This window comes from Caloenas nicobarica, chromosome 22 (assembly GCF_036013445.1).
Source record: "Caloenas nicobarica isolate bCalNic1 chromosome 22, bCalNic1.hap1, whole genome shotgun sequence".
Taxonomy (NCBI): Eukaryota; Metazoa; Chordata; class Aves; order Columbiformes; family Columbidae; genus Caloenas; species Caloenas nicobarica.
In genome coordinates, this window is record NC_088266.1 from 1,006,077 (window position 1) to 1,143,565 (window position 137,489).

The window sequence follows — 137,489 nt, forward strand, 5'->3', positions numbered from 1 at the left end:
AGCACAACTTTGTTCCTCCTATGAGAAGGGATCTCCTGGTATTTACCAGTGGATGCAGTGCTTTCATAGAGTCACAGACTAGTCTGGGTTGAAGGGCCCTTCCCAGCTCCCCCAGAGCCCCCCTGCCATGAGCAGGGACATCTGCACCAGCTCAGGTTGCTCAGAGCCCCGTCCAGCCTGGCCTGGGATGTCTCCAGGGATGGTTCAGCCACCACCTCTCTGGCCAACCTGGGCCAGGCTCTCACCACCCTCAGGGGCAACAATTTCTTCCTCATGTCCAGCCTGAATCTCCCTCCTTTAGTTTAAAACCATCACCCCTTGTCCTACCACAACAGGCCCTGATAAAAAGTCTATGTCCACCTTTCTTCTCAGCCCCTTTTAAGTACGGAAAGGCCACGATAAGGTCTTCCCAGAGTCTTCTCTTTCTGTCACCTTTCTCCAGGGCCACCTTTACCATCCTTCAGACATCGTTTTGGGGGAAAAGAGCCAAAACACGAGTGTCTCGGGAGGTCCCACATGAATTCAGACTGTCCTCCCGGCCTCAGCGCTCCACCACACAGCCAACACGCTGCGTCCCCTTCCCACCAGCACCACCCAAAAACAGAACTCAGGAGCCACCAGCAGAGACAGATGGAATAAAGCTGGTTGCAAACACCTCACAGTTCAGGGGGGACCCTCGGCCCTCCAGAAACTGCTGCTGGCTCCCCCACCATGAGCCTCAAATGGCTGCAGGAGGTGCCTGGGTTAACAGGGCTGCTCCAGGGACGCCCACCCGCTCAGCCCCAGGTCACAGACCCGTCTGTGTCGCAACGTCTCTCTGAGTCATCCCTTTCCTCCCCATCACCAAAAAAGGCCTCAAAGTTTGCACAGATGGTGCTTAATCCCCGTTTGGACAATGGGCATTGGGATTTTTAAAGGACAATTACTAAAGGAAAGCAGGGGGTGTGGGGGGAGGGAGGGGCGGGCAGGAGGGCGGGACGGAGGCAGCGGTGCTGGGCAGTGCTCAGCACCCAGCGGGGATGCGGGCACTGGACAGGCAGCTTTGTTTAGCCCACAGAGGCTCAAAGCAACAGACAATGCTAAATCTCAGAGGGATGAGGACCAGGGGACCGTGTCCACCCCAGGGACCTTGGCCTGCCTGGGGTATCTCTCCTGGACCTGGCCTCAAGCCCTGTCCCTGCACATCACCCCGGGCTGGCCATGGGTCAAGAGCATGGTCATGGCTGCATGAAAGACAGTGGTAGGGTTGGTGGCCTCTTCTCAAGGCCAGCAGAACATCTGGCAGTCCTCCTCCCACCCTGGATCCCACCCACCTCTGAGAAAGGACACCCCATCCCGCCACCGATGGACAGCTGATGCTGTGCTGAATGTGGCCTCTTTGACAGGGAGTGATGCTGGGTGACGCGGTGTCCAGCCTGCAAAGGGAAACCCCCAGCACCCTGCGACGTGCACCCAGGGCTTGGGTGCTGGCACGGCCGGAGGTCCCAGAGATGCCCTGTAGAACACGCAGGATGGTGTTTTCCGGGCATCTCCTCTTGCCTGTGCCCGGTTGGACTCAGATCACAGTGGGGGAAATGGAGCCCTTGGCACCCCCACCCCAACCCCACAGCTACGGCAGGACCAGGTACTGCCAAGGGACGGGGATGGAGGGGTCAGCCCTTGCCTGAGCGAGGGGGAAGCCCTTCTGTGGGGCAAAATCCTCCCTTCCCACCATCAGTCCCACCAGCTGGAGCACTGGGGGATTTACAAACAAGTGTGAGAGCAAACCTGGGCTGAGACTGGGCAGGGAGAGTCAGTGGGGCTCAGCTCAGGGATTTGGGGCAGGGAAAGCCAATTCCCCACCAATTCATAGAATCACAGAATGTCTTGAGCTGGAAGGGACCCACAAGGATCATCGAGTCCAACTCCTGTCCCTGCACAGGACACCCCACAGGTCACCCCGTGTGTCTGAGGACATTGTCCAGTCTCTTCTTGAACACCGTCAGGTTGGGGCCGGGACACCTCCCTGGGGAGCCCGTTCCAGTGTCCAGCACCTCTGGGTGAAGAACCTTTTCCTCATGTCCAGCTGCCCCTCCCCTGGCACATCTTCTGCCGTTCCCTGGGCTCTGTCACTGTCACAGAGAGAAGAGCTCAGCCCGGCCCCTCCTGCTCCCCTGCGGAAGCTGCAGCCCCATGAGCTCTGCCCTCAGTCTCCTCCAGGCTGAACAAACCCAGGGACTTCAGCCGCTCCTCATACGGCTTCCCCTCCAACCCCTTCTCCAACCTCATAGCCTCTTCTGGACACTCTCCAGTAGCTTAATATCTTTTTTATACTGTGCCACCCAATTCCCTGTCTCCAACCCCAGAGAGATGATGTGGGGCGGGTAAGGGGGTTGCTCTTTCTCCACCAAAAGCCGAGCATCACAACTCAGTCCCAGGGCTCCCAAGCAACTGGGCGATGGTTGAAAAACCTTCACTCCCCACAGATGAACTGGAGCTGATGCAGCCAGGAGAGGCAAGATATCGAGTCTGGAGAGCCCCAAGGAAAACAGCACAGAGCCAGCGCTCCTCGCCCGCCGCACTCGCTGTCCCCATCTCGCGTCCGTGTCCGTTTGACAGAGCCCCACACTTCAGAAGCAATTAGCAGCCGAGTTGAACTAATTCCCCACGTGGCAGGTCCAACACAAACAGGGCGCTGGCCCGTGCCCCACACCTCCGCGCGCATTCACCTCTGTTTCGGAGGGCCGGGGCATCCCTGCCAAGAGCAACACAAATAACCCGCCGCTTCTCTGGGTTAAGAGGCAGCCCTGGAGGGCTGAGCTTGGTGGCCGGGGCCGCGCACGCTGCTGCCGGCAGAAAAGCCGCCTCTGTTCCCGGCGGGGTCAGGATGGAGGCAGGCAACAAGGATTTGTGTATGCGGTGCCTGTCCCGGGGGGAGCAGAGGTGCGAGGTCTGGGGGCGGGTGGCGAGGGAGCCCCAAGCTGGGGAGCAGGGGGTTTCGGGGTGGAGGGGAGAAGGTACTTGCAAACAGCACCTGCGGGGTGTTTGTCGGCCCTGCGGAGGCTCCGGCAGCTGAAATAACAATGTGGGGAAGGGGAGGGAAACGCTGCCGGGCCCCCTCACCCCAGCGCGGGTCCCTACCACTCGGCTCGGGCACCGCTGGGACACAGACAGATGTGCCACCATGGGGACTGCCCCGTCCCTTCTGGGGCCAGGGATGTTCCTGGGCTTGGTGACAGCCCCGGGCTGGGTTTTGGGACTCGGCCAAGGGCTCCAGCTCCTGTGTGAACATCACGCTGCTGCAGCGCGAGCAGGGCTGCCAGGCTTTTCTGAGGCACGTTGTGATGTTGGATGGAAATGGTTTGCAGAGTTAAAATAGGGCCCCGTCTCTCCAAGAAGAGAATGCAGGACACATCTTGTGACGATGACGGGACCCAGACTGCCCTCCGGGAGAAAAACCCACTGACGGCTAAAGACAGGAGGGGAGATGGCAGCAAATCCCCCCCTTGGCACAGCAGCCTGTGCTGGGCCAGCGCCGCAGGGAGCCCTTTGGCACACGACACCCGCTGCCAGGCCGGGCTGCAACCCCCACAGCCATGAGCAGGCCAGGTCTGACCCACCTCGAACCCTGGGGGCAGTTTTGGGCCCCTCACACCAAGAAAGGCCTTGAGGTGCTGGAGCGAGTTGAGAGGAGGGAACGGAGCTGGTGAGGGGCTGGAGCACAAGGGTGATGGGAGCGGCTGAGGGAGCTGGGGGTTCAGCTGGAGAACAGGAGCTGAGGGGAGACCTTCTGATCTCTGACCTGCCTGAAAGGAGCTTGGAGCCAGGGGGGGTCGGGCTCTGCTCCCCAGGAACAAGCGCCAGGACCAGAGGAAACGGCCTCAAGTTGCGCCAGGGGAGGCTGAGGTTGGATGTGGGGAACAATTTCTTCCCCAAAGGGCTGTGGGGCATTGGAACAGGCTGCCCAGGGCAGTGCTGGCGTCACCATCCCTGGAGGGGTTGGACAGACGGACATGAGGTTCTCAGGACATGGGGCAGTGCCAGGGCTGGGGAACAGCTGGACTCGATGAGCTTGAGGGGCTTTTCCAACCACAATGATTCTATGATTCTGCAAGTCCTGACACTGAGAAAGGCCTGAGGCAGCCACCCAGCACCCACCGCGGTGTTGGGAGCAGCCAGCCGGGTTACAGCAGCGCCGAGCACCACGTCTCACAGGTACAGGGGATCCCCGGTGGCATCAGAGAGTCTGCGACCCCAGTGTGCCAGCTGCTCCTCAATGGTCACAGCTCCTGGAGCTGGGGACGTGTTTCTCCCACCCAGGACATGTCTGGGATCACACTGGGAGCACCCACTGGAGGAGAGGAGGTGACAGCTGCGTCACCGGGCATCAGCCCCAAGCCCACAGCTCCCACGTGTGGCCAAAGCCCTGTCCCCGTGGGTCCCTTCAGGTGCACTGGGACAGGCAGGGGCTTGGTTGCCCGTCCTGCCCACACCCACCCAGTCAGCCCCACGACCCAGCAGAGAGGTAACCACATCCCCGCTGTGGAACCTGGGCTCGCACAGCCTGTCTAGGCAGGGGGACGGACATCTCCAAGAGCCACAGTGCACACACAAACCCTTGGCTCGGTCCCCTGCTGTGAGTGGACGCCTGTCCAGCCCCTGGTCTAACGCACGGCCGAAGACCCCCCCGCCACGGAGCGACGCCTGGCTCCGGACACGTTCCCACATGCGCTGCAAAATCCCAGCCGCTGCCCCGAGCAGGCGATGGAGAGGTCCTGGGGTCAAGCCATTAAGCCTCCGATCTGTTTAAACCCTTAAGCTGTGCTGTGATCTCGGCCGTGCAGCCCCGTGCGGGAGCCCGTGGTGGGGTGAGCGCTCAGCGAGCGATGGCTCCTGCACCCCTCCAGGGATGGCGACTCCAGCACTGCCCTGGGCAGCCTGTTCCAATGCCCCACAGCCCTTTGGGGAAGAAATTGTTCCTAAATCCAACCTCAACCTCCCCTGGCGCAACTTGAGGCCGTTTCCTCTGGTCCTGGCGCTTGTTCCTGGGGAGCAGAGCCCGACCCCCCCTGGCTCCAAGCTCCTTTCAGGCAGGTCAGAGATCAGAAGGTCTCCCCTCAGCTCCTGTTCTCCAGCTGAACCCCCAGCTCCCTCAGCCGCTCCCATCACACTTGTGCTCCAGCCCCTTCCCCAGCCTTGTCAGCTGCTGCCACATCCCCAGGGTCTCACCCTCAGCAGGGTGGGCAGGAGGAGGAAAGAAGCAGCCATAAAACATGAAGCACACCCTGAGACAGGCTATACAGACGCCACACAAGTGCTGGCTCATTTTGGGAACATTGTGGAGGCAGGAGAACTCCAAGGTCATCTCCCCAGCAGATCTCCACACTACCCATGCAACATCTTCAGGGAGAAATAAAGAGTCAGGGCCAAACCTCCAAAGGCCACGAATGAACAGAGCCTGACCAGAGCTCCAGCCCCACTGGGCCTGACCCAGCACCCTGTGCCACCAGCACTGCGGCCGAGCAGACTGCCACCCCAGCATCGCCAAGCCTGCAGACAGGACACACCAAGTGTATTGTCATCCACTGATGTCCCCTGAAACCAGGGACCTGTTGCAACCACTGTGCGGGCTCAGGAAAGCTCGGATATACCCAGGCTTCCATTTAGTCTTGGCTTCCGAGCTGCCAGCACCTCCCCAGAACAGAGGAGACCTCTCCAGCCAGCCCTTTGCGAACCCACCACGCCAGGTCTGAGCCTCTGGTGGTGGCTGTGGTGTGGATCTCTGGTCCTCCAAGCTCTGACAGCACCTGGAGTGACCAAAACGACCCCTTGCAGCGACATCATGACAGATGTAAGCACTCGCTCTGCCCCATCTGTGCCTTCTCCCAGCCCTCGGGAGGGACGCAGGCCAGGAGCCAACGCTGGCACACTATGCCAGCAGGTTCAGGGGCTTTTTGGATGGGACGGTGTCAAAAGACTGACAGACCCAGCTGCATACCAGAGCCTGGGTCCTCCAAGCTGCTCCCACGAGTGAAAACACAGTGACACGGACCTTCCCAAACCAGCACCATGGCCCCAGAGGTCCCCATGGGTCATCAGAGCCAGCAGAAGCTCCTCCAGCATGTTTGCTTTCAGGTTCCCCCTCTTCATCCTCATTCTCCAAGACTCCAGATCCCAGTGTTGGACACAGACATCACCCATGGGAAGCTGCAGGATTGCTTGGGCACCCAGGGAGCAGCCCTGGTCCCCCCCAGCTCTCCTGGGGTGCCTGGGGGAAGCCACCAGAGAGAAGAGGGTGAACAGGCAGCACACGGAGCCTCGCCACAGCTCCAGCCGCGGTGGGACCCGCAGGGTGCACCGAGCTCCCTCCAGCCCAACATTTGCTGACTCCACCCAACACGGTAATAAAACGCATCTGGCACAGATGGGAAATAATAGGGCTGCAGCTCTTGAGCCTCATTATCTGCACGCGATTAGATCTCCCTCCTTGAAGGCGGTTGAGGAAGGGGCTGACTTTGCTCACAACGCCTGCGCAGAATGAGCCTGGAGCAAGTCCTGGCCCTGGGGTTGGGCTGGGACTCTGGCCGGGCTCAGCAAGGCGGGAGCCAGGGCCACCTGCACCCCAAGGACCAACAGCTGCCCCGAGTACTACCGCATCGGCAACGCACACGGGCAAGTCCTCGTGCAGATGGAGAGCTGGGAAAGGTGCTGAATGTCACCTCCCCTCACAGCAATGGCACCGCTGGGTGACCCAAAGTGATCCCAGAGACTGCCCAGAGCTCCGCGGGACAGACACTCTGTCCCCCTTCCCACCCACTGCCCCGAGGCTCTGCGCTTTGGGAACAGCTCACGCCCAGCACCCTGGCCCCCGCAGCAGCGATGTCCGTCCCCGCGTCCCCTGCGCCCTTTTGCACTCTGACTCCTGCGGGGTTCGAGCAGCAGGTTGAAGGAGCAACACGTGCATTTTGCAGGGTGCTGTGCTAATTTTTAAACACCATGATAGTAAACTGAATTATTAGCAGAGCGGGAGCCTACCCCGTAAACTCAGTTATCTTTAGCAACCAAACCTGCAATCTCTCCAGAGAATGAAATTAGGTCTTTTAGACCAGGACTATTGTTTTCGAACCCAAATTGCCGTGGGTCGCAGGAGGGGAGAGGAGGCAGAGATCTGAGATCACTCATTGTCTGAGTGTGTTTGTTAAAAAGAGCTTGACAGATTAACCCGTGCTGGAGCCAGAACAAAACGAGGAGGGAGCCGAGTAAGGGGCAAACACTTAAAATGAGGGAGGTGGAGGCAGAATCATGATGCAGGTGCTCTCATCTGCAGAGGCACTGTGCGCAGGGCAGGGACCTGCCACAGGGGTCCAGGAAGGACCTGGGCAGAAAGGAGATGCCCACAACACCGGCTGAGGCTTTCCTGCAGTCACGGCCAAGTTCAGCATCGCACACAAGCGCTGTGTGCAGTGCAGGCACGTCCTGCTGGCGCTGTGGGTGCATCGCACGGCCCAGAGCCTTCCCCGCCCCTCCCGGGGTGAGGAGGGACCTGGACACCCACCTCGGTCACAGCGGGCAGCCCCGGGGCGAATCGTCCCCCACCACGTCTCCAGACGGGGCTCAGGAGCAGGACAGGCTTGTTCAGGGCACGGGGTCAGGGCTCACATTTCCAAAAGCCGCCTCGAGCAACACAGTCCCGTCTCCAAAAGCCACGCTGCTTTCTAGGCACGGCGGCTGAGCCCTGGACAGACACCACGGCCAGATTTACGAAGATATTTCAGCCTCTCAAGATATAGATTAAAGCCTCGGAGGGGTTTTCAGAGGCACCTCAGCACCTGCATCCATCAAGCTCCTGTATTACTGGGGCATCTGGGAAAAGCCTCCTTGGGCAGTCACGTCCTCAGGTTCTCTGTGCTGCTGGTGGCGGCTCTTCCACACCCCATGAGACACGTCAGCCCAGCAGGTTCGAGCTCCCTCGCTCTCAGGACATGAAAGATGCTCCCACTGTTTCGCTGAACCCTCAAAAGAGAAGTCCCAGTGCACGAACCTGAGCAGCATCTTCCCTTAACACGAGAAGGTGGAAAGGTCCAGCAGCCAAAACTGGGCAGAGGCACCAGCCCGGTGGTCGTGTCCTCCCTGGGACAGGCTTGTCACATCCGTCTCCACAATTTCTTTCACCAAAGAACCACAGAATCATTTTGGTTGGAAAAGACCTTTAAGATCATCGAGTCCAACCATTAACAATCTCGATATCCAGATGCTGGAAGGATGATGCCTGATCTCAGCAGAAAATGGTGGCTTTTGTCTGGAAAGCTTTTCACAACATTTTACACAAATTTAAATTCAATGTTTGCATGTCCGCTAGTATGGCATTTTAGAGCCCCTATTATGCAGAATATTTAAATTGCTTTTAACTTCATGACGCCAAGAACATTTAGAAGCGAGTATATTCATTAATATGAACTTCAGGATAGGTGAAACTACTTCATTTATCCACATTCAAATTGGAATTAAATTAGTAAAAGGAAACTCATAGGGACTTCATGCTAACAAAGAGGCCAAACCAGTTGAGGTTCCCCAAGGCTGAGATGCTGGAGGACACAGAGCAGCACTGAGGGGACGAGTACAAAGCAGGATGGGGTGTCCGGGCAGCATTGTGCCCAGTACAGGCTTCCCCAAAACCCAGAGCCAGGCACTGAGGGGCTCAGCGCTTCCCACCCGCTGTCCTGTCCCCGTGCAGGGACGGCTCAGGGCGCTTGGGCTGAGCTCAGTCCTGAGCCAGGACACGCAGGGAACCCCAGGCTGCTCAGCACTGCCCGGCGGAGCGAACAAACCCCACAAGCCCCCTCGCCTCGCTCCTCGTCCTCCTCATCCTCTCGACCGGGGCTGGTTCATCCGGAGGAGCCAAACCCGCAGAGCCGGGTGCTCCAGCAGCCCAGCTGGATGCGGCTCATCCAGCCGTAAACAGCTCTGCAGTTTCTACACTCCCCGGTACCGATGTTATACAAAGGAGCTGGAAATGTAAATGATTGCGCTGGACCTCCAGCCGGTGGCTGCTGGTGCAGACGGCCCCCGGCAAATAAAAAAACCCTCTTTCCAGCCCACTCCTTGGCATGGAGACAAGGCCTGGCTCAGCCCTGAGCCGAGCAGCAAAGCTTTTACGTGTTTGCCATCTAGTGGGCTTGGGAAAGGCTGCAGAAAAGAGCTGCCCCACAACCCGCAGCCTTGCCAGGACCCGCACCAGACCCCTGCGATTCACAGAACCCCAGCCTGGTTGGGTTGGGCCCTCTGCAGATCCCCAGCCCAGCGCTGCTCACGCAGGGTCACCAGAGCAGATCACACAGGTCGGTCCAGGCGGGTTTGAATGTCTCCAGAGAAGGAGACTCCACACCCGCTCTGGGCAGCCTGGTCCAGGCTCTGGCACCTCCCAGCAAAGAAGTTTCTCCTCATGTTCACATGGACCCTCCTGTGTTTCAGTCTGTGCCCGTTGCCCCTCACCCTGGCGTTGGGCACCACTGAACAGAGTCTGCTCCATCCTCTGACACGCGCCCTGAGATATTGATCCCATTGATCAGATCCCTCTCAGCTTCTCTTCTCCAGCTCAACAGCCCCAGCTCCCTCAGTCTCTCCTCAGCACAAAGATGCTCCAGACCCCTCAGCATCTTTGTAGCTCTCGCTGGACTCTCTCCAGTAATTCCTTTGTCCTTTTTAAACTGAGGAGCTCAGAGCTGGCCCCAGTTCTGCAGATGGGGCCTCCCCAGGGCAGAGCAGAGGGGAGGAACAACCTCCCTGACCTGCTGCTCACACTGCTCCTCACACACCCCAGGTTCCATCGGCCTCTTGGCCACACGGGCACATTGGTGACTCACGGTCGCCCTGTTGTCCCCCAGAACTCCCGGGTCCTTCTCTGCAGAGCTGCTTTCAGCAGGTCAACCCCAACCTGTACTGGTGCCGGGGGTTGTTCCTCCCCAGGTGCAGGACCCTGCACTTGCCCACGTTGAACTTCATCAGGTTCTTCTCGCCCAGTCCAGCCTGGCCAGGTCTGGCTGGATGGCAGCGCAGCCTCTGCTGTGTCAGCCCTTCCTCCCAGTTCGGTGTCACCAGCAGACTGGCTGCGGGTTCACTCAGTCTCCATCCAGGTCATTGATGAACAGGTTGAACAGGACTGGACCGTATACTGACCTCTGGGGAACTCCACTAACTACAGGCCTCCAACCACACTCTGCACCGTTGATCACAACCCTGAGCTCTGCCCTCCAGCCAGTTCATGACTCATCTCACCGTGCATTCATCCAGCCCGCACTTCTGTTCAGCCAAAACGGGTCTGTGCGCTCACCCTGCATCCCACTGATGCTCTGCTGTGGTGCCGAGGCAGCGGGGCTGGACCGGGACCTTGCGAACCGCCTGCTGCTGAGAGCCCAGCGCCGGAGAGAATGAGTCTTGGGACAAGACAACATCCACGGGGGCGAGAGGTCGGTACCTACACGGGGCCTGGAAATCCACCCCAGGACACATCACACAAAGGCAGTGATACCGCCTGCGTTACATCTGCTTCGTCTGTTCATGGAAGAGGCTAAATACTATTTTTAGGAATAATATTTTCGTTTTTAAAATCAGCGGTTTCAAGGGAAAAGAGCTTAACATTTCCAGCGTGCTCTCAGCCAACTTGGCTGCTGGCTCGATTAAAAACCATTTGTGCTGTGTGGACCCACACAGGCCTGCTGCCCCATAGCCCACTTGAGCGTCTTTAGGATCATAAAGAAAAGGGGACATAAAAAGAAAGAAAAACATACGACACCATGTAACAGCACTAACAAGTAAACTGTTTTAATTTTCACCTGAATAATAATTCCTAAAGAGGAAAAACAAAGTTTGTTCAGCTGTAGTTAAGGCTGAGCAAACATAACACTAATCACTTTTGCTTCACCTCTTGGAAAAGGCTCTGCAAGAGTGCGGCATTTGGGGAAAAAAACCAAAAAAAGGCAAAAACACAACAGTACCAACTCTCAGCCCCTGGGAAAGCTCCGAAGAGCTGGTGCCCTTCACTCCCCGGGTTTAAAAGTCTCGCTGCAACCAGAGCAAGCAGGCAGCTCTCCCCATGCCCACTCGGGAGGCCGCAGCACGTTTTCACCCTCCAAAAGGCTCCAACCATCCGAGATCCCACAGGAACTGGGTGCACGACTGTTGGCCGATCCCACGGCACACCGAGACGGGTTGAGAAGGCTGGAGCACACGGGATCTGCTGCCCGGCCCCGTCCTGACGGGACTCACCAGCATCTCTCCACGCTGCTCCATCAACAGGTCCCCTCTGGGGACAGGGAGACCCGGGAAGAGGCAGCTCAGAGGGACCGAAGGCGAAATGGGGCAAGAGGAGAGAAGGAAGCTGTGGTGGGAGGGATCGATGGAAAGGGAGCAATTGCAGAGGGTATGAGATGGATGGAAGGGGTTAGAGGTACAACAGAAGAGGAACAGGGTCAGAGGATACTGGGAAGACAAGCGAGGAACCACAACCTCAGTAATTTCACAGCTGACACCCAGCTGGGTGGGAGTGTTGATCTGCTGTAGGCAGGAGGCTCCGCAGAGGGATCTGGCCCGGCTGGGTCGATGGGCTGAGGCCAGTTGTCTGAGGTTCAACAAGCCAAGTGTCGGGTCCTGCACTTGGGTCACAACAACCCCACCAATGCTCCAGGCTCGGGGAAGAGCGGCTGGAAAAGGCCCTGGGGGTGTTAGTGCCAGTGGCTGAACGTGAGCCAGCGTGTGTCCAGGTGGCCAAGAGGCCACCAGCATCCTGGCTGGTACCAGCACTGGTGTGGCCAGCAGGCCCAGGGCAGTGACCGTCCTGTGCTGGGAATGGGGAGGCCAAACCGCGAATCCTGGGGTCAGTTTTGGGCCCCTCACACCAAGAAAGGCCTTGAGGTGCTGGAGCGAGTTGAGAGAAGGGAACGGAGCTGGTGAGGGGCTGGAGCACAAGGGTGATGGGAGCGGCTGAGGGAGCTGGGGGTTCAGCTGGAGAACAGGAGCTGAGGGGAGACCTTCTGATCTCTGACCTGCCTGAAAGGAGCTTGGAGCCAGGGGGGGTCGGGCTCTGCTCCCCAGGAACAAGCGCCAGGACCAGAGGAAACGGCCTCAAGTTGCGCCAGGGGAGGTTGAGGTTGGATGTGGGGAACAATTTCTTCCCCAAAGGACTGTGGGGCATTGGAACAGGCTGCCCAGGGCAGTGCTGGAGTCACCATCCCTGGAGGGGTTGGACAGACGGACATGAGGTTCTCAGGACATGGGGCAGTGCCGGGGGTGGGGAACGGTTGGACTGGATGAGCTTGAGGGGCTTTTCCAACCACAATGATTCTGTGATTCTGCGACACAGGAGAAGGGAAGGCAGAGGGCGACCAGGAGGAGCTCTCTCCGCTCCAGCCTCGCAGGGACACCTCGCCGCGGCGCTGGGCTCCTTGGGGATGAACCAGAGCAGTGACTCCTCCTCGGAAACACCAGACTGGGCCTAAACTGCAGCCCACAAGGCACGGGTGATGAGCATCCACAGAACAGGGGGAACCTTGCCCACCCCCAGCCCTGTAACTACTCCAGATATAACACCCTGTGGTTTATCCCCAGAGCACCCAGCCCCACTGGAGGCCGGGTCCGCAACACCACCGTGGGACCCCACTGCCCCGAGCCCCTTCCAGCTTCACCCCCAGCTCCGGTGATGGTGCCGCAGCCACCCCGCACGCAACAGAACATGAATGAGCATGAAGATGGAAAACCTCCATCCCAGATGCTGGATTCGATCCCAGGGAAAGTGCCGTGGGCAGGGGAAGGGGACAGCAGGGTGGCTGACGGGACAGCACGGTGGCTGACGGGGCACCGCGGTGGGGTTTGCTGCACAGGCTGTAACGACCCCTGTGCTGAGCAGCAGTGAGAAAATCCAGATTGGTTCTTGCAGCCAACTCCATCCCCGCACGTTCCCCCATTGCACGTGGGTGACAAATTACCATCTTTGTTATTTGAGCACATACCAAATCAGGGTGATCAGTATTTGTCAAATAAAGGGAAGAAAAATATATTGCACAAAACATTTCAAGGTTTATTTTAACAGGGCTTTAAATATCAGTCAGTGCCAGGTTCATAAGCACCTCTTGGGATGGTTGGCCCTAGTTTGCCATAAGAGACTTATTTTTCTTCTTTTTTTTTTTTTTCTTTTTTCCCCCCTCCCTTTTATTTCCTTTGAATTAACGAAAAGAAAAAAAGCCTGCTGCCTCCAGGGGCACAAGTGAGGATGCCTGTCCCGTGGGAGGACAATCCCCATGCTCAGCACCCGGGCGATGAGGCGGCACAGCCTGCGCTGCTCCGTGAGCCCGACACAGCAGCCGCGGCTCCGTCCTGCCCACGCACACACAGCAACACCCCCGGACCCAAACCGCGGCAGGGTTGGCCTTGCTCACCTGCCGCCGCGGGCAGAGCTCCCGGGAGGTGCCGGTTGCCCCACGGACGCTCCCCACGCCAGGCAGAGCCGGGACCTGCAGTCGCCGTCACGGCCGCCGGCGTCGGGCGGACTCGCAGCATCCCTGGAGCTCAGATACTGACAGCACAGCCCCAGATTTATCTGCCCAAGATAAACATGTGGCTGGCCATCCTCAGAAGAGGTTGGTGGGCTCATTTCTTTGCCCTAAAATCAAAAACACACCGCAAGTGCTCCCCAGTCCTGTAAAACCCGTTGCCTACAGCAACACTTGCCGGGTTTAGCCTCTGAGCCCCGCTCCTGATGTGGAAAACGTGCAGAGGAATACAGCATCATGGAAAAGGCTTTTTCTTGTGCTTCAGAGCCAGATGTCTGGGTGCTAGAAAGCTGCAATTGCTGCTCCACGCTCTGGTGAGTTAAGACTGAAGGCAACGCAACACAGGACAAGCTTCAGAGCCACCCACAGGCAAACCCTGAGATGAGAAGAGGGTGTGATGTGTCCCAACGCCACAGCAGCTGTGCCCACGATGTCTCCGATTGACTCTACGGGAGCCACCGAGCGTCCAGTCCCTGCGACACAGCGATGCCCCGTGCCTGGAGAGCTCAGCAGACCCCATCCTCCCCGCGATCTGAGCCAGAACCCGCAGTTGAATCGATCCTCATTCACTCGCCCTTTGGTGGCACAGGAGGGTCCAGCTCCTGCGCAGGGCTGAACGTCTCCAGGGATCTGCCACAACCCCCTCCTGGGTCACCATCATCCGCCGCCGTCGGTGGGGACCTCGGCTGCCACCTGCGCGTCCCAACATCGCCACCACTTGGGATGAAGCCAGGGACGTTGTGCTCCAGGCTGGGCCAAACCAAACTGGATAAAAACAGAGAGCAGCGACCGGGCAACCATATCACAGCCCCTGTCCTGTCCGCCAGCCCTTCTGCCTCCTCCCGCTGCTTTATTTCAGCAAGCGGAGCGGCTTTTCCTCTGCAGCCACGTTGCTCGGACACGGCCAGAGCTCCCCGTCAGCGCAGGAGCACACCGGAGGTCTGGCCCTCGCGTCTCCTTGCAGGGAAGCAGCAGCAGCTCTTGGCTGCCAGGACGATGCCTCGGCAGTTTCTAAAAGCGGTGCCCGAGTCAGACACTCCCCAGGGGAGAGGAAGAAGTCAGAGTGTGTTTAGAGGACAAGCCTTTCTCATGCTGTGAAAGCATCCTATTCCCCCACCCCTGAGGGATGGGATCCATCCAGAGGGATCTGGACAAGCTGAAGAAGTGGAGCCACGCGAACGTCCTGAGGTTCAACAAGGCCAAGCGCAAGGTCCGGCACTCCCAGCATCAGTCCAGGCTGGGGACGGAGGGATGGGGAGCAGCCCTGCGGGGAAGGACGCGGGGGTGCTGGGGGTGAAAGGCTGGACGTGAGCCGCCGTGTGCGCTGGCAGCACAGAAGCCAATGGTGCCCTGGGCTGCATCCCCAGCCCTGTGGGCAGCAGGTTTGGGGGGGATTCTGCCCCTCTGCTCCGCTCTGGTGAGAACCCCTGCAGTGCTGGTCCAGCTCTGGGTCCTCAGCACAGGACACACATGGACCTGCTGGAGAGGGGCCAGAGGAGCCCCAGAAATGACCCGAGGCTGGACCAGCTCTGCTGGGAGGACAGGCTGGGAGAGTTGGGGGTTCAGCTGGAGAAGAGAAGCTCCGGGGAGACCTTAGTGCGGCCTTTCTGGACTCAAAAGTGGCTGAGAGGAAAGATGGGGACAGACTTTTAAGCAGGGCCTGCTGCAATAGGACAAAAGGTGATGGTTTTAAACTACAGGAGGGGAGATTCAGGCTGGACGTGAGGTAGAAATTGTTGGCGCTGAGGGTGGTGAGAGCCTGGCCCAGGTTGGCCAGAGAGGTGGTGGATGAACCATCCCTGGAGACATCCCAGGCCGGGCTGGACGGGGCTCTGAGCAACCTGAGCTGGTGCAGATGTCCCTGCTCATGGCAGGGGGGCACTGGGTGGGCTGGGGAGGTCCCTCCAACCCAAACCCTCCTGTGATTCTGTGATCCCCTCCACACCCAGCACAGCCCTGCTGCACAAACACAGACCAGAGAGGCCATGAGGGAAAGACCCGCGCTGGCAGGGTGATGAGAAGGATGAAACACTCCTCGAGGGCCAAAGCCACCACTTCCCTGGCTGGGCAGACATCAGTCCTCAACTCGTGCATGTAGGCGCTCACTTGAGCTTCCAACCACCGTTCCACGTTGCTGGTTCTCCCTGCATTAGCCCCGCTCTGTGCCCACTGCTGCATTCAAAAGGAATTGCTTCTCATTCTACACCAACCCTTGGCTGTAAGGAAGGTCCGTAGCCCAGAACGGGGACAGGCAGGTGAAGGACAGCGAGGCGAGCAGCTCAGGAAGCAGCAAGAAGCAGCAGACCGCTCTAGTGAGAGCTCTGGGAAGCTCGCTGCACTGCACTGGCATCGCAGGTTCCCCTTGGGTCCCAAACTGGGAAAGGCGAGAAGGAGGAGATTTAGGAAACAAGTGACCCAAGCCAGGATTAGCTGCAGAGTGGGGGCTCAGGACTTTCCGAAGGCTCCCACCTGGTGGGAAGGGGAAGAGAAACCCCTTCAAACCAGCAGAGCATCCCGAAGGAGGGAGCAAGACACCAACCTGCTTCACTGCTGCGACGGCTCTTGGCAAGGAAACCTCCTCACCCACATGCTGCTCCCAGCACGGTCCGGAAGGGTCCAGAGCTGCCCGTCTGTCCTGGGTGAGCTCCCGCTGGCTGTGACCCTGTCCGTGGGAGCACAGGGGTCACGTCGATGTCAGGGAGAGCGCCCTAGACTCCAGATCCCAGGCTAAATCGAAAGACAGCGTACGCAGCACGCTGCTCGCCACCCATCCATCCTCCCAGGGCTGTCGATGAAGTGACCGTCCCCTCTATGTGAACGTGACAAATCCTCTCCCCAGCCCGTGCAGTCACACGTGTGCTTTGGTGAGCTTCATCACCCCAAAATAAGAGCTGCTGCTGTCCTCCCACACGGTGAGTGCTGGCAGGTCGGCAGCATCCCCGCACTGTGCAGAAACCACTTCTACTGAGGAAAGAAGAGCTGGACTTTTCAGCAACAATGTGGGATCCATCCAAGGGTACTGAGAGAGCTGTCGGTGGGGATCACTAAGCCTCTTTCAAACATCAGCAATCCCGGCTAACTGGGGAGGTCCCAATTGACTGGAAGTTGGCAAATGTGATGCCCATCTACACGAAGAAGCAGAAGGAGGATCTGGAAAATTACAGGCCTGTCAGTCTGACCTCTGAAAGGAGGTTGTAGGATGGAGGCTGTTGGTCTCTGCTCCCCAGGAACAAGCGCCAGGACCAGAGGAAACGGCCTCAAGTTGCACCACGGGAGGTTGAGGTTGGATCTGGGGAACAATTTCTTCCCCAAAGGGCTGTGGGGCATTGGAACAGGCTGCCCAGGGCAGTGCTGGAGTCACCATCCCTGGAGGGGTTGGACAGACGGACATGAGGTTCTCAGGACATGGGGCAGTGCTGGGGGTGGGGAACAGTTGGACTCAATCATCTTAAAGGTCTTTTCCAACCAAAATGATTCTGCGATTTGTGGAGATGTCAGTACAGTACTTGCAGTTGTCCTATATTTTTACACAGCTCACACACTACAACGGCTACCAGGGAAATACCAGCCCATCAGACGTATCTGCGGTCTCCCTGGCAGGAATAAGCCACACGAACCTGCCCAGTGCCAGTCCAGCTCCAACCAGTGCCCCCAGTGCCTGTGAAGACAGGAGCAGTGCACTCCTTGTGCTGTGGGGTTCGGGCTTTTTACTCACACGTTTACATCTTTCACACGGGTGTTCCTCTGCCCCGAGAGGTGCAGCAGAGGCACGGCGGCGAGCAGACGTGCACACACGCACGCTCCCCGTACGCGCAGGCAGGAACCCCAGGCTGCACAACACAACCCCCGGCAGGCTCCCAATTTCTTCAAAACAAAGGAAAAGCTGGAAATTCAGAACTGGTAGAAGTAGTTCACAGAGGCATAAAGCCTAAAAGTCAGGAACTTAGTAAATATCTAGTTTGTTTTTATGTTTATGTACCGGGTGTCCCACCGTGTCCCACCCCACCGCTCGCCGTGTCACCCGTGTCCCACCCCACCGCTCGCCATGTCACCCACCGTGTCCCACCCCACCGCTCGCCGTGTCCCACTCTGTCACCCACCGTGTCCCACCCCACCACTCACTGTGTCCCACCCTGTCATCGCCATGTCCCACCCTGTCACTCACCGTGTCCCACCCGCCGCTCTCGCTCCCACGTCGCTCGGCTCCGGCAGCTCTCGGGTGCGATGCCGAGGGCGCTCGGTCCGCGATTTTCCGCAGAGGCTCTACTGAGCGGGTGACGTCAACGACGCCGCATTTTCACCTCAGTCCTTCTGTCCCAAACCACCAGAGGGCAGCTTGAAACGCAACCATTTATGGCCTTGGCCACGGTAAATATTCCGTTTCTGGACGCTGACACCTGCCTGCCCAGCTACTGCCCCCCGGGAAGGTAAAAGCCACCCTCTGCCCTTTAGATGGGCTTCAAGCGTGATGAGATGAGTGTTAACGGCGCAGGGCAGCCCTTGTCCCTCCTGCCAAGTGGTCCCAGCTGCCCCCAGCACAAGGCTCTGGGGGGATCTGGTGCTCAGCTGTCACGTTGACCTTGACAATTCAGGCCCAAGAGCTCCTTGGGGTAAGGAACAGACTTGACTAATTTCCAGGGAGCACTAGATGAGGGGCGATAAGCCAAATACACCGTCTTTGTTGCTCTCAAGCCCTCGCAAAGCTGAGGAGCAGGCAGAGGGCAGCGGCACCAGGCCAGGTCTGAAAAAAAATACAGAATCTGTACCCAATAGAGTCCCCAAAATCAGACAGGAACCTGCTGCAGCAGCGGGAGTTTCCACCCCTGTGCTCCTCAGCAGGCTCAGATGGTATTGTTAGCATGAAGTCCCTGAGTCTCCTTTCTTTTACTAATTTAATTCCAGCTTGAATGTGGATAAATGTAGTAGTTTCACCTATGCTGACGTTCATATTAATGAATATACTCGCTTCTAAACATTCTCAGCATCATGAAATGGAAAGCAAATTAAATACTCTGCGTAGAAGGGGCTCTGAAATTTAATACTAGTGGACACGCGAAGATGGAACTTAAATGTGCATAAAATGTTGTTAAAAGCTTTCCAGACAAAAAGCCACCATGTTTTGTTGACATCAGGCATCATCCTTCTAGCAGCTGGATATGAAGACTGTTAATGGCTGGACTCAATTATATAAAAGGTCTTTTCCAACCAAAATGATTCTATGGTTCTTTTTTATCCAGGCTTTTTATGCTGGTCTAAGCCCACAATAAATGATATTTTTATCTCACTGCAGTCCGGAGCGGGTTGGTTGGCGCAGCTCAGCGGGGGCCAGCGCGAGGTCCTGGGCTCGGTGTCGGGGCCGGGGCAGCAGATCTCAGTTCTCTCTGGTCCGATCACCTGGCGCTGAGCTCCAGCCCGGCCCTGCTCCGGCCTCTTGCGCAACCCTGCACGAGTCATTCGGGGCAGGAGTTCACAGCAGTTTCTCTTTTCCCAGGCTGGGTTTCAGGAACTGATTCAGCTCCTGAGAGGGACAAATCATCCCCGGGACTGAGGTGACAAACCCGGCAGAAACACGCTGCCAGGAGCAGGGGCTGCTCCTTTCACCAGCTAGAACTCATCTAGTCTTAGTTTAACCACTTCACGATTCCTTTTTAGTATTTGAAGCGGTGTTTTTATCTTTCACGCTTGATCTTTTCGATTTGTTCTACCGCTCACTAACAGGAAGGTCTCCGGGCACTCGAATGGTGACTCACGGTCCTCGGCCAGGAGAACGGGAGCTCGAGAGGAGCAAAGGGAGGAAAGTTGCTCAGAAGCAGCAGAGTTTGTGCGGTGAGGGAAGGCGAAGCAGCGCCTGTCCCCCGCGCAGGACGCCGGGAACACCCCACAGAAAACAGCTGCGCGGCGAGAGAGGCCGGTTGGTGTCAGCCGAGGCAGCGGGAGGGCTGGGGCAGCGCTGACACCCCAGCTCCAGCAAAGCCCTCCCAAGGCTGGGTTTTAAAAGGAGGCAGCTGCTCCCAGGTGCAAAATGAGACCGATATAGGGGCCAAGTACCAGAGGACATCGCTGCCTCTTGGGAACAGGCCAAAATCATCAGGCTGTTTTTAGCAAACGGCAGGAGAGGATCTGCCAAGTGAAACCAGACCCAGCAGCAACACCGCGAGCTCTCAGGGGCCCTTCGGACCAACTCCAGCTGGGTCCCGAGGCCCCAGACTCCACCAGCTGTTGGGGAAGAATATCCATTTAAGTTTCACCTATCCAACTTCAGAAATCCAACTAGCACGCCCCAAAGACTCTCCGAGATGTGAAATAGAGCATGTCGACTATGGACAACTTGGAGACTTACATATTGATCTGACCTAAGAATAAAGTAAATTGTCAAATCTCCTTTCTGGGAGCCTCCGAGGGAAGAGCGAGGAGGGAGACACAACCCAGGCAGAGGGAGTGAATGGTGCTGAGGACCATGCCCGGGTCAGATGAGATGGCAAACTGCCTGGAAAGCCTTTCGGCGACGGGCAGCGTTTGCCCGGGGCTGTACCGCAGTTTGGGCAACACCACGGAACAAACTGCTCGGGAGCCTGGTGGCTCAGTGACGCTAGTGAAGATGCCGTTGCTCCAAAACGCTCCTTTCTCTTATCAAACATGCTCTTCTTTCCTTACGCGATACCCTACCCGCGTAGTGAGAAGTATAAAAGTGCAGCGCTGATGGCAAGAATGAGCACGTTATTGGGAAGGAGAGGGGTGAAGAACACGGCTGAGCAAACGCAGCCCCTCCCGGGACAGCCGCAGAGCTCAGCGCGTCCCACGGGTCTCCCAAACGCTTAATATGACCCACCTGTGCCTGCTGTTCAGCAGCACCATTTCTTCCAAGGTGTAACACAGTTTCCTGTCGCCCCACAGGAAAACAGGCAAGGGAGAGCAGGAAAAAACTCTCATCTCCAGCTTGTTCCCCATGGCACAGCACAGGGAAGCTTGGAGAGAGAAAACAGCCGCCAGTTTAACCCAATCTCAGCACCAGCCAGCCTGAGACCACGCCAGGAGCAACAGAAAGCACAGGGTGGGTTAGACCAGCTTATCCACACTGGGAAATTTCCACTTAAACTAAATCAGCAAGGGAGGGACTGAGCATAAGAGTGTGAAGTTATCTCCTGCTCCTGCCCTGAAGCGCTCTGCCCATCAGTGATCAACCCTGGAGCCCAACCCCTTGGTTTGCATTTCTGACACAAGTACAACCCCTACCAGAGAGACAGGACTTTTCTTCACATTAAGCACTTGCCTGTTTAGTTCACAGTCCTCCATTTCCATATTTCAGCTCTGTTGACAACAGCGCAGTGGGAAAACACACTGATTCATGCTATTTGTCATCCGAGAGTTTACCTGATACGGCTGAACGGGTCAGACTGCGCCTGCTCCCACCTCCTCCCTTACCCTCCTGCCTCCTCCCTTGTGGTCATTTTGGCATCAGCTTGGCCACAAAGAACAGGCAGCAGAGTCCACCAGTTCAGCAGGAAAGCGTCCTGCAAGAGCTTACATTTCCGTGCAATTAGTGAACGCAAATGTCTCCCTGCAGAGCAATCGTGAAGGGTGGTGTGGGAACACACGGCCGAGGCAGGAACGGGGATGGTCACATCAGGGACAGCGAGCGGCTCATAGAGACACGGAGCCACTTGTTCAGAGCAGCCAGAGGCTCCGCTCACTACCTGCTTATAAGCAAAACTGATTTAGTCTGAGGAACTGGAGGTTCACACAAGAGCCAAACAAAACTCAGAAATCACCTATTCCTTGTGCAGAAAGAAGCGGCTACTTAGTAGAAGACTCACGTGAACAACTGCATTAAGAAATCGCCCTGCATCCCAGCCATTAAAACAAGAAGCTGCTCTTCAGGTTCCACGCAGCCTTCAGGCCTTGGAGCAATTTTAATATTCTCCTCAGCTGTCTTCCCACCGGAGATTTTTGGTCCTTCACATGAGACCCCATTAACACACGTAACAGTTGGCAGCATCTGCAGCCGGGCGAGTCCTCTGGTGTACAATAAAAGCAGGAGCACGAGGGAGCCCCAGCTCACGCCGCGCACCAGGGAAGTGCCAAGTATTCCCACCTGCCTCCAAGCCCTTTGCTTGCAAACCTGCCAGCTGAAACAGGCAGGCCAGAAAGGGAAAAAGCCACGTTTCTCCCTGCTTTTGCCTGGTTTTTGTGTCTTCACACAGGGAGACAGTCACCGAGGAGCTCTGATAACCTGGCAACATCTCACACACCTGGCCTTAGAGAACCCTCACTGCCGAGCTCCAGAGAAAAGAGGCAGGATGTAGAAAATTCAACATTTACAGAATCCCAGCCTGGTTGGGCTGCAGGACTCTGCAGATCCCCCAGCCCAGCGCTGCTCACGCAGGGTCACCAGAGCAGATCACACAGGTCAGTCCAGGCGGGTTGGAATGTCTCAGAGAAGGAGACTCCACACCCGCTCTGGGCAGCCTGGGCCAGGCTCTGGCACCTCCCAGCAAAGAAGTTTCTCCTCATGTTCACATGGACCCTCCTGTGTTTCAGACTGTGCCCGTTGCCCCTCACCCTGGCGTTGGGCACCACTGAACAGAGTCTGCTCCATCCTCTGACACCCCCCTGAGATATTGATCCCATTGATCAGATCCCTCTCAGCTTCTCTTCTCCAGCTCAACAGCCCCAGCTCTCTCAGTCTCTCCTCAGCACAAAGATGCTCCAGACCCCTCCGCAGCTTTGTAGCCCATTGGTGGTTTCAGGCTGTTTAACCAGCTCCAGCATCTTGTCCTCTCTCAGGACTGGCACATCCATGTCCCAGCAGGTTCATGGAGCTATCAGACTTCTGTAAAGTAAATGCACCACTCCTTGAAAAGGACGGTTTTCTGTCATCCAGCACCTCCAGGATTCCCTCCAGAGCCGAGTTTAACCTTGTGGCATGGATTTAACAGAACAGATTTCCTTGCTTGGCCAAACGGACCCACATGAAGGGCTGGCACAGATCACTGCTGTAAAAACAGTGTATAGTGACCAGACACCTATAGGCAACCCCACATAAGGATGTAGCCAAGACAGCGCTTGACAGGGTAACCTTGGTACCTAAAGCACAAGTCCTGAAGGTTCTCCTTCCACTTCAGAGGCAGTTTTCCTGCCTCGTTTCATGTAGGAAACGCCTTGGTCACCTGTCACGCTGCTGGCTTTTCACACACGAATCAAGTTTAGCTTGGTACAGAGAGCCATTCATAGAATCATAGAATGGTTTGGGGTGGAAAGGACCTTAGAGCTCCCCCAGTGCCCCCCCTGCCATGAGCAGGGACATCTGCACCAGCTCAGGTTGCTCAGAGCCCCGTCCAGCCTGGCCTGGGATGTCTCCAGGGATGGTTCATCCACCGCCTCTCTGGGAACCTGGGCCAGGCTCTCACCCGCCTCGTGGGACACGGAGCAGCCACCAAGGCCCAGCTGTCACCAGACGTCACAAGCACCAGCAGGACTTTCAACTGCACATCACAGACCTGCAGCCAAACCTCCCCAGAGAGCCATTAAAAACTGAACCACGAAGTTGAGCAGCAGCACTAATTGCTATGAAAAAGTGTACATTTTACCCTGAGCTTTTGCGTTACGGCACCCACAAAGCAGCTTCTTAAAATAAAAGTGACCTTTAATGAGCCTCTTTGGAATGTGTTTTAATAATTAATACAAGTTATGCATCGACTTCACCGTTTCTTTGGACAATTAACCAAAAGGTATAACAAATCCTGTGCGTTTTTGGGATGGAGACAGGTATGATGTCATTTGGCCCTTCAGGGTTTTTCTATCTGCCCGTAAACAGAGAGCAACAGGAAACCCCCGCAAAGATTCAGTTCTTGACAGAAGAGGTGCAAGAGCCCAATAAGCCCCAAAAGTCAACCTTTAATATTTGGGAATGTGCACAATGACGAGTATTCCCTTTCGTTAAGAACCACCCTTCAGCGCTGGGTATGACAGCAAAGATCAGAGCGATCCCAAGAGAACTGAGGGGACATCATGAACTGACAGGATCAAGCATTAAGACCCAAACTAACTTGCAAGGAGGAGAGTGGGGCTCGCAAGGGATAAAAGCCGTATTTACAAGTGCTTCACACTCCGGAGAAAGGCAGGGGAAATAACTACCCTCAGGCAGGCTTGTGAAGATACTTTATGTTTAATACATCTGAAAAGAATGCATATACAAAGAACTTAGACATGAAAAAGCACTGGTTCAACACTAATGAGTCTACAAGAAATTGGAATTTTGGAAGATGGAGAAGATTCCTTAAGTCTTAAAAAAAAACCCCTTTGAATTTGCAAGCCAAAATGTATTTTTGGTAAAACCCCTACGACGCTGCAGTCAGTCCACGTACAGACGCTGCACACAATCCTCAGCGGCTGGAACCCACCTCACAGGTTCAAGGTTACTTAACGAGCAAAATGCAGAAAAAAGGGGATGCCCTCACCTGGTCCCTACATGGTGCCAAACTAAAGACCAGAAACCCCTCCTGCCACAGGTCTGACTTTCCACCCCATCCAGAAGAGATTGCACCACCAGGGCCAGCTCGGAGCTCGGCTCAACCCCCACCAGGTCCTTGCGGTGTCCAAGCAGCAGCGGCTGCGCGGGTCATTGCAAGCGTTTCTCTATTCATTAAGGATTGGCAGGAGATGGATTGGTTAAAAGCCAACTGCATCACGCTTTAAAAGGTGCAGCTATTTCTTTATCACGTAACAAAAGCTGACGATGTCAAGATTAAAGAAGAGACTGGCAAGCTAGTTTCAAGTCTGATGGTGCATCCAGAGAAAAGGATTCTCCTATTCCTAAGGCTTCATAACTTAGAGGATGGGGTAGAAATTTATGACCTGCGCAGCAGAAAGCCAGGGGGAGAAACAAGGCAACTTCAGAGGAGATGCAGATACATTTTCTACACTCCTTAGAGGAGCACCAGCTTGGGACATTTTACTTTCCTGTATTTGTCTTTAGCACTAAAGTCTGCTCACACCCAGGCTGCGTCTGGCTGCACAACAGCCCCACAAGTTCTTGAAACCAGAACCAAATCTTGCCAGACTGGCCTAAGGGACAAGGCTTGAGTAAAACAGCCTCGAATTAGTCTGTTACAGAAAAAGTCATCACAAGCATGCCTGGATTTTAAACAAAAACAAAATTAGAAACAGTAAACAAAATAAAAAAAACCAACTAGTACTGATCAGTGTTTTCTGATAATACATAATTACTCAAAATTAACTAGTTTAACTGAATTGAGGGGGCACCAGGGAATAAACACTAACATTCTCATCTCACACAGGGATCGTGTGGGGGAGACGGGAGTGCAGGGCATTTGTCATTATTGCGAAAACAAATTTTAAAATTTGTATCTTTAGTTTGATTTAAACATTGCTTTTTAGTATGACATCAAACACCAGCTTTGCAGAAGGGGCTCTGGAGGGACGTTCATAGCAGCACACACCTGCGAGTCTTCTTCGGCTCCGGGGGCTCCAGGGCGGCCAATATCGCTTCGTCAAATACATTCTTTAGGCCTTTCTGAAAAGGGGCAAAGAGAGAGAGGGGCAGTCTCATTTTTGAGTTTGCACACAAACAAAAGCACAGCAAACCAAGCGGCTGACGAACCCCCGGGATGGCGAGGCCGCGTTTGCCAGCGACAGCTCCCGGAGCCTCCGCGGCGCTGCCGCCAGCAGCTCCTCACACAGCGTCTCGTTTTCCGAGCAGGATCCTTTGAGACCACGCCAGTATAATTCACAAGAAGCAAAAGACATGTACCCAAGTCATTTCCTTAAGGCTTTTTTTTTTTTTTTTTTTTTGGCTATTAAGACATTTCACATGCTAATGACGAAGCGGAAAAAGTGCTGCATTCCAGGATCTGGAGCACGTGTGTCAGGGAGAGACAGGGCCAAGCATGCAACAAGGAATTCAGTTTATGCCCTGGTCAGGCTGCTGGTCCCGAACATCCGAGGGTTAAAGCAGCCGGTCAAGCCCAGAAGCTGCGTGTGGGGTCAGAGAAGTGGGGACGGGAGGAGCACGAAGCGGGAACCGCACATCGCGTCGAGGGTTAAACTGAAGCAAATGCAAATCGGAATAAAGCTTCATCAGTCATTTATACAAACAACCGCAATTTTTAATTTCAAAACGTAAAGACAAGCTACAATTGATGTTTTCTCCTTGAAACAATAGAAATCAGAAGCAAGAGAGTAATAAGCAGCTTTACATCTTACAGTAACAGGCTTTACGGATCCATCATTGAAACGAAGAGCTCTACCATGTTAGCGAAAGCAGGAATTTTAACAGTTCATAAAGCAATAGCAAGTACATCGATATTTCCTTCCCCCCAAGGACTGACAAATACTCCACCACAGCACAGACAGCCAAAGCAACAGCAACAGAACAACATCTCACTGCACAAAGGAGAACCAGAAAACCCTTCACGTTACAGCGTCACTTGCAGGTCACCCTTTCATGTACTTTTTGTCATGCAAATACAGTTAACAAGAGTCACAAGTAGAAATTGGAAAAAAAACGTGCATCGTTTCTTCCAGTTGGATTCTGGAAGATCAAACATCACGTCTTACTCTTTTGATCTTTCTTTAAATAGTGATGTAAGCAGCTCCTTTCCCCCAACAGCCTGAATTATAAAACTACCCGCATCTGGCAACCCAAGCAGCAGAGAGTTAAGCGAGTCCAGTTCGTGTTCCACAGCCACAACATTTTACTAAAGATCTTAAGTATCATTTTCAGTCCAAGAGCTAATACAGAGGTTGCTCTAAGGCGGTAAGCAGACAACAGCTTTCAGTCAAGGTTTTATTCATTTTATAACCAGGTTTCTACAGTAGTGGGACAGAGGAAGCAGCAGCAAGAGGGGAAGGAGAGAGTTTAGAATATACAGCATTTCCTTTTGGGCTGAGTTTCCGGAGGCTCGAGGGCAGCTAGGATAGCCTCATCAAACACATTCTTCAGACCTCTCTACAAGACAGAGGGGAGGAGAAAAAACAGCAGCCAGGTTAGAGGATTAGAGAAAAAACAAGCAGATACAAAGAGCATTCAGGATAGAGCAGGCTGAATTCACAGAGGCAGCAAACAGATTTACTTTGCAAAGAAGAAAAACAAAGTAGATCCCGGGAGGAAATGTCATTTAGATGACCCAGAAGTCAATGTCAGAGACAGAACATGTGACGGAGCGATTTGGACAAAATGAACACTCAGAAGGGCAGAGGCACAAACAGCGGCAAGAACACGGGGGCGAGAGGGGCCACACAAAAGGAGGTGGTTCCGGAATTAACATTTAACAGGGATTTAACAGGGGAACAAACCCAGTGGAGAGCAGCTCGCCCACCACAGGGATCCACAAGGTCAGGGGGACCTTTTTAGTCACCCACTGTGGATAAGCAGCCACCTCGATGTGCAGACTCAGTGCAGAACAAACAGTCCCTGTGCTCTGTGAATTCAGCCCTGAATAACTGAACATCTCCAGAAAACAGCAGCTGGGATGGACACAGCACCGCTCCAGGAAGGTTGAGCCATCGGCATCTTCACACATCGGATACCGGTCAATAAGCAGCGATGTGACACCTTAACCAGAGATGTGACGCCTTAACCGGCGGCTGCCGCATCGACATCGCGAGCCGGCACCGAGCGGCGCGTTTCAGTTATTCAGCTTGGTTCCCAAAGCAAATAGAACCACTCACGGGAGGACGGAAACGGCATCAGGGTGGGAATCGCTGAGCTGCGGGATCACAGCGGGGCAGGGGACACGGTGCCGTGAGAGCCAGGGGGGCAGCAGCACCAGCGGCACCGCTCCCTGGCACAGCCACGTCACACCCGGACATTGGGGACACCCAGACACCGGGGACACCCGCCCGGGTTTCTGCGACTGGACTCGCCTAAATCTACTGTCGTGAGCGCAACCTTCCCACAGTCAGAACTGCTTGACTCCAGCCAAAGAGAAAAACTGGAATTATTTCCTGTAAACAATTGTAGTCTTTCCAAAATTAGGATTTTTTTTTTTTTTTCAATCATTCAAATGCAACTGGTTTCTCCCTCACAGGTTAGACTGGATCTATCCCTTTTCAAAAAAGCCTTTGATCTTGGTTTGCTGAAACACATACGCGGGAGATCTCTAAGGCAATTCCACCTGGAAGCATTTAAGTCCATCATGTTACATGCAAGATTATACTTGAAAGAACACAAGTTATGGAAATTACCAGGTACAATTATTCTGTACATCCTCCCCAGCACCTTTTTCCTTTTTTTAATGAGTTGCAGCCCAGACTGACAAAAGAGCAAGAGACTTCAAATAAATAATGCCTATGTGAAGTCTGTGTACTAATTAGATTTTCTTTATCTGCAAGAATAAGGTTGTAGAATAAACTCAATTATGCAGTGTTAGATTAAGAACCCAGGCAGGGCGAGAGTCAAGAAAACATGTTTCCTTAATTCTCCTGCTTGGGGACTCCTCTTTTGTCTTCCTATTGCACAAGAGAAATTCATTTTAGAGAACAGAATTTAGGATTTGTTTTGAAGGATCTGGCAAAAAATTGGGATAAGGGAAGAGGAGAAGAAATAGGACACGGACAAAATTGTTGTGAAAATGGGACTGGGGTTAAAAGCCTGGATGATCCAAGAGTAACCATGTGAAGGGAGATGTGTTTGATACCACTGGCACACAGGCCTTGATAAGTATAATGTGTGTGTGTGTGTGTATATATATATATATATATATATATATATATATATAAAAAGGATAAAGTAACATGTCTCCTGTGCTGACGCTCCGTTCACATGCAGTTTAATACACGTTATAGAATCTGTGCCAAAACTGTCGACCCAGCAGCAGGAGGGAAAGGAACTGAACTCCAAGTTCTCCCTTGTGTTAGGTACTAAGGTTGAACTTCAGAAAGTCCACTCAAACAGTTAACTCCTAAGTGTAACCAAAGCAACACGCATTTTACTTGTCATCTGTTTGCCGGTCACCCTTTCCTAACAGCAAAGTCTTTATCCACTTTTTACAGTGGTGTCGGGAAGTTGAAGAAGGGCATTAAAAGTGTCTTCATCACAAAACGGGATTCCCCAGCCTGAGGAAAGGAGGATGGAACCGACTCCTCACAGCACAGAGTCACCCAGACTGGGAGGAGCAGATATTCTGTCTTTACAGAAAAACTCAAGCTCTGCCTCTTAGGACTCACCTGGTACCTTCAGAACATCAGCTCTTCCACACCGACAAGCAAATTCTGCCTCTCAGAGAAAAAAACCCACGCTCTCGCCCTGGGATTTAGTGATTACTTGCTACTGCGGTGTCAAAGTCATTTGTAAATTATTTGAGAAGGGAAAAAAAAAAGAGAAAACAACCCACACCTGCCCTAGATCGCTGAGATGAACTGAGTAGACAGAAGCCAAGGTAAAGAGAGACTGAAGCACCCAGCTGAGCCCAGTTTTAGCTGAAACCGGCTCCTACAACAGGGCCTTGCAGGCAGGAAAATAATGCTCATGGCGAGGAACGGCAGCCGGGAACTTCAAACAACCCTCCGCAGATCATCTGCATTTCTGTTGGGCAGCTCCGACTAGACTGAGAAAAGGGGTTTAGTGAGGGGAGTCACCAGCAAAAGGAGAACAGAGCAGATGCAAAGCGACTGGTCTTGCAGGTGAGGAGGCTTCGGAACCCCCAGCCCAGGTTACTCAGTTCCTAAAACCGCCCACGTGTATGTACAAGCACTAGTGCTCTGGTCAGGCCGAGCTTCCAAGCACATCAAGCTGTTCTCTGCAACAGATACAGTTTAGGCTGTCTGGAAATAAAAAGAATAGATAAACACTGATATTCTCAATCATATCAGCTCTTACTCTGGTGACACTCAGTGTTTCCATGCCATCTGAGCAGACTAAACACGGCAAGTTTAAAGCTACAGAGGAAAGGGTCTCAGGACAAAAGGTCCTGGAATGCGTTTATCCAACAGCAGGTTCTGCAGCATTCAGGATGTGCCAGACACCACCTAAAGTGGTATTTTGGGGCTGAACGGAGCTAAGAGAATTAGAGCTCAAACACAGATAACCCTCAGCTTGAGTGTGGGCAGTGAGGAAGCGCAGCCGAGACCACCTTTGGGGCAGGGATTCCCAGGATGAGCTGCAGTGCAGCTCCAGTGCCAGGGTCCTGCACAATCCCATCAAAAGCCTTTTCCTGCTCAGCAAACACGCAGGCAAAGCTTCATTACAAAATTTTTAAAAAGGCCTCAGGATCCCAAGTGGAAGAGTCAACACACAGCCTGGGCCAAAGCTGCAAGATATCAGCAGAACTTCAGGCTTGATGAAGTTTAGCAATAAAGCTTTGTGCTCGAGATGCAAGAGATGAATGCGCGACAAAACTGAAAAGAGCGCGGGACTTGATACTGTGCACATCAGGTGAGGGACAAATTCTTTACAGAGCAGCATGAAGGAAATTGTTGAAAGAGTCATAGTCAGTTCTGCAAGATGAAGCTCCCAGGGTACCCAAAGCAAAGGCGACACGCCAGCCGATGGCTCCCACCCTCGGATTCCTGCCTTAAAGGGAAATGAAACCAGGTTTCCTGGCCTCCAATCAGCTGTTTTAGTTGGCTTCAAACTCACGTTCACGAGTTAGTCCACGCAACATCACCACGTTTACGTCTTAAGAACTATTTCATTGTTATTTTCTGCTTCAACAGAACTTCCATCTTCAGGCGGACACAGGAAACATTACTCACCACCAACGGCACCGGAAGAGAAAGAAGCTTCTCGACTATGAAAACTTAAAGTCTTATAAGTACCAGAACTGACTTTTCTGAGAGGTTTTTTTTCTCCCTTTTCCTGCTCTCTTCAGTAGCAAGCTGCATTCTGTGTCCCAGGCCCCTTATTGTCCCTAACACACCTTCCAAGTTTTCAGTAGCTGTTTTTCCTCCAACACGAAAGCAAACGCAGTGATCCCATCCTCCTCCATCACCTCTCTATCTCTAATCTTCACAGGCTGATTCTCTTTGTACCACTGCCAAGTCCTTGTGCCTTACAACAGGACAAAGTTACATTATTAACAGCACAAACACACCTTATACCCTTCAACATCCATATTGAGCTGGTTTTCCCTGTAACTGAAAAGAAGTATAGAATATAAGCAAGCAAAAACGGTCAAAGACCAACCCTCACCTGCGTGAGCGCAGAGCATTCCACGTATTTGACGGCCTTCAGGTCCCGGGCCAGTTTTTCAGCCGTCTCTGGAGTTATGGGCTTCTGCTTGTTCTTGGCAAGTTTCTCAATTGTTGAGGGATCATCCCTTAGATCAATTTGGGTCCCAACAAGCAGGAAAGGAGTCTTTGGACAGTGGTGAGTAATTTCAGGTACCCACTAAAGACAGAGAAGACACGATATTTGTTACTAAGCACCTAAGGTAAGTCCTGATGTATTTCCAGAAGCACTGCAGCAGCTTGGCAGAGGTCAACCAACCTTTTCTTTCACATTTTCAAATGAAGAAGGAGACACCACTGAAAAACAGACCAGAAATACATCTGTCTGTGGATAGCTGAGGGGTCGTAATCTATCGTAGTCTTCCTGACCTAGAACAGGAGAAAGTTAACACAGTATTAGACCCAGACAATTAAATACTGCCCTTTACAGATGGTTAGAATGCTTATCCCAGCACAACAGCATTGCTGTGATTAATCCTCACTCTTAAGCAAATACACATGCCCTGAACCCAAACATTTGAAGACCTGAGCTTTTAAATCCAGAATTCACTCAGTTGCTACGTAACAATGAGCTGCTTAAAGCCACAGGAGAGCTGGGAAGCCTGACGGGAGTACGCTCCAACATATTTTTAGATTAAACACCTTCAATTGTAATAAAAAGTTGCAGAACAGGGATCTGGTTATAGATGAGGTCTTCTACACCTAGTCCGTTCATTAAAAGTATTCTGCCACCAAATTCTACCACCAGGTGAAAGCCCTAAGGTTTGGAGAATAGAAGAGCAGTTTTGTTCGCCAGAACGTTCTGACTTACACTTGTGAACACCGTTAGCACTGACCCACCAGCCCGACTCTGTCTGAGCTCATTCTTCAGCCTCCTCCTCTTCAATTCAACTCTGTTTTTAGAAAGCAAACCTGGCACTAAAGGAGCTGCTGTACTTACAGAAAAGGATCGTAGAATCATAGAATCGTTTCAATTGGAAGAGATCCTCAGGATCACTGAGTCCAACCATAACTACCTCCAGCACTAAACCATCACAGAATCACAGAATGTTAGGGATTGGAAGGGACCTCGAAAGATCATCTAGTCCAATCCCCCTGCCAGGGCAGGAACACCTAGGTGAGGTTACACAGGAAGGCGTCCAGGCGGGTTTTGAATGTCTCCAGAGAAGGAGAATCCACAACCTCCCTGGGCAGCCTGTTCCAGTGTTCCGTCACCCTCACTGACAAGAAGTTTCTTCTCAAATTTAAGTGGAACCTCTTGTGTTCCAGCTTGAACCCATTACCCCTTGTCTTACTCTTGGTTGTCACCGAGAAGAGCCTGGCTCCATCCTCATGACACCCACCCTTTATATATTTATAAACATTGATGAGGTCACCCCTCAGTCTCCTCTTCTCCAAGCTCAGGAGCCCCAGCTCCCTCAGCCTTTCCTCATAAGAGAGATGCTCCACTCCCTTAATCATCTTTGTGGCCCTGCACTGGACTCTCTCCAGCAGTTCCCTGTCCTTCTGGACCTGAGGGGCCCAGAACTGGACACAATATTCCAGATGAGGTCTCACCACGGCAGAGTAGAGGGGAAGGAAAACCTCTCTGACCTACTAACCACCCCCCTTCTAATACACCCCAGGATGCCATTGGCCTTCTTGGCCACAAGGGCTCATGGTCATCCTGCTGTCCACCAGGACCCCCAGGTCCCTTTCCCCTACACTGCTCTCTAATAGGTCATTCCCCAACCTGTACTGGAACCTGGGGTTGTTCCTGCCCAGATGCAAGACTCTACATTTTCCCTTGTTATATTTCATTAAATTTTTCCCCGCCCAACTCTCTAGCCTGTCCAGATCTCGCTGGATGGCAGCACAGCCCTCTGGCGTGTCAGCCACTCCTCCCAGCTTGGTGTCATCAGCCATGTCACAGAGAACCTCGTCTGAACAGCTTTTAAACATCTCCAGGGATGGTGACTCCACCACTGCCCAGGGCAGCCACAGAAACGCTTGTTCAAAATGCAGATTTCAACAGATGCTCCCACACCTGTTGTACAGGGCAAAGGCTTCTGAGATCTTGAAGGAGACAACTCAATACCTAGGACATGGCAGCAGCGGAAGATCCACAGTTTGCAGACGGAGCTCTGACCAGCTTGTTGTGGCTCTCACACGTGGCTGGACACAGAGGAGCCAAGCACTGACCAACACTCCTTGTTGGGATTAACAGACTGCTCCAAAAAGCTTTGTCTTCACAGGACAAGTTCAAAAGAAATCCCCAAATCCTTTTTTTTTTTTTTTTTTAAATTTGGCAGTTAGTAATAGGGGCTTTATCCATTGTAAAGTTTGTAACTTGTGCTGTCTACTACTTAGCAAAAAGCAGGTGCCCTTTAAAGAACAAAACCTGCCACTTGAGGAGCCCAGCTCTGACAGCAAAGCCTTTGTACCCACAAGTGTAGTGTCACCAACACGCACTGACCCACTTGGGAAGGTCTCAGCACTCCTGGCTGGGTTACTGCACTCGCATTGATGGACGGCACCTGGATACTCATATCTACACACGCAGCAGCTTCTAGGGGCCTGAACCCACAGCCAGTCTGCTGGTGACACCGAACTGGGAGGAAGGGCTGACACAGCAGAGGCTGCGCTGCCATCCAGCCAGACCTGGCCAGGCTGGACTGGGCGAGAAGAACCTGATGAAGTTCAACAAGGGCAAGTGCAGGGTCCTGCACCTGGGGAGGAACAACCCCCGGCACCAGTACAGGTTGGGGTTGACCTGCTGAAAGCAGCTCTGCAGAGAAGGACGTGGGAGTTCTGGGGGACAACAGGGTGACCGTGAGTCACCAATGTGCCCGTGTGGCCAAGAGGCCGATGGTACCTGGGGTGTGTGAGGAGCAGTGTGAGCAGCAGGTCAGGGAGGTTGTTCCTCCCCTCTGCTCTGCCCTGGGGAGGCCCCATCTGCAGAACTGGGGCCAGTTCTGGGCTCCCCAGTTTAAGAAGGACAAGGAATTACTGGAGAGAGTCAGGGGGGGTGTCAGAGGATGGAGCAGACTCTGTTCAGTGGTGCCCAACGCCAGGGTGAGGGGCAACGGGCACAGACTGAAACACAGGAGGCTCCATCTGAACATGAGGAGAAACTTCTTTGCTGGGAGGTGCCAGAGCCTGGACCAGGCTGCCCAGAGCGGTTGTGGAGTCTCCTTCTCTGGAGACATTCAAACCCGCCTGGACCGACCTGTGTGATCTGCTCTGGTGACCCTGCGTGAGCAGCGCTGGGCTGGGGGATCTACAGAGTCCTGCAACCCAACCAGGCTGGGATTCTGTGAACCCAAAAGACTTCAGGCAGAGGAGGACCTAATGCAGATTCTACCCACATGTCAAATGGTACCAGAAGGTCACAGCTGAGAACCATCTCCACACTGGTCCCTCCAGCAGCTACACAGTGTCAGGAAGGAACCTCTATTCTGCACTTAACTACTGATGAACTAAGGAGTTTGCAATAACTAATACACAAAACATATTTGGGAGAAGAACATGAAGAGCTAATTGAAGCTATAGTGTTAACTGGAAGTGTAAGATCGTTTCATTATTTAAACAAGACACTAATGATGCGTCTGTAAGAACAGAGATGGAAAGAGCCAGACTAAGTTCCATCAAGACAATTTTAGGTAATAGCTTAACTAAGCTCTCGAGAAGGAGAGTTGACAATACCAGATGCTGCCGCACGACTTCGGTCTTATTACAGGTTGGGGACTGAGTAACTGGCAGCTGAACCAGTTTCTACCCTTTCTTGCTGAATTTTCACATGTGCAAAGCAATGTGTGCAGCTGTTGAATCACTGTACGCTTCTCCAACCAGAAACTGAGATACAGTCTAATAACCATCAACAAAGAAGCCTGCAGATTTATTTTTAATTTTAAAAAAGCCCACAGTGAGGGCTTATGGAACTCCACACAACATCCTGATGTCATGCATGTTAAGAATGCAGAGACATGCATCCAATATGCTCAAATGTTAGTCATTCTGTCTTGACATTTGGTCAAAAACCAGGCTATTTACTAAACAAAACCCACACGCAATCCACATTTTATTCAACACAATTTTCTCCTTCATTTAAAAACATATAAACCCCTTATCTTTCAAGTATCACCTAGATTAGAGGTGAAAGTTTGAAAGCTGTCATCTGGTGTCACGAAATCAATCAGCTGTACAAGAAGTGGAAGGTTTTCTTGTTTTGTTTTTGTGGGTTTCGGTTTGGTTTGGAGTTGTGTTTTTGTTTTGTTGGTTTTGTTTGGTTTTGTTTAAAATAAACTCAATTTAGCAACTCCCCAAAGCTCAGAAAAGAAGAATCAAGAAAGATTTTTTTTCCCCTTCATAAAAAATAAAAGAACCAACTGTGTATCTTCACGTTCAACGTCATCTCAACTAGATCTTGAGCAGTTACGACACAAGCACTCAATTTCTCACCTGCAGTATCAAAGAGGCCCAGGGTGTAAGGCTCTCCTCCAATCATCACCGTTACAGCATAGTTATCGAAAACCTGGTAAGAAAAGAGAAACGCATTTAAGAGGATGTGAACAAACCATCTTTCAAACCGTCGTCCTGCTCACCTTGCCAGGTCACCTCCAATCTGTGTGAGAGTCACCAGCACAGGATTACAGAAGCCATGAGGGTTACAAAGGCTGTTAATGGGAAAATTCAGTTTGGAATAGGGACGCAAGAACTGTTTCCAGGACAATTCCATTTGGAATAGGGACGCAAGAGCTGTTTGCAGAGGTACCCAGAGCACAGATACACCACTGCATCCAACAAGGTAGAAGCCACTGAGCAAAACACCTGCAGCAGTTCCTGCCTGTAATTGCAAAGAGGTTTCCCACATTGCCACAGAAATTTCATCCTTCACAGCTGGTGTGATACAGTCAACACATCCCCACAAAGACAGAACTGATCAGGTTCAGCCCTGCCCTGAGCTGCTGCTCACAGGACCGGAGTCCTCTCAAGTTTGTCTTTCTGGACACCTGAGGAATTCAACAGAGTCCATCTTTTCAATGGGAATTTATCCTCCATCTCTGGAGGAAACAATAGAGTTGGTCAAAATCAGTCTGGGTCAAATTCACTCTCCATCTAAATGGAGAAACCAGCTCCAGAAGACCAAGTTACATTGTCTCTGTACAGCATCGGGCACAACAGTCCTGTCCCCAAGGGCAGACCCGCTACAAAGCTCAAGGACCAACGCTACCAAAAACGCTTCCCCAGAAACTTGTTTACAAGACAGCTGAGCACGAGGTCCTGCCCCAAACCCGCTCCTTCAACACCCACACGCTCAGCATTAAGGACTGTGCTGTCTGGGGTCGGTATCCATCATTTCAATAACCATTTCATCTTCAGAACTGCAACAGATGGTAGTTCAGAAAACACCTTTGGGAAAAAAAAAAAAATCCTTCCCACTGTCAAAGAAAAAAGGAGCTGTCCCTGCAGAGCGTGCTGCATGTTACCGGAGGCGGCTGGGAGCTGGGAGTAAGGACAGGGAAGCTGCTTCAACACAAAACCGGAGTCTGAGCAGCTCCTCACGCTGAAATAAGCTGCAATATGAAAGAGCCAGCAGTCGTCTCAAAAGCTTTCATGGGGGTGAGGAAGGGAGGGACACAAAGAAATAAGCTGTCACATGCACCTCTTAACAGGGCTTTAGTGGGAGCTCAGGTCCTTGAAAAAATCCCTCTAAAAACTGAGATAAGACCAGCAGGACAGCACTTCAAAGCTGAACTACCAAGAGTCCAGACTGGTCTCCCTTCCACCTGACTGTCCTCGTTAAGGCAATACCTGACAGCACACCCATTTTTTCAACTTGTCACAACTCCAACATCTAAGCAAGCAGCTATGGCCACAACATGCTGCATATATATCCCCAGGAGCATGAGCTAACAGCAGAAGTCTCCCTCATACTACTTTGGATTAACGTTCAAGATTTTCACGGAATCCCAGCCTGGCTGGGCTGCAGGACTCTGCAGATCCCCAGCCCAGCGCTGCTCACGCAGGGTCACCAGAGCAGATCACACAGGTCGGTCCAGGCGGGTTTGAATGTCTCCAGACAGCCCGTTACAGCAGATGGCACGAGCCTGACTCACACCCGCTCGGCCAATGCCCAAATGTCGCCCAGCGCCTTTCCACCGACATGCCGATTTTATTTGGGAATAGCAATGACATCAAAAACACGCAGTACCAGTATGAAACCCATCTCCCACTGGGAAATATCATCAAAAGAAGACAAAGAGCTGCAAAACACAGAGCCAAGTGAAAGAAACTGATCTATGACTCTGATCTGGTGCGTTCTCATGGATGTTTCGGCCGCTGCTGCGATCATGGTGCACAAGCACGGCTACGCCAGGAGCAGCACAGCCTGTGCACAGCAGCCCCTGCGGTGCCTGCACACACAGAGCAGCCCAGTGTGAAACCAGACTGGGAATGGTTGGCTAACACACCCCCACCTTCTGCCGACTGCTCCGTGCCCTGTGCCGCTGGATCCCCCGAGGAAGATGAAGATGCTGAGGGGTCTGGAGCATCTTTGTGCTGAGGAGAGACTGAGAGAGCTGGGGCTGTTGAGCTGGAGAAGAGAAGCTGAGAGGGATCTGATCAATGGGATCAATATCTCAGAGGGGGTGTCAGAGGATGGAGCAGACTCTGTTCAGTGGTGCCCAACGCCAGGGTGAGGGGCAACGGGCACAGTCTGAAACACAGGAGGGTCCATGTGAACATGAGGAGAAACTTCTTTGCTGGGAGGGTGTTGGTATCTGCTCCCAAGTAGCAAGTAACAGGATGAGAGGAAACGGCCTCAAGTTGCGCCAGGGGAGGTTGAGGTTGGATCTGGGGAACAATTTCTTCCCCAAAGGGCTGTGGGGCATTGGAACAGGCTGCCCAGGGCAGTGCTGGAGTCACCATCCCTGGAGGGGTTGAACAGATGTGGAGATGAGGTTCTCAGGGACATGGATTGCTGCTAGATTTAGGTTATGGTTGGACTTCATGATCTTAAGGGCCTCTTCCAAGCAAAATAATCCTATGATTATACGGACCAGGCTGCCCAGAGCAGGTGTGGAGTCTCCTTTTGTCTGGAGACATTCCAACCCGCCTGGACCGACCTGTGTGATCTGCTCTGGTGACCCTGCGTGAGCAGCGCTGGGCTGGGGGATCTCGAGAGTTCTGCAGCCCAAGCAGGCTGGGATTTTGTTAAGTCAGGTGCCATCTTCCTCTCCAGAGACACTTTGCAGCAGCTGCTGCAGCTGGACTCCGGTGTTTGTGGGTACGCTGGCCTAGAGTTACCACCACCGGTATTGACCAGGTCCTCAACATCCAACATTTACCTCCAGGTTCTTTTCCTGCTTAAACATTTTTGTTAAGCAGTCAGAGTCCTCCCCATTTTACCCTGGGTTCCTTACTCAGCCACAGACTTCTGGGGATATTAAGACTTGTTGACACCCAGACAGCTCGCTTTCATTTTGGGAACAATGCTGCATTCTGTTTCTTTGCTGTTCGTTACTAGAAGCATTAGCCAGAATATCAGACATTACTCATCCGCTTCCAGAGCTTGAAATACACCTCTAGGCCATACACAGAATTAAGGAACAGGCCTGTGATATCCCCAGAACAGCGAGTTCCTCAAGCCATGAAGCTGAGAGGTAAATAATATCCCAGAGATGTGGGATGGTTTTAAAATGCACTGTAAATAAGTCTGAGCACACCTTGAACACACTTTACTGGCAAATAACTTCGTTTCTTTGAGTAGCTTTTCCATATTGTTTGTTAGCAGGAATTTACAGACAGTGCTACGACCTGCAGGACAGCAGACAAAGTCACAAGGTTTCAAAATACACGTTTTATAACATTTTTCAACATAATTCAGGGTCACTTCACTAAGGCTAAGTATAGAAACGCTCACTGTATGAACTCGGTGACCACTTGTTTTGTCCTGACCATCAAGAACAGCTTCGGGAGGACGAGCAGGCAGCCACAGGATGTGGCTGTCCCAAGAGCGTCAAACCAGGACACCTGGCACCACCCTCAAAAACCCAAGAGCAGCAAAATGCTGTATCAAACATAATTTTCTACCAGCCCATAGCGAGAGGATCTGCGGGACATGAACTCAGGTCTCCACACACACAGCACAACCCTCTGGTTCCCAACGGTGGTCACCTCATCCAACCTGAAGGCTCGCGGGTTCGGGAGTCCCTTCACCTTTAGCTCCCCCTCTACAACTAAACACAACCATTGGCATTTTGTGGAGGTCTGTCCTACTCTCAACAAACCTCCAAGGTGGTAAGCTGAAGATCTTTGCCTCAAAAGAGGTAGTGAAGTTCCCTGCACCTTCTCTTCCACAAAAATAGGCCATTTTTATAAAGAAGTAGCTATTCCAAAAGAGCCATCGGGTATCCTGGTATCTCAGATGAGCTCTCTGTTCCTTTTAAGTTGCTTTGTAATAATAGAAAAGATCATTGGCCCTTTCACCAACAGGCATCCAACCGCTCTGCAACGCATTTGTGCATCCAAATTTGTTTGAGGTACCAAGGTAAACTCTTCAATTTGTGTATTAGTAGCTGATGGCCTTTTTGGGTCCGTAAGAGAGCAAACTAGTAAAAGAGCACCCAGATGTCAAAGCCTCCTGCAGGAACCTCACTAAAAACTGAACCACCTCAATGTCAGTACACTCATCATATGCAATATTATCAAGAAAAGCACTTTTCTATTACAAAGAAACCTCATGCTCCTCACAGGCAGTCAGCAAACTGCTCCCAACTTGATCTTCAGATAAGGGATTCAGGATCTCAGAAAACTGAGCCTGTAAAACTCAAAAAGGTTACTGAGAATTAGTCAAGCACTACACACAAAGCTGGCAAATGTTTGCAAGTACAAGTGAATGAAACTGCGCAGTCTAAATCCAAATGTATTTCTCACGCTTAGCTGAAGTTAACTAGTCACACTGCACAGTTCACTGCACGGCCGCTGGATCTTTGCGCTGCAAAGCGAAAATGAGCATCAGAAGATGTTAACAGTAGTCACGGACCATTCTAGCAACATAAAATACCGCTTTCCCTAAAAATGAAGATATAGCAAGAACAGAGCAAGCCAGAGAGCAGGTGTTCCTGCTGTTTGCTCTCCACTCACAGTCTGAACAACTGCAAATAATTTTATTTACAGAATCCAGCCAGTGGCCACCAACAACCAGAGCGGAGCAGATGCAGGAAAAGCATCCCAGCACTGCCAGGTGATGCCAAAGAGGCACGAGTAGCGTCCCAAACACACCGATCATCGCAGTTCCACCACATGTTAGTCTGTCTCCAACAGGAAAGCAAGACATAAGGACAAGTACTAAGGCGTGCAGGCCACAAAGGTTAGTTCGGAAAGGAACTCATGCTGTCCTGCCCCACCGTGCCCAAAGAACAACCGGAACCGTCTTCTCACTTACCGTTGGTACATATTCCGATGGGAATTTATTTGTTGTGTAAGAAATTAAGAGACAGGTTTTACCAACAGCACCATCACCCACGACTACACACTTGATCGTCTGCATAGCTGAAGTCTACTGGAATATCAACTCCAATGAGAACCTAGAAGAAAAAAATAAGAGAGATACACACATTTAGACGTTTCCGTTCTCATTAGATGGCAGTACGTGTCATTGATGAGCTTCGGCTGGAGCCCAAACCACTAACAGCGCGTATGGGATCTGAAAACGAGACATTCCAGATGGGTCGGTAGATCTGTCCCTCCAGCACATGCAAGACAGGAAGCTGCTCATTTTCATAAATGCAAATACCTCCCACTAATTGCTAAACACCAGCGAAGAGTGTTTGCCACGGTCGCTTTGCTACACCGGGAAGAAGGACGGGGTAAATTCAGTCACTAATACACAGCGCGATTTTGGCCTGGTTACCTAGAGGTGGGCAAAACACATCTTTAGGCTTTTCCAGACTGTTTTTAATGCATGGAAGCATCAAAGCTTAAATGAGCTGAAACTGTAAGCTCAGGTCTGAGAGCTGCTCAGTGCCATTCGCTCCTCCCAAGAGATGCGCCCTGCGGAGAGCACCTTAGTACAGAACGCTCAGCGCAACACACGGCAGTGGGAGCTTTGAAAGTAGTTTATGGGATAAAAATAAGTAGGTACAGACAGAAATAAACATGATTAATTCCTCCTCCCCCCGCCTTTTTGGTTGGTTTGGGTTTCGGGGTTTTTTTTTGGAAGCCTAAGCGCAGTTCTATGATCTTTTGGTTCAAGTTGCTTATCCCCACTTTGAAGGGGTGAACAGGACACAGCAGCTCAGCAGGGCACCCGCACCCGAGGAATCGAATCATCAAATCATTACAAAATCATGATGCACCAGCTGCTTCGCCACTGACCCAGCACAGACTTCAGCACATGAACCAAATCAATATTTGCCATCAATTCCTCCTCCAAACGCTAGTTAGCAACCTCCAGTGCCAGACACTGCTGCTCTTCATTAATATACTGCTTTAATTAGAAAAGTACCAGGGCTCTAGCCATTCGTTCCCATGCAGGTTTGAAATCCTGACCCCAGCAACTCTCGTGGCAAAGCTCCCACTGTTTTCAACATTTCCATATTACTGGAAGTACTTTTATTTACAGCAACAGTTAGTTTGCAGGAGGCTCAGACACCTATCGCAGCGGATTTACCCTCGGAACGGTGGCAACACTTCAGCCTCACAAGGATGTCACCCCGGCTCCCGGTTCTGCATAACTGCATTAAAATAAATCAAATTGATCCCTACTGAACTATGCATTTGGGCACTTCCTGGGGATTTCGCTTCTCAGGGTGATGTGGAAGAAATACAAGGCAATTGCAGGGTTTTGAGCTAACAACGTGATTTGATACCGCACATCACATCGCCACGTCACTGCTGGTGACTCAAACCCTGTCCCTGTAGCTTTGCTTTGGATGTTGCTGGGATGCTCCAAGACGTAGCCAGAGCCGGACACCTTGATAACAAACATCCTCAAAAGTTCCTAAAATTGTGGGGGAATAATAATCCCCGCCGTTCTCACAAGCCACAGATTCACAAGCAATTTTAGGAAACGGAAAAGACTATTTCTCAGAGCAGGAGATCAGCCAGAGTCTGGTACGTCACGCAGTCCGGACATGGTTATACATACATCTTCATTCAACGTATACACAGACGGTGTAGGATTTGCATAGGCATCGGGAATTATCACCAATCCTCTACTTGGTGGCGTATTTCAACATCAAAATAATAAAATCTGTTATTTATGCAGCAGTATCACAGTATTTATCAGCATACGCACAGCAAATCCATATCAACAGGCCCTTCATTAATACTAGAAAAAGCTCTGAAATTTGACCCCAAAGCAACACACATTTACTCAGAAGGACAAAGCAATAGTTTCCATTTCAAAAGCAACTTTCTGTATTCAGGTCAGCTCAATTTTTTATATCTAAGGAATACTCGTCAATATTGCCTCAATTGCTGAGGTGCTCACGCAGCTCTGCCTTGCCAGGCTGGTGCCACCGATCACAGGGAAAAGTCACATTTTACAACAGTCACCGGGAAGAAAGCAGGAGATGGAACAGAGCAGCTCAGGCCCAAATTAAGAAAGGCTTCGTGCTCAAAAGCAAAGGTGGAAAGGGATGAGTCACTCGGTAAGTAGATTTTAAAAGGAAAACACATCAAAAGTGTGTCTGTGTCAGGCCTAGCTAGCCAACTCAAGCACACTCCAACTAAACCCAGCCTAAATCACCTCACCAGCTTGCCAGCCTCATCCATGAAATAAGGCACCATCATCTGCCTTTTGTTCTGGGATCGACCCAAACAGCCACTGCACAGGTAGCAGCCCTGCTCAGTTCCTTTCAGAGCTAAGAAATCATAGAATCACAGAGTTATTTGGGTTGGAAAAGCCCCTCAAGCTCATCGAGTCCAACCGTTCCCCACCCCCGGCACTGCCCCATGTCCTGAGAACCTCACGTCCGTCTGTCCAACCCCTCCAGGGATGGTGACTCCAGCACTGCCCTGGGCAGCCTGTTCCAATGCCCCACAGCCCTTTGGGGAAGAAATTGTTCCTAAATCCAACCTCAGCCTCCCCTGGCGCAACTTGAGGCCGTTTCCTCTGGTCCTGGCGCTTGTTCCTGGGGAGCAGAGCCCGACCCCCCCTGGCTCCAAGCTCCTTTCAGGCAGGTCAGAGATCAGAAGGTCTCCCCTCAGCTCCTGTTCTCCAGCTGAACCCCCAGCTCCCTCAGCCGCTCCCATCACCCTTGTGCTCCAGCCCCTCACCAGCTCCGTTCCCTTCTCTCAACTCGCTCCAGACCTCAAGGCCTTTCTTGGTGTGAGGTGATCCCGCCACCCCTCTGGCCACCATGTTGAGCCCTGAGGTGATTCTGGTGCCGCCATTTGGAGCCCTGAGGTGATTCTGGTGCCGCCATTTGGAGCCCTGAGGTGATTCTGGTGCCGCCATTTGGAGCCCTGAGGTGAGGGGCCCAAAACTGCCCCCAGGATTCGAGGTTTAGCCTCCCCAGTGCCAACTACGAGGGGATGATCGCTTCCCTAGTCCTGCTGGCTACAGAACTCTCCACACTGGGTCTCCCAGCCACTTGTTGTGCACTTTTCCAGTTCTAACTGGAATTGATGGCACTGCCCACCCAGACTCGGGAATCTCGGCTCCAGCCGCCCCTGCTCCCCAGTGCTGTCACAAGAGGAGCCCACCCACCTCCAGCAGCCCCTTCGGAGAATCCCACCCCGGCTGACGCCTCCTCCTCCTCCAGATTCCTCCCCTCCCTTCCTGCTCTACCTCCCCTTCTACCCTCTTGCCCTTATTAGTTGTATTTCCTTGTTTACCCATAATCTGGAGGTTACACATCTGCTTCAGGGCAACCTTTCCAGAACCAGCAAAGCAAACAAGAGGAAAAATCCAGACTCTGAAGCACTTCCTATGCGTTGCGACATACCAATCTGTACCTGGAGATCTTAAAATTCTCTATATGTACTCATACAAGGAAAAAAAAAAAAATAAAATCACATATACTTTTGTAAAAAAGAAAAAAGTACGTGTTTAGTGTTACTCTTTAAAACTCACTACTCCAGAGAGCATCAAGCAAGCAATAAAATGAAAGCACAGTATCAGAAAGATCCATGTAATCAGCCAGGTGAGTGTTCTGCAAACCTTCGCCGTTTTCCTGTCCTCAGCGCTGGCTCTGGGAGAGAAGCTGCTGTATGTGCCGGGAAGGGCTCAGGTCAGAGCGAAGCACAACCTGTACACATACAACATTATTCCCATAAAAGCAATTCTGCCTCTTGCAGCAAACAATCAACTTTATCTACACCATTACTCTCGGACCACAGCGAACACCAGCAGCTCAAATTCAGAGTATTTGTTATCGAAGCGGTGCTTCGCTCTCACCCTGCACCTCAAATTCACTCCTAAAGAGCTGGTACGGCGCACATCACCAATTCACACGTGTCCCACCCTACACAGGGTGGACGCATGAGGCAAAAGCCATAAACTCAAACCGCACGTCACCTGTTCCCACCAGCCGAGCCGATCCTTTTAATTTTCTGGCAGCAGGAACAAAACAAAACAGCACAAATAACCTGAGGCCTCACTCTGGAGCATGAAGCAGAACCTGAACCACACAACACAGGACCTGGAAAACACTGAGAGAGGTTGTTTGGTTTAATTATTTCTAAAGCAATTAACAAAATTTACCATGAAAAACACTGAACTGGCCCACTAGAAGGTCCCTATGTAATGAGTGACAACCACATCTCTCACACACTTGTTTAATTGCCCCCATCCCATCAGACACTGCAAAATTACATCTTTAAAGGACCAAAAAGCATTTGAGCACATCTTTAGGTAAAGGGATTCCTTTACTTTTTTTTTTTGTTTTAAATGGATGTATAACTTTATCTTTAAATACTGAGACAGTCTAAGTTTTAAACAGATTAAGAGTCTTAAGCACAGGCCTCCAAAGTCTTACCAGTGGGAAAGTGGAGCTGTTGAATAAGTTATTTTCCTCGGATTAACAGCCTCTCTAGATTAGCTGGATGAACTACTTTATGTTTTCCACTTCTAAGAGGTCCAGAGGACACAGCTGAAAACAAGCTCATTTTCAGGGAGCTTAGATGCACCATCCTGGGACCTAATCTGCCACAGGAAAAGCTTTAAAGACGCGTCCATCACTGACTTGTGGTTTAAAAGTAATTAGTCCAATATGAGATACAACTGGAGAATAACTCATCCCCAGAGTGAAACGCCAAGGGAGGGAGAAACAAAGAAGTTAAAAGAGGTTTGGGTTTGTTCCTGCTCCAAAGCAGCCTAATAAAAGGAAGTCTACGTATACAACACCCAGCAGGACTGGAAAACGCTCCAAGTAGTTTTAAATATCTGAGGGAATGGAAATGGACTGGAAAACACTGAAGTCATCCCAGTTTGAGTGCGGTGAATGGATTCTGAGCCATGTAACCATGAGAGCCCAGAAAGGAGAGCTGATAACAACTGGGAATGTCCTGCAAGCCAATGGGACTTGGTTCTGGTCCAACAAGACCTAAAGATGACTTAAAAAAAAAACAAACACCACCGCATCGATTTAATTTCTCAAATCTCTCTGTATTGCAATAAAAAACTTCAGTGCTTCAGCAAAGTCTGGAAGTGCATGTTAACTGGTCATACTTCTAATATTTTTTGGATTTTAACCTGTTCGGCACACGATCACATCAGCAGGATTTCACAGAACTCAGCAGGATCCTGGAAAATCAGCATCAAGCATCCCAGAAACGGTGGATTACAACACTGTGTAAACCTTGTCGAGTTCACTCTGTTCCAGACTGAACAGGCCCATTTTACCGAATTTTGCTTTATAGCTTGGTTACGCTTTTATGAAAGGCGGCTGACCTGCATTCAGGATTAATCCCAAAAAGCGGTAACAGAGATGCAAGCGTTGCGATGAACTGAAGTCTCCAGTGGGATGCTGGGGAGATCGATAATCCTTCCTAGTGTACAAAACAATTTGCAATTCTGCATGTTCTGTACGCACAGAAGGCACCGACAGATCACGAGAGGCTGAGGAAATCCACAGTACCCACAGCAGGTTCCACTCACTCACTAAGCACAACTTACAAAAAATCTCATCCCAAACACACTCCAACATCAAGGGCCACAACCCCCTCGTACAAGTCGGATTTTCCCATCTTAATGGCGAGCGCATGTAATGTGGTTTAAAAACTGCCTGTAACGCAATTATAGCAGCAATATCAACTACTGACTGTGAAGAATTAAGTGAAATTTTATGAGAGTTTGTACGCCAAATCAAGAGGTAAGAACCTGCCTTATCTTGCCTTTGCTCTCGCTATCCGTGCAATCTCAAGTACAAACCGTAAGCCTTCAAGCTTAAGATTCTTCTTCTTTTTCAGCCTGTTTTCAGGTTAAAATGTGCATGTTCTCCTCGCCAAAGGAAACGGAGCTGTCAAATCTGTCTACACATCCTGCCCCGGTTTCCTGCCAAGCCCCGGCAGCACCGCGGGTTCCTCTTTCCGGCGGCACCGAAACCGCTGCCATTTCACCGCAGGTACAGCCAAGCGCGGCGCGCGAGGAACCGCCGGCTGCCGACCAAGAACCATTTTGCGATGCTCTTCTCTGCACCATTAACTCACCCGTTGAAGCCTAACCAGCCCCTCACAGCCTCCAGATCCTGCTCGACAGCCTGTTCCACATTGAAAGAAAAAAAAAAAAAAAAGACATTTCTGAAAACTAAGAATAAACCTTTCCCCCCCCACCAAACAATGTAATTTTACAGTAAACAGGTCACTCACCTAACTCCTGTGGGGTCAAAGCGCTCAGGAGTCCAAAATGACAACATCCACAGGATTTTACCCATGATCTCTGTTAACCACTTGTGCCCTTCCACACTACTGTCATTTCATATCTTATAAAAACATACATTTCTAAACAAAGCATTTGGTTTTGCCATTTTTTCCTAGATTAATCACATCCATTTCAAGGCCCTTGCCCTCTGCCACTTCTTCCACCCCTACTATAAACTAACACTTTTGCTTTTCAAAGCGAAAAATCTTCCAAATCAGGGGCAGCCAAGAGAGATAATCAGCTACTAGACCCAAGGAATCAGGTTTTCCCCACCAGAGACAGAACCAGCATTAAATGGAGTTTGTAATCCAGGCCTGCAATTATTAATAGGATCTTATGATTCTCTAAGATCCTATTAATAATTGCAGGCCTGGGTTCCAAACCTGGCGCAGCAAACGCTCCATCACAAAAATCACTGTGTACGCCGCTCCGGTTCTCTGCCAAGATCACAAACCACTAACGAAGAGGCCGCACGAATTCAGGTGTCAACCAGAGAGTTAAAAGACCTTGGACCTCTTGGTACAGCGATATTGTCACAAACCTGTGATGCAAAATAACAACAGAAGCCGCTCTCTGATTGAGCTGAGCTCCAGAAATACAAACTGGCACAGAAGGCAAAACTGGTTTCAAGAGTGGTCTTCTCCTAAATCTTCCACCCAAAGCCCACCTTCCAGCCTGCTGGAAATGATTTTTTCCATGGACATCCCACCCCAGAACTAAACACATCTGCCATTTCTACACTAGTCATGTGGTGAATGACATTTTAAAGAATATATTACGCTCTTGGTGCCCAAGGTCACCTGCCTGTCCTCTGCTGCAGGCACACAAGGCATGTACAGAAATGCTTGTGCTCCCAAAGGTGCAGAGTTGAGCTTATGGCTGGGTATTTAATGGCTTAAACTCAGCTTTAAAAGGCTGTTAAACTACAAAGCAGTACAGGAGCTGCACTCCCTTAGAACAGGACAAATCGTAAAGTCCCAGGCAAAATCTGCAAAAAGCAGAGGGGGTGGATTCAAAAAACAATCTTGCACCACATCAGTTCAGGATCTCAAAAAAGATATCCTTCTTTTTTAAGCATTAGGTGTTTTGGTTTTTAACTGTCACTACCAAGTCAGACAACTCTTTAAGCCCCGTCTCAGAATTTGCACTCACAAGGGAGAACTATCTCCAAAAACCAACATCGCTATTTAGTTTATATGGAAGGTGTCTAATTATGAGACAAAATTCGCTTTTATTATGGGCCTCCCTGTTCAAGACAGAGTACGTGCGTGGGATCCTGAAGCAGCCCTAGGCCTGGCCTAGAACAGAGCCTGAGGATCCCAACACCGCTGAGCTTCTGAAACCCCCATTTCTGGACAAGTTACCATGAATGACCAAGGAAGAAGTAAGATATCTCAAAACGCAACTGAAAGCAACTGTTATTTTCTATACTTAATGAAACTTGCTTTTCCCAATTATGTAAGAATTGACAGCTACTTTGCAGGTATTCGTAAAGGCTCCTCAAAACAAACTGGTCAAGCAAAGACATACACAAGACAGGAGGTGAAGACAGCTGGGTGGGGGAATTTTAAAAGCCTGAACGTAAACTACCAGCATGTTTCAAGTTCTAGAACTTTGAAAAAAAGAAGGAGAAAGCCATGAGATCCCATTTGAGCACTAAATTCAAAACAAGAAGCTGCCCATGCAGCCTGGACAGATAAACTATAGCTCCGTGGGCTGGCACTTCAGCACAAACTCAACAGAGCGTTGACGCAAAAGCGTCAAATTCTCTATTATCGCCCTGGTTAAGGTTCCACTGTCAAAACCAGCACTGGGAAAACCTGCCCCAGATTAAACACTGGGAAGCATGTAGACTTCCATTGAGTCCTTTTCTGTCAAAGGCATTTTCATCTTACATTACTACTCTTCACTTTCATACTCCCAGGAAGCTGTTTTACTCTGCCGCGTAACAAAACTCTGTTCAGTATTTTAACATCACATTTTAAAAATCTATCTTTATTAGCTTCATTTCATACTGTTAATATTTAAAAATACAAACTATACTGCTATTCACACATACTAACAAATCACGGCGCACACCAGCTGCGATATTTCTCTGCTCAGACCCATGGTCAACTACATTTACCAGGGGTAAAACCGACACTGGCAGAAGTTGCTCTATTTTCAGACACATTTTTGCATACTGGGAAGCACCCTGGGTGCACATGAGCTGCAACCGATCCTCCCTCGCTCCAATGTGCTCAGGGAACAGGACTGTTGCGGGTGCTCCATGCACAGGCTGATGGGTGCCCTGAGGATCGGGTGGGACAGCTCAGGCGGAGAAGCAACATATTGTCTGGGAGGAAGGGCTGACACAGCAGAGGCTGCGCTGCCATCCAGCCAGACCTGGCCAGGCTGGACTGGGCGAGAAGAACCTGATGAAGTTCAACAAGGGCAAGTGCAGGGTCCTGCACCTGGGGAGGAACAACCCCCAGCACCAGTACAGGTTGGGGTTGACCTGCTGAAAGCAGCTCTGCCGAGAAGGACCCGGGAGTTCTGGGGGACAACAGGGTGACCGTGAGTCACCAATGTGCCCGTGTGGCCAAGAGGCCGATGGTACCTGGGGTGTGTGAGGAGCAGTGTGAGCAGCAGGGCAGGGAGGTTGTTCCTCCCCTCTGCTCTGCCCTGGGGAGGCCCCATCTGCAGAACTGGGGCCAGTTCTGGGCTCCCCAGTTTAAGAAGGACAAAGGAATTACTGGAGAGAGTCCAGCGAGAGCTACAAAGATGCTGAGGGGTCTGGAGCGTCTTTGTGCTGAGGAGAGACTGAGAGAGCTGGGGCTGTTGAGCTGGAGAAGAGAAGCTGAGAGGGATCTGATCAATGGGATCAATATCTCAGGGGGGGTGTCAGAGGATGGAGCAGACTCTGTTCAGTGGTGCCCAACGCCAGGGTGAGGTGCAACGGGCACAGACTGAAACACAGGAGGCTCCATGTGAACATGAGGAGAAACTTCTTTGCTGGGAGGTGCCAGAGCCTGGACCAGGCTGCCCAGAGCGGGTGTGGAGTCTCCTTCTCTGAGACATTCAAACCCGCCTGGACCGACCTGTGTGATCTGCTCTGGTGACCCTGCGTGAGCAGCGCTGGGCTGGGGGATCTACAGAGTCCTGCAACCCAACCAGGCTGGGACTCTGTGACTGAAGAGACAAAGCTTTGTTTAAAAAAAAAAACATTGCAAAAGTGACTTTTCCCAGCCACTGAGCAACCTCGGTGTTTCAATTAATACTAACAAACCTGCTGGAAAGCTTGCTAACGCCAGCACTGAAGCAGGAGAGGCTGTCCTGCACCTCTCTAACCTGACGAAAGGACCAGAGTAGCCAGACCCACTTTCCTCGCCCGGCAGAGGACAAGCCACCCACGGCACCGTGAGCACGGCCGGGGCAGCAGCACCAAGTTGGGCAACCAGCAGTTTCTCAGCAGTCGGTAAATGCAGAAGATGCTCAAGAAGAACTAACAGCCCCCACTCCAGGAAAGGAAGAGGATCCTTCCAAGAGGAACTAAGCCTTTAGCTCAGCAACACTTCACAAGCACTAAACTTGAGCTAACTGCTCAAACACACCAAGGTGAACCACGACCTGAGCACACCGACAAAAAACCCAAGCCCAGCACACACCTCCCTACGACAACCCTTTTGCATCCAGCTGTTCACCAACCTCAGCCACCCAATACAAACGGCCACAGCGGTTCATGAAGTGCCAGATGCCGCTTTCCTCCCATCCAAAGCTGCAGGAGCATTTTTGTCAGTTCCCCCCCACCAAAACTGAACACTCATCATTGGCCAAAAACACAGCACAGCATCTTTCAATTTGCAATGAGCTGAGTAATTCGAAACAGCTCATTGCAAAGCAGGACAATTCTGGCAGCCTTAGGCTGAGCCTGGCACCGCAGTGACAGCAATCGTCCCGCCGCACCCCCAAAACCAGTTTAAATTTTGTTCTAAGGCTGTGTTAGCTCAGTAAAAACCTTCACCCTGCCACAGTTTGGTCCACACTTAGACAAGAGGCGCCGATACCGCACAGTCTGAGCACAGAAGCCTGGATAAAGATGAGCTGGTATCTGCACAGCACCTCCAGACAGGCTCAAATGAAGCCCCTGTGTTACTTTTTAAAGGTTTTGGTTTGTTTTTTCACAAGGCAATAGAACAGCGCAAAGAACTCTCATGTTAGGAATTATGCCATAACATTCAGAAGAAATGGGGTGAGTTAACAACGCAAGAGCCTAAAATGGAACAATGTTTTTAAAAGATTCTGCAAAACTAACTCTTTGTTTTCCCTTTACAAGATGTCACTTGTTCAGAAGTCACTACATCTCAAGAAAAGGACAGCTGCTTTACCCAGGAGAAAACACGCCAAACAGTATTTTTGAGTTTTAAAACTCTTTAAAACAGAAGCCATTAACTGAAACTCAAAAGGGAGACTACCAAGATTAATTACACAACACTGAAACTCTGCTTCTCATACCCATTATTTTAAGTTCACTGCACACTCAGGGCTGGACAAACAAACCCAGTTTTCCCACCCAACAACAACCCAGCGAATCCACCACCAGAAGCTGGGAATACTTGTCCTAATGCCATTTTTGTCACTTTTCCTCAGGCACTTACCTGCGCAGCATCACCAGCGAACCCCTATGGATGGATGGATACACAGACACACTCAGGGAGGGCGGTCACTTCGTGCCAGCTTTAACCCCAGGAGATACCCCGGAGAAAGGGTTTTACCTGTCACTTCTAGGGGTAATTCTTTCCAATGGACACCCTCGGCCAGTGCGGTGTAAGCTCTTTTAAACCGCGCTTGAAGGAAGACACCTAATTAAATGATAGGTTGTGGAAATGTAAAGATACTTTATTTAAAACTTCAACAAAAAAGCTTATTTAGTCAATTCATTTTCTGTCCATATTAAATACTGAAAATAGGGAGGTTTTCACCTGCATTTAGCATAATAGGGTGAGAGGAGCCAAGGCAGTAGTCTGCAATACACCAAGTTCTATCTGGAGTACAAGAAACCAATTTTACTTCCATTTAATTTGACAGCACCTTAATCTTCTACAGGAAAACAGTGGTTTTATTCCCTCAGGAATGGAGCCTCAAGAGCCAGGGTAACTACACCCTCTCACAATTCCTCCTTACAGGCTCTGATTCTAGAAGCTCAGACCACTGAAATTCATGTGATCAAGCCTAAGGACAGCGTGAAGCTCGGCCGACCACAGGCAAAGAGAGGGCGAAAACGCACAAGCCCGCAGATGACTACTAAAAACTGTGAGCATAAAACAGATTCCACACACCTGAACTGCAAGGGCACATATTCATTTATCGTACAAGTTCTCAGGAGCCAGAAGCAGCACTGGAACCCAGCTACACCAATATATTAGATTAAATTTGAAGCTTGTAGGGTGACAGCCATTGAAGAGATTTTAATTAAGATGTCTGGCTGTCTACACTCATAAGACTTGGAAATTTCCTTTAGTACTACAGCTGCATTTTAACCAGGAGGAACTTTTAGATCAGGACTAGCGGTCAACTTGGTGCCGCACATCAGCCTTTCATATGCTTTACAGGAAAGAAAAGCCCAGCTGCACACTCAGCAGGGACATCCCAAGGAGCTGCACACAGGCTCCATTGCTGTTTACTATTGTTCTTTTAGTAGAAGATCGACACTTTCCATTTTAGATGCTCCAGACACTCTAAAACTTCAAGAACATTTCTATTAAACATCATAAACTTCCCAAAATTGGCCATCAGGTGCAGGCAAACAAACAGCTCCACAGCAGGTATATAACGAACCCAGAGCATCAGTTGCAGGTCATGAATAACCAGGTTCAAAGTATGCAAATGTAATGATTAAAATTTCTGCCTAGAACACGTTACCAAACTGCAAACATGTTTTATCTTGCATCACAGTAGTTTTTATTCCTTGCCAAGACTTAAAAAACCCTTTTCCTCATTGTTACCGAAGCGCACTGAACAGTTTAAACACAGAATCATCTCTACAGCCAGCAATATACTGATTCGAGTCTTACGTGCGTCCATAAAACCCGTTTCAAATATACATTTGCCTGTACTGCCTTTCCCCATAATCCTACACTAACAAGAGGGAACAGTTTACAAAGCAGAACAACGGATTCTGCCCGGACAGCCAGCCGAATACAAAGGCTTTCTATCTCAAGTTGGTTTTGCATAAGACCCTTTTGCTCACTGAAAGCGAGAAGCTTTAAGTGCTTCACTGAGTTATCCCGATTTGCAATACGAGGGGCTTGATCCAGGTTTTAAACACCCTTCCAAAAAAAAAGGACGTTTTGGGCACTGTGATTTAACACTTTGAATATAGACAGCTAGCATGTCCTTTCCTAGGAGAGAAGCACAGATGAACACAAGACAAAGACAATCACAGATGGCCGGACTGAACTCCTTCTGACTACCCAGTTGTCATCTGACACGGCCTCCCCAGTACGGCCTCGTCTGCCCCGGGCATTTGTCAAAACAGGGGAGCAAAGCCACTCGGGCTCCATCAGCTGCAGTACCTGTGCAGACAGGGCAACAGCAATCCTGAGTGTTTTGTAATTCTTCATTAAGCACGGGTTTCACAACGCCGGTTGTTATGTTCACATTTACCTGGTTATACGAGCGTCGCCCACTGTTGCCAGCAGCTGCAAGTTCTACCCGCTTAGAGGAAAAAGCCCTAGATCACCAAAACAAACGTTTAACACACAGCGAGGTGACATGCTGCTGCAGTATATGCCTCTTGACGAGGTTTCAAAGCAGAAAAAGAATATGTGTCAACACCAACCACCGAGGCAGCACTGGCCCCTGCCCCAGCCAAACCAGTGACCCCACTGGCACCGTGTAACGCGAGCAACGGGACGGTCTTCGAGTGACCTCGCACCTCAGGAGGCAAAAGCCAAGAAGCACCTCCCAACTCCTCCTGGTTCGGGCCCGGACTCTGTGCAGCACATCCGGCTCCAGCCCGACCCGCCACCCCACGAACTGACCCGGGGGGTTCCCCGCAGCCCCCGGAACCGCGGGCAGGGCTGGGCTGGGCCGCCCGGCGGGTTGCGAGGGGCCCAGGCCCCGCCACGGCCGGTGCCGCCGCCCCCCGCGCCGAGGGTCCGGCCGCGCCCCGCGCCAGGAAGCGGGGGAGGGGAGCGGAGGGGCGGCTGCCGCCCGGCACCGCCGCCCCCCGCCGGACCCGGCCCCGCGAAGGCCGGGCCCCCCCGCAGGGGCCCCCAGGGCGGCTCCGCGCAGCCCGCGCCCCCCGCCCCGGGAAGGGGCCCCCGCACCCCGCACTCCGCCGCCCGGGGAGGCCCCGCACACACACCGCGGGCCCCGGAAGGGCGGATCCCGCACGGCGGGGGCACTGGCCGGCGGTACCGCGCCGGACAGCGGGGAGAAGAGGGGGTGTGGTGGCGGCGGGGGTCACCCCGGGGCCACCCCGGTGCCGTCCCCGCCGCGGGGGCCGCGCTCACCTCAGAGTCTCCGCCGGGCGTTGGCAGCTGCGGGGTCTCCTCGGCTGAGGCGCAGGGGCACGCCGCCGCTGACGTCACCACGCAGCGGCCGCCGGGCGGGGCGGGGCGGAGGGGCGCGGCCGGCACGCCCCGCCCCCAGCGCGGCAGCGCGCGGCGCCCCCTGCAGGACGCAGCGGAGCGGGGAGCGAGGGGGGCGACGGCGGGACCGGGGGGTCAGGGCTGCCGGGTTCCCGCACCGGGGAGCACCCGAGACGCGGGGGGACCGTCCGTGCCAAGCACGGACCGCCCTGCATTGACCCCAGGAACTGCGGGACCCTGCACCCCCTGCGTGCACCCCAGGCTGCGGGACCGCCCACCCTGCACCCTTCCGCATGCACCCAGAAACTGTGGGATCCCCACCCTGCACCCTTCCGCATGCACCCAGGAACTGTGGGACCCCCACCCTGCACCCTTCCGCATGCACCCAGGAACTGTGGGACCCCCACCCTGCACCCCTCTGCATGCACCCAGGAACTGTGGGACCCCCACCCTGCACCCCTTTCCGCATGCACCCAGGAACTGTGGGACCCCCACCCTGCACCCTTCCGCATGCACCCAGGAACTGTGGGACCCCCACCCTGCACCCTTCCGCATGCACCCAGGAACTGTGGGACCCCCACCCTGCACCCCCTTCCGCATGCACCCAGGAACTGTGGGACCCCCACCCTGCACCCCCTTCCGCATGCACCCAGGAACTGTGGGACCCCCACCCTGCACCCTGCCGCATGCACCCTGGGGGCTCCTGGACTCCCCGCCCTGCACTGTGCTGCATGCACCCTGGAAACCGCAGGATCCCTCACCCTGCACTCCCATGCAAGCACCCTGGGGCTGTGGGACCCCCCATGCTGCACCGCCCTGCATGCACCCCAGGGCTGCTGGACCCCCCACCCTGTACCTGCACCCCCATGCAAGCACCCCAGCAGCTGCAGGATCCCCCCACCCTGTACCGCACCCCACTGAATGCACCCCAGGCTGCAGGACCCCTTACCCTGCACCCCCCTGCATGCACCCTGGGGCTGTAGGAGCACATGGGGGGCACAAAGTCTTCCCTACACCCTACACGCTGCCTGTGCATCTCTGTGTCACCATTTCCAGATTCCCTTAATTTATTCTTCCTAATTTTTTTCCCTGAAGCTGAAATAAAAAGGACCCAAGAGCCACAGCTCCTGCTGGGAGATGACCCCATGGCGCTGTGGGTGCTCACGGGGCGTTATAACCAAATCCCCTTAAACACCACAAATAAAATAAGATCAACCCATCAGGAACAAAAGCACAGGAAGAAAATCTGCAGGTGCCACCAATTTGAAAAGCAGGAGCCAAAATCTGGCCTGAAACAGAGAACTTGTTCAGAGTAATTCAGTTTTTAAAAGCCAGGAAGACCCGCGGGTCTGTGAGTTGGCAAACATCGACTCTGGGGAGCATCCAGGGGATGTTACGAGCACCTTTTAAATGAGCTGGTTTTATCTGCACATCCACAGCTGGAGCAAAACCCACTCTGCCCAACACTAACAGTGTCAGCAGCACATCTGTGTCTTCTCCAAATATCGTCCATCCCTGGGGATTTCAGAGCGAGCCGTTGCCTTCAGACCATCCTCACTGCTGCCCTGAGCGGTCACGAAAAAGAGACAAATAGTTTCAAAATGAGTTTTCAAGATGAAATCATGAATGGAAACGTCTAGCAGGAAGACGGCTGATTTTTAACTTTTTTCTCTAGGAAATGCATCACGTACCGCAGCCGGAACAGCAGCCGCGAGGCTGCAGCCCCCGGTTCTCCCTGGGATTCCGTGATTCCGCAACTCCTGTTCCCTCCTCACCTGCTGCTGGTTCCTCCGAGCAAAGCGGAGGCCACACACTCACCCAAATGAAAGGCTTGACAAACAAGAGCGAGACGTTTGGCCTTTGCAGTTGGGTGAGATAAACCTCTGCTTGCTGTTGATGCTTTATTGTGAATTGTGTATTTTTAGCAAAGTTTGTGCTTTTCTCTCTGCCGCTGCCTTTGGGTTTTATCCTGTTCTACTTCTGAAGAAATCCAACCTGGAAGTGTTACGTTAGTGTGTTGTTAATTGATCAAAATAGCTTTTCTGGTTAAATTTCTGATTGAAGCTGAGCTGGTGCAGATGTCCCTGCTCATGGCAGGGGTGGCACTGGACGAGCTGTGAAGGTCCCTTCAACCCAAACTATCCTGTGGTTCTGAGACATGACCCACACCTCACCTGCAGGCAACCTCTGCCCTCCAGCATCGCATCCCGCTGACTCTTCCCAGCCAATTTTGGGGTTAAATCACTGCCCCGTCGAGCCAAAAACCCACAAAGACAACGGCTCGGTAGAGGCTGAGCCGAGGGGATGAGATCAGGAGCCTCGAGTAACTCGGGGAATCTTCCACCAAGCACCATCTCACGGGTTCTCTAGAAATTCCAAGCACTGCAGGAGGCTCCAGCTCACCCCTCTGTTCCCGGCTCCACCGTGCCCATTTTCCATGAGACGGGTGTCTCGGCTCTGCAGCAGCACCTGCCAGTGTTTCTGACCTCGCCTCAGCTCTTTGCGTTCAATTCGGTCAAAAAACAGATGAGACAGCAACGCTGGGGAGCTCTTTTGGGGGGACGGTTCATCCTCCCCAGCATCACCTCTCTGTGCCGCAGCAGGACCGTTTGGCAGCTGCATCCCCACGGCGCAGAGAGCACCGAGCATGTGCCCCCATCCCCACATCTCCCCTCTTGGTACCTTCTCTGTATTTTCATACAAAGCTACAGCCATAGTGGTTTTGCTCTTTTGGAGGAAATCCAAGAAAAATACTTGCCAGCGCCCAGGGGACCTGCAGGACACAAGGAGTTATGGGGTGCAGAGGGGCTGGAGATGTCACAATGTGGGACTCAATGACCTTGAGGGTCTCTTCCAACCAAAACGATTCTATGAAATCCCACCAAAGGCCAGCATGTGAAACCACAAGCTATGGAGGTCTGTGAACATCACCCCGACCCCCTCGTGTGTCTTTTTACAGATTTTAGTGATGGGAAACAGATAAAACTGGGTCAGGAATCCCCTTTTCCCAGAGGAGCATAAATCAACGCATGGGAAGATCTCCGATGTTGCTGTAATTAGCACCACGGCAAAGCCCATGCAGTAATTAACTTTCTCCCTTCCAAGTTAAGATTTAATGACGTGCAGTAAAATAAGACCTGGGGTGATAAAACAAGCAGGGAAAAAACCCATCAAATTAGACACTTGTGACTCGATAAGGAATTAATTATAACCTGGCCTAATAATAACAATAATATATCGCTTTTCCTCTGCACTTGTGCTCCCAGTGAGGGAGGACGTGTGGAGAAAAGGAGGAGAGGGAGGAAAGGCTGTGCCCTGCAAAGGGGCAACGAACCACTGCGATGGCAAAACCTGGTGATGTGCTGGTCCCCAGGGGTCTCTCAGGGACACAAAGAGGTTCTTATGCCCCTTGGCAGAGTCACTGCAGCACTAACCCACAGCAGTAGGTTCGGACATCGAGGTGGAGGCACGAGTCGAGGGTGAGCTGGGAGGACACGGTGCTGCCTCCTTCACAGGACACCGGTGAGGGCCAGGAGGAGCAGGACACACTGGGGACACTAAGATGAAAAAATCAATGTTAGAAAGGGAACAAAGAAGTTTCGAGGAGATAAGGAAGAAATTGTTGCCCCTGAGCGTGGTGAGAGCCTGGCCCAGGTTGACCAGAGAGGTGGTGGATGAACCATCCCTGGAGACATCCCAGGCCAGGCTGGATGGGGCTCTGAGCAACCTGAGCCGGTGCAGATGTCCCTGCTCATGGCAGGGGGGGCTCTGGGGAGCTGGGGAGGTCCCTTCAACACAAACCGTTCTGTGATTCTATGATAAAGATATTATTTTGAGAGTGTTTGCATGACCCGAACAAAGCCTGACACACAAATTGAGCCCTGAATCACATCAGGCGTCACCCAGCAGAGCTGGAGGCAGCAGACCGTTCTGCGCGGGGTTTCCACCGCTCTCCCCAGGCCACAGGGTTTCCCAAACACATGCGTTTTAACGAGGGGCAAAATCCAGCCCTGAAATCATCACCGTCACAGTGACGTACACCAGAGCCGGACAGGTAGGACATGTTTTATAGCATTATCACATCTCCCCAGGCATTTTTGCTTTTGCCCCAAGCCCTCTGGGAATTGACTCCACCTGACATCATTTGCCTCTCACTGTAGCTTTGGCACAAGTCAGAGAAAATAATTACTCAGTTACTAGAAAATCCAGTAAGACCGAATGCAGAATTAGTCTCGTTAAAGCACCGAGCAAGTAACGGCGGCATCAGCATTTCTGTTTCTTGGTCCCTCTCCTTGCCCTGCCCCAGCAGCGCACAGGCTCCACATGTCCTCGCGCAGGGACTCAGCTCAGCGGGTCCCATGTTGTCACTTGTGTCACTTGGTGAGGCCCTGGAAGTTTGGCTCTGTGCACGGGGGCAGCGCTGCCTGACGGCTCAGCAGCTTGTCCAGGAGGTTAAATTCAGCATCTCGTCTCTCAACGTCCTCCAACGGCGTCCAAGACATGTCATGCTGGAGCTTATAGGCACCAAGGAATTCGTGGGGACTGGTCCCCCATTCCTGGAGGAGAAAGGAGAGATTCACATCACAGGTCAGCCCAACCTCTGCCCATGTTGGACAATCCTACCACACAATCACAGGATGCCCGACAGCCCTCTGGGGAAGAAATTGTTCCCCAGATCCAACCTCAACCTCTCCTGGCGCAACTTGAGGCCGTTTCCTCTTGTCCGGGCACTTGTTCCTTTGGAAGAAGAAACCAGCCCCCACCTCACTCCAACCTCCTTCACCCAGATCAGGTTGCTCAGAGCCCCGTCCAGCCTGGCCTTGAACATTCAGCTTCAGAGCTAATGGATGGGACGTTTGGCAGTGCAGAGGGAGCCCAGAGCTCTCCTGGTCCCAGGTGATGCCTTTGAAACAGTCCCAGCTACTTGACCATCCCATTTTCTAACCTAAAATAGGCTCAGCTTTTAGACCTGAGCCTAAGACCGGGTCAAGCTGCGGTGTTGCTAATGCAGGGGGAGTATGGGATCTCCCCGACCTGTGCAGCGCTTCTCAACCTGCCCGGTGCTTTGCTCTGAACCTTCACCTTGTACGTAGGGAAACGGGTGGCCAGGGAGGAGGACACCTCCAAGACCACCCCCACCAAGCTGCAGATAAACTTACCACCTGAACGGTGTTCAAGCAGCAATTGTACAACACCCTCAGACACAAGGTGTGAATTTTGGGGTTGTCCTGTGCAGGGACAGGAGTTGGGCTCAATGATCCTTGTGGGTCCTTCCAGTTCAGGACATTCTGTGATTCTGTGACTCAAAGCCCCTGAGCAGATAGTTCTGCCCGACAGCCAGAGGGGACAGGGACAGCCCAGGGCACATTTGCTGCTCCAGAGAAGGAACCACAGGGACCAACCAGTAGAATCCAGGTCCAGGCACCAAACGTCTTCTCACCCACCATCCACCAAACCCAAGAGAACATCACAGTGTAGCTCTCGCACCAGCAGAGGAACTCAGACCAGGGACGAACATCAGCTGAGCAGGGGACGACAAGTGCTCCCATCAAGCTGGTGCTTTTGTCTGAGGTCTGCAAGTGCCCAAGCACCACAAATGTGGGGCTTTTTCCCCTGCCAGCTTCCTCAGGGGCTGTTACCACCCACCTTAGGAGACAGGATGGAGAAGTATCGCTGGCCGCTCTCCCGCCTGTACATGTAGTAAACGTTTCCCGGCTTCTTCACAAGGTTGCAGGCCACATGGTGCAGATCTGCATCTCTGTTAGCTTCATCCAAGACCTGAAAATCAAATTTAAATTTCCACACTTCAAATAAAATGACAGCGCACTATTGCCTCTCGGCCAAAGTCCGAGATACATTGCTTGGCACGAGGCTTTGTCTTCCTTGGTGCACATCTGGCTTCACGTGGCACATCTTTAATGCTCCAGGAAGGAGATGTCCAAAGAGATAAAGTTTTCTCCATGTTTCCCCAGTCAGCTGGAGCTCAGAGCTCCTGCATCCCTCACAGAGGTGGAGATACCACCAAAGACCTCCTCACCACAGCACCAGGTTCACTGCTGGGCCTGAGTCCATCATGAGCTGGATTCGTTCCTCGTCTCAGCACACAGACCCTGGGGGTTCCCTGATGCAACCCCCGGGAAAAGGGGCAGCAAACAAAGGGGAATTCACTCCCCCAGCTCCACCAGCTGACAGCTCCGCAGCTCCAGCCCCACCAGTTAACGATGACGTGACGTAGTGGCTTTGGTGGCAGCGCGCCCGTCGCGGTGACTGGCAGATCCTTTCCCACTCAGGCTCTGAGATTTCACCCCCAAGGGTGACTCCCGAATTGAAGAGGACAACCGAGCCCTGCTGGGCTGGCTGCTGGGGCTGCGTGCGCAAGTAAACGAGCTGGGATACACCGGAAAGCCAAGCTCTTCGTCAGGTAACAGCTCATCTTCTCCCCAGGGCTCAGATCCAGCCAGAGCCACATTATCACCCTGCGGTGACAGGAGCTGTCTCTCTGTCCTTCCTGATGCCCCAGCTGCTCCTGCCCAGCCATCCTTGCTCCTCCACCTTACCAGAGTCCTCCCTGATGCGCAGAGGACTCGGGGAAAGCACCAAAACCCACCCTCCCCCATCCTCAGCTGATACCAGACAACAAACTCTCCTTATTTTCCCACTGAATCTTCTTTACTTGGCTCCCAGCCACAATTCACATCCAGGCCACGGCTCTTCCCAAACGTCTGGGCAGCTCAGCCAGACTCTGATCTCCTGCCTCTCACAACGACCCTCCTGCCCAGCGCACAGACGTGTTCTCACCTTCCGAGCCTGCTCCTGCAGGTACCGGATCTGCTCAGCGATGACGGTCAGTTTATTGCAGGCATTTGCTCGGATGAAGTCGTCCGCCTGCCGGGAAGATCAGGACGGGAAAGAGTTGGATCTCGCCACACCTGTGTGCACTGGAGCAGCTGCGGCTGTGGACTCGCTAGGGCGTTACCGGGGCCGCGGGGGGTGCAGGAGCTGCCCCATGTGCGGTTGGGGGACAGCTGTGGCACCCCCAGGCGGGGGTGACAGCCACAGAGCAGCGACTGTGCCCTGGACATGCGGGGTCACAGCAGAACATACTGGGAGGCACTGGGGAAGACTGAGGGGTAGTGGGATGTACTGGGAGGAGGCAGCAGGACTTACAGGGAAGCATTTGGGTGGACACAGAAGCTCTGGGGGACACACGGAACCAGGACATAGTACTGGAAGCAGCAGAGGCACTGGTAGGATAGCAGAACATACTGGGAGGTGCTGAGATGGACTGGGAAGGGCAGTAGGACCCATCAGGGGGAACTGGAGTGGACTGGGAGGCACTGGGATGGAGGAGGAGCCACTGAAGGGGGCACAGGACACGTCAGGAGGTGCCGGGGGAGTGGGCAGCAGGATGCACCTGGGTACACTGGGGCTGTACTGGGGGGCAGTGGAACGTACTGGGAAGCAGTGGGGCATAAAGGGGTGGACTGAGAGCTTAGCGGGATGTTGTGGGAGTCACTGGGGGCAGCGGGACACAAGGGGGGCACCGAGGTGCGATGTGAGGTACCGGAGGCACAAACAGCGCGGCCCACGGGGGAGCAGGGGAAGGAAGTGGGGGCACTGGGTTATACTGGGAGGGAACAGGGGGGTACGGTGGGAGGCACCGCGGACCACGGGACACAGCGGGAAGCCGCCGGGGACACCGGAGAGCTGGTGCCGGGGGGCACCATGGTCGCCGCCAGCTGAGGAGGCCCCGGAGAGGCCGGGGGGCAGCGGGACGGGGAGCAGCGGGACACCGGCACCGGCGCCGGCGCGACCCCGGCCCGGCCCTCACCTGCTGCACCTGCCGGGCCAGGGCCACCAGGTCCCCGGGGTCCCCGGGGCGGGCGGCGCGGCCTGTGCCGCCCTCCACCAGCGCCAGCCCCGCGGCCCCGGGCTCCGCGCCGCCCTCCGCCGCCATCACCGGCCCGCCGGGCCCCGCCCCTTCCGCCCGGCGTAAGCGGTGCTTCCGCTGAAGGGCGGGGCTACCGGCGTGGCGGCTGCGGGCGCTGATTGGTCGGCGGGCGGGGCGGGACGGGAGGGGCGGGGCCGGGCGCGCTCCGGTGCCCGGTTGGGGGCGGGGTCCCGGTGGGCGCGGGGCGGGCGCGAGGCTCGGCCATGGCGCTGCGCGCGCTGCTGCCGCTGCTCGCGCTGCTGGCGGGAGCGGTGACGTCACCGGGAGCGGCGGCAGCACCGGGAGCGGTACCGGCCGAGGCCCCGCTGCCCGGCCAGCCCCCGGACGCGCTGTTCGCCGCCGGTGCCGAGGCGTACACGCGGGGGGACTGGCCCGCCGTGGTGCTGCACATGGAGCGGGCGCTCCGGGCCCGCGCTGCCGTGCGCTCCCGGTTGGTTCGGTGCCGCCTGCGCTGCGCCAACGCCACGGAGGGACCGGCGGAGGGAACCGAGCCCCAGCCCGAACCGGCGCTCCGGGACGTGCTGTTCTTCCGGGGGCTGCTGCGCCGCGCCGCCTGCCTGCGGGGCTGCGGGCCCGCCCAGCCCTCCCGGTACCGGCTGGGCGAGGAGCTGGAGCGGGAGTTCAGCAAGCGCAGCCCCTACAACTACCTCCAGGTCGCTTATTTCAAGGTGTGGGATCGGCGGCGGGACCGGGACGCGGGGTGGGTCGGGCTGGGAGCGGCCGGACCGGCGGCGACCCCGGGGAGGGAACGGGGATGTCCCGGCGCGGGGGGAACCGGGACGGGCGGGGTGTCCGGAGCGATCCCGGGGGGAACAAAACGGACCGAGAGAACCGGGCGGGGCCGATCCCGGACTGGGGTCCCGGAGCCGGGAGGGCTCCGGTTGTCCGGCCCGGTGGGGAGGGTGTCGCACGGCGGCTCCGGGCCCGGCCCGGCCCTCTCTGCCCCCCCCCAGTGCCACGTCGGAGCTCGCCGGAGCCGCCCCCGTCACCGCCCCCATCCCGCCGGCGGGACTCCCTGGTGCCCCGGGAACCGGGGTCCCTCCGCTCCCGGGGGGGTCCGTGCCGTGGTGGGGGGCCCGTCTCACCCCCCGCCCCCCGTCCCGCCAGATGAACCGGCCGGCGCAGGCGGCAGCCGCCGCTCACACCTTCTTCGTGGCCAACCCCGCGCACCAGGAGATGCGGCAGAACCTGGAGTACTACCAAGCCATGGCCGGCGTCCGCCAGGACGACTTCACCGACCTGGAGGCCAAACCCCACCTGGTGAGACCCCCCCCCCCCCGCCATGTGCAACCCCTCCCAAAACCCCTGGGGAGGTCACAGCTCGGCTGTTGGCTCAGCAAGCGCATGAGATGCCACCTTGGTGCCGGGGGTCTGTCCCCAGCCCACGGGGACACGGCGCCCCAGGTGCTCCGGCGCCTGGAGTTGAGCCCCCCCACACCAAATTTCTCACCCCTCCGCAGACCGAGTTCCGGCTGGGTGTCCGGTTTTACACGGAGGAGCAGCCGGCTGCTGCCGTCCTGCACCTGGAGAAGGCGCTGGGGGAGTATCTTGTGGCGGACGCCGAGTGCCGCGCGCTCTGTGAGGGACCCTACGACTACGAGGGCTACAACTACCTGGAGTACAATGCAGACCTTTTCCAGGCCATCACAGGTGGGAGCTGCGGGACAATCCTGCGGGGTGATGGTCCCCAAAGAGGTCCCCAAACACCTGGAGGGTGGTGGGTCCCCATAGAGAGCAAATCCTATAGAAGGGAGTGTGGCCAGTAAGTGGCAGGAGGTGTTTTCCCACGCTCAGCACTGGGGGTGATGCCTGAGAATCCCCCAAATTCCAGAGGGATGTGGAGAAACAGGGGAGGGACCAGCAGAGGGTCACCAAGACACACAAGGTCACTCCTTCCCCAGACAGCAGCACAGCCCCAGTCCCACCGAGGTGGGCAACCACCATCCTTGGGGGTTTCTACCATCAAAAAGTTGTCAGCAGGAGCAGGAGGTTGGAGTGGAGACCCCCAAGGTCCTGCCCACCACCCCTGGGATGACCATGGGCAGTGACGTGGGGTTTTTCTTCCCCAGACCACTACATGCAGGTGTTGAGCTGCAAGCAGGGCTGCGTGACGGAGTTGGCATCTGAGCCTGGCCGGGAGAAACCCTTGGAGGATTTCCTGCCCTCACACTTCAACTACCTGCAGTTCGCCTACTACAACAGTAAGCAGCTTGGTGCCCCGTCCCCCGGTGGCCACTGGTGCTGGACGTTGTGCTCTGCACGGACAGAAACCAGAGACTCACAGAATGGGTGGGGTTGGGAAGGGACCTTCAAAGCTCATCTAGTCCAAGCCAAGGTGCAGGGACAGGGCAGGAGCACGAGGAGCAGTGTGAGCAGCAGGGCAGGGAGGTTGTTCCTCCCCTCTGCTCTGCCCTGGGGAGGCCCCATCTGCAGAACTGGGGCCAGTTCTGAGCTCCCCAGTTTAAGAAGGACAAGGAATTACTGGAGAGAGTCCAGCGAGAGCTACAAAGATGCTGAGGGGTCTGGAGCATCTTTGTGCTGAGGAGAGACTGAGAGAGCTGGGGCTGTTGAGCTGGAGAAGAGAAGCTGAGAGGGATCTGATCAATGGGATCAATATCTCAGGGTGGGTGTCAGAGGATGGAGCAGACTCTGTTCAGCGGTGCCCAACGCCAGGGTGAGGGGCAACGGGCACAGACTGAAACACAGGAGGGTCCATGTGAACATGAGGAGAAACTTCTTTGCTGGGAGGTGCCAGAGCCTGGACCAGGCTGCCCAGAGCGGGTGTGGAGTCTCCTTCTCTGAGACATTCAAACCCGCCTGGACCGACCTGTGTGATCTGCTCTGGTGACCCTGCGTGAGCAGCGCTGGGCTGGGGATCTGCAGAGTCCTGCAGCCCAACCAGGCTGGGGTTCTGCGCTTCTGTGACATCTTCCACTGAATCAGGTTGCTCAAAGCCCCATCCAACCTGACCTTGAACGCTTCCAGTGATGGGGCATCCACAGCTTCTCTGGGCAGCCTATTCCAGCATTTCACCACCCTCAGCATGAAAAAATTTTCTCCTTTTGGCCATCCCGAACCTGCCCTCTTTCTTTTTAAAACCATTGCCCCTTGTCCTGCCACTGCAAGCCTTGATAAAAAGTTGTCCCCATCTTTCTTGGAAGCCCCCGTTATATACAGAAAGTCTACAGGGTCTCCCTGGAACCTTCTGATCTCCAGGCTCAACAGCCCCCACTCTCAGCCTTTCTTTACAGAGGAGTTCCAGCCATCTGACTGTTTTCATGGCCTCCTCTGGCCCCTCTCCAGCAGGTCCATGTGTGTCCTGTCCTGAGGACCCGGAGCTGGACCAGCACTGCAGGGGGATCTCAGCAGAGCAGAGGGGCAGAATCCCCTCCCTGCACCTGCTGCCCATGTGTCTTGTCACGCAGCCCAGGACGTGGTTGGTTTCTGAGCTGCAGGTGCACTTTGCCAGTTCATGTCCGATTTTTCATCCACCAGCACCCCCAAGTCCTTCTCCCTGCGGCTGCTCCAAACCCCTCCACTCCCCAGTCGCTGGTGACGCTGGTGCAGGACCTTCCACTTGACCTTGGTGATCTTCATGAGGTTCACACAGGGATGCTCTTCCAGCCTGAAACGTCCCACAGAAGAGCTGGAACTTGCTGGGCCTGGTTGCAAGAACCCTCCATGTCACTTGAGATGCTTAGTTCCCGGGCAGCTTCACGCTCCAAGTGAAATAACAGCTTAGAGAAGCATTTTTGTTTTCCTCCTGCCAGCTGTCCACCCCTTGCTCCAAACCACAGAGGCATCTTCCCCCTCTAACAGTTAGTTATAACCCAGGCAAATATACCAAATTTTATTTTATATTTTATTCACCTCCTTAGAAAAATCTAAACTCTTTCTGTGCAAATTTCTCCAAAAGGAGAGGAAAAAAAAAATTTATAAAGTCCAAGAAGATGGAAAGGCTGCGATCCTGGAGACTAAAGTAGGTCAGGGTGCTTCAGTGGCTGAAAATTGCAGGTTAGCCTGCAAATGGTTGGGTCTCGCTGTCTGGAAATGGGCTTCGAAATGTTTGCCAAGCCAGAAAACTGCCCAAACAGCAGCCCCGATGTCTAGTGGGATGATTTTTGGAGGCAGGAGAGCACCTCAGACTCTTAATTTTGCTTTTGTGGGAGCAGATGCCTTTGCTCCAGGGTATCTGCCCTACGTGGGAGACCCTTTGGAGAACAACAAGGACATTCTCTCTCATTTCTCCTCCATGTTCACTCTGTCTCTGATGCTTCTGGATGTGCCAGAACAACCCCGTTTCTCTTTGCAGATGGGAATTACGAAAAAGCCATCGAATGCGCCAAAACCTATTTGCTCTTCTTCCCAAACGATGAGGTGATGAACCAGAACTTGGCCTATTACACCGCAGTCCTGGGGGAAAAGCTGGCAGGACCCATCCAGCCCCGAGAGGTGAGTCACCGGCTGGATGAGCCATTGCAGGGACTTCTTGTCCCCTCCTGGGGCTCAGAACCTGTGTAGAGGTTTTTGGGTCTGCTCACGATGGGTCTGCTCTGGTCCAGCCACCCTTTGGTGACAAGAGGGAGAGGAACAGGTGGACACAAGACCCAACAAGCTGGAGAGCAGCTGAGAGACTGAAAAATATCTGCAGCAAAATACCTTTGGCCAAGTGAAGGTTTGATGGCTTCCAGGAACAGAGCAGCTCTTGTGGGAGAGGGCTGCGAGAGGCAGATGGACAGACTTTATAGGAGGACCTGAGCCCACCTCTGCTCCAGGCTTCTATAGCTGAAGGGAAATTGCTTAAAAATGCGATCTGGCCTCAAAATAGCTGAGTCAGGTGCTGCCTGGGAGGTGGGAGACTGGGCTGGAGGTGTCTGCCCCACGTCAGGGAGAGCAGGGAAGGGAATCGGCTTCTCAAGAGCTCCCTGCAGGAGGGATGTGCCTGCGCCTCAGTTTCCCCCGTCCTCTCCCCAGGGCTCACCCCCAGGGACAGGGATGTTCTTGCAGGATGGGGGGAGCCAGAGGGGCCAGGAGCTGAAGGAAGGGCCATGGGAGCGATGTCACTCTGCACCCTCCTGCCCTCACTCGGGGCCTTTCAGAGCCCCTGGCCGTCCCCTCAGCCCGTCCGTCTGTCCCTCTTGACAGGAGATCCAGGCGTACCGCCAGCGGAGCCTCATGGAGAAGGAGCTGCTCTTCTTCAGCTACGACGTCTTCGGCATCCCCTTCGTGGACCCGGTGGGTGGTGCTGGGCCGGGCTGGACACGGTGGCTGGATGGGAAGGGACGAGGGGTCTGCGTCCCAGACCTTCCTCCAGCTCCTGGTGTTGTTGTTCTTCTGGCTGCAGGACACATGGACACCCGAAGAGGTGATACCGAAAAGGCTGCGAGAGAAACAAAAGTGAGTGGTTTCCCAGGCTGATGGCCAAGCCCACCCGATGGGGGGACCAACGGGACGGACCCCTCCTCCTCCTGGGGTCTGGCCAGAGACCGTAGCCGTGGAGCTGCTGCCGGGAGGGTTTTGGTGTTGGAGCTGCTGGAGGGCAGAACTTTGCTCCTCATTGACCCTTGGAGTGGTGGGGATGGGCAGGTCATCCCAAGCAGCTCAGGGTGAGGGGTGCGTTGAGGTGACTCTCTCCAGCCTTGGGCTTTGTCACCGGCCCCTGGAGACAACTTGTCCCGCCCTTGTCCCGGTGCCCCTCATGTGGGGACAGTGGGGTGGAGCTGATGGCTGCCACGTGGCCAGGGCGGAGCGGGAGACGGCGGCGCGCATCTCGGAGGAGATCGGCAACCTCATGAAGGAGATCGAGACGCTGGTGGAGGAGAAGGCCAAGGAGTCTGCCGATATGAGCAAGTTCATCCGAGAAGGTGCGGAGGGCTGGGGGGCGAGGTGGGATGGGGACCTCCATGTCCCTGCTGCCAGCTCGCGGCCCCTCCACGCGGGTGGTGGCAGGACCACAGCTTCCAGGGTTGGTGGCACCCATCCCTGTGTCCTCCTGACCCCGCTTGTGCCACAGGTGGCCCCTTGGTGTACGAAGGGGCCAGTGTCACCATGAACTCCAAAACCCTGAACGGTTCCCAGCGCGTCGTGGTGGACGGAGTACTTTCCGACGAGGAGTGCCGGGAGCTGCAGAGACTCACCAATGTAGGATGGGGCTGGGGACGCTGATGGGTCCCACCCAGCTGCGCAGACCAGTAACACCAGTTGGGTTTTGCAGGCGGCCGCCTCAGCCGGGGACGGCTATCGTGGGAAGACGTCTCCTCACACCCCCAGCGAGACCTTCTACGGCGTGACTGTCCTCAAGGCCCTCAAGGTCAGGGTGGCTCTGGGGTGGGGGAGAAACGGGCTGTGAAGAGCAGGACGGGGGGTTGAAGACGGGCAGCTGCCCAACCTGCCCAGGGCTGAGCGCGTGTCCCCTCCGTCCCCCGCAGCTGGGCCAGGAGGGCAAGGTGCCCCTGCGGAGCGCCTACCTGTACTACAACGTGACGGAGAAGGTGCGGCGCATGATGGAGTCCTACTTCCGCCTGGAGGTCCCGCTCCACTTCTCCTACTCACACCTGGTGTGCCGCACGGCCATCGACGGTGAGCGCGGCCTGGGGGAGCGCAACCCTGGGAGATCAGGTCTCCTTCAGCCTCTTGTTCTGTCTGTGGCCCCTCCAACAGCTGGGTTGGTCTGGGCTTGGACCTTTCCTTGGAGACCTCCTTGCTGCTCCATAACCTGCTCCTTCCCAACCAGGGGTGTGGGACCTCGTCCCTAAGCCTGGTTTGGGAAGATGGGCAGCTCTGTTGGTGCCTCCAGTGGGGCAGGTGGCTTCACGCCACACAGGATTTCAGCATTTGGGAGAGGCTGTGACTGGAGGGCCATGGAGATGCCATGGTACAAGTCAATGGAGGCTTGCACCACCCAAATGATGCCTCATGGTCCTGGCTCCAGCAAGTGGAAGGGCTTTAGGCTGCAGGTGACTTTCTTGTCACCTCCAAGCACATGGTGCTTGGGGACGAACCCCAGTGCTGCAGAGACAAAGGGATCCTGACATGCCAGGTCTTGTTCCACCCTAGAGAAGCAAGAAGGCCGGAGTGACAACAGCCATGAGGTGCATGTGGACAACTGCATCCTCAACGCCGAGGCCCTGGTGTGCTTGAAGGAACCTCCAGCCTACACCTTCCGGGATTACAGGTACCTGTGGTGGCCACCAGCCAGAGCTTCCCCACTTGAGGGCACCATGGCTTGGTGGCACCTGGGCTTGGAAAGAGCAGGATGGGAGGACAACCCAACCTGGGCTCCCTTGCTGTGGTGTTGGGGGAGCTCCCAGTTGCTGGAGCTGTGGCCTGGGGTGCTGGTCGTCATCTCTGCTTGTCCCCTGCGTCCTCCAGTGCCATCCTCTACCTCAACGGGGACTTTGAAGGAGGAGCTTTCTACTTCACAGAGCTGGATGCCAAGACCGAGACCGTAAGTAGCTCAGCTCCTTGGGGATCCGCTCGAGGCCCCGACACCAAACCCAGCTCCTGCCCGCTGTCCCCATCCCCAGGGACAGTCCCCTGTGCCACTGCAAGGTGTGAAGCTGGGTTGGGGGCCACCAACTCCCCCCGTCGCCCAGCGGGTTCACCCTGACCGGGCCGTCCCGTCCCTGGCAGGCGGAGGTCCAGCCGCAGTGTGGCCGTGCCGTGGGCTTCTCCTCGGGCTCGGAGAACCCGCACGGGGTGAAGGCCGTGACCAAGGGCCAGCGCTGCGCCATCGCCCTCTGGTTCACACTGGACCCCCGGCACAGCGAGCGGGTGAGTGAGCTCCCCCCGGCGGGTGGGTTTTGGGGGCACAACGGCCATGCTCATCCCGTGGGTCCGCCCCACAGGAGCGCGTGCAGGCCAATGACCTGGTGAAGATGCTTTTTGGGGCGGAAGAGGGAGATTTGCTGCGGGAGCCGGAGCAGGAGCAGCCGGTTGCCATCACGGCAGGGAAGGACGAGCTGTGACCAGGATGTCCCTGCTGGGACCAGTGACGCCAGTGTTGTGGCTCCAGGCTGCTCAGCAATGGGGCTGCCAGAAGGGACCCCCCCCACCCCCAGCCACCGTGGGGTGAGAATTGGGGATTGCCCCGCACCCCCCTGCAGCACCCAGTGTCCCCCCGTGGAGCTGCCGCTTGAGCTGGGGGTGTCACAGAGGCTCTGGGGGATGACCTGGGGGACAGGGGAGGGATGAGGACCCGGTGCCACGGTAGCAGACACGTGCCTTTCCGCTCGGCCGAACCTGCGGCTATTTAAGTGCCTTCTGCAGAAAATGGGTGAATAAAGGTGGGTTTTTTCTAAGCCGTTGTTTGCTGAGCAGGGGCTGGAGGCTGGTGATCCGGGCCTTGGCTGTCGCCTGGTGTGGGGACGCATCCTTCCAACCTTGCAACCATTTACTCGAAGGTTTTGCAGCCGTGCAACCCCAGGAAGGTGTTTTTGGGGACAAGGGGGATTTTTCAGGGGACAAATGGGTTCAACGGGCACTGGAGGATTTTTGGTGGGGGCGATGCAACCCCCAGCTCAACCCGCAGCGTCCCCTGGACCCTGCGCCAGCAGCGTGGGCAGGGACTCGCGGTTTCGGGGAGGAGGGAACCGTCCTTGAACAAGAAGGACATTGAGCGCGGTGGCACCCGGGACAGGGCCGGGAATTGTGTCCAGCTGGGCCATTACCATAACGATCCGGGGAATGTGAGTAAATAAATCCTGCCCCACGCGCGCAGCCCCGCACCCGTCATATTTGGCGAGGCTGTAGGGCAGGTCCCGTTCAGCATGGGGGTGGCAGGAGGGGGTCCCAGGGGGGTCGGTGTCCCCGGGATGGATGGATGGACGGTCCCACCGCCGGTGGCTGCCACACCCCCGGTACCCGACCCCGCGCGTGAGCCGACTGCTGATGAGGCCGGGGCGGTTAACGATTGCCAGGGCCTGGGGCTGCCGCTTGCCCGGTGTCACCGGGGCGGTGGCACGCGTGTCCCCCGCAGCCCGTGCCCCCCTCCCGCGGGGGCAGCACCGCTGTCAATGGCGGCTCTTGTTGGTGGCGCGGTGGCATGTGCGGGTCCCCCGCGGAGAGGCGGGGGTCAGGCCCTGGGACACGACCCCCTTCCCCGCTCCGGGGCCGAATTCCTAGAGCCACCCCGGGGCTCTGCGGCTGGAGGGGGGTCCCGGCCCCCAGCAGGGGTGCAGGGGTCACAGATGGGGTGGGGGCTCACTGCCCCAGCCCCCTTCCCTGCCTCCCCTGGGACCCCCATTTTTCCCATCTCCTCACTTGTCCCCATCTCTCTCAACAGAAATCCCACCCCCAGGACCCAAATCACCCCTGTGCACCAAATCTCCCCCCACAAGACTCAGTTCTTCCCCTGAGGACTCAAATTTTCACCCCCTGTCCCAAAATCACCCCCCGCCAGACCCAAATCTTCTCCCAGGCCCTAAATCTTCCCCTCTAGACTCAAATCTGTCCCACCCCAAGCCCCAAATCTTCCCCCAGTACCTAAACGCCTCCAGGACCCAAATCTCCCCTTACCAGGCTCCAAGTCTCCCCCTCCAGACCCAAATCCCACCTTTCCCAAATCTTTTCCCCCACCAAGCCTCGAATCTTCCCCCTCCCGGCCCCATGTCCCACCCCAGGCCCTGAATCTCTCCGTCCCCTGACCCCAAATCACCCCCCAGTACCCAAATCCTCCCAGGATGCAAATCTCCCCGCTCAGACCCAAATCTTCACACGTCCAGGCCCCAAATCTCCCCCTCCAGACCCAAATTCCCCCCCAACCCCAAATCTTCCCCTCATCAGACCCAAATCTTGCCCCAGGCCCTAAATCTCCACAGCACTCCAACTCAGATCTTCCCCCCCTCAACCCACAAATCTGCCCCCAAGACCCAAATCTTCCCCCCCCCCCCAGTACCCGCATCCCCCCAGGACCCAAATTCTCCCCCCAACCACAAATCTTGCCCCCCACCAGACCCAAATCTCCCCCCAGGCCCCAAATCCCTCCAGGACCCAAATCCCACCCCCAACACCAAACCTTTTCCCCCACCAAGCACCAAATTTCCCCCCCCAGCCTCAAATCTTATCACCCCCACCAGGCCCCAAATCTCCCCCCAGTACCCAAATTCTCCCCCTGACCCAAATGTCCCCCCAGACCCAAAAGTCCCCCCCCGGACCCAAATCCCCCAGGTCCAAATTTCCCCCCAGCCTCATATTGTACCCCCCCAGCCCCAAATCCCACGCCGGCCCCCAAAATTTCCCCCCAAGACCCAAATCTCCCCCAACCCCAAATTTCCCCCCCCCCCCACCAGACCCAAATCTTCCCCTCTAGCCTCAAATCTTACCCCGCTCTGGCCCCCAAAATCTCCCTCCAGTACTCAAATGTCCCCCCCGGACCCAAATCCCTCAGGCCCAAATTTTCCCCCAGCCTCATATCATACCCCCCCAGCCCCAAATCCCACCCCGGCCCCCAAAATTTCCCCCAGTACCCAAATGTCCCCCCAGACCCAAATCCCCAGACCTAAATCTTCTCCCTAGTACCCAAATGTCCCCCCAAGACCCAAATCTCCCCCAACCCCAAATTTCCCCCACCACCAGACCCAAATTTCCCCCCAGCCTCATATCGTACCCTCCCAGCCCCAAATCCCACCTTGGCCCCCAAAATTTCCCCCAGTACCCAAATGTCCCCCCCAGACCCAAATCCCCCAGCCCCAAATTTCCCCCCAGCCTCATATTGTACCCCCCAGCCCCAAGTCCTACTCCGGCCCCCCAAATTTCCCCCCAGTACCCAAATGTCCCCCCCAGACCCAAATCTCACAGACCCAAATCTCCCCCCAGCCTCATATCGTACCCCCCCCCAGCCCCAAATCCCACCCCGGCTCCAAAATCTCCCCCCGAGTACCCAAATGTCCCCCCCAGACCCAAATCCACCAGCCCCAAATTTCCCCCCAGCCCCAGGTCCTACTCCGGCCCCCCAAATTTCCCCCCAGTACCCAAATATCCCCCCCCCAGACCCAAATCCCCCAGACCCAAATCCAAGCCCTTGGCCCCCCATCTCTCCCCCTTCCCCCTCAGGAGCCCCCCTCCACCTCCCGGGGGGCGTGGCCCGGGTGGTGGGGGGCGTGGCCCGGGTGGTGGGGGGCGTGGCCCGGGTGGTGGGGGCGTGGCCGGGGGGCGTGGCCATGCGGGGCGCGGCCGCGGGCGTGCCCCGGTGCTCGGAGCTCCGCGATGGGCGGCGGGCTGCGGGAGCTGAGCGGGTACCTGTTGGCGCTGGGCGGCTGGGTGGCGGCGCTGGCGGCCGCGGCGCTGCCGCAGTGGAGACAGAGCTCGTACGCCGGGGACGCCATCATCACGGCCGTGGGGCTCCACGAGGGGCTGTGGATGAGCTGCGCCGCGCAGAGCACCGGGCAGGTCCAGTGCCGCCTGCACGACTCGCTGCTGTCGCTCGACGGTGGGTACGGGGATGGGGAAAACCGCTTCTTCTGTGGGATGGGATCCTCCTGCCGTGGGTCTGAGCTCCCCGTGGGCTGGAGTCAGTCCCCAGTGGGGCTGAGCCCCTCTGTGGGTTTGACTCCCCCATATGGGTCTGAGCTGCTCTCATGGGTTTGAACGCCCCCATGTGGACCTGAGCCCCTCCTGTGGGTTTGACCTCCCCCGATATGGGTCTGAGCTGCTCTCATGGGTTTGAACCCCCCCAATAAGGGTCTGAGCCCCTTTTATGAATTTGACCTCCCCCCATATGGATCTGAGCTGCTCTCATGGGTTTGAACCCCCCCAATAAGGGTCTGAGCCCCTTTTATGAATTTGACCAGTCCCATATGGGTCTGAGCCGCTCTTATGGGTTTGACACCCTTTCCTTCGATATGGGTCTGAGCCCCTCTATGTATTTGAACTGCACCCCCAACAGGTGCTCCCACTCATAAGGGTGCCCCTGTATGGATTCGACCCCTCCCATATGGGTCTGAGCCCCTGTATGGGTTTGACCCCCCCCCCCAACAGGTCTGTACCCTCTCCCCACCTGGGTGCCCCCGTGGGTCTGAGCTCCCTTGGCCCCTCCACTGATCTGAGCTGCAATGTGGGTCCAAGCTCCCCCCACCACCCTGTGGGTCTGAGCCTCTCTTGTCCCCACGGGTTTGAGCCCCTTTGTGTGTCTGAGACCCCCCCAGCACCTGTAGGCAGCACATTTGGGGACTGACATGCCCCATGGGGACATGGCAGCCCCCGGGGCTGTGCATCACCCCCGTGACATTCGGGGACTGTGGTGCCGCTGTGGGCACAGTGTTTCCCAGCCGGGAAATCCCGGTGAGGATGAGTGTGGCCGGGAGGAAGGTCAAGGGAGGCACTGGGAGCGGGGCCCGAGCTGAGGTCTCCCCACCAGCCACGGGGGAAGAGGTGACACGGGGCAGAGGTGACACGGGCGCGCAGTGAGGACAGGGTTAAGGACGGGTTCATCCCCGCATGGGACGAGGTGACCTTGCTTGGAGAGCCGGGCTGTGGCTGAAAGCGCAGGCTGGCGAGCAGCTTTTCTTCCCCCCGCAGTTCACATCCAGACCTCCCGGGCTCTCATGGTGATTTCTCTGCTCTTGGGTTTCTTCGGCATCATTGTGAGCGTGGTGGGCATGAAATGCACCAAGGTTGGTGAAGAGGATCCCGTCACCAAGAGCCGCATCGCTGTTGCCGGTGGTGTCCTCTTCGTCCTGTCCGGTAAGGCAGCTCCAGCCGTCGCACCTCTCATGCAAAAGACCTTTTAAAAGCTGTTTGGTGGAAGAAGAGGATGGGCTGATGTTGCTGATATTCAAGGTTTGATGTCTAGTTGAAGATGTCCCTGCTTGTGGCAGGGGGTTGGACTACATGACCTTAAAGGTCCCTTCCAACCCAAGTCGTTCTGTGGTTCCATGTCCAGGTCTCTGCACGTTGGCTGCCGTGTCCTTGTACGCAACGCGGGTGACCTACGAGTTCTTCAGGGAGAGCGCCGTGCCCGTCAACGCCAGGTAAGAGCCCAGCCCGGGGGTTGCTCTTCATCTGTATCCCATCCTGTCCCTGTGTGTCCCACAGCACCTTCCGGTGCTGGTTTTGGCACACGTGGGTCGCAGGCAGATGTGCCAGGAACCGGGGTGAGATCCGCGTCCCCCCAGAGCTGCCAGGCTGCGGAAAATCCCCCCGATCCCCATGGTTGGTACCACCCAGGACTTTGGGCTGGGACAGAGTAGGGGCTGACGTGGAGGTCCAGCCCAAGGGAGAATTAAACACGGGGAAACCTTGTAGCTGGATCCACCCGACATGAAAGATCATAGAATCACAGAAGGGTTTGGGTTGAAGGGACCTTCCCAGTGCCCCCCTGCCATGAGCAGGGACATCTGCACCAGCTCAGGTTGCTCAGAGCCCCGTCCAGCCTGGCCTGGGATGTCTCCAGGGATGCTTCATCCACCACCTCTCTGGGAACCTGGGCCAGGCTCTCACCACCCTCAGGGCCAACAATTTCTTCTTTAGGCTCCATCTCCCCTCTTTTAGCTTCAAACCATCACCCCTTGTCCTATCACAACAGGCCCTGCTCAAAAGTCTGTCCCCAACTTTCTTCTCGGCCCCTTTTAAGCACAGAAAGGCCTTAAAAAGTTGGGGTTGGCCAAAGAGAAGCAGCCCCAACATCTACCTGGACATCACCCGCACCCTTGTCAAGTATTCCAGCATCCTTGTGCCCCCGTCTCCATTCGCAGCTCTGCCTGTTCTGCCCCCTCCCTGACGCTCCCCCCTCTCTCCGCAGGTACGAGTTCGGCTCCGCTCTCTTCGTGGGCTGGGGGGCCGCCAGCCTGACCATGCTGGGGGGGTCCCTCCTGTGCTGCTCCTGCCCCGCCAAGGAGCGCCGAGCCCAGCAGTACTACCGGCAGTCGCAGCCGTCCACGGCCCGGGAGTACGTCTGACCCCAACCCTCGTCCTGCCGCCAGCGCCTCCCCCCTAAAACCAGCAAGACCCCGGCGCCCCGCCATGTGCTCCCTGGATGCCCCATGAGACCTTTTTCCCCCACATCCTCCAGGTTTCAGCGCCCTTTTCAGCGCCATCCTCTGAATTTTTTTCTTGTTTTTGGGTCGTACCTCCCGTATCCATCATTGCCGGGCACCCCCCCGCTGGGAGGTTGCCCCCCCGGGGCGGCCAGACTGTGGGTGTCCGGACCACGTCCGTCCATCATGTGGATGCTGCGGAGCCTCCTGGCGATGCCGGTGCCGCGGGGGCGATGCCGGTGCCGGGGGGGGCGTGCGGCACAGAAGCGCTTTGTGCTGTGACCCCCCCCGTCCCGTTTTTGGGAGCAAAGCGGGCGCTTGGTTTTCCATCAGACCCAGCCTGGGGCTCCGGCCTCCCCGCGCCCCACTTTTGTCACAGGGACGCTGTCAGGGTGCAATCGTTCCCCTGCTTCGTTGCTACCCAAAAGCAAGGTTTTTTAAAAATTATTTTGAATTCCTGACCCGAGCGCGGGTGCTGGGGCTCCAGCTGAGCTCTGCCAGCTCCAATCTGCCCCGGGCAGATTTCTCACCAGGCACAAGTATGTGGCCTTGTTAACCAGAAGAATAAATGGTGTTGGGCAAATTAAAGCCGGCAAAAAGGGGTTTTGAACACAAAGCAGCGGTTTGTTTTTATTTTTGGTGCCCAGCACCACAGTTATTTTGGGGCGCGGGTGGACAGACCCGTGAATTTTGATGCCTCCCCGCTGCGTCCAAATCCCTCTTAACCAACAGAATCCCCTGGAGCGGGCGGCGAAGCTTCAAACACCAACGTGCTAATTGCCTCCACCTCCTCGTACCTGGGCTGACCGCTGCTAACTGCTGTGCGAACGCCATAGCTCCGATTTCATCCGTAAATCCCCCCCAAACCTCTGTATCTCCATCCGTCCGTCCATCCGTCCATCCTTGCTGCATGTGCTATGCCAGCTAACCTGCAAGAAAACAACAGTGGAAATGATCCAAAGAGCATGATTATATTTTAATTATTATTTTATTTTCTTAATCCCAATTTGCTGAAGTAGCTCATTTTTTTCTATTTTATTTTGCTCTTTTATTTTATTTTACTCTATCTTACCATATTCCCATGCCCTGCTTTGGGTCCCGGTCCATGGTGGAGGGGAAGCGATGCTATTTTTGCCCCGGGGGGGTTGATTTCTCTCTCGCACGGGTCTAACAGCCCTTTTTCTCTTTTTAAATCGCAGACCCCCTGTAAAAATGTCTTCTTCACCCATCAGGGGAGAGCAGTGCTTATAGTCGGGCTTCACCCAGCAGGTGCTGAACCCAACTTCTGGGGTTCCCTCCCAAAACACACGCCAACAGCTACGGCAGTGAGGATTGAGAAGGAAAAAAAGGCAGTCAAAAAGGCGTTTTTTATATCAAGAGCACAGTGTTGTGTAGAAGAATGTTTTTACTCTTTTAATATAGAATTGCATTAACTTCTCTATGGGATGCGTGGCCATGGGAATGGGACCGGTTGGGATTTTTAAAGGCTTTTTTGGGTTTTTTGATGATGAGTTATTTGTACTAAAAATTGTGACTCCGTGGTATTAAAATACTTCCGATCGCGGGCATTGATCTGGAATCGTCTCTGTTGTCCCCAATTCCCACCCGGGCCCGTCTCCTCCGGGGGGTCAGAGCCGCTTCCGCAACCAGGCCGGGCAGGAGATTTTCCCCCATGCTGGATGTTTTTCGCCCTCCCAGGCAGCTGCCGGCCAAATATCTCGGGTCTTTTGCCACGTGTCGCCCTCGGACAAGGGGATGTGGCCTTACAAATTGCCGAATTTAAGGCTAAACCCGTGGAAAAGCCCCATGTCCTGCCCAGTGTCTCGTGTTCCCAGTCACCCGCTGGGCCCGGCCCGGGGCTGGGCCACCGGCATCCTCCTCTTCTTGCCCCTTTTTGCACCCTCAGAGCTGGACTTTCCCCTGTTTTCTCCCATTTTCTGGGAATTCAGAGCTGGTTCGTGCCAAATTGGGCGCTTTTTAAGCTGATTTAAGCTGATTTTGCCTTTCCCCGCCGTGGGGCAGGACCCTGCGATGCTCCGCTGGGTTTTCCCCGGGGGACGACGCTTCCCGGCAGGTTTTGATGCTCCGCTGGCTTTTCCCTGGGGGACGACGCTTCCCGGCAGGTTTTTTGGCTCATCTCAGCATCCTCGTCCTGCCCGCGGCACCCGGTCCCCAAACACACCCCGTCCCCTCCCCAAAAACGGGGATTTGGGGCCCGCGGTGGCTCCTGTGACGCGTCCCCGGGTCACCCCAGGGGACGGACGGGCTGGAAGAGCATCAGCCAAGGGGGTGGGAAAATAGCTGTGAGGGGATAACGTGGGGGTATAAAGGCCCCCGCTGTCCTCCGCACAATCCCTCGTGTGTTTTGATTCAGGATAAAATACGGGAACGGGACGCCGGGCTCCACAAGATCCGTGGGATTTGCCGCCTCCTGCACCGCGCCCAGGCTGAAACGTGGCTGTTTCCCCTCCCCAGCACACTTCTTTTATTTAATAAAACCCGGATGATGAGCATTATTTATGTTTCTAATCATACCTCTTGCTTGCATGCAGAAATCCTGTGAAATAATATTCATTTTTAAATAGGCAGAAATGAGGGAAAAGGGAAAGTGACTCCCCCCCCCCGCCACCTCCAGACACCAAAATTGCAGCAAATCTCACCAAACTGACGTGGCGCTGGAATTCCACGTGAATAATAGAGTAAAAAAAAAAAAAACAAAAAAACAAAAAAAATCACTTTTTTCCTTAAAAAAAATAAATAAAAATATTAGGATTATTTTCAAATCCACTGCAGCGCCCCGTGTTATATTCAGCATGTTATATTCAGGTGTTTCTGCGGCAGCGCTGGCCAAGGGCCACAGAGCAGCTTCGCACACCTCTGAGCTGGGACGATTTTTATTTGATTGTGGTTTTATTCTTTTTTATTTATTTTTATTCATTTTTATTCCTTGGCCTGCCCCAAAGTCACCTCCAGAGCCCTCTCCACCTGAGATGTTCCCATCAAAGAAAACATCTTTATCTCTTTTTTCTTCCAGCCATAGCAGGTTTATCCTGCACAATATGTGCTAAAACACAAAGATTTGGGTCTCCTGTCAGCCCCATTTTTTTTAACGTACGAGTTTTACAAACCTAGTGGGACACAAGATCTGATTTTTCACCTTCATTACCCAGGGAAATGATCTTAATTATTCAACTACTGATAGATCTGCCCCTCTGCCTGCATCTTTTGAACCCCCCAAAAGGTTTCAATCGAGGATCGACAAGGCCAATTGGTTTGACAGATAATAAACTGACTGTTTAGATGAGCAGAAAATAAAAATAAACTTATTTTTGAGGTGTTATCAGGGCGTGCAGCTGCGGGTTTGTGTTACATGGATCATGGATATCCAAGTACCATAAATTCCCGAGCTGTAAATGTTGGGAAATGAAGATATTAACACACAAACCCTCCTGGATGTTTTCAGCATTAATTCACCGCTACACGCCCGAGAGTCGGACCTGCCATGTGCTGAAATTCTGGGAAAACAGGATAAACCAGGATAAATCCGCGGCAATCGCAGATTGAGCACCTGGGGCTGGAGCTCAAGGGTTTGCCAAGACCTCAGCGCCAAAGTCCCCACGGTTCAGCGCTGCCAGGGATTATCCAGAGGCAAAAAAACCCCAGAACAATAGAAACCTGAAAAAACCCAAGTGTGTCTCTCAAATATAACCCATGAAATGGAAATGTGGGGGTGTTTTCCACCGGTCCAGCGATGCCTGAGAGCCGCGGGCACAGCCGACCCCAGGGATGCTCGGGGGACGCTGCACTGCGACGCTTTGCCAAAAACCGAGAGCAAAAGCGATTTTCTTCCCGAGCAGAAGCGGATCAGGGAACAAACTTGATTTTTTTAGGGCAGCTTCAGGTGGGGGGACCACCTTCCAGGGTCACAAAAACCTCCTTGGGTGTGACTGGACACATTATCTGAGCCATAACCACTGCAGTGGTTATCACTGTTTTCCACTTAATGGGGGGGTGGTGGGAAAGAGTTTTAATCATAGGCTGGCCAAAGGGTTTTAATTGCCCTCCTTGAGTTTTAGCTTCTTCCTCCAGCCAGAAGAGAGCTTCTGTCTCTCTTGCACCAGCTCTGGGGACCCAACACATCCCAGGCCGCTCAGTCTTAGGTAGTAATTAAAATGTCTAATTAACAAATATGGGGTATTTGCCCAGGACACAGAGTCCCCCACCCGGGGAGCGTTCCCAGCAGGTCCCCACAGGTTCCCCCACGTGATGTTTTCTGGGGCGGCTCCGTTTCCAACCTGCTCCCCGCTTGGCCGCAGGGACGCCCGTCACGCCGTGGAGCACAAACCCCAGCTGACGTTCCTTGGAAAAACCTGAAATAACCCGGTAGCGGCTCTGCGGGCGCCGCATTTCCCCGGCTCCAGCGGGCGGGTCGGGATCGAACCCATCGCTGCTCAGAAGCCTCCAGGACCTGGTGACAAAGAGCTTCTGCCGCCGTCCCACCCAGGGGGACGAGCCTGAGGTGAAGGTAACGCTGCCCAGAGCCCCTTCTTATTGCTGACAGGGGCCAGAGCTGGGGTCTGCGGGGTTAAGGATTTATCTTTCCTTTCCTTTCCTTTCTTTCCCCTTTCCTTTCTCTTTTCCTTTCCCCTTTCCTTTCCCTTTTCCTTTTCCCTTTCCTTTCCTTTCTTTCCCCTTTCCTTTCCTTTCCCTTTTCCTTTCCCCTTTCCTTTCCCTTTTCCTTTCTCTTTTCCTTTTCCCTTTCCTTTCTTTTCTTTCCCATTTCCTTTCCTTTCTTTCCCCTTTCCTTTCCTTTCCCTTTTCCTTTCCCCTTTCCTTTCCCTTTTCCTTTCTCTTTTCCTTTTCCCTTTCCTTTCTTTTCTTTCCCATTTCCTTTCCTTTCTTTCCCCTTTCCTTTCCCTTCCCTTTTCCTTTCCCCTTTCCTTTCCCTTTTCCTTTCTCTTTTCCTTTTCCCTTTCCTTTCTTTTCTTTCCCATTTCCTTTCCTTTCTTTCCCCTTTCCTTTCCTTTCCCATTTCCTTTCCCCTTTCCTTTCCCTTTTCCTTTCCCCTTTCCTTTCCTTCCCTTCCTTTTCTTTCCCCTTTTCTTTCCTTTCTTTCCTCTTTCCTTTCCTTCCTTCCCTTTCCTTTCCCTTTTCCTTTCCTTTCCTTTCTTTCCCCTTTCCTTTCCTTTCTCTTTCCTTTACTTCCCTTTCCTTCCCTTTCCTTTCTTTCCTTTCCTTCCCTTTCCCCTTCCCTTTCTTTCCTTTACCTTCCTTTTCCTTTTCCCTTCCCCCTTCCCTTTTCCTTCCTTCCTTCCTTTCTCCCATTTTTTTTTCTTGCCCATCTAACTCAAACCGCTGCACAAACCACAGCCGGGGTCTAGTGGGAGGAAAAATAAAATTAAAATAAGGTTATGGAGAGTTAGTTCAGAAGGGAGCTTGGGAAATTTAAAAAAAAAAAAAAAAAAAAGATTGTGAATTGGGGTTTAAGGGGCCGCCTGTTAGTGAGAGGCGCCCAGAGCGACGGGGTGAGCGGTGACGCGGTGCGCGGTGGGTGTCACGGGGACGCCTGTGCCGTGCGGGGGCAGGTCTGGCTGCAGGTCACAAACCAGCCATGGCGAAGGGTCGCCACCCTGCCATCATTAACCCAGGCCACTCGGCCACATTAATTAACCCCCTTCTGGGAATCCCCTGCCCAAAGGGCTGCAACTTCAAGCGCTAAAATATTCAGCAACTTGGGCTGCAGAATGCATCGCGGTGGGATTCGTGGCCAGGCCGTGGAGATACGATGTCGTCTGCTCCACACCTTGGGCACCGCGCCGCTCTCCGCAATGTCCCTTCATCTCTGGCAAGGATGGAAAACTGGTGGTCCCAACCGCTCTGGTCCTTGGAAAGGCTCCTCAAGGGCACCCGTATCAAGGCGCAGCCGCCCTCGCCCGTGTCGCTCGTGGGAGGTGCTTTCTTTGGGCTTGAGATTAGGGCATCTCCACAGGACACAGCTTGTGCTCCAGCCTGCATGTTTCAACACTTCATTGATTTTCTTAAAAAAAAAAAAAAAAAGCAAGTAAAAGCAGTTGATCTTCCCACTAAATCACATGGACACGGGGATGGAGGCATCAAGAAAACCCCAGGAAATCAGGAGACAAATGCTCCGATCACAGGTTTTGGCAACGGCTGGTGTTCGACAACAGTTTCCAGCAGCCCAGATGCCGAAAGGGCAAGTTGGCATCTTCAGATGGTCTGTTTGGATGAGGACGTCTAGAGAACAACCCACCATGGGTGTCTCCGTTGCGAAATTCATGGATCCCTGAGGGCCCCGTCTACATGCAAACCTGGTGGCCCAACCTCAGCTGAGGGTATCAGGGCATCTCGGCAGCATTAAGGACCACGAGATGGGCCCCAGATGACTCACAGGGGACACCCTGGCCTGGGTGGCGGTTTGTTCTCGGTGGATCAGGTATGTGGGAAGTGGCCAGGGCTGAGGTGGCTGATGTCTCTGTGCCCTTGCAGGTGACTCCATGAGCGCAGCCTTGCAGATGACGGCGTTTGGCCTTGCTCTGCTCTCAACCCTCTTCCTGCTCCTGGCCACGTGCACCGACTGCTGGATGGTGAACGCTGATGACAGCTTGGAGGTGAGAGAGCGACCACCCTCGGTGTGGCTGCCTTGACATCCATGGGCTTATAGAATCATTTTGGTTGGAAAAGCCCCTCAAGATCAAGAGTCCAACCGTTCCCCACCCCTGGCACTGCCCCATGTCCTGAGAACCTCATCTCCGTCTGTCCAACCCCTCCAGGGACGGTGACTCCAGCACTGCCCTGGGCAGCCTGTTCCAATGCCCCACAGCCCTTTGGGGAAGAAATTGTTCCTAAATCCAACCTCAGCCTCCCCTGGCGCAACTTGAGGCCGTTTCCTCTGGTCCTGGCGCTTGTTCCTGGGGAGCAGAGCCCGACCCCCCCTGGCTCCAAGCTCCTTTCAGGCAGGTCAGAGATCAGAAGGTCTCCCCTCAGCTCCTGTTCTCCAGCTGAACCCCCAGCTCCCTCAGCCGCTCCCATCACACTTGTGCTCCAGCCCCTCACCAGCTCCGTTCCCTCCTCTCAACTCGCTCCAGCACCTCGAGGCCTTTCTTGGCGTGAGGGGCCCAAAACTGCCCCCAGGATTCAAGGTTTGGCCTCCCCAGCACCCCATGAGGCACGGGGTTGAGACATGGGGTTGCACCACATCTCCACAGGCTTGGAAAAGGGACACAGTGGGACAAACCTGCTGCTTTCTTCATGAGTCAGAGAATTAGAGGATCAGAGAGAGCGAGAAATGCTGGAGCAGGAGGAGACAGAGCAAGACACGGGACGTGTCCAGCTGCGTTGGTGGGAGCCTGAAGATCTGCCTCGCTGGGCTGGGAGGTCCCCGGGGAGTTGGGATGCTCTATGCTTGGGTGTCCTTCTCTTCCATCCAGGTGAGTCACAAATGCCGGGGGCTTTGGAGGGAATGCGTCACCAACATGCAGGACGGGGTCAGGACCTGTGACCAGTATGACTCCATCTTGGCTGACCACCCAGGTAAGCTGCCGTGGCCTGGAGGTGGTTTTGAAGTTCACGGCTGAGATTTTTCCCTCTTCCTTTTCGAGATGATCCTCGTTGCGAAGGCCTGACCTTCAGCAGCAGCGAGGCAGGTCCAGGCTCCTCTTGGTCTCCTGCCCCACCAGCACAGGCTGGACAGCAACGCGTGGTCCAGCCAGGTCTGCCCCAGGGTCACAGAGCAGGCGAGAGGCCACGAAGCTGCGTCACCTCACAGCCCAGGCGCCGTGGCGCACACCGCCCAGGCGCAGCTCCTGCCCTCCAGCACACGGTGGGATTTGCAACCCCACTGGTGTCACATATGGGGTGAGGACCTGGCCAAGGACTTGTGGCGGTGTGGAGAGTTCTCCTGGCCTGCGCAGGCCCTGCACAGAAGAGCCCTTGTGTGGGGTAGTGACGTGAGACAACCCAGATTCGGGCAGCGGAGAAGGGAACAAGAGGCAGCACGGACCAAGCGGGGCTGTGCTGGTCTGGGGACAAAGCTTTACAGGGAGAAGTCCCACTGCAGACAGCTGGCGATGTGACCCGTGCCAGCTCTCACATCTGTCACCAGTATGTTGATATTTGCTCTTCAAAACAGCAGCTACACAACCTGGAAGGAAAAAACCAGACAGTTCGGACAGCAGCATCTTCTGTCCAAGCCTGTGCAGGAAGGTCTTGAGTAGGTGACCACATCCTGGGTGCTGATTGATGCACCTTGTGCTGAATGGCGCACCTTTTGTTGATTGCTTTCTTGAGCTGGTCTCATAAGGAGCTTATCAAGTCCTGGTGCAAGGTTTCTGCTGAGCCTGGCGAGCACTTTGCCTATGGCACACAGCAAACACGGGGTTGGTGGGTCCCAATGTAGATACCTCCTATGGACATGCCCACTGGTGAGTTCGGTGACTCTGCAGGGACACAGGCACCAGTCTGGAGTGGGGACAGCAGGTCCTCTGACCACTCCTCGGGTCCCTTTCTGGTTTTGTTTCCTTTCCCTCCCAGTGAAGATCGTGGTGACACGGACCCTGCTGATCTCCGCAGACCTCCTGGCCGGCCTGGCTTTGGCTACGCTGCTCCTTGGGCTGGACTGCATCAAGTTCCTCAAGGATGATCCACGTGTCAAACTGAAGATGTGCTACGGGGCCGGTGTCACCCTCGGCATCGGGAGTGCGTGGCTGGGAGAGCCAAGGGCCAGATGGACCTTGTGGCCCATGGGGAGTGGGTGGGATGCTGAGAGCTGGGGGCACCCGCTCAGAGGAGTCTTGGGGACAACAGGGGGGTCAGATGGCTCTTCCTTAACCAGTCCCGTTCCTCCCAGGCATCCTGGGTCTCGTGGGCTCCGTGTGGTACGCGGTGGACGTCTACGTGGAGAGGGCCATGCTGGTGTCACGCAACATCTTCCTGGGCGTCCACTACGACTTCGGGTGGTCGTGCTGGCTGGGGATGGCCGGCTCCACCGGCTGCTTCGCCGCGTCCGTCCTGCTGACCTGCTGCCTCTGCGCCTGCACCGGTCAGTCTGCCCCGGCACAGCCCAAGGAGCTTTTTGCCCCCCAGGGATGTGTGTGGGTGAAGGAGCAGCTCAGGGAGTGCAGGAACTTCTCACAGGGTCCAGCCAAATGGAGGTGAACCCCTTTGTGGCTGGGGAGGTTGGGTCACGCAGGGCAGGACGGGGCAGAATGAGGACCCGTGAGGGTGTGGAGGGGGCGCAGAAACGCTCCATCCACATTTGAGGGACCTGGAGGTCCTGGTGAAGGTGTGTTATGTCCAACAAATGCAGTGGCTACGCTGGAGCTGTGTCACTGTGACCAAAGCCTGACCGGTGGAAATCCGTCCATCCCACCATCAGGGACATGGGGTGGGTGACACCTCCCCAGACGTGATCTCCAGCCTGGTCCCATGGGGTGGAAGCCGACTCCACAGCGCTGGCTGTCTGGGGTCATGTCTCCCACCGTGTCCCCACGCTGTGACACAACCCAACTCTCCCCCGGCAGAGCCCGGCAGCCGCCAGCGGCCCCAGAGGCCTCCCCAGCCCCGCGGCGCATCGGCCACCAGCAAGATGTACGCCGTGGCCTCCCGCGTGTGACGGACCAGCTTCCCCCGCCCGACCCCATTAAAGCACCGTCACCTGGACTGGGACATCTCGGCTGTTGCTTTAACGCTCCAGTCGCAGGGTTTGCATGAGCTGTGCCATCGGCGGCTGCAGAAAAGCAAAGGTGCTGCAGAAATCACTCACATAGGAGGCTCCTTTCCCTAATTCCAACCCAGTTTCATGAAAATAAACCCCGAAAAAGTGTCACTTTAAGAATAGATGCCCCCAAGTCCCCCGGGGAAGCTGTTGGGACATTGAGAGTGAAAGAGCTACTGGGAAATCACTGCGGCTTTGGAGGAATTGGGTGGAAAGTCCTTTCTGCGCAGAGCAACGGTGACCGCGGAGCAATACTGACTCCACGTGGCCGGTGGCCCCGCTGGCTCTGGCCCATGGAAACCGCCCCGCGCTCAGAAATCCAGCAGCTGCGAGGTTTGCACTTAAAAACCGGGTAAAGCTGGTGGAGCCGGGAGCGTTTCTGGTTGCCCTGGGGTTACTGGTGGAGGAACTGCAGCAACATGTCCGGCACAGGAGGGAGTGAAGCCTGAGGAAGGTGCTCCACCTGCAAAGCTGCATTTTTAAAATAAAAAAAAAATGAAATTCTGTTTTCCAAATGAATTATCATCCTTCTTGCAACCCATTAGAAAAACAAAGCAGAATCCAAAGTGCTCTGGCCATTGCTGGCTGTTCAGTCTCTGCCCCCATCCCTTCCCACCCACCCGCAGAAGCTGCCGCAGTGCAGGGACGTGGGGCAGAAAGGTCCCCAATTCACATTTTGTCACCCCAAAAGGCAGCAGAACAAGCCTGAGCAGACATTTCCACAGGGCTACAGACAGTCCCTGCAAAGGGAAGGTGCAGGACAGACACACAGCAGCGCTTTGGTGGCCCCTTCAGGCTGCAAAACACCTGCACCCCCAGCCAGGACAGCCCCAAGGTCCCCCCAGGGTGTTTGTCCCCAGGGAAGATGGGGACGTCATTTCCAATCTCACACGAAGCCAAAAGGCAGCAAAACCTCTGGCGTTTTGCAGCTCCTGCTTTGGGCGCGACGCAGAAACACCCCCAAGCAGCTGCCGCGTCCTGCAGCAGGGGCGCGAGTCTGTCCGTGTTATCGGCGCAGGGTGAAGCAACGCCCCAGAGACCTGAGAAATGACAAAAATCCCACCGCTAAAGCTGTGTGACAGAAGTGAAGAGTTAGTGACCGTTTGCTGTCACCCAGCGGGGTGTCTGTGCTCCGAGGGACAGTTGGCAGCTGACATAGCAGGGATGGCAGCCAGAAGGGTTAGAAGGTGTTTAGAGAGGAGAAAACCCTAAACGCACTTGAGCATACGAGAAAACAGTTAAAAAGAGCAGGAATTCACACAACACAGCTGGGGAGCTGTCAAATCTGCCATCAGACCACACCACAACCACCAGGGCTGTGATTTTTTTCCCCCCAAACCTTTTATGAACACTTAAACCCTTTCAGCCAGAAGTGGGTTTAAAAGGACCAAGCACACAAGGTAATTCTTTAAGACCTTTATTAACAGATGCTTGCAGTTTGACTTGAAAAAATCAGGTGTATATTTCATACAAATTAAAAATGAGGTTCTTAAAAATCTCAACTTGACCAGATATGAAACAATTTAAAAACCTTTAAAGGTATATTGAGAAAAAACAGGCTTTTAAAAAACGTGTTTATAGTTTCCAAAAGGAGACTTCTTTAGGTAAAAATAATAAAAACCCCATGCTGCATAGATAATGCAGATAGTTCTAGTAATCTGGTCAACAGCAAAAAGCAAGCACTTAAGGTCTTCAGTTCCAATTCTTTTGTTCATTTCTTATTGCTGGAATTTCATTTTCTTTTCTTCTTCATTTCTTAAGTCTTTTCTTTGATGACTAAACTGAAAAAGAGGAAAAATAAAAAAAAGGGATGATCAGGCAGGTGTCAGAGGGTTACAGGGGGGTTTTGTCTACCAAGATTCACCTTTCAATTAATTCACAGGTTCTCACTGAGACAATTCTCACACACACAGAAAAATCCTCATCAACTACAGCTCATTAATCAGCCCACTTGACTCCCCCTGTCACTGCCAGCGACCAAAACTGCTGGTTTTCCCCGCAAAAGGAACGCAAAGGACTCGAGGAAAAGCCGACGCTAAACGGGAGCACAGAGGAATGCGGTTGGCACCTCTCTCTGCAGCCACGCGCGGTGCCGCGGGACCCGCTGCAAACGCCGCTGCAAATCCAGCGCGTCTGGGAAGGCGGGAGGACGCGCCAACGTCTCCAGCAGGCGCCGAGGAGCAGATTTCTACCTGTGGCTTCTGAAAGCCACTGCCCAGACCACAGAAACCACAATTTATAGTCTCCCATAACATCAACAGACAGAAAAAACAAGCCAAGTGTCATCCTGGGGTTTGCTAGAAGCCACGACATGAAGAATTCATCCAGCTGGTGTTAACAGCAGGATCAAGCAAAGGTTCAGATTAAGTGCACAGGAAACACCGCAGTGAGGATTGAAGAGGGACCGAGTCACAAATTCGGCAGCAGCTCAGCCCACCAGGAATGAGTCCCCAAAATGGGGGAGGTCGGGGCTGCTGCTGCCACCAAATCACCCCCCGGCCCAGCTCCTGTGTCCCTGTGACCATTTGTCACCCAGCAGAGCCCACGCGGGTATTTCCCTGCCCAGGCAGAGCGACGGCTGAGACACCAGCAATGGGACGTGAATGCTGACGAGAGCAAATAGAGAGGGAGGAAGGACAGACAAGGAAAGCGCCAGAAAAATGAACAAGTAGAAGAGAGCCCTACCACCAAAAAATATTCCCGAATTAGCAACACTGTCCATCAGCAGACAGCACCGAACCAGCACCGGGTCGCAGCCCGTCTGCCTTGCAACAAAAGCGCCGTTTTCACACAGACCGTCACACGAGGCTCCCGAGCAGCAGCACAGCGGCACCTCCGCGCCGTGACCACTGTCCCCACCGGTTTTTCCAGTGCCTTTTTTTTTTTTTTTTAAAGACAAAAAGCTGCTACTGAGACACTTCTGCAAATTGCGCACCAGCTTTCTAGAAATTAATGCCTAAAGGTCCTAGTGCAATTCACCTCCCATTTGGGACAGAGCGATAAGAGCTCAGATGCTTACAGAGCCCAGGAAATGCCAGGACCTGTTTCTCCCCAGCTCTTTCAAGTCACTACCCCAGCACTGCTTAAATTACAATTTCTGGATGGAAAAAGGCTGAACTACTAAGCACAGCCAGGATTTTAAGCTTAACATCACTCTAGGCAGTGAATCCATCGACAAAAATTCAACCTGGTAACTGAGTCCTCCCAATTAATCAGCACTTGTACAGCAAACTCTCAGAGTTCAGTTCTGCAGACACACAAGCGTGAGCAAGAATAGTCCACACCTTGTCAGGTAAAAATTAAAGGAAAGCAGCAAAACAAAATAAAGCCGTACGCTGAAGCAGCCCCGGCCACGCACCCGGATGATGGTAGAGATGTTAAGCCGGTGTTTACTCAGCCCCGCCCTGCTCGGCCTCGGGAGCGGACGTGTTCTCAGCTGGTGGTTCGGCTGTCTTCGTCTCTTTGCCATCTTGTGGTTTAGGGTTCTCTGGGCGTCTGCGTCGGTAGTTGAAGTTACGACGGTACCGACGTTGAGGTGGCTGCTGACTTTGGGTCTCATCCCCTTGGTTCTCTTTATCTTCTTCGTTCCCGTCCTCTCTAGGCTGTCTTTGACGAGGAGGACCCCTGAAAGTCAAGCTAGGCTTTAACAATGCAGCATCTGACCATCACCATGTTCTGGCTCTGTTGCTAAAAGGCAAGGTTTAAAAAAATAAAAAAATAAAAAAAGAAGTTGATGTGCAGCATACCTGCGAAATCGCGGTCTGTAACCTCGATACATGTTCTGTCTGACTGGTCTGCCTTGTTCTCCTGCACCCTGGTTGTCAGCACCCTGGAAGACACGAGGCAACAAACCATCTCAGCCACACGCAGCAGCTGGTAACGCCACAACTCACCACGCTGGGAAGAAGGGGCTGCCAGCCAAGCCTGTGCCGTACCACGAGGTGAGAGTGCACACTGGTAGAATTTGTGTTTCTTCCAGTTAATCACATGGGAAGTTAACACAAATTCAAAGTTTTTTAAAAGCTGTAACATTAAGACCTTCAGCTAATTGACATCTGCTCCAATGTCTCACGTCACCACCAAACTGCACCAAAACCACCTTGAACATCTACCAAAAGCAGCACAAAGCTGCGTCCATCACCCCACTCCAAAGGAATCGGGGCAGTTTAGTGTCAGGTTTTAAGCAAACATTACCTCCACGATCTCTCCCTGCACGGGAGGGTTGGTGTATTGTGGTCGACGCCCATAGGGCCTACGCATATAGTAAGGTGGGTACCGCCGCCTGCGGTAGGGACGGCGTTGCTGGCCTTGACCTTCCGGGATGTTCTCTGCTCCTTCGTTCTTTTCCCCACTCTCACTATTCTGGTAGTTTTGCTGGTAGTTGCGTGGAGGACCCCTGCGACGTGGATATCGTCTGTAATGGTTACGGTCTGCTGCGTATTTGCTGCCTTGCACTGGAACTCCACCGGGACCTGTCACATTCGCTGCCTCCGCGCCCTGCAGAGCAGAGAGCAGGTGAGCAGTCAGCATCACAGTTACAGCAAAATATAATTTAGCAGCGATTTACATCCACATTGCAAAGCAACAAAAAAACCATTCATCTCCCTGGATGTCATGAGGCAACGGCTCAAACCGCAGGCACCACAGCAAAGCCTGCAGACCGAGTTTTCCGCACGCGCCCCAACACCCCGGAGACGCGTTTACCTTTTCTCCCTCAACCACATCAAACTCCACGGTCTCTCCATCTCCTACGCTGCGGAGGTACTTCCTGGGGTTATTCTTCTTTATGGCAGTCTGACAACATAATATCACGGAATTACATTTATAGGCACAGCACAAAAATACTACTTAGCATATCTGAAGAATTAAGAAAAAAAGATTGAGGAATTTGAGTTTTTAGTATCTTAAGAGGAAGACCTGTACTTCTGAAAAAGCAATTAAACCACCATGAAAATCCAAGAAGCCATAAAATTAACTGTATTACTATAGTTCTGGCCCATCTGAAACATGTACCAGCTGACGAGAAACATCTGTCAACGCGCTGCCTGCTGAAAAAGCGGTTTGAAAACAAACCAACCCCCACAACATGCACTGCCCATAGTGTCACTTAGAGCTTAGCACTGAACATCCCACAGCATCTATACATCCCTCTGATGTATACACACCGATAGGTAAGCGTTTCTGATTTCCAACCCGCTGTAGCACACGGCGTGTGCCAGCCAGGCCGTCCCCAGCCATGGAAACGCAGCCACAGCCAGAAATTAAGAGATTTTTTTTCTCTCCGAGGCTTCAACACCATCGCTTTGGCCACGGCATTTACCAATTAATCACAAATCTACTCTACATGCGTACGATACGTCAAGGATTAACCTTCCCAAGGCATCAGCAAGCCTTTGTATCAGTACCCGCACGTTAAATGACTCTACTGAAAAACACTGAATTTTCCGCACTATTCAGCGTTTGATGCCATTTTTGCCCGATGAGTTAATAGGCACCCCTCTCAGCCACATTCTGCTTATCAAATACTTTAACTAAACACTAATCCAAGTGTAACAACTTTACAAAAAAATACCAGCAGCAGAATTTGACTGGAGTTTTTCCCTAAATGGAACAAAAATCTATGGAAACACATGCCCACAAGTCTCACCCTATAAAGCAGTGGTTTTGGGGAAAGACAGGAAACCTTATTACAAGAACAGCTGCATTAACAGCCAAGCTTGGTCACAGGGATAGGGAAACACAGACACAGCTCTAACTCCTAAATCAAGCCCTTTTCCTTCAGACGAGACCCCTAAAGCTGTTTTATCATGAAGGTTCTTACATTAAAACAAATCTCTGCCAAACTGCGCTTTTAGAAACGTAACAGTAGTTACAGGACAAGTCCTGAGATGTGACCGGTGAGTCAAGGTCACAAGTGCGGCCTGACAGCTCCCGCAGGGCACGGGTTCCTCACACACACAGCAGAGCTGTTTGGCCTTTCTCCGCTGCCCGTGACAGAATAACCTTTATAAACAAGCGCTGCTGCGTTTGAATCGCAGGTGAATTCAGACACAGCCCAAGCAAGAGAGCTGGCAAATCCAACTCCAGTCAAACCACTTCCCAGGGGTTCCTTTTTCCTCCCTTTGTTTACAACACCAGCAATATATCCCCAACTGGAAACAAAAGAACAATCCATGGACTCCTAAATGCCCAAAGTAAACCAAACTCCACCAAAACTCTCTGTGGGCTGCGTCACAACAGGAGATCCTGAGCCAGGGTGCAAACCCAGACCTGATCACAGGCTGCGAGGGCAGACCAAGGACTAAACTAAGGCCACAAAACAATCCCAGGCGTGCTGTGCAGTCTCACTCTGGTCCAGTTTCCAAAGGTTTACGTGCTCACTATACATTATATAAGTGTACATATCTGTTAAATTGAAAAAGTACCTATTAAAATGTTTGCAGACTTTCACTGAAAGCCTGGAGCAATAAATTCCATAAAAGTTTTGCCTAAAAAAACCCCAAAAATCTTCACTGGCACTTCTGTTATTACAGTCTATTACCCTATTACCGCCCAACTAATTTCCCTCCCTGCTGCAAGCTTTTCATTTAACTTCATTTCCATACATTTACTAACAACTGTACAAATCCACAAGGCAGCTTCCCGGGACTGCAGCGATCCTCGAGTAGAGCGCGGTTATAGACAGCATGATTTCCATCACGTTACAGTCCCAGCCTGTATCTTATGTCCTCCCCACAGATGTATGTGGGTGTGTGAAAGCCCCAGCCACATGCAGGCTCTACTTGCAACCCAATAGCAAGAAACGGTTGTTTGTGTTCAGGTAACAGCTCTCGGAAAACGTGAGGCCCTTTCCCAACTTTGGTTGTACTCACACAGGTCACGCGCAGCGAGTTTCAGAGGGAACGTGTTTCGGTTTCAAAGGAATCTTACCTGATGGACAAACACATCTTCCTTGGTGTCATTCCTGCAAGACAACAGGAAATTGAAATTCATGTATGAAACACACAGTAAGTTAGCCCAGTGTAAAAATGTGGTTGTTCAGGGTGGGGACAGAACTGCCAAGACAAGCAGGTGTCAGCACCAGCTCCCAACCAGCCCCAGCAGCTCACTGCTTGAATAAAGAGACAGTTGGGCAGCATGAGCAAGGCTCAGAGCACCGAGTCGCAGGGAAACGGTTCCTTCTCCCCCCTGCACACCCACGGTTCGTCCCACTCCACCCAGGGGCATGTCTGGAGAGGGAAGAACACCTGACAGTGGCCAGACAATCATTTCTGACAGAGGCTGTGTGGTACGACAGCTTTGCGTGATCTCTGCAGTCGCATCCCCTCAGCCTCCACGCTCCCCTCATTCAAGGAGCGACCAGCGCTCCAGCAGCAGGATCAGGCAAGTTGCATTTGTGAGCACAGAGAGGGAAACCTCGAGCTTCTCCCCTCCCGAGAAACAGCAAACAGCTCAAGTCTTCACGGACTCCAAAGCCTCTTTCACAGCGCAGTTTCCGAGGCCAGACAACACAACGCGGTACCAATGAGGTCAGGGAAGCTCCGTGGTTGAGCTGGACACGTCGTTTCCACCGCTCACAATGAACTCGCAGCCGCACCAACCCACCCTCACTGCAGCGTTAGTTTCACTAGTCTGCAGAACGGTTTGAATCTGTAGCAAAGTGGCTTTTATTTCCTAGAATGACTGGTGAAGAACATCGCAAAGCAAAGCTGGTGTTAAAACGTGCTCAGGACTAACTGGAGAGCTTACGGGTATGAGGAACAGAATAAAGAATTCTTGTTTTTAAATATATGGCCAAGCGTTCCTCACCACTAGCTTTAAGGCATCAAAATGACAATTAAGACTCTTCCAAAAACTCAATCTACAAATCTACGCAACCTTCCAAAACCTCTAACTATGGCTGTTCTATCAGACAGCACCAGTAAAAATAAGTCCCCTTGTTTCCTCAGGGAATTGATGCCCACCAGCCTCACAGGTTATGGGAAAAGGAAACCAAGCAGAGCAGCCTGATCAGCACCCAGGAGCCCTTGCAAAGCCGGAGCCTCAACACTTCCCTCCTCACAGCGCAACATCTCGTACCAGATGCTCCAAAAGCCAAAAACCTTCAGAAAAGCCCAGTAACAGGTTTTCAGTGAAAAACATAAAAAAAGCTTGGCACTTTCCTTCACTGGGAACTGACAAATGGTGGTAGGAAGAGCTCGCGTGTGCGCTGTGCAAGTGTGGACACTGCGCTCTCGCCAAGTTCCATTCTGGACAATCATCCCAGATATTTGGTTTTAAAGTCCTCCTGAAAATGAAGTTTCCATTTAAGAGGACACTGGAGATTTAGATCAACAAATGACTTGGTTACACAGATACAGCTCAAGGTGCAGACATGGTTAATTAAAAAAAAATCCAAGTATCTGGGTCAATTGTGATGCCCAGCGCCTGCCATGCGACTCCTGACGGTGTTTTCCAGACAGCAGGAAGATCCAAGGGTGGTGTCGGTGTCACACTGACCACTTTCTCAGAGAAAAATCTGAAATGGCACAAGAGAAACCCCCATCCTGAGAGCTTAACAAGCCCTTTAGCTCATCTTTGCACTAAATGACTCTCCCCTCAGCATCTTTAATCCATAAAAATTTTTTTAAAAATTAATCAGATGAGCAGATTAAGAAAACGCCGCTGTTAAGCCCAGCAGAGTGCTAAACCCAGAGCCAGATCTCAATGTGCAGCTCCAGCGATGGCAAGAGGACCAAGTCACTGCCCTGCACACCCGTTCATTATTTTACCAACGGGAAGAAACAACTGACAGGTACTCAGAACGCAAACATATTTCAGAACAGAAACACGCTTTAACACTCAAAGAACACAGGAAATACTTGAAGTGACCGTGCACCTTCATCAAAGCTGAATTTTAGTTCCAAAGTTAATTTGAGGCGCCGGCAGCCCCGGCCGGAGCGAAGCCGAGCGAGGGCAGCGGCTCTGCAAAGCCAGGGATCCCGGAGCCCAGGAAACATCCCCCGGCCGGTTCCCAGGCTGCCGCGCTCATCTCTTGATAACACTGCATCACGCTGGGTTTCTCATTAAAAATGGCAACCTCAGGGATTAACCAGCTGCCAAATTAACGTCCGGGGAAGCCACTGGGATGTCTTAACTCGCTGCTGCTGCTTCCCGGCCTGACTCAGTCGCTGAGCGTTTCCACTACCGAGGGAAACAGGAAAACCCTTCCCTAGAGGGAGAGTTTGCGGCCTGTGACTTTATAAGCGTTTATAAAAACCAAAGAGGCTCAAGCTTACAGCACCGACAGCTATTTGACATTTCACATGAAAACCTACATGAAGAATGCGAACTGGGCAGGCTCCGAGTGGAGTTTTTAAAAGTTTCAGACACAAAACCAATTAGGGAGCTTGGCAGACAGTTCAGACTGGGTCATGAGGTAACAGACAGTTTAAAAAAAAGCAGTATTTAAACCAAACATAAAGAAAAGGCCCAGTAACAGCCCCAGTATCTACACTTGCTTCTCTGTCCCAAGTCTTATACCAAAATCCTGGAGCTGTGGGGTTGAGGCACCAGGTGTTGAACGGAACGCGGCATCTGCAAAATAACCCCAGGAGGCCCCTCCAGAGTACCCAAAATTCCCATTTTTCCAGAACTGGTTTGCAGATTCCAGGACTCCTCCACTACCCAATACCTTCACTGATACGCTGATTTTAGGTATTTACACAACTGTTCCACTTTTTCTCTCAACCAACTCCAGCCATGAAAAGAATCTCGTAGGCACTTGTTTCTTGAGCCCCCTTCTAGACTCTAGTCTTGCAATGTAAAATAAATCTGAATTTTGCTCATTTCCCGTATATTTAGGCTTCCTTGAGATAAAGTGATTTTAACTACCAAGCGCTCAAAGCAATTTTTGCGTGTAGTGATGTGACTTAAGTTCATGCAGGAGTTTAAACAAATATTTTGCCAACAGCCAGCAGATTTCTATGCCCTTAAAAGCCAAAAATAACCCCAAATCCCCTATCCAGCATAAATAAAAGAATCTTAATGTAGGAAATATCACCATGAGAATATGGATATTAGGAATAATTTCTCCCGGGAAAGGGCTGTGGGGCATTGGAACAGGCTGCCCAGGGCAGTGCTGGAGTCGCCATCCCTGGAGGGGTTGGACAGACGGACATGAGGTTCTCAGGACAGGGGGCAGTGCCAGGGCTGGGGAACAGTTGGACTCCGTGATCTTAAAAGTCTTTTCCAACCAAAATGATTCTATAAGAAGAAATTCACTGAGACACCAAAGTTCTTGCAAAGATCAACGTCCTGAAAAGCCGACCTGATAAAACAGCCGGTGGGGGGGGAAGCGCAGGAGGCAGGACACATGTCACCCCTTCCTCCCGCCAAGTGTCACCGCGCAGGGTGACAGCGGCGACGAACGCACCGCCCCGGAGCGCCCCCCCCGCTCCCCCTCACCTGTTGATGAAGCCGTAACCGTTCCTCACGTTGAACCATTTCACTGTTCCCAAAACCTTCGTTGCTGCGGGGAAGGGGGGGGGGGGGGGGGGGAGGCGGCGTCAGGCGGCACGTGGCGGGGCGGCGCACACAAAGGCCCCGCGTGGCGGACATCTTGCGCCGCCCCGCCCCCACCCGCCGACACGCGGGGCCCGGCGGCGCGCGCGGGAGGGAGCGGCGGGGGAGGCGCCCGGGGCGGGGGGGGGGGGGGGCGACCAACGGCCGCCGCGCGCGCGCGCACGCGGGGGCGATCGCGGAGGCGCGCGCCGCCCCTCAGCGATGGCGGGAGGGGAGCGGGGCGGGGGGGGGTGGACTCGCGCCGCCGCCGGGGCCTCCCCCAACCGCCGCGGAACCCCCGGCCCCTCACCGATGACCTTCTTGTCCCCGCCGGCGGGAGGCGCCGCCGAGGCCAGGCCGCTGCCCCCGTTCCCGGTGCCGCCGTTAGGCTTAGAGTCGGCGGGGGCGGCGGGGGCCGCCGCGGGGACGGGGGCGGCGGGCGGCTGGGTCTCGGCCTCGCTGCTCATGGCGGCGGCTGTTCGGTGCGGACGGTGGTGGTGACTGGCTGTTTGCGCCGCCTCCCGCGGTGTGATGGTGACTGAGGCCGGCCGTGGGGGGGGGGGCTGCTCCCTGCTCCGGGCTCGCTGAGCTCCGCTCTCCGCTCCCGATACCGATCGAACTGGCCACAATGGCGGCCCGCACCGGCTAGCCACCCCGCGCGCCCCGCCCGCGCGACACACCATTCGCCGCCCGGACCGCCCGTTAAACGGCGAGCGAGCCCATTGGCTTTTCCCCTCGCGGCCACCGCCCCTCGCGGAATGCCCATTGGCGGCGACACCTGCCTCTCCTCAGGCGCGCGCGCCCATTGGCCGTTCCGCCCGCGGCTGCCAGGCTCGCTTTTCTTACCGGCCTAGCCAGAGTCCCCGCCCCCGCCGCCTGATTGGCCGCCTCCGCCGCTCCCGCCCCCAACGGGCCCGACCGGGGAAGTGCGCGCGACCATGTGGCGGCAGCGCCCGCGGCCGCTCCGGCCCCTCCCGCGCGGGACCCCCCGGGTCCTGCCGCCCGCCCCCCGCTCCCCTGCCCGCGCCGGGGCCGCCCCGCGGTACCGGGACTCGGCGCAGCGGCCGCGCTGGCGGCGCTTCCCGCGCTCTAACCCGCCGATCCCCGGTACAAGGGCCGGTGCAGCCACCGCGCGGCTCCGTTAAGAAAAATAATAATCAGGAGGAACCCGCGAGTGTTAATTAACGGTGGGGAATGACGGACCTAGAGACACGGCGGAGCTGCCATAAATCCCTGATTAGGCGTAATTAACGCACCGTTAATCACCCCCGCCCCGGGGAACGGGGGCTGCGCGGGCGGCTGGTGCGCGGGGGTGAGCGGGACACCGGGCTTAACCCCCCCGGGAGCAGGGAGCCGGGTCTGTCCCCCCCGGGAACGCGCAGCCGGGTCTAACGGCCCCCCACAGGCAGCAGGCACTCCGGCTTAACCCCCCCGGGGAACAGGCAGCCGGGTCTAACTCCTCCACCCCGGTGAGCAAGCAGCCCGGTTTAATTTCCCCGAGGAGCTGTAACCGGGCTTAATCCCTCGCAGGCAGCAGATCCACAGGTCTAACACACCAGGGGAGCAGGCACCTGGGTTTAACCCCCCTGGCAGCCCAGTCTAACCCCCCTCAAGCAGCAGACACCTGGGTCTAACCTGTCCCAGGGAGCAGGCAGCTGGGTCTAACCCCCCCTGGCAGCCAGGTTTAACCCCCCTGGGGAGCAGGCAGCCGGGTCTAACCCCTGCTGGCAGCCAGGTTTAACCCCCTTGGGGAGCAGGCAGCCGGGTCTAATCCCCGCTGGCAGCCAGGTTTAACCCCCCTGGGGAGCAGGAAGCCAGGTCTAACACCCCCCAGGGCAGCAGGCAGCCCAGTCTAAACTCCTCCAGGGAGCAGGCAGCCGGGTCTAACCCCGCCATGCAGCCAGGTCTAACCCCCCGCAGGGTGCAGGCAGCACGCAGAGGCCCTGGGCCAGCCCTCCTGGTGAGCAAGGGAAAGGGTCTGGGCTTCACCCTCAAAAACTGGGGACCTGGTTGGGCTCTTGCGCCCCCCACCCCGCAGACGCTCAGCTCGGCCTCTGCTCCCCAGGGAGCTCCTTGGATGGCACCTGCCAGGGATTTACTCAAATGTCTCCTCATTGAGCCATTGAAGAGCCGGGTGGTGGCCGCGGGTCAGAGGTCTCTTCAAAGGCTGGTCTTTAATTAGGCCTTTCCTAAACAGCTTCTCTGCTGTGGGTGACTGGGGGGAGCCGGCGTGGGGCAGCTCCCCCTTCCCCTGAGCCCTTCTTGCCACCTGGGAAAGCATCAGCGCTGGCTTTATCTTGATGGAGCCTTTCTCGAACACTGTCCTCTGTACCAGGCGCTGCTGAGACCAAACCGCGAATCCTGGGGGCAGTTTTGGGCCTCTCACCTCAGGGCTCAACATGGCGGCACCAGAGTCACCTCAGGGCTCAACATGGCGGGCAGAGGGGTGGCGGGATCACCTCACGCCAAGAAAGGCCTTGAGGTGCTGGAGCGAGTTGAGAGAAGGGAACGGAGCTGGTGAGGGGCTGGAGCACAAGGGTGATGGGAGCGGCTGAGGGAGCTGGGGGTTCAGCTGGAGAACAGGAGCTGAGGGGAGACCTTCTGGTCTCTGACCTGCCTGAAAGGAGCTTGGAGCCAGGGGGGGTCGGGCTCTGCTCCCCAGGAACAAGCGCCAGGACCAGAGGAAACGGCCTCAAGTTGCGCCAGGGGAGGTTGAGGTTGGATTTAGGAACAATTTCTTCCCCAAAGGGCTGTGGGGCATTGGAACAGGCTGCCCAGGGCAGTGCTGGAGTCACCATCCCTGGAGGGGTTGGACAGACGGACATGAGGTTCTCAGGGACATGGGGCAGTGCCAGGGCTGGGGAACGGTTGGACTCGATGGTCCTGAGGGGCTTTTCCAACCAAAACAATTCTATGATTCTGACAGTGACCTTTCTTCTCCTCTTCACCTCCATCCCCAGTGTCTCCACCTCAGAGACATCCCAGATCTCTGCTGGATTCCCCACACGGAAGGTCGAGGGGAAACCAAGTTCTTGTCCACCCAGTTATTTTATTTGGCCCACTTGGAAAATGTGGCTGTTGGCCACAGATTTAGAACCCTGTCCATGGCTACGTGATTCCTCCCACATAAGAGGAGGGAAAGGTCCCCAGTGACCACTGAGAAGGTCTGTGGGACCTGACCCATCACTCCACCATCTTTGTGACCAATGCGTATCCCTGCGGGATCAGCCCTCACAGCATCACCCACAAAGGGCCTGTTGCCACAGGACAAGGGTGATGTTTTAAGCTAAAGGAGGGGAGATTCAGGCTGGACATGAGGAACAAATATTTTACACTGAGGGTGGTGAGAGCCTGGCCCAGGTTGGCCAGAGAGGTGGTGGATGAACCATCCCTGGAGACATCCCAGGCCAGGCTGGACGGGGCTCTGAGCAACCTGAGCCGGTGCAGATGTCCCTGCTCATGGCAGGGGGGGCACTGGGGAGCTGGGAAGGGCCCTGCAACCCAAACTGTTCTGCAGTTCTGTAAAATTACTGTCAATTCCCTCATCCTCGTGTGAAAAATCAAAGCCAGGGACCTGGTTTCCCATGTTCCATCATGGTCAAGCAAAGGGCTCAGGCAGGGCCAAGGTCAATCCCCCTCAACAGCCCACGTGGGTTGACAGACACAGGTCTGGTTGCACTACCTTGGTATCTTCCATGAGACCTCCGACTTGGCTAATGAAGGAAACAGCTTTAAAGCAACAATAAAACCCTGCCAGGGATCTGCATCAGGATCGTGACCTTGAATCCAGAATGATATCAAAACTGGATGACGCTCATTAAGTCCATTTAAAAATACATCTTAAAATATAACAGCAAATAGAGAACCTACCATGCAAGAGACCTTAAAGGGAGAAAATTGGGGAGAAAATTTCAAATCTCAGTGTTGAAGCCTGCGAGGACGTCAGGGCCAAGCACCCACAGAAGAAAATGTGGCCACCCCACGGCTAACGATGTCTTTCGGGCTAATTTGCGCCTTGGATGGATGAAGGGTAACCAGAAACGCCATCTCCAGCTGCAGCATCCAGAGCTGGAGGAAGACGCTGGAGCTCAGAGAGAGGAGATCCATCACCTGCTCTGCAGCAGGGGATTCCAGGACTTGCTACACACACCGTAACTGAAGGGGGACCTCATAAGGGGGGAATTTAACCCAAAAATGTGGTCTTTGAGAACACTTGCAGCCAGCAGATAAGGAACAGTAAGACACACAAGGTGGAAAGGTGAAACCTGGCACATGAAGTGCCAAAAAGTTAACGGGGTACAATTAGCTGTTGGAACAACTTTCCAAGAGGTTGTGATGGATTTGCCGCTGTTTAATTAATGAGGGGAAGCTAATTAACGAGGGGAAGCTCTGCAGCCACGGGAGCGGGACGGGCTGATCGCAGCGACACAAACACACCAGGCTGGGAAAGGGCCGCGGAGCCTGTGCCCAGAAATAAACTGGTTTTCTAGTGAAAAAGCACCGTGAATCTCAAAGGAAAAAGCTTCTCTGCAGCCTGTCTGGGCCTGGGGAGGGAAGGAACGGCGTGTTCTCTGTGCCGTTCCTCACCCGATGTTCTGCAGGTACGAGAAGGCGCGATGCCTCGGGCTGCAGAGCAGCGAGCATGAGTGTCCTCAGCAACTGTGTCATCCCAGGGATGGAGACAGGCAGGACAAGGAGCCCCGATTTCTACTCCTAGAACCCCAATTTCTACTCCTAGAGCATAAACATCCTCCGCTCCCCAGCCCAAGCGTCCGTTCCAACGCCCTCGTGGCACCCGGGTAAACTCCGGTGGCACCTGTGGCACAGAACAGCCCCCAGTCTATACAATGAAATTAAACAGTATTCCCTGAAAATTAAGAGTTTCAGAACAAATATGAGGCCTTGGTACTGATTTTAAAAATATGTTCTTTTGTTTGCTGCTGCCCTTATCGACAGTCTACAGGTAAATAGAAAATTAAAGGTATTGCACTGTTAGCATGAAGTCCCTATGAGTTTCCTTTCTTTTACTAATTTAATTTGAACTTGAACGCGGATAAATGTAGTTTCACTTATGCCGAAGTTCATACTAATGAATATACTCACTTCTAAATGTTCTCAGCATCATGAAGTTAAAAGCCATTTAAATAATAGGGCCTCTAAAACTTCATCCTCGTGGACATGCAAACATGATACTTAAATGTGTGTGGGATGTTATTAAAAGCTTTCCAGACAAAAGCCACCATGTTCTGCTGAGCTCAGGCATCATCCTTCCAGCAGCTGGATGTGAAGACTGTCAATGGTTGGACTCGATCTTAAAGGTCTTTTCCAACCAAAATGATTCTGTGGTATTCACGAGGTGTTTTACAAACGCTAGTTTACAACATAACCCACATCAGTGCTCAGCAAAATCACACTGATGCAATCTTTGTGCCATATAAATCGACTGTGTTTCAATAATGCTGCGGGCAGAAAGGTTCCGGAGATCCCCAAGCCCCTCTCTGCCCAGCAGCCGTAATTACACCCCGAGGAACGGAGCCGGTGGAGCTCGGGACCACTGTGTGCCTCTCGCCCCTCATTCCCCATTTTGTCGATGCCCAACAGCAACGTCCCGCGACACCACACAGCGAATAACGCACGTTGCTAAAGATGCCGCAGCCCTTCTCGCCTAAAAAAATCCCTTCTCCAGCACGTGAACTGATGCGTGCTGCACACGTACTTAGCAAAATTCTTTATTTACATTCCAAAAATGTAAAAAAAAAAAAAAAATAGAGGCCGATTATTAAATAATGTCAGGAGAATGTCGAGAGCGTGGATCTGCAGACAGGGCTGTGGGGGCACTGGCTGGAGCTGGAAGCGCAGGGAGCCAGGACAGGCCTGACCGCCGGGGCAGGAGCACTGGAACGGAGAAGAAACAAGTCAGTTCAGGTTCTGTTTAAGCTCTTCATCAATGGGCTGGATGAAGGGATCGAGTGCACCGTCAGTAATTTCACAGCTGACACCCAGCTGGGTGGGAGTGTTGATCTGCTGTAGGCAGGAGGCTCCGCAGAGGGATCTGGCCCGGCTGGGTCGATGGGCTGAGGTCGCTTGTCTGAGGTTCAACAAGGCCAAGTGTCGGGTCCTGCACTTGGGTCACAACAACCCCACCAATGCTCCAGGCTCGGGGAAGAGCGGCTGGAAAAGGCCCTGGGGGTGTTAGTGCCAGCGGCTGAACATGAGCCAGCGTGCGCCCAGGTGGCCAAGAGGCCACCAGCATCCTGGCTGGGACCAGCACTGGTGTGGCCAGCAGGCCCAGGGCAGCGACCGTCCTGTGCTGGGAATGGGGAGGCCAAACCGCGAATCCTGGGGGCAGTTTTGGGACCCTCACACCAAGAAAGGCCTTGAGGTGCTGGAGCGAGTTGAGAGGAGGGAACGGAGCTGGTGAGGGGCTGGGCGGCTGAGGGAGCTGGGGGTTCAGCTGGAGAACAGGAGCTGAGGGGAGACCTTCTGATCTCTGACCTGCCTGAAAGGAGCTTGGAGCCAGGGGGGGTCGGGCTCTGCTCCCCAGGAACAAGCGCCAGGACCAGAGGAAACGGCCTCAAGTTGCGCCAGGGGAGGTTGAGTTTGGATCTGGGGAACAATTTCTTCCCCAAAGGGCTGTGGGGCATTGGAACAGGCTGCCCAGGGCAGTGCTGGAGTCGCCATCCCTGGAGGGGCTGGACAGACCGACATGAGGTTCTCAGGACATGGGGCAGTGCCAGGGGTGGGGAATGGTTGGACTCGATGGTCCTGAGGAGATTTTCCAACCAAAACGATTCTGTGATATTCTGGGCAGCTGCTCCCAACTCATCCCCAGGCTGGGCAGTGACTCCAGCTGCCCCTACAGTGGTTTGCAGGGACTGCTCTTCACTGCACTCACCAGCTCACATCAGCCCTGAGCTACAGAACTCGGGGTCCCCCCAGCTCTCCGCACATCTTCTGCATCTACCTCTGAACCTAAAACCCACAGCACCTGCTTCTCCTGCCTGATTTTAAAAGGATCTCGACAAGTAACTGCTTTAGCTGCCTGAAGCTGGGTAAGATAAAAGCCGCTCTTGTCTACAGGCAGCTGAGAAGCAGCCGGTGCAGAAAGGTGGTTCCTCAGAGCTGGCCGGGAAATCAAGCAAAGCAGCACCAGAAATGAGAAGCCACCTGTCTGCAGTTTGATGCTGGCCAGAGCTCATGTGCTCGAAATAAAAATGATCAACAAGTCTGGGCCTGAGGACAACCTTAAAGGGGAGCCGACCCACCAGCACAGCTCTGCCCGGCTGCAGGAAAGTCTGTTCGCAAGGTTGTCCCTGTCTTCAAAAGCCACCAGAAGTACTGGGGAAATGAAATAGTGATCACATTCCCTGTTGTTACTTCATCTAACAAGAGGAGATCCCAGGGGTTGAAGCGCTGCAGATCTGAAAGACTTTGTTAGGGACGCGGACGTGTCCTCACAGGCAACTCCAGATGTCTTTGGAAATCATTTGATAGAAGGTCAAAAATGGTGGGGATTTGCTTCTGTCAGTGCCCGCCTGCTGAAATTTGAAAAATCAGCAACCAAAAGGCTAATACAGCAGATTTCTGACAAGCTGCAGCCTGACACATAGAAATCTAGACAGATTTGTTTAAATGCTTGTGTTTTTTATGGTGAAGTGGGTGGACAAATGGAAACAGAATACTGTGCATGAGCCTGAGCTCTGTCTTGAGCCTACCGGTTTAACCCAAATGAAACCTCAATACTAGTAACTGCTGGAAACATCTGCCTTTGCATGAGGACAGCGGGATTTTTTCCAAGTTAAGACTACGTAACGTGATAATTTCTTGGCCCTCCATAGCTGTACTGAGCAAGGAGGCTTGAGTCCTCCTCCTTCTCTTCCTCTCCTCTCCCCATCCTCTTCCTCTCCTCTTCCCTCACGGATATTCCGCTCTCTGCAGCAAACAGAGGATTCACAGCAGCCTAAGCCCACCCAAGGCTCAGCTTCCGCAGCCCCATTGTCTCCTTGATGGCAGCTGCAAGATCAGATCCCTCCGGCGCTGCCTCGGGTGCTGCTGTAGCTCGGGGGAACCCAGCGCAGGGAGTTGAGGTGGCAAAAAACTAACACTGTTAGAGAAGCATTTTCTGGTGTTTGACAGAGCCGAGTGAGCTCTTTGCAGACTTAAATGCAAAAATAAGTCAAGGAAAAGCACAGAGCAGAGCAACCCCAAGCTCAATTGCTCCGGGTGCCTGGGAAGATGGGGACTGTGCTGGTTTGCCTGAAAACAGGTTAATTTTCTTCATGCAGTTAGAAACCTTTCTTTTTCCTAGCTAGCACGGTCATTATCTGGACTGAGTTTGAGACCAAGCAGATAACAGCCCAGCACAGAGTTCATGTTTTGAATTGCCCTGGTCTGAGAGCCAAGGACACGCTGAGCTCTGCCCACAGGTGTGAGGCAGCGAGGCAGAGATGGGGCAGAGCTTGACTGACATCCAGATTGATCAAGAAGACTATTCCATCCCATTAGCATCATGCTAATTATTTAAGGAGAGTTGGGAACTTCTGGTTGTGGCTCTACTGATCCCTCTGGTTCTTCTCTCTCTGGGGGTAGCCAGGAACTTTTGGTCAGGACGTTTAGCCCGGACTTTTGCCATTTTGCAGAGGCCTCTGGGCTTTTCTGCCTTTTTCCTCTTTTTTTCCACTGTTGGGGACCGGGTGCTGCTCACTGGGACTGGCTGCTCAGTAGTCAACAGAGTTCATGAGGAATTGCCTTGAGTATCTTTTATTTCTATTATTTTTATATATATTTACTAGTAGTGTATTAGTATTTTGTTATTTTATTAAACTGTGTTTATCTCAATCCAAGTTTCTCGCTTCCCTTTTAATTCTCTCCCCCACTGCGGGGGCGGGGAAGGGGGTGAGCGAGCGGCTGTCGTGGTTGCATTGCCAGCTCGGGTTAAACCACAACAGGGACTTACCGCATTTCTGTTCCATCGCTTTACATTTCTCCACACTGAGAGATGACAACGGGCAGCTTGGGTTTGTTATTTGGACCCGTAGGCACATTCTGGGGACAAACAAATATATAATGTTAAACCTAATAAAAGTACAGTGAATCCAGTGAGCGACAGGACTTGAGGACCAGCTCCAAGGTGTCTGTGTGACACAGGGAACAGGGAATTCTGGACACAGCTCTGGGTAACACAGATGCACCCTCGAGTGTTTTGACAACAGGCCCGGCGATGAGCCAGTGACGTCTGTGTGTGCAGAGGTTTGGGACATGGAGAAGAGCCTGACTCTTTGAGCGGGAGGGAAGGGACAGAGCGAAAATGGGATTGCTCCTCACGAGATGCAGCCGGCACCACATTGCTAGAGGCTGCTCTGGCTTAAATCTTTAAAGTTACTAATTACAGCTGTTACAAGCAAAGCAAACTTGGGTTGGTACAGAAGGGGAATCCAAGTATGAGACGGTCACAAAGCCACCCTGAACCTCTCCTTCTGCTGGATTCGGCTGTTCTTTCATGAATCTATCACTTATTTCCCTGAATTTGCCCCTCAGTGAGCGTATTTATCTCCAGCTCCTGGAAGCCCACCAGAAGATTTAATTTTTCTTATTAAACATGCTGATCACAGATCAGCAGAACTGATGACTTAGCATCCACCGAGTAACCCCAGGCAATGGCACAACGTGATCCGCTCACGCCCGTCCGAGTTGCTGATGGAACAGCTTTGCAATCCGGCTTCCTGAACAAATGCAAAGCGTCGCAAATAAAGCCACGAGAACACAATCCCCACTCAAAGACTGACCAGCCGCCACGAGAGCACAGCGTTCCCAAACCCAATCTGCGTGACCGCCTGGGCCTCGGAAGATTTCCTGCTATTTTATAGCGATGACAACCGATAATACCAGTTATCAACACTGGTATTCCCTGGTATCTGGCAAACAGACAGCGGGAGAGAACAGAACAACCCTTGTTAATCCTCTACACAACTTTCCGTTGTGAACGTTCACAGAGAAATAAGTGAATTCAACTTACCTCAATTTTTCTCATGACCAACAGCCCATCGACAATTTTACCTAGAATGAGAAAATATAACCACTTCAGTATGGCCAGTTTTCACCTTCACCCCCTCACACATCACAAGTTCGTGTGTTTTTGTTCCTCCTGAAAAGTCCTGTGCAGCGTGAAGCTGCTGGGCACACTGGGGTTGATTACCGATCTCTGAACTGATAAAGGAAACAATCCCCCTGAAAACATTTCCCACATTCAGAATAGATTAAGAACACTTCCCCATTGCAAGGGGGGGCACAAGCAGAAAAATCACAGTTTTGAGATGCCAGCCGTGCTAAAACACAGCGTGAACCAGCTCTCCAACATGCAACCTTTGTAACGATGCAAAAAAGGCTGTGAACAGTATCGGTGTTACTCGGGAATCGGAGGAAGGAGTAAGCAGGACATGGGCTTAGCACCTGCATCCTTGAAATCCTCCAGCACAAGTGGCGGATGAGAAGAGTTAGCAGATGTGGTTTCATTGAATTATTATCTAAAAACTCTGCTGAAAGCTCAGTTCTCTCTGACCACGGAGAAGAAAGGGGTCCACTCAGTGCACTGGCACAAGGATTTATGTATGATACACCAACCAAGGAATGGATCCGGATTAAAGCTAACCAGGGAAAAAATGTTTCATTTCACCTGGGGAGGAACAACCCCCAGCACCAGTACAGGTTGGGGTTGACCTGCTGAAAGCAGCTCTGCCAAGAAGGACCCGGGAGTTCTGGGGGACAACAGGGTGACCGTGAGTCACCAATGTGCCCGTGCGGCCAAGAGGCCGATGGTACCTGGGGTGTGTGAGGAGCAGTGTGAGCAGCAGGTCAGGGAGGTTGTTCCTCCACTCTGCTCTGCCCTGGGGAGGCCCCATCTGCAGAACTGGGGCCAGTTCTGAGCTCCTCAGTTTAAAAAGGACAAAGGAATTACTGGAGAGAGTCCAGCGAGAGCTACAAAGATGCTGAGGGGTCTGGAGCATCTTTGTGCTGAGGAGAGACTGAGAGAGCTGGGGCTGTTGAGCTGGAGAAGAGAAGCTGAGAGGGATCTGATCAATGGGATCAATATCTCAGGGGGGGTGTCAGAGGACGGAGCAGACTCTGTTCAGTGGTGCCCAACGCCAGGGTGAGGGGCAACGGGCACAGACTGAAACACAGGAGGGTCCATGTGAACATGAGGAGAAACTTCTTTGCTGGGAGGTGCCAGAGCCTGGACCAGGCTGCCCAGAGCGGGTGTGGAGTCTCCTTCTCTGAAACACTCAAACCCACCTGGACCGACCTGTGTGATCTGCTCTGGTGACCCTGCGTGAGCAGCGCTGGGCTGGGGGATCTACAGAGTCCTGCAGCCCAACCAGCCTGGGGTTCTGCAATTTCAACCATGACCCATCTGAGGCTCTGGCTGTACAGATGCTGCCGCTGGCACAGCGAGGGGGGACGAACAAGCAGCCCATGGCTGTTTATTTGAGCAGGGAGACCCGGGAGCTGTTCCACCAGCCCTGCGCGACAGGTACTCACCAAACACAACGTGTTTTCCGTCCAACCAGTCACACTTGGAGCATGTAATGAAGAACTGGCAGCCGTTGGTGCTGGGACCGCTGTTCGCCTGGGGGTTGAGAATGGCAAAATATGACACGTGTACAGACGAGGACTTTCCAAAACTGAAAGCAGATGCATTTCAAGTAGGAAGGAGCTGTTGCTCTAGACCCAGCCTATTTTAGCTTTTTGCTACAGAAACCAAAGGAAACAAGATACATGTCTGCAGCAGAGAACCCTGTGCTGGCCATGGAAACCACCAGCTCTGGTCGTGCCACCGCACGCAAGAGCCGCACCACGAACTTATTATACTTCTAAAAGGCACGTTCAGCATAAGACTGTGCTGAAATCTGGGCTCTAGAACACGCTCCTGAAAAAAGAAGCTGAAAGGTTTCCTCAGAATAAAAACCAAACATCTGTTTCAATGATCAGGATGAGAAAGGTAACGATCACCGCACAGGGCTCACAGAACGGTGTCTTGCGGGTGTAAAATTTAATTCACGTCCAAGCGCGACACCCAGAGATTTGCGCTCTCCTACGAAAACACCTCAGCAACACTTCAGTCCGCTTCAATATTTCAAAGCTCTGTGACAACCAGAACGACCCCAGAGCAAACACACAGCTGGTAATGTTAGGTTGGGGCAAAAAGAATTGCGGTTTTTGCATTGTCAAAATTCACCGTTTGATATTGGATACATTCATAAATAAGCGTGGTTATGTTATACATCATATTAATGCGCTTTTCTTGCTTTATGGGGTGTTTTTTTTTTTTTGCTACTGACTTATTACTTGCCATTTATTTTATATTTATTTCAGGCTATGGAAATGATGTTAGACAAAAAGCAAATTAGAGCTATTTTCTTATTCTAGTTCAAAATGCGCCCTAAAGTAGCAGAGAAAACTCACAACATCAACAAGGCATTTGGCCCAGGAACTGCTAATGAACGTGGTTCGTTAACATGCAGTGGTGGTTCCAGAAGTTTTCCAAAGGAGACAAGAGCCTCGAAGATGAGGAGCAGAGTGGTGGCGACAATGACCAGTTGAGAGCAACCATCAAAGCTGATCCTCTTACAACCACACGAGAAGTTGCCAAAGAACTCAACGTCAACCAGAACTCAACGTCGACCACTCTATGGTCGTTCAGCATTTGAAGCAAATTGGAAAGGTGAAAAAGCTCGATAAGCGGGTGCCTCATGAGCTGACCGAAAATTAAAAAAATTGTCATTTTGAAGTGTTGTTTTCTCTTCTTCTACACAATGAACCATTTCTCAGTTGGACTGTGACATGTCACAAAAAGTGGACTTAATACAACAACCGGCGATGACCAGCTCAGCGGCTGGGCTGAGAAGAGCCTCCAAAGCGCTTCCCAAAGCCAAACTTGCACCAGGAAAAGGTCACGGTCACTGTTTGGTGCTCTCCTGCCCGTCTCATCCGCTCCAGCTTTCTGAATCCTGGCGAAACCATCACATCTGAGAAGTACGCTCAGCAAACTGGTGAGATGCACCCAAAACTGCACCACCTGCAGCCAGCATCGGTCACCAGAAAGCGCCTAATTCTCGTCCACGACAACGCCTGACCGCATGTCGCACAACTGACACTTCAAACGTTGAATGAATTGGGCTACGAAGTTTCGCCTCGTCCACCACATTCACCTGACCTCTTGCCAACCGACTGCCACTTCTTCAAGCATCTCGACAACTTTTTGCAGGGAAAATGCTCCCACAACCAGCAGGATGCAGAAAATGCTTTCCAAGAGTTAATTGAATCCTGACACATGGATTTTTACACTACAGGAATAAACAAACTTATTTCTCGTTGGCAAAAATGTGTTGATTGTAATGGTTCCTATCTTGATTAATAAAGATGTGCCTCATTCTGCGGCATGTTTTGTGCTGGATGAATAATAAACCCAAACCCAGTGGTTTTAGGGGCCGGGCAGCTGGAAGAGCTGCAGAACAAGCAGTTGCGGATGGGAACGCTGAAGCACGGGCTCCACTTGCTCTCCATTGCAAAATTCAGCATATTGTTCTGTCAGGCAACACGCAACGGTTGCAGTTTTTCCTACGATGTTGAACAGGAAGCACGTGTTATAAAAGACACCATGGAAACGCTGTGGCTTTGAAACTGCCAAATCTCTTTGTTTCATCCTTGCTGAGGTCAGTGTTTGATAACAGTATCAGGGAAGAAAAAACCACCACCGCTTGGCACCGTATGAAAAACCGTATGAATTAAACTATTCTGAAAGCTGATCAAGCAAAGCCCGACCCAGAACTGCACCAGGTGAGAAACAACAGACGCTGCAGGGTCAGGACTTTGCGTTACTCAACTCATTAACCCAGGAGTAACTTTCTGACCGGTGGTTAGAAAGCGGGTCTTTGAGACCCCACGTCCAACGGTGGAGATTTGCAAAGAGTTTATGTGCTTAGGAGAAGGGCACACAGAAAGGACCAAGAGCTCTGAGTCTTCTAATGTCATTATTTAACACTCACCATGGAGAGCAGCCCAGGAGCAGAGTGCTTCAGCTTGAAGTTTTCATCTGCAAAAGGTCCCCGGTAGATGCTGGCGACGCCGGTGCCGTCCCCCTGCATGAGAGAGGTGCCCGCTCAGCTGCGGTGCTGCCACAATGGCTACGCAATAATTCTATTTAAAAACTCAATTCAAAATCCCCAAGCAAAAGGACAGGGTTAAACTCAGCCCAAAATGGGAGCTGCCCTGCCCCTAACATACACCAGCAGTGAACAGAGTGTTTCACTTCTGAAGAGGAACAGCGACTGGTTTCTAACTCCACGGCGCATCGTTTGCCATCCGTGTGTTGGCAGAAACCCCCGGAGATGGTCGGGATTCAGCCCAAACCTCCCAGGGCGAGATGGAGACCATGGGCTGTTTGGGACGGACCCACCTGGACTTTGCGGGGAACAGGAAAGGCATGCAGAAACTTGGGCTGGTGTGACAAGGAAAGCAGAAGTGGTTGTGTGGAAAAAGTCGGCTGATGGTATGTTTATTTATTTCACCTTATTTTCTGTGACTTTACTGGAAACAGGGAAGTGATGTCTTTGTTCAGCAAAGACACAGACATCACTTTCCTCTTCCAAGTCCAGGCACAACAAAAAAGGTGAAATAAGTAAACGCACCTCGAACCCTGGGGGTAGTTTTGGGCCCCTCATCTCACAGATCAAAATGGCGGCACCAGAATCACCTCAGGGCTCAACATGGCGGGCAGAGGGGTGGCGGGATCACCTCACACCAAGAAAGCCCTTGAGGTCTGGAGCAAGTTGAGAGAAGGGAACGGAGCTGGTGAGGGGCTGGAGCACAAGGGTGATGGGAGCGGCTGAGGGAGCTGGGGGTTCAGCTGGAGAACAGGAGCTGAGGGGAGACCTTCTGATCTCTGACCTGCCTGAAAGGAGCTTGGAGCCAGGGGGGGTCGGGCTCTGCTCCCCAGGAACAAGCGCCAGGACCAGAGGAAACGGCCTCAAGTTGCGCCAGGGGAGGTTGAGGTTGGATCTGGGGAACAATTTCTTCCCCCAAGGGCTGTGGGGCATTGGAACAGGCTGCCCAGGGCAGTGCTGGAGTCACCATCCCTGGAGGGGTTGGACAGACGGACATGAGGTTCTCAGGACATGGGGCAGTGCCGGGGGTGGGGAACGGTTGGACTCAATGAGCTTGAGGGGCTTTTCCAACCAAAACGATTCTATGACAGTTTCTAAAATACAGTTTCTAATTTTTGCTGCACTTTTTACCAAGACACCTCACACTCACCCCACGCCCCAGCACTCAGATCTCACAACACAGATAAATTAACACAGCCCACCCGTCACAGCCGCAGACCACCCGCTCTGGCTGCTCACGAGTTCAGGACTTTGCAGAATCCCGACGTGTGTCTCACGTACAACACACAGCACATGGTGCTGCTGAAAGGCCACTCTGCCCTTCGGCCCAGCGCTGTGACACCCCCGTGTGACACCCAAAGCACCGAAACAGCCGTAAAGACGCTGCAGGGAGAGACCCGCAGGGGCAGCTGCCACGGCTATGCAAGCAGTACCCAGCACCAGCTGTTAAATCTGCTATTCTGACAGTAATTTCCCTTTCTGTTTATCGTTGAGAAAGCATCCAACGAAGACTCTCACTGCTGCCTTTTCAGAGACAACAGGTTTTCTCTGATTTTGCAGCAGTAGGAATTTTGTCATCATCTTTCCCCCCCCCAAAAATCAATTTGTATATTCTCAGTGGATTTCTAGAACAAAACTTCAACTAATGAGACTTTAGCAATCACAGCAAAAAAAAACAATCACAAAAAGGTAAAGAAGGTTTTAAAATATCTGAAAGACAGATGTCATGTGGCTGAGTATCAGAGCAGCCAGAAATAAAGATAAATCTAGAACAGGACGCAAAATGCTGGAAGATATGAAGTCTCCCCATTGCATTGGTCATTTCTTCAGCGCTGAAGCACCAACACCAAATTGCTTTATCATTCTGTGTTGATTTTCCCTTTCTGCGTCGCTTCAGCCCCATTTCTTCTGCCTTGCTGCACCCTGTCACCCTTTATTGACTTTCTAGGTAACATATACTTTATTGATTAGGCCAAATTTAACAGGAAAATAAGACGCCGGTGATGGACCACGTGCAGCTCCACAGCTTTTGCTCTGCCCTCGCTGCTCTTCCTCCTGTTCTCTGTGGTTTAACTAAACTGTTGTCTCCGAAACAGACACAAACACCCCATCTTAGTGGTCAGCGTGGCCATTGCTGCCCCCCAGGTGGCTTTATAATAAGTGTAATTTATAAATCACAAACACTGGTGCGATCTGTAATACTTGTTGAGCTTCAGTGGAAGTAAAAAAGCACCCTGGGACATTTAAGCAGCAAATTAGTGACTTCATAAAAACCTGGTGTGGCCGAGCCCCCTGCTGTGCAGCCAGTTCACTCAGTGACTTCCACATGACCAAGTTTTATAAATTTTGTATTAAAAAAGCTTTATCACCCCCTAATATTTTCTAACATTTCCAGAAATGAAATAATTTCAATGGGTTCTAGGACAGTGAAGAGACCCAGTGGTTCTCCAGCCTTCCCCAAGAGCACGACTACCACTGCGGGCACAAAGTCTTCTCTATTTCTGAGAAAATTCGCTAACAAAAAGTTAGTTTTGACTTAAACTATCTCTTGCATGAGACGCTTGGTTCTGTACTTACGGTTTCTCTCCACAAAGCAAGTAGAAATTCAGAGGGTTTCTTGTTTGGGGGGACAGGAGAAGGACAACAGGATAAAAAAAAAATCTTTGCAAGTTTGAAAAGCCTTTAGCTGCACAGCTGTGGGGTTTTTTTTTTCAGAGAGGAAATATTTTGGGAAGAAGAAGGAACATTCACCCAAGACTCCAGATTTGTTTTCACATGCACTATAGTCTGTTACAGTCAGATGGCAGCAACGCTACGAGGAAAACTGGTTACAGCTGGGTACCCAGAAAGAGAGACCAAGATCCCAGACGTAAGTGTGGACTAAACTGCAGATTATACCACATAGGAAAATACGAAAGGAACATAGAGGTACATACGTTTACAAAGTCACCTCCTTGGATCATGAAATCCTTTATTACCCTGAAGAAGTAAAACAATAACTTAGTTCTCAGTACAAAAACGCCTCAAGAAGCTTAAAATACGGTAAAAAGGAGTTCTGTCCCAGTGCAACAGAAGTTATCGGGTCTGTGAATGCTGCAGTCTCAAATTTACAGCAAATGTTAATTAGTGCTGCTATGGGGCAATCTGGGAGCTATCGCTGTTTGACCAGAGGCAGCGACAAGGTGACAGATGCCACAAACGATCTGTGTCCTGGCACACGAGGAACAGGGACCCCTCCCCATGACACCAACGTACAACGTCTGACAGTCCCCAAAACCCAGAGCGACAGACAATACCAGCCCTGACCTACAAATGCCTCCCAGGCAGGACTCGAACCCACGCCTAGCTCAGCCTGCTATTTATAATTATAATTACCTGTGGAAAGTGCTTCCTTTATAACCTATGGGTACACCATCTTTCCTGCAAGGAAATATAAAGGAAAATCATTGCAGCTCACAAGATATCCCAATGCCAAACCCTCCCCTGCGTCCCCAAATGTCGCCCTGTGCGTCACCAGCCGCCTGGACACACGACCACGCGCTGCAGCCCCAGGCTCTCGGCCAAGGGAAACCTCAGGTGGGCTCTGCACATAAAATCCCGTGGTTTCCTACAAAATCCACACCGTCATCTTGACGGGATCTCACTCAAATTGCAGCACAAGCATGTGGGATTTGCAGATGGGGCTTTTTAGAGCAACCTGAGCGCAAACTAAGTCATGCCCAAAAGCGAAAATCTGACATCTCCATCACCGACTGAGCCCGTCGCAGTTTCACCAGAGCAGATTTCTGTAACTCTTGTTTTGTATTGGTATCATAGAAACTTCCACGTGAGGCTTCTTCCTACTCGCCCACCCCACTTCTCTGAGTGATGCTGCTCCAAAGGACTCTGTAACCCACTTACCTGAATTCACCCGTACAAAACTGCCTGGAAAACAAAAAAAGAGCAGAGCGTGAGCCTCAGCTGAACCCCGAAGACACAGAGGATGGCATCTCGCAAACATGCACCCACTGCTTTGTGGGACACTCCTCACTACATTGGAGACACTCCCAGTGAAACAGGAGCCGGCACCAACTCCTCCCCACTTCCATTCCAGAACAGACTCTGCACTTTCTGCAGTTGAGGAGGTTGGGTATTTAACACCAAGGTTGTAAGACACCAAATGTGGAGCTGGCCCCATGTTTCACAAAAAACAGGGTATATTTGGGTACATTCATTTTCCCCATGGAGGCAGAATGTGGCACATCCTTAGAATCACAGAATAGAATCATTTTGGTTGGAAAAGCCCCTAAGGACCATTGAGACCAACCGTTCCCCACCCCTGGCACTGCCCCATGTCCTGAGAACCTCATGTCCGTCTGCCCAACCCCTCCAGGGATGGCGACTCCACCACTGCCCTGGGCAGCCTGTTCCAATGCCCCACAGCCCTTTGGGGAAGAAATTGTTCCCCAGATCCAACCTCAACCTCCCCTGGCGCAACTTGAGGCCGTTTCCTCTGGTCCTGGCGCTTGTTCCTGGGGAGCAGAGCCCGACCCCCCCTGGCTCCAAGCTCCTTTCAGGCAGCTCAGAGATCAGAAGGTCTCCCCTCAGCTCCTGTTCTCCAGCTGAACCCCCAGCTCCCTCAGCCGCTCCCATCACACTTGTGCTCCAGCCCCTCACCAGCTCCGTTCCCTTCTCTCAACTCGCTCCAGCACCTCAAAGTCTCTCTTGGTGTGAGAGGCTTTCAGGTAGCAGCTCAGAACTCTCACGTGACATTAAGGTTCTGCCTTTTATAAATGGACTGAGGACATCAGCAGCTCCGCACAGGGAGCAGAGGGGCTGAAGTCGTCACCTTCCAGCCAGACGGGATCCCCTGAAGGATCCTGGTGCTGCTCGGTCACATCTCTCTGGGAACAGGGAGAGGAGCAGAGCAGGTGCTGTGGTTCGGGGAGGCAGGGAGCGGCTCTCTCACCAGAGATGTTCCTGCACCGTGAAGCCCCCGCAGCCTGGCTGGGAGCTGCGCTGGGGAACGGCGGCTGCTCCTCACCTGAAGTTCTCTGCGGTTTTGGGTACGACGTCAGCAAACAGCTCGATCTTCATGCGGCCGACCTCCTGGTGACAAAGTGGCCAGATCAGCTCCCTGGGCCCCACTCCCACCGCCCAGCACACAGGGAACCCCCACAGCCTCCTGCTGCACCCCCGGCCCTGCAACCCCCCCACTGCACCGCTGCCAGCCCTGCCCCACAGCCCTGGAACCCCACAGCCCCTGAGCCCTCTGCTGCTCCCCCAAACCCCGCTCTGCTCCCCCCAAATCCAACCCCACTGATCCCCTCAAATCCACCCACTGCACTTCTCAAATGCCCTCTGCATCCCCCCAAATGCCCTCTCTGCTGCCCTCAACCCCCCACTGCTCCCTCCAAATCCAACCCCACTGATCCCCTCAAATCCACCCACTGCACTTCTCAAATGCCCTCTGCATCCCCCCAAACCCCCTGCTGCTCCCCAAATCCCCCCGTGCTCCCGAAACCCCCCCTCTGCTGCCCTCACCCCCTCCACTGCTCCCCCCAAACTCCCCCGCTGCTCCCTCCAAATCCAATCCCACTGCTCCCCCATAATCCCCCTACTGCACCCCCAAATCCCCCCCGTGTTCCCCAAACTCCTCTCCCTGCAAACCTCCCAAACCCCCCTGCTGCTCCCCCAAATCCCACCCCACTGCTCCCCCCAAATCCCACCCCATTGCTGCCCCCAAATCCCACCCCACTGCTCCCCCATAATCCCACCCCACTGCTCCCCCCAAATCCCACCCCATTGCTCCCCCAAATCCCACCCCACTGCTGCCCCAAATCCCACCCCACTGCTCCCCCCAAATCCCCCTGCTGCTGCCCCCAAATCCCCCCCATTGCTCCCCCAAATCCCACCCCACTGCTCCCCCAAATCCCCTCGCTGTGCGCCTCAACTCCCCCCCGCTGCTCCCCTCACAGCCCCTCTCTGCTCCCCCCAAATCCAGCGCCGCTGCCGCCCCCAACACCTCCCCGCGCTGCTCCCCTCAAACTCCCCGCGCCGCTCCAAGTGCCTCCAGCCGCGCCCCCACAACGACCCCCTAAACCCCTCAGTGCCCCGACCCCCCAGTTCACCCGGCGCTCCCCCCCCGCCCCGGCCGGGCCCGTCCCACACCTGCCCGCCGATGGTGACATCGAAAAACACGACCGGGTTGTTGGGGTTCAACGCCAGCGCCGACATGGCGGCGGCCGCGCCCGGAAGCAGAAGCTGCGGTGGAAGCGGAAGGCGCGCCGGTAATGGCGGGGGGGGGCGGGGCGGGCGCTGGGAGGCGGGACGGGCGCGAGAGCGGGAGCGGGCAGCGCAACTCCGGGCGGGCTGAGTGTGGGCAGCGGGACCGGGGCAGGGACCGTCCCCTGTACCGGGCGCTGCTGAGGCCAAACCTCGAACCCTGCGGTCAGTCCTTGGCGCCTCACGACGAGAAAGGCCTTGAGGTGCTGGAGCGAGTTGAGAGAAGGGAACGGAGCTGGTGAGGGGCTGGAGCACAAGGGTGATGGGAGCGGCTGAGGGAGCTGGGGGTTCAGCTGGAGAACAGGAGCTGAGGGGAGACCTCCTGATCTCTGACCTGCCTGAAAGGAGCTTGGAGCCAGGGGGGGTCGGGCTCTGCTCCCCAGGAACAAGCGCCAGGACCAGAGGAAACGGCCTCAAGTTGCGCCAGGGGAGGTTGAGGTTGGATTTAGGAACAATTTCTTCCCCAAAGGGCTGTGGGGCATTGGAACAGGCTGCCCAGGGCAGTGCTGGAGTCACCATCCCTGGAGGGGTTGGACAGACGGACATGAGGTTCTCAGGACATGGGGCAGTGCCGGGGGTGGGGAACGGTTGGGCTCTATGAGCTTGAGGGGCTTTTCCAACCACAACAACTCTGTGATTGCCGGCAGCTGGTGGCCCAAGAGCACCTTGTCACTGGGCCCGGCCACCCCTGGACTCAGCCCTGTGACACCAGACACTGCCAGGCAGGTGTCAGGGCCGTGTCAGAGGGTTTGGGATGCTGGCAGCACCTCATTTTTCCAGAGGATCCTTTGTCCCATATCACAGAATCCCAGAATGTCAGGGGTTGGAAGGGACCTCAAAAGCTCATCCAGTCCAACCCCCCGCCGGAGCAGGAACACCCAGATGAGGTTACACAGAAGGTGTCCAGGCGGGTTGGAATGTCTGCAGAGAAGGAGACTCCACAACCTCCCTGGGCAGCCTGGGCCAGGCTCTGGCACCCTCACCAGGAAGAAGTTTCCTCTCATCTTTAAGTGGAACCTCCTGTGTTCCAGTTTGCACCCATTGCCCCCTGTCCTATCACTGGTTGTCACCCAGAGGAGCCTGGCTCCATCCTCCTGACACTCCCCCTTTCCATATTGATCCCCATGAACGAGTCACCCCTCAGTCTCCTCTTCTCCAGCTCAAGAACCCCAGCTCCTCAGCCTTTCCTCACACGGGAGATGCTCCACTCCCTGCAGCATCTTCATGGCTGCGCTGGACTCTCTCCAGCAGTTCCCTGTCCTGCTGGAACTGAGGGGCCCAGAACTGGACACAACATTCCAGATGCGGTCTCACCAGGGCAGAGCAGAGGGGTAGGAGAACCTCTCTGACCTGCTAACCACTTGCTGGCTTTCCAAACCCAGCAGCTTCCTGGGCTGAAACAGCCAGAGCAGGATTCCAGCTCTGAGCTGATCCGGGCGTTGGGTTGAGTCTCCCAGGTATTTTACAGCGCAGGAAAAGCCGCTGCCACGGAGCGTTTTACGGGGCTCTCGGAGCAGCTGTGGGGTTTGTGCAGCTCACAGCACCTTGAGCTGCAGCATTTGCTGTTGGTTCATCAAGAGCTGTGAGCAGCGGCTGTGAGCAACACCCTGGAGCCCACATCCCCCTGTCTGGCCCGTGTGCGCAGGGAGGTGCTGAGCACGGGGACCCTCCCCACCGGCCTCTGCCCCCCAGCGCCCTGTGACATCACTGAGCCGCCCATGACGTCAGCAAATGCGGTCACTAGAGCTGGGGCACTGGCCGGGCCCCGCACACACAGCGCTGGTGGAGCTGGTGCTACTGGTGGAGCTGGTCCTACTGGTGGAACTGGTGGAGCTGGTGCTACTGGTGGAGCTGGTGCTGCTGGTGCTGGTTGTACTGGTGGTGCAGGTGCTCCCAGTGGAGCTGGTGCTGGTTGTACTGGTGTTGCTGGTGGAGCTGGTGCTGCTGGTGCTGGTTGTACTGGTGGTGCAGGTGCTCCCAGTGGAGCTGGTAGAGCTGGTGCTGGTCGTACAGGTGAAGCTGGTGCTGGTGCTGCTGGTGGACCCTGTACCAGTGGTTGCTGGTGGTTCTGCTGAGCTGGTGGCGTTGGAGCTGGTGCTGCTGTAGTTGGTGCAGGTGGATCCGGTGCTGGTGGCGTTTGCTGCTGGTGGATCCGGTGCTGCCGGTGGTGGCTCAGCCCGCAGGCAGCTGCCCGTCCCTGCCGCTCCTCGGGGTCGGCTCCTCCGTTGGCAGCACCCGCCAGGCCCCGCAGGCAGCGCTCCCGGCAGCGGCCAGCGCAGCAGAGCACATCGCAGCGCCATGGAAAGGCTCTTGCGGTTCCTGCGGCGCAGGACGGCGCGGGTGACGCCTCTGACCCCCGGGAGCAGCGATGGCAACGAGCCCCAGCCGCAGGTTCGGGACGAGCTGTGGCTGGGAGAAGGCGCCAACGAGAGCAACAGCGCTGGGCCGGAGGTGAGTAACATCAGGGATTTTGGTGCAGAGTCTTCCTTCTAGGGCTATATTGCACGCTGATGCCAAATCTGACTTTTCCATGAGCAAAGCCTAACGCAGAGTTGTTGAAAACTCTTTATAAGCTGACGTCAAGTTGGTCCCAGTTCCTCTGCTGCGAGTACGAAATGCTGCCGCTCTCTCCTCTTTTGAGCTGGTCTCCTGAGTTCTGTCCCTTTGTGTTCTTTGGCTTTGAACAGGCAGAAGATGCCAGGGCCCCAGAATCGACAGCGGGGTCGGGTCCATCCTCTTTCTGCCGGATCCATGGAAGGTGTCACACATCAGAAAGTGTTGACTTGTGGTGGTTCCAGAGAGACTGTGAGCAACGGCTCCACGTGGACATGCGCGTGTCTGAGGTGCTGGAAGCCAACGGGCGCTTGGACGAGGAGCTGAACAAAGCCAAAACAAACGCCACACGTCTGGAAATAGAAGTGAACCTACTGAAAAAAGCCCTGGGGAAAAAGACGGTGGCTTTAAGAAGCACAACGGAAGAATTACGCCAGGCCCGGCAGCAGTCCCAGGAGTGGCAGGCTCTGTACTGTCAGCGGGATCAGGAGAGGAAAGATGCCGTCCAGAGGGCAGAAGGGCTGCAGGAACAAGTGGCCCAGCTGCAAGGTGAAAACCTTCAGCTCCGTCAGCAGCTGGGGGACGCGCAGAACAAGGCGGCCCAAGAACCACTGGTGAGTGACGCCTTCACGTGCCCGGCCGACATAGTAGAACAGGAGTGAGGTGAGCGCTGGCCGAGAATGACCCAGAGGAGAGCAGCTCCCGAGGCTCTCGGGCGCTTCCAACAACCAGCGGGTAGAACCCACGCGCCTGGGACTCCATCACCGGGCTTGGTTCTTTGTCCTGGTTTTGCTGGAATTGCGGAAGGTTCTGGCAAGCCTTGAGACACGCTTATAGACACATACGTGTGCAGAAAGGCTTGGGCATGCCTCGGTTTTCGTTTGTGTAGCAGAAGAGCAGCGTAAAGGTTGAGACACAGAGTTGGCTGTAGGGACCGTCACCTCCCATCGCTGGAGAAAGGGCTGCAGCCCGACCACAGCACCTGCCTTGACATCCCGTTCGATTTTAGCATTATGTTAAGAAATGAGCAACAGCCCAGAAGGCAGAGTCTCGGCATCTGCTGAGAAGAACGTGCTGGGAAACAGATCTTCATGAAGAGATGACATTTCCTTGGTTGTCTTCCCTGGCCAAGGATGGCTGGGGATCATCAGCTGAGCAGATGCCGTAGCAGATGAGATTTCTCCACTTTGCAATGACCTTAGAAAACAGATTTTGGTAGATTAACCTGTAACTGAAAGTAAAAACGCCCATTTTGCCTTCTCACCTTTTTCTTTGTACCCGGTGACTTTGTTTCCCTAGAGAGAAGTGGGACGGCCGGCAGAAGCGTCACTGGCAGCTGGGCCACAGCAAGACGATTGCCTGAAGCAAGGGAACCCCCACTTGCAAGAGGACTTGGACAAGGTCAAGGCCAAGGTACACAGAGTCTGTGAACGTGTTCCTAGATTGGAGCTGTTCTTCTCCTTCAGTGACCGGAAGAGAAGAAAATCTGCTGAGAACAAGCACAGCAGAGATTTGTGTGAGGACATTCTGAGCTTCACCATCATTACAATTGTTTTCCAGCGGTTTTCACGGCTGTGATCTCCATCCAAACATCAGATTGGGTTTCACGGAGATTTTAGACCCCTCTGCCTAAGACAGATGTTGTTTTCCCCACATCCAGGTGTGTGAACTCTCCGCGCAGCTGGAGTTGCAGTCCCAAATATCTCTGCAGCTCAAAGCCACAATCCAGGAGCTGCAAGAGCTGGTGGCTCTTCTGCCACACGGCTTGGCCACTGCTGGGGGGGGTCAGACCCCAACAGCGCTTCGTGGGACCCGCCGTGAGCAGCCAAGGGAGGAGCAGCTGGAGCAGAGCAGGAGAGACCTGGATGCCAACGCGCAGAGAGCACGGAGCCTGCAGGACCTGAGCGATCGGCGACTCTGCCGTCGCGAGGCAAAGACTCTGGGCCAGAGCCGGGGACGGAGCGGGAGCCCGTCGCGCTCAGGTGAGCAGCTCCAGACGTGGTTCTGCAGCGCTCAGGCGGGGCAGGGGCTGCGGTTGGGTTTTGCTGGGGTGCCAGAGAGTGCAAGTCTTGTCTGTGCAATTCCTGGGCAGCTGGAGCCAGGAGAAAGACGTTCCTGGCTTGTCCTGCAGAGCACAGAGCACGTCCTGTTAGGTGGGCACCCAACTGACATGGGCTCTTGCTTCTTCTCTCCAGTCACCGCTGAACGTGGAACTGGATCTGCTGGGGATCCTCCCCAGCTACCTCCTGCTCTTCTGCCGAATGCAGATGAAGTCCGGGATCCCGCTTCCGGTGCAACACTGTCCGAGGTCGACAGTTTGGAAGAAGAATTGTTGGAGTGGTAGAAAGCGGTCATTAAAGCTCGCGAAGGTTCCTTTTCCGTGCCCGTCTGCTGTGCTTTCCCATGGCTGTCCCCTCCTGGGCCCCCCCAGCGCTGGGCTGAGCCGGGGGCAGCGGCTGGGGACAGCAAAGGCCCTGGAGCCCCCGCTGCCCTGCTCCCCCCGGGGGCTGTGGGGCCGCAGGGGCCGGCCCGGCTCTGGGGGGGCTGCCCAGGGCCCCTGCGCAGGCCTAGTCTGGCAACATTAGGCCTAGTCTTCTTACATTATGCCCAGGGGGTTCTCAAAGATTTTTGTTCCGCTTATTAACCCTTCTGGCTGCCATTTGGAGCCCTGAGGTGACTCTGGTGCCGCCATTTGGAGCCCTGAGGTGATTCTGGTGCTGCCATTTGGAGCCCTGAGGTGACTCTGGTGCCGCCATTTGGAGCCTTGAGGTCAGGGGCCCAAAACTGCCCCCAGGATTCGCGGTTTGGCCTCGCTGTGCCCAGCACGGCCCTCAGATCCCGTTCAGAAACTCCCTAAGCTGCAGATTCTTTTCCCTCTGACCTCTTCGTGCTGGGAAGTGGCTCAAAAGCCTCTTTTCTTTGGGGTAAGTTACATCCCACAGTGTATCAGTTCTAGGAGTGAACACGCTTGGGGGTCACCCCTTTGGTAAAGCGCTCCGAGGTTTACAGAGGACAGAGACGAGTGAAGCGTAACCGCTGGGTGTTATTTCCCTCTGCAAACTCCGCAGGGGAAGGTGCTGGTTGCACAGGTGACAGCCGAGAACGAGAAGTTACTCCAGGAAAGGAGGCGGCTCCTCCAGAAGATCAGTGACCAAGCTGGGAGCTGTAGTCCCTGCTCACTCCACAGCGCGATGCTTTCAAGAACAGTTCTTAAACTGGCAGGAAACACTGCTGCAGATTTGTGACGATTTCTGTCTCTCCAGATCCTACCTTGTTCTCCCATCGCTGTTCCTCAGCGACTGCAGGGCCCGGGCAGGGCTGTTCCCTCTGCCCACAGCCTCGTGTCAGGCACAGAATCAGAGAATCACCAAACGGTTTGTTTGGAGGGCCCTCCCCAGCTCCCCAGTGCCCCCCCTGCCATGAGCAGGGACATCTGCACCAGCTCAGGTTGCTCAGAGCCCCGTCCAGCCTGGCCTGGGATGTCTCCAGGGATGGTTCAGCCACCACCTCTCTGGCCAACCTGGGCCAGGCTCTCACCACCCTCAGGGCTGACAATTTCTACCTCACGTCCAGCCTAAATTTCCCCTCCTGTAGTATAAAACCATCACCTTTTGTCCTATTGCAGCAGGCCCTGCTTAAAAGTCTGTCCCCATCTTTCCTCTCAGCCACTTTTGAGTCCAGAAAGGCCGCACTAAGGTCTCCCTGGAGCTTCTCTTCTCCAGCTGAACCCCCAACTCTCCCAGCCTGTCCTCCCAGCAGAGCTGGTCCAGCCTCGGGTCATTTCTGGGGCTCCTCTGGCCCCTCTCCAGCAGGTCCATGTGTGTCCTGTGCTGAGGACCCAGAGCCGGACCAGCCCTGCAGGGGTTCTGCCCAGAGCGGAGCAGAGCGCTCTTTGTGATCCCCAGACCCCAGGATGTGGCTTTGGGGACACCCCCGGCCCCAAGTTGTGTGTCTCCGACCCCCCAGTGCAATCCGTGTGCATCCCAGCAGTGCCCAGACCCTTGGCCTTCCCCTCAGGCCTCGGAGGCCGCGGTTCCCCCCGAGGGCACGGCCAGGAGCTCTGATCCCCTCCGGGAGCACTCGCAGCCCCCCCATTCCCCACCGTGTCCGTCACGACTCCTCTGTGAGCCTGGACGAGGCTCTGAGCCTCTTCTGTCCCCGCAGCTCATGGCACGTCCCCTTCAGCCCCCTCCGGGTGCCCTCCCCTCCCCTGCCGGGGGGCTCAGGGTCCCTTCTGTCCCTCCCGGCACACTGACGTCAGAGAAGAATCATTTGGGTTGGAAAAATCATTGGGTTGGACCAACGAGTCCAACCGTTACCCCAGCCCTGCGATACCGAAAAGTCGGCAAAAAGACTCTTTAACGCAGTTTGGAAAGTGTTCCAAAGCAGCACTTTTATTACAGCGCACTCGGAGGATCGATCCTCTAACGGAGCGTGTGCGTGATTTGCACCTCTGGGGATTTATTCCGTACACCTAGTGCACATTCATTTGTCTCTACCAGTTAGTTAATGCCCTAAACATAACTGATTTACATAACCCCAGCCTTTGCTGGCAGTCCCTCTTTGGTATTCGAGGGTCTCCATCAGGGGTCTCTAGTTATCCCCTGTGCTCTTTGCGGCTGGCGCCCCCCCGGTGTCGGCTCCTTGGCCTGATTTCGTGAACAAGCGCGTTGTCACTTTGTGCTGCTGCTCGGCAAAAGTCACCCAGCTCTTTCTTCATTTAGTGGAACAATCCTCTTTCCCAGCTTGCAAGCCAAGGACATCCCGCTTTGCCTCATGTCCGGTCTCTATGGAGCTGTTGTTTCTCTGTTAGGTTTCTGTTACGTTATGCCCAGTCTTGCTACATTATGCCCAGGGGTTTCTCAAAGATTTTTTTGCTCTTATCAGCACCTCAAGGGCTTTCTTGGTGTGAGGTGATCCCGCCACCCCTCTGGCCGCCATTTGGAGCCCTGAGGTGACTCTGGTGCCGCCATTTGGAGCCCTGAGGTGATTCTGGTGCCGCCATTTGGAGCCCTGAGGTGATTCTGGGGCCGCCATTTGGAGCCCTGAGGTCAGGGGCCCAAAACTGCCCCCAGGATTCGCGGTTTGGCCTCGCTGTGCCCAGCACGGCCCTCAGATCCCGTTCAGAAACTCCCTGAGCTGCAGCTTCTTTTCCCTCTAAACTCTTTGTGCTGGGAAGCGGCTCAAAAGCCAGAAGATGGCCAAGAGGAGACCCCTTGGAGCAGCCGGCCTGCGATGGCCGCCCCGCAGAGCAGGTGGGCGCTGCTGGTGTCCACAGCTCTGGAGCCGCCTCTGCCCAGGCGTGGGGGGTTTGTGCCTGTTTCTCTGCAGAAATCCAGGGGAACTGTGCCCCGCTCGCTAGTGCTGTGCCTCTAATTGCTGTGGGGCGTCATTAGCTCCTTTCCCCATCAAAGGCCTGGGCGTACGGCTGAAGGCTGTGGAGGCCAAAGGGTCTGAGCTTGGAAAAGAAAATTCCCCTTTGAAAATGCACCGTGGCCGCAAGGAAAATAACTTGTGCCTCGTGTGTGTGAGGTGAGCTGTGGGGTTTGTGCAGCTCACAGCACCTGGAGCTGCAGCATTTGCTGTCGGTTCATCAAGAGCCGTGAGCAGCGGCTGTGAGCGACACCCTGGAGCCCACATCCCCCTGTCTGGCCCGTGTGCGCAGGGAGGTGCTGAGCACGGGGACCCTCCCCGCCGGCCTCTGCCCCCCAGCGCCCTGTGACGTCACTGAGCCGCCCATGACGTCAGCAAATGTGGTCACTAGAGCTGGGGCGCTGGCCGGGCCCCGCACACACAGCGCTGGTGGAGCTGGTGGAGCTGGTGCTACTGGTGGAGCTGGTGCTACTGGTGGAGCTGGTGATACTGGTAGAAGCTGGTGCTGCTGGTGGAGCTGGTGCCGCTGGTGCTGCTGGGGGAGCTGGTGGAGCTGGTGGAGCTGGTGCTACTGGTGGAACTGTTGCTGCTGGTGCTTCTGGTGAAGCTGGTGGAGCTGGTGCTGCTGGTGCTGGTTGTACTGGTGAAGCTGGTGGAGCTGGTGCTGCTGGTGCTGGTTGTACTGGTGGTGCAGGTGCTCCCAGTGGAGCTGGTAGAGCTGGTGCTGGTTGTACAGGTGAAGCTGGTGCTGGTGCTGCTGGTGGACCCTGTACCAGTGGTTGCTGGTGGATCTGCTGGTGCTGGTGCTGCTGGTGCTGGTGCTGCTGGTGGACCCTGTACCAGTGGTTGCTGGTGGTTCTGCTGAGCTGGTGGTGTTGGAGCTGGTGCTGCTGTAGCTGGTGCAGGTGGATCCGGTGCTGGTGGCGTTTGCTGCTGGTGGATCCGGTGCTGCCGGTGGTGGCTCAGCCCGCAGGCAGCTGCCCGTCCCTGCCGCTCCTCGGGGTCGGCTCCTCCGTTGGCAGCGCCCGCCAGGCCCCGCAGGCAGCGCTCCCGGCAGCGGCCAGCGCAGCAGAGCACATCGCAGCGCCATGGAAAGGCTCTTGCGGTTCCTGCGGCGCAGGACGGCGCGGGTGACGCCCCTGACCCCCGGGAGCAGCGATGGCAACGAGCCCCAGCCGCAGGTTCGGGACGAGCTGTGGCTGGGAGAAGCCGCCAACGAGAGCAACAGCGCTGGGCCGGAGGTGAGTAACATCAGGGATTTTGGTGCAGAGTCTTCCTTCTAGGGCTATATTGCACGCTGATGCCAAATCTGACTTTTCCATGAGCAAAGCCTAACGCAGACTTGTTGAAAACTCTTTATAATCTGACGTCAAGTTGGTCCCAGTTCCTCTGCTGCGAGTACGAAATGCTGCCGCTCTCTCCTCTTTTGAGCTGGTCTCCTGAGTTCTGTCCCTTTGTGTTCTTTGGCTTTGAACAGGCAGAAGATGCCAGGGCCCCAGAATCGACAGCGGGGTCGGGTCCATCCTCTTTCTGCCGGATCCATGGAAGGTGTCACACATCAGAAAGTGTCGACGTGTGGTGGTTCCAGAGAGACTGTGAGCAACGGCTCCACGTGGACATGCGCGTGTCTGAGGTGCTGGAAGCCAACGGGCGCTTGGACGAGGAGCTGAACCAAGCCAAAACAAACGCTACACGTCTGGAAATAGAAGTGAACCTACTGAAAAAAGCCCTGGGGAAAAAGACGGTGGCTTTAAGAAGCACAACGGAAGAATTACGCCAGGCCCGGCAGCAGTCCCAGGAGTGGCAGGCTCTGTACTGTCAGCGGGATCAGGAGAGGAAAGATGCCGTCCAGAGGGCAGAAGGGCTGCAGGAACAAGTGGCCCAGCTGCAAGGTGAAAACCTTCAGCTCCGTCAGCAGCTGGGGGACGCGCAGAACAAGGCGGCCCAAGAACCACTGGTGAGTGACGCCTTCACGTGCCCGGCCGACATAGTAGAACAGGAGTGAGGTGAGCGCTGGCCGAGAATGACCCAGAGGAGAGCAGCTCCCGAGGCTCTCGGGCGCTTCCAACAACCAGCGGGTAGAACCCACGCGCCTGGGACTCCATCACCAGGCTTGGTTCTTTGTCCTGGTTTTGCTGGAATTGCGGAAGGTTCTGGCAAGCCTTGAGACACGCTTATAGACACATACGTGTGCAGAAAGGCTTGGGCATGCCTCTGTTTTCGTTTGTGTAGCAGAAGAGAAGCGTAAAGGTTGAGACACAGAGTTGGCTGTAGGGACCGTCACCTCCCATCACTGGAGAAAGGGCTGCAGCCCGACCACAGCACCTGCCTTGACATCCCGTTCGATTTTAGCATTATGTTAAGAAATGAGCAACAGCCCAGAAGGCAGAGTCTCGGCATCTGCTGAGAAGAACGTGCTGGGAAACAGATCTTCATGAAGAGATGACATTTCCTTGGTTGTCTTCCCTGGCCAAGGATGGCTGGGGATCATCAGCTGAGCAGATGCCGTAGCAGATGAGATTTCTCCACTTTGCAATGACCTTAGAAAACAGATTTTGGTAGATTAACCTGTAACTGAAAGTAAAAACGCCCATTTTGCCTTCTTTGTTTCCCTAGAGAGAAGTGGGACGGCCGGCAGAAGCGTCACTGGCAGCTGGGCCACAGCAAGACGATTGCCTGAAGCAAGGGAACCCCCACTTGCAAGAGGACTTGGACAAGGTCAAGGCCAAGGTACACAGAGTCTGTGAACGTGTTCCTAGATTGGAGCTGTTCTTCTCCTTCAGTGACCGGAAGAGAAGAAAATCTGCTGAGAACAAGCACAGCAGAGATTTGTGTGAGGACATTCTGAGCTTCACCATCATTACAATTGTTTTCCAGCGGTTTTCACGGCTGTGATCTCCATCCAAACATCAGATTGGGTTTCACAGAGATTTTAGACCCCTCTGCCTAAGACAGATGTTGTTTTCCCCACATCCAGGTGTGTGAACTCTCCGCGCAGCTGGAGTTGCAGTCCCAAATATCTCTGCAGCTCAAAGCCACAATCCAGGAGCTGCAAGAGCTGGTGGCTCTTCTGCCACACGGCTTGGCCACTGCTGGGGGGGGTCAGACCCCAACAGCGCTTCGTGGGACCCGCCGTGAGCAGCCAAGGGAGGAGCAGCTGGAGCAGAGCAGGAGAGACCTGGATGCCAACGCGCAGAGAGCACGGAGCCTGCAGGACCTGAGCGATCGGCGACTCTGCCGTCGCGAGGCAAAGACTCTGGGCCAGAGCCGGGGACGGAGCGGGAGCCCGTCGCGCTCAGGTGAGCAGCTCCAGACGTGGTTCTGCAGCGCTCAGGCGGGGCAGGGCCTGCGGTTGGGTTTTGCTGGGGTGCCAGAGAGTGCAAGTCTTGTCTGTGCAATTCCTGGGCAGCTGGAGCCAGGAGAAAGACGTTCCTGGCTTGTCCTGCAGAGCACAGAGCACGTCCTGTTAGGTGGGCACCCAACTGACATGGGCTCTTGCTTCTTCTCTCCAGTCACCGCTGAACGTGGAACTGGATCTGCTGGGGATCCTCCCCAGCTACCTCCTGCTCTTCTGCCGAATGCAGATGAAGTCCGGGATCCCGCTTCCGGTGCAACACTGTCCGAGGTCGACAGTTTGGAAGAAGAATTGTTGGAGTGGTAGAAAGCGGTCATTAAAGCTCGCGAAGGTTCCTTTTCCGTGCCCGTCTGCTGTGCTTTCCCATGGCTGTCCCCTCCTGGGCCCCCCCAGCGCTGGGCTGAGCCGGGGGCAGCGGCTGGGGACAGCAAAGGCCCTGGAGCCCCCGCTGCCCTGCTCCCCCCGGGGGCTGTGGGGCCGCAGGGGCCGGCCCGGCTCTGGGGGGGCTGCCCAGGGCCCCTGCGCAGGCCTAGTCTGGCAACATTAGGCCTAGTCTTCTTACATTATGCCCAGGGGGTTCTCAAAGATTTTTGTTCCGCTTATTAACCCTTCTGGCTGCCATTTGGAGCCCTGAGGTGACTCTGGTGCCGCCATTTGGAGCCCTGAGGTCAGGGGCCCAAAACTGCCCCCAGGATTCGCGGTTTGGCCTCGCTGTGCCCAGCACGGCCCTCAGATCCCGTTCAGAAACTCCCTGAGCTGCAGCTTCTTTTCCCTCTGACCTCTTTGTGCTGGGAAGTGGCTCAAAAGCCAGAAGATGGCCAAGAGGAGACCCCTTGGAGCAGCCGGCCTGCGATGGCCGCCCCGCAGAGCAGGTGGGCGCTGCTGGTGTCCACAGCTCTGGAGCCGCCTGTGCCCAGGCGTGGGGGGTTTGTGCCTGTTTCTCTGCAGAAATCCAGGGGAACTGTGCCCCGCTCGCTAGTGCTGTGCCTCTAATTGCTGTGGGGCGTCATTAGCTCCTTTCCCCATCAAAGGCCTGGGCGTACGGCTGAAGGCTGTGGAGGCCAAAGGGTCTGAGCTTGGAAAAGAAAATTCCCCTTTGAAAATGCACCGTGGCCGCAAGGAAAATAACTTGTGCCTCGTGTGTGTGAGGTGAGCTGTGGGGTTTGTGCAGCTCACAGCACCCTGAGCTGCAGCATTTGCTGTCGGTTCATCAAGAGCCGTGAGCAGCGGCTGTGAGCGACACCCTGGAGCCCACATCCCCCTGTCTGGCCCGTGTGCGCAGGGAGGTGCTGAGCACGGGGACCCTCCCCGCCGGCCTCTGCCCCCCAGCGCCCTGTGACGTCACTGAGCCGCCCATGACGTCAGCAAATGCGGTCACTAGAGCTGGGGCGCTGGCCGGGCCCCGCACACACAGCGCTGGTGGAGCTGGTGGAGCTGGTGCTACTGGTGGAGCTGGTGCTGCTGGTGCTACTGGTGGAACTGGTGCTACTGGTGGAGCTGTTGCTGCTGGTGCTTCTGGTGAAGCTGGTGGAGCTGGTGCTGCTGGTGCTGGTTGTACTGGTGGTGCAGGTGCTCCCAGTGGAGCTGGTGCTGGTTGTACTGGTGTTGCTGGTGGAGCTGGTGCTGCTGGTGCTGGTTGTGCTGGTGGTGCAGGTGCTCCCAGTGGAGCTGGTAGAGCTGGTGCTGGTGCTGCTGGTGGACCCTGTACCAGTGGTTGCTGGTGGTTCTGCTGAGCTGGTGGCGTTGGAGCTGGTGCTGCTGTAGTTGGTGCAGGTGGATCCGGTGCTGGTGGCGTTTGCTGCTGGTGGATCCGGTGCTGCCGGTGGTGGCTCAGCCCGCAGGCAGCTGCCCGTCCCTGCCGCTCCTCGGGGTCGGCTCCTCCGTTGGCAGCGCCCGCCAGGCCCCGCAGGCAGCGCTCCCGGCAGCGGCCAGCGCAGCAGAGCACATCCCAGCGCCATGGAAAGGCTCTTGCGGTTCCTGCGGCGCAGGACGGCGCGGGTGACGCCCCTGACCCCCAGGAGCAGCGATGGCAACGAGCCCCAGCCGCAGGTTCGGGACGAGCTGTGGCTGGGAGAAGGCGCCAACGAGAGCAACAGCGCTGGGCCGGAGGTGAGTAACATCAGGGATTTTGGTGCAGAGTCTTCCTTCTAGGGCTATATTGCACGCTGATGCCAAATCTGACTTTTCCATGAGCAAAGCCTAACGCAGAGTTGTTGAAAACTCTTTATAATCTGACGTCAAGTTGGTCCCAGTTCCTCTGCTGCGAGTACGAAATGCTGCCGCTCTCTCCTCTTTTGAGCTGGTCTCCTGAGTTCTGTCCCTTTGTGTTCTTTGGCTTTGAACAGGCAGAAGATGCCAGGGCCCCAGAATCGACAGCGGGGTCGGGTCCATCCTCTTTCTGCCGGATCCATGGAAGGTGTCACACATCAGAAAGTGTCGACGTGTGGTGGTTCCAGAGAGACTGTGAGCAACGGCTCCACGTGGACATGCGCGTGTCTGAGGTGCTGGAAGCCAACGGGCGCTTGGACGAGGAGCTGAACCAAGCCCAAACAAACGCTACACGTCTGGAAATAGAAGTGAACCTACTGAAAAAAGCCCTGGGGAAAAAGACGGTGGCTTTAAGAAGCACAACGGAAGAATTACGCCAGGCCCGGCAGCAGTCCCAGGAGTGGCAGGCTCTGTACTGTCAGCGGGATCAGGAGAGGAAAGATGCCGTCCAGAGGGCAGAAGGGCTGCAGGAACAAGTGGCCCAGCTGCAAGGTGAAAACCTTCAGCTCCGTCAGCAGCTGGGGGACGCGCAGAACAAGGCGGCCCAAGAACCACTGGTGAGTGACGCCTTCACGTGCCCGGCCGACATAGTAGAACAGGAGTGAGGTGAGCGCTGGCCGAGAATGACCCAGAGGAGAGCAGCTCCCGAGGCTCTCGGGCGCTTCCAACAACCAGCGGGTAGAACCCACGCGCCTGGGACTCCATCACCGGGCTTGGTTCTTTGTCCTGGTTTTGCTGGAATTGCGGAAGGTTCTGGCAAGCCTTGAGACACGCTTATAGACACATACGTGTGCAGAAAGGCTTGGGCATGCCTCGGTTTTCGTTTGTGTAGCAGAAGAGCAGCGTAAAGGTTGAGACACAGAGTTGGCTGTAGGGACCGTCACCTCCCATCACTGGAGAAAGGGCTGCAGCCCGACCACAGCACCTGCCTTGACATCCCGTTCGATTTTAGCATTATGTTAAGAAATGAGCAACAGCCCAGAAGGCAGAGTCTCGGCATCTGCTGAGAAGAACGTGCTGGGAAACAGATCTTCATGAAGAGATGACATTTCCTTGGTTGTCTTCCCTGGCCAAGGCTGGCTGGGGATCATCAGCTGAGCAGATGCCGTAGCAGATGAGATTTCTCCACTTTGCAATGACCTTAGAAAACAGATTTTGGTAGATTAACCTGTAACTGAAAGTAAAAACGCCCATTTTGCCTTCTCACCTTTTTCTTTGTACCCGGTGACTTTGTTTCCCTAGAGAGAAGTGGGACGGCCGGCAGAAGCGTCACTGGCAGCTGGGCCACAGCAAGACGATTGCCTGAAGCAAGGGAACCCCCACTTGCAAGAGGACTTGGACAAGGTCAAGGCCAAGGTACACAGAGTCTGTGAACGTGTTCCTAGATTGGAGCTGTTCTTCTCCTTCAGTGACCGGAAGAGAAGAAAATCTGCTGAGAACAAGCACAGCAGAGATTTGTGTGAGGACATTCTGAGCTTCAACATCATTACAATTGTTTTCCAGCGGTTTTCACGGCTGTGATCTCCATCCAAACATCAGATTGGGTTTCACGGAGATTTTAGACCCCTCTGCCTAAGACAGATGTTGTTTTCCCCACATCCAGGTGTGTGAACTCTCCGCGCAGCTGGAGTTGCAGTCCCAAATATCTCTGCAGCTCAAAGCCACAATCCAGGAGCTGCAAGAGCTGGTGGCTCTTCTGCCACACGGCTTGGCCACTGCTGGGGGGGGTCAGACCCCAACAGCGCTTCGTGGGACCCGCCGTGAGCAGCCAAGGGAGGAGCAGCTGGAGCAGAGCAGGAGAGACCTGGATGCCAACGCGCAGAGAGCACGGAGCCTGCAGGACCTGAGCGATCGGCGACTCTGCCGTCGCGAGGCAAAGACTCTGGGCCAGAGCCGGGGACGGAGCGGGAGCCCGTCGCGCTCAGGTGAGCAGCTCCAGACGTGGTTCTGCAGCGCTCAGGCGGGGCAGGGGCTGCGGTTGGGTTTTGCTGGGGTGCCAGAGAGTGCAAGTCTTGTCTGTGCAATTCCTGGGCAGCTGGAGCCAGGAGAAAGACGTTCCTGGCTTGTCCTGCAGAGCACAGAGCACGTCCTGTTAGGTGGGCACCCAACTGACATGGGCTCTTGCTTCTTCTCTCCAGTCACCGCTGAACGTGGAACTGGATCTGCTGGGGATCCTCCCCAGCTACCTCCTGCTCTTCTGCCGAATGCAGATGAAGTCCGGGATCCCGCTTCCGGTGCAACACTGTCCGAGGTCGACAGTTTGGAAGAAGAATTGTTGGAGTGGTAGAAAGCGGTCATTAAAGCTCGCGAAGGTTCCTTTTCCGTGCCCGTCTGCTGTGCTTTCCCATGGCTGTCCCCTCCTGGGCCCCCCCAGCGCTGGGCTGAGCCGGGGGCAGCGGCTGGGGACAGCAAAGGCCCTGGAGCCCCCGCTGCCCTGCTCCCCCCGGGGGCTGTGGGGCCGCAGGGGCCGGCCCGGCTCTGGGGGGGCTGCCCAGGGCCCCTGCGCAGGCCTAGTCTGGCAACATTAGGCCTAGTCTTCTTACATTATGCCCAGGGGGTTCTCAAAGATTTTTGTTCCGCTTATTAACCCTTCTGGCTGCCATTTGGAGCCCTGAGGTGACTCTGGTGCCGCCATTTGGAGCCCTGAGGTCAGGGGCCCAAAACTGCCCCCAGGATTCGCGGTTTGGCCTCGCTGTGCCCAGCACGGCCCTCAGATCCCGTTCAGAAACTCCCTGAGCTGCAGCTTCTTTTCCCTCTGAACTCTTTGTGCTGGGAAGTGGCTCAAAAGCCTCTTTTCTTTGGGGTAAGTTACATCCCATAGTGTATCAGTTCTAGGAGTGAACACGCTTGGGGGTCACCCCTTTGGTAAAGCGCTCCGAGGTTTACAGAGGACAGAGACGAGTGAAGCGTAACCGCTGGGTGTTATTTCCCTCTGCAAAACTCCGCAGGGGAAGGTGCTGGTTGCACAGGTGACGGCCGAGAACGAGAAGTTACTCCAGGAAAGGAGGCGGCTCCTCCAGAAGATCAGTGACCAAGCTGGGAGCTGTAGTCCCTGCTCACTCCACAGCGCGATGCTTTCAAGAACAGTTCTTAAACTGGCAGGAAACACTGCTGCAGATTTGTGACGACTTCTGTCTCTCCAGATCCTGCCTTGTTCTCCCATCGCTGTTCCTCAGCGACTGCAGGGCCCGGGCAGGGCTGTTCCCTCTGCCCACAGCCTCGTGTCAGGCACAGAATCAGAGAATCACAGAACAGTTTGTTTGGAGGGACCTCCCCAGCTCCCCAGAGCCCCCCCTGCCATGAGCAGGGACATCTGCACCAGCTCAGGTTGCTCAGAGCCCCGTCCAGCCTGGCCTGGGATGTCTCCAGGGATGGTTCAGCCACCACCTCTCTGGCCAACCTGGGCCAGGCTCTCACCACCCTCAGGGCCGACAATTTCTACCTCACGTCCAGCCTGAATCTCCCTTCCTGTAGTATAAAACCATCACCTTTTGTCCTATTGCAGCAGGCCCTGCTTAAAAGTCTGTCCCCATCTTTCCTCTCAGCCACTTTTGAGTCCAGAAAGGCCACACTAAGGTCTCCCCGGAGCTTCTCTTCTCCAGCTGAACCCCCAGCTCTCCCAGCCTGTCCTCCCAGCAGAGCTGGTCCAGCCTCGGGTCATTTCTGGGGCTCCTCTGGCCCCTCTCCAGCAGGTCCATGTGTGTCCTGTGCTGAGGACCCAGAGCCGGACCAGCCCTGCAGGGGTTCTCACCAGAGCGGAGCAGAGCGCTCTTTGTGATCCCCAGACCCCAGGGTGTGGCTTTGGGGACACCCCCGGCCCCAAGTTGTGTGTCTCCGACCCCCCAGTGCAATCCGTGTGCATCCCAGCAGTGCCCAGACCCTTGGCCTTCCCCTCAGGCCTCGGAGGCCGCGGTTCCCCCCGAGGGCACGGCCAGGAGCTCTGATCCCCTCCGGGAGCACTCGCAGCCCCCCCATTCCCCACCGTGTCCGTCACGACTCCTCTGTGAGCCTGGACGAGGCTCTGAGCCTCTTCTGTCCCCGCAGCTCATGGCACGTCCCCTTCAGCCCCCTCCGGGTGCCCTCCCCTCCCCTGCCGGGGGGCTCAGGGTCCCTTCTGTCCCTCCCGGCACACTGAGGTCAGAGAAGAATCATTTGGGTTGGAAAAGCCCCTCAAGACCAACGAGTCCAACCGTTACCCCAGCCCTGCGATACCGAAAAGTCGGCAAAAAGACTCTTTAACACAGTTTGGAAAGTGTTCCAAAGCAGCACTTTTATTACAGCGCACTCGGAGGATCGATCCTCTAACGGAGCGTGTGCGTGATTTGCACCTCTGGGGATTTATTCCGTACACCTAGTGCACATTCATTTGTCTCTACCAGTTAGTTAATGCCCTAAACATAACTGATTTACATAACCCCAGCCTTTGCTGGCAGTCCCTCTTTGGTATTCGAGGGTCTCCATCAGGGGTCTCTAGTTATCCCCTGTGCTCTTCGCGGCTGGCGCCCCCCCGGTGTCGGCTCCTTGGCCTGATTTCGTGAACAAGCGCGTTGTCACTTTGTGCTGCTGCTCGGCAAAAGTCACCCAGCTCTTTCTTCATTTAGTGGAACAATCCTCTTTCCCAGCTTGCAAGCCAAGGACATCCTGCTTTGCCTCATGTCCGGTCTCTATGGAGCTGTTGTTTCTCTGTTAGGTTTCTGTTACATTATGCCCAGTCTTGCTACATTATGCCCAGGGGTTTCTCAAAGATTTTTTTGCTCTTATCAGCACCTCAAGGGCTTTCTTGGTGTGAGGTGATCCCGCCACCCCTCTGGCCGCCATGTTGAGCCCTGAGGTGACTCTGGTGCCGCCATTTGGAGCCCTGAGGTGATTCTGGTGCCGCCATTTGGAGCCCTGAGGTGATTCTGGTGCCGCCATTTGGAGCCCTGAGGTCAGGGGCCCAAAACTGCCCCCAGGATTCGCGGTTTGGCCTCGCTGTGCCCAGCACGGCCCTCAGATCCCGTTCAGAAACTCCCTGAGCTGCAGCTTCTTTTCCCTCTGAACTCTTTGTGCTGGGAAGTGGCTCAAAAGCCAGAAGATGGCCAAGAGGAGACCCCTTGGAGCAGCCGGCCTGCGATGGCCGCCCCGCAGAGCAGGTGGGCGCTGCTGGTGTCCACAGCTCTGGAGCCGCCTCTGCCCAGGCGTGGGGGGTTTGTGCCTGTTTCTCTGCAGAAATCCAGGGGAACTGTGCCCCGCTCGCTAGTGCTGTGCCTCTAATTGCTGTGGGGCGTCATTAGCTCCTTTCCCCATCAAAGGCCTGGGCGTACGGCTGAAGGCTGTGGAGGCCAAAGGGTCTGAGCTTGGAAAAGAAAATTCCCCTTTGAAAATGCACCGTGGCCGCAAGGAAAATAACTTGTGCCTCGTGTGTGTGAGGTGAGCTGTGGGGTTTGTGCAGCTCACAGCACCTTGAGCTGCAGCATTTGCTGTCGGTTCATCAAGAGCCGTGAGCAGCGGCTGTGAGCGACACCCTGGAGCCCACATCCCCCTGTCTGGCCCGTGTGCGCAGGGAGGTGCTGAGCACGGGGACCCTCCCCGCCGGCCTCTGCCCCCCAGCGCCCTGTGACGTCACTGAGCCGCCCATGACGTCAGCAAATGCGGTCACTAGAGCTGGGGCGCTGGCCGGGCCCCGCACACACAGCGCTGGTGGAGCTGGTGGAGCTGGTGCTACTGGTGGAGCTGGTGCTACTGGTGGAGCTGGTGCTACTGGTGCTACTGGTGGAACTGGTGCTACTGGTGGAGCTGTTGCTGCTGGTGCTTCTGGTGAAGCTGGTGGAGCTGGTGCTGCTGGTGCTGGTTGTACTGGTGGTGCAGGTGCTCCCAGTGGAGCTGGTGCTGGTTGTACTGGTGTTGCTGGTGGAGCGGGTGCTGCTGGTGCTGGTTGTACTGGTGGTGCAGGTGCTCCCAGTGGTGCTGGTAGAGGTGGTGCTGGTCGTACAGGTGAAGCTGGTGCTGGTGCTGCTGGTGGACCCTGTACCAGTGGTTGCTGGTGGATCTGCTGGTGCTGGTGCTGCTGGTGGACCCTGTACCAGTGGTTGCTGGTGGTTCTGCTGAGCTGGTGGCGTTGGAGCTGGTGCTGCTGTAGTTGGTGCAGGTGGATCCGGTGCTGGTGGCGTTTGCTGCTGGTGGATCCGGTGCTGCCGGTGGTGGCTCAGCCCGCAGGCAGCTGCCCGTCCCTGCCGCTCCTCGGGTCGGCTCCTCCGTTGGCAGCGCCTGCCAGGCCCCGCAGGCAGCGCTCCCGGCAGCGGCCAGCACAGCAGAGCACATCCCAGCGCCATGGAAAGGCTCTTGCGGTTCCTGCGGCGCAGGACGGCGCGGGTGACGCCCCTGACCCCCGGGAGCAGCGATGGCAACGAGCCCCAGCCGCAGGTTCGGGACGAGCTGTGGCTGGGAGAAGGCGCCAACGAGAGCAACAGCGCTGGGCCGGAGGTGAGTAACATCAGGGATTTTGGTGCAGAGTCTTCCTTCTAGGGCTATATTGCACGCTGATGCCAAATCTGACTTTTCCATGAGCAAAGCCTAACGCAGACTTGTTGAAAACTCTTTATAATCTGACGTCAAGTTGGTCCCAGTTCCTCTGCTGCGAGTACGAAATGCTGCCGCTCTCTCCTCTTTTGAGCTGGTCTCCTGAGTTCTGCCCCTTTGTGTTCTTTGGCTTTGAACAGGCAGAAGATGCCAGGGCCCCAGAATCGACAGCGGGGTCGGGTCCATCCTCTTTCTGCCGGATCCATGGAAGGTGTCACACATCAGAAAGTGTCGATGTGTGGTGGTTCCAGAGAGACTGTGAGCAACGGCTCCACGTGGACATGCGCGTGTCTGAGATGCTGGAAGCCAACGGGCGCTTGGACGAGGAGCTGAACAAAGCCAAAACAAACGCTACACGTCTGGAAATAGAAGTGAACCTACTGAAAAAAGCCCTGGGGAAAAAGACGGTGGCTTTAAGAAGCACAACGGAAGAATTACGCCAGGCCCGGCAGCAGTCCCAGGAGTGGCAGGCTCTGTACTGTCAGCGGGATCAGGAGAGGAAAGATGCCGTCCAGAGGGCAGAAGGGCTGCAGGAACAAGTGGCCCAGCTGCAAGGTGAAAACCTTCAGCTCCGTCAGCAGCTGGGGGACGCGCAGAACAAGGCGGCCCAAGAACCACTGGTGAGT

General features: G+C 54.4%; 8 protein-coding genes across 12 annotated transcripts; 4 read left to right on the forward strand and 4 right to left on the reverse strand.

Annotated features, from left to right (window-relative positions):
- Positions 1-23,669: 23,669 nt before the first annotated feature.
- Positions 23,670-54,137, reverse strand: CDC42 (cell division cycle 42). Its single transcript, XM_065649841.1, has 6 exons — positions 54,057-54,137; positions 40,138-40,279; positions 35,151-35,223; positions 30,970-31,079; positions 30,673-30,870; positions 23,670-25,056 (listed from the first exon to the last, which is right to left on the reverse strand). Exons 2-6 carry the CDS (start codon positions 40,240-40,242, stop codon positions 24,967-24,969), a joined length of 576 nt encoding a protein of 191 aa, XP_065505913.1. The 5' UTR covers positions 40,243-40,279; positions 54,057-54,137; the 3' UTR covers positions 23,670-24,966.
- Positions 54,138-58,183: 4,046 nt separating this feature from the next.
- C22H1orf50 (chromosome 22 C1orf50 homolog) lies at positions 58,184-62,115 on the reverse strand. Its single transcript, XM_065650098.1, has 4 exons — positions 61,966-62,115; positions 60,933-61,019; positions 59,781-59,912; positions 58,184-58,690 (listed from the first exon to the last, which is right to left on the reverse strand). The coding sequence occupies exons 1-4, from the start codon at positions 62,089-62,091 to the stop codon at positions 58,508-58,510; spliced, it is 528 nt and encodes a 175-aa protein (XP_065506170.1). The 5' UTR covers positions 62,092-62,115; the 3' UTR covers positions 58,184-58,507.
- A 132-nt stretch (positions 62,116-62,247) lies between these two features.
- P3H1 (prolyl 3-hydroxylase 1) lies at positions 62,248-70,369 on the forward strand. Its single transcript, XM_065649861.1, has 15 exons — positions 62,248-62,753; positions 63,193-63,345; positions 63,546-63,735; positions 64,155-64,286; positions 66,398-66,537; positions 67,231-67,320; positions 67,430-67,482; positions 67,828-67,949; positions 68,099-68,226; positions 68,300-68,395; positions 68,514-68,664; positions 69,142-69,259; positions 69,457-69,532; positions 69,718-69,858; positions 69,933-70,369. Exons 1-15 carry the CDS (start codon positions 62,289-62,291, stop codon positions 70,050-70,052), a joined length of 2,175 nt encoding a protein of 724 aa, XP_065505933.1. The 5' UTR covers positions 62,248-62,288; the 3' UTR covers positions 70,053-70,369.
- A 2,915-nt stretch (positions 70,370-73,284) lies between these two features.
- Positions 73,285-77,609, forward strand: CLDN19 (claudin 19). Its single transcript, XM_065650001.1, has 5 exons — positions 73,285-73,513; positions 74,602-74,766; positions 74,966-75,053; positions 75,824-75,970; positions 77,258-77,609. The coding sequence occupies exons 1-5, from the start codon at positions 73,291-73,293 to the stop codon at positions 77,307-77,309; spliced, it is 675 nt and encodes a 224-aa protein (XP_065506073.1). The 5' UTR covers positions 73,285-73,290; the 3' UTR covers positions 77,310-77,609.
- Positions 77,610-82,573: 4,964 nt separating this feature from the next.
- On the forward strand, positions 82,574-85,689 carry LOC135997531 (claudin-16-like). Its single transcript, XM_065650180.1, has 5 exons — positions 82,574-82,687; positions 83,507-83,609; positions 84,609-84,773; positions 84,925-85,116; positions 85,598-85,689. Exons 1-5 carry the CDS (start codon positions 82,574-82,576, stop codon positions 85,687-85,689), a joined length of 666 nt encoding a protein of 221 aa, XP_065506252.1.
- Positions 85,690-87,192: 1,503 nt separating this feature from the next.
- On the reverse strand, positions 87,193-96,967 carry YBX1 (Y-box binding protein 1). Of its 3 annotated transcripts, none has more exons than XM_065649926.1 (8): positions 96,644-96,967; positions 96,238-96,301; positions 92,722-92,755; positions 90,496-90,585; positions 89,986-90,288; positions 89,538-89,620; positions 89,150-89,427; positions 87,193-87,567 (listed from the first exon to the last, which is right to left on the reverse strand). In XM_065649926.1, exons 1-7 carry the CDS (start codon positions 96,798-96,800, stop codon positions 89,181-89,183), a joined length of 978 nt encoding a protein of 325 aa, XP_065505998.1. In that variant the 5' UTR covers positions 96,801-96,967; the 3' UTR covers positions 87,193-87,567; positions 89,150-89,180. The 3 variants fall into 3 exon arrangements, with proteins under 3 accessions (XP_065505998.1, XP_065505997.1, XP_065505999.1); XM_065649925.1 differs by having other exon boundaries at positions 87,193-87,572; XM_065649927.1 differs by having other exon boundaries at positions 87,193-87,572; positions 89,150-89,415; positions 96,644-96,966.
- A 5,095-nt stretch (positions 96,968-102,062) lies between these two features.
- On the reverse strand, positions 102,063-116,750 carry PPIH (peptidylprolyl isomerase H). 3 transcript variants are annotated; one of them, XR_010607456.1, is made up of 11 exons: positions 116,643-116,750; positions 115,516-115,580; positions 114,393-114,416; positions 113,868-113,912; positions 113,429-113,471; positions 110,376-110,468; positions 107,869-107,956; positions 106,349-106,389; positions 105,290-105,378; positions 103,599-103,871; positions 102,063-102,228 (listed from the first exon to the last, which is right to left on the reverse strand). XR_010607456.1 is itself a non-coding variant. In XM_065650202.1 (10 exons), exons 1-9 carry the CDS (start codon positions 116,706-116,708, stop codon positions 105,310-105,312), a joined length of 534 nt encoding a protein of 177 aa, XP_065506274.1. In that variant the 5' UTR covers positions 116,709-116,750; the 3' UTR covers positions 102,080-102,228; positions 105,290-105,309. The 3 variants fall into 3 exon arrangements, 1 of the variants encoding a protein (XP_065506274.1); XR_010607455.1 differs by having other exon boundaries at positions 102,064-102,228; positions 103,599-103,868; XM_065650202.1 differs by lacking the exon at positions 103,599-103,871 and having other exon boundaries at positions 102,080-102,228.
- A 2,280-nt stretch (positions 116,751-119,030) lies between these two features.
- LOC135997524 (coiled-coil domain-containing protein 144A-like) lies at positions 119,031-121,631 on the forward strand. Its single transcript, XM_065650167.1, has 4 exons — positions 119,031-119,207; positions 119,444-119,923; positions 120,609-121,291; positions 121,505-121,631. Exons 1-3 carry the CDS (start codon positions 119,055-119,057, stop codon positions 120,885-120,887), a joined length of 912 nt encoding a protein of 303 aa, XP_065506239.1. The 5' UTR covers positions 119,031-119,054; the 3' UTR covers positions 120,888-121,291; positions 121,505-121,631.
- Positions 121,632-137,489: the final 15,858 nt, after the last annotated feature.

Coding starts and splice junctions, on each gene's coding strand:
- CDC42 (XM_065649841.1), bottom strand. CDS start 40,242: ATGCAGACGATCAAGTGTGTAGTCGTGGGTGATGGTGCTGTTGGTAAA. Junction 30,871..30,969: donor TTGAAAATGTGAAAGAAAAG/GTTGGTTGACCT, acceptor CTCTGTCTTTAG/TGGGTACCTGAAATTACTCA. Junction 25,057..30,672: donor AATGCTCTGCGCTCACGCAG/GTGAGGGTTGGT, acceptor GCCCCTTTTCAG/AAAGGCCTAAAGAATGTATT.
- C22H1orf50 (XM_065650098.1), bottom strand. CDS start 62,091: ATGGCGGCGGAGGGCGGCGCGGAGCCCGGGGCCGCGGGGCTGGCGCTG. Junction 61,020..61,965: donor TGGCCCGGCAGGTGCAGCAG/GTGAGGGCCGGG, acceptor TCTTCCCGGCAG/GCGGACGACTTCATCCGAGC. Junction 58,691..59,780: donor TCTCCATCCTGTCTCCTAAG/GTGGGTGGTAAC, acceptor TTTCTCCTCCAG/GAATGGGGGACCAGTCCCCA.
- P3H1 (XM_065649861.1), top strand. CDS start 62,289: ATGGCGCTGCGCGCGCTGCTGCCGCTGCTCGCGCTGCTGGCGGGAGCG. Junction 67,950..68,098: donor GAGCAAGTTCATCCGAGAAG/GTGCGGAGGGCT, acceptor CTTGTGCCACAG/GTGGCCCCTTGGTGTACGAA. Junction 69,533..69,717: donor TGGATGCCAAGACCGAGACC/GTAAGTAGCTCA, acceptor CGTCCCTGGCAG/GCGGAGGTCCAGCCGCAGTG.
- CLDN19 (XM_065650001.1), top strand. CDS start 73,291: ATGGGCGGCGGGCTGCGGGAGCTGAGCGGGTACCTGTTGGCGCTGGGC. Junction 73,514..74,601: donor CTCGCTGCTGTCGCTCGACG/GTGGGTACGGGG, acceptor TTCCCCCCGCAG/TTCACATCCAGACCTCCCGG. Junction 74,767..74,965: donor TGTCCTCTTCGTCCTGTCCG/GTAAGGCAGCTC, acceptor TTCCATGTCCAG/GTCTCTGCACGTTGGCTGCC.
- LOC135997531 (XM_065650180.1), top strand. CDS start 82,574: ATGAGCGCAGCCTTGCAGATGACGGCGTTTGGCCTTGCTCTGCTCTCA. Junction 84,774..84,924: donor TGTCACCCTCGGCATCGGGA/GTGCGTGGCTGG, acceptor CGTTCCTCCCAG/GCATCCTGGGTCTCGTGGGC. Junction 85,117..85,597: donor CTGCCTCTGCGCCTGCACCG/GTCAGTCTGCCC, acceptor CTCCCCCGGCAG/AGCCCGGCAGCCGCCAGCGG.
- YBX1 (XM_065649926.1), bottom strand. CDS start 96,800: ATGAGCAGCGAGGCCGAGACCCAGCCGCCCGCCGCCCCCGTCCCCGCG. Junction 90,289..90,495: donor ATGTGGTTGAGGGAGAAAAG/GTAAACGCGTCT, acceptor TCTGCTCTGCAG/GGCGCGGAGGCAGCGAATGT. Junction 89,428..89,537: donor TACAGACCGCGATTTCGCAG/GTATGCTGCACA, acceptor GTTAAAGCCTAG/CTTGACTTTCAGGGGTCCTC.
- PPIH (XM_065650202.1), bottom strand. CDS start 116,708: ATGTCGGCGCTGGCGTTGAACCCCAACAACCCGGTCGTGTTTTTCGAT. Junction 114,417..115,515: donor AAAACCGCAGAGAACTTCAG/GTGAGGAGCAGC, acceptor TTTGTTTTCCAG/GCAGTTTTGTACGGGTGAAT. Junction 113,913..114,392: donor TTTTGTACGGGTGAATTCAG/GTAAGTGGGTTA, acceptor ATTTCCTTGCAG/GAAAGATGGTGTACCCATAG.
- LOC135997524 (XM_065650167.1), top strand. CDS start 119,055: ATGGAAAGGCTCTTGCGGTTCCTGCGGCGCAGGACGGCGCGGGTGACG. Junction 119,208..119,443: donor GCAACAGCGCTGGGCCGGAG/GTGAGTAACATC, acceptor GGCTTTGAACAG/GCAGAAGATGCCAGGGCCCC. Junction 119,924..120,608: donor AGGCGGCCCAAGAACCACTG/GTGAGTGACGCC, acceptor TTGTTTCCCTAG/AGAGAAGTGGGACGGCCGGC.